This window comes from Mobula hypostoma, chromosome X1 (assembly GCF_963921235.1).
Source record: "Mobula hypostoma chromosome X1, sMobHyp1.1, whole genome shotgun sequence".
NCBI lineage: Eukaryota > Metazoa > Chordata > Chondrichthyes > Myliobatiformes > Myliobatidae > Mobula > Mobula hypostoma.
Genome location: NC_086128.1, coordinates 26,205,257 through 26,340,918, shown reverse-complemented (window position 1 = coordinate 26,340,918; position 135,662 = coordinate 26,205,257). Strand labels below are relative to the sequence as shown.

The window sequence follows — 135,662 nt, the reverse complement described above, 5'->3', positions numbered from 1 at the left end:
CCATCACACTCCTGACCTGTAGACGGTGGAGAGGTAATGTGGTGGATGTGAAGTACATGGACTAACTCCACCCGGGCAAGTTGAATAGGTTAGGACTTTATTCCCTGGAGTGTAGAAGAATGAGGGGAGATTTGATAGAGGTATATAAAATTATGATGGGTATAGATAGAGTGAATGCAGGCAGGCTTTTTCCACTGAGGCAAGGGGAGAAAAAAACCAGGGGACATGGGTTAAGGGTGAGGGGGGTAAAGTTTAAAGGGAACATTAGGGGGGGCTTCTTCACACAGAGAGTGGTGGGAGTATGGAATGAGCTGCCAGATGAGGTGGTAAATGCGGGTTCTTTTTTAACATTTAAGAATAAATTGGACAGATACATGGATGGGAGGTGTATGGAGGGATATAGTCCGTTTGCAGGTCAGTGGGACTAGGCAGAAAATGGTTCGGCACAGCCAAGAAGGGCCAAAAGGCCTGTTTCTGTGCTGTAGTTTTCTATGGTTCTACATGGAGCAACTCCACCCAGGCAAGTGAGGTACTGTGGATGTGAAGTACACGGACTAACTCCGAGCCGGGCTACAATGGATTTAGTATATTTTTGTTCTAATTGTGTTCTTATTTGTAAATATTGTGTCTAATTTATAACACACAAAATGCTGGAGGAAGCTCTGCAGGTCAGGGAGCATGTATGGATAATGTGAGGTAATGTGGCAAATGGGGAGTGTATGGACTAACTCCATCCAGCTAGCCACCTTCATCCCTCTTTTCCTCACTCTCTCTGTGGGGGGACCCATAGGCAGTATGTTCCAGATTCCAACCCCTCCCCCCCCCTGCCTCCGGGAACAAAATCTCCCCTCAATATTTTAGGTCAAGACCCTTCATCAGGACTGGAAAGGAAGGGAGAAGCTGATTGGAGAGGAGATGGGACCAATGGAGAAAAGGAAGAAAGAGGGGCACCAGTGGGAGGTGATATGCTGATGAGAGGAAGAGGTCAGAGTGGGAAATATAAGAGGGAGGGAGAAGGGGAACAAATTACCAGGAGAAATGGATGTTCATGCCGTCAGCTTGGAGGCTACCTGGACAGAATATGAGGTGTTGCTCCAGTGCAATTTGTTTTCTATAGAACATAGTACCTTGCAGCACAGTACAGGCCCTTCAGCCCACCATGCTATGCTGAGCTTTTAACCTCTAATAAGATCAATCTAACCCTGCTTTCCTACATAGTCCTCCATTTTTCTTTCATCCATGTGCCTATCTAAGAATCTCTAAAGTATCCTCAGTGTGTCTGCCTCTACCACCACCCCTAGCAGGGTGTTGCACACACCCACCACTCTCTGTGGGTAAAAAACCACCTCCAACATCCCCCCCCCCCCACCATACCTTTGTCCAGTCACCATAAAAGTTTGCTTTCTGGTATTAGCCGTTTCTGCCTGGGAAGAAAATCTCTGGCTCTCCATTGATCTATGCTGCTTACCACCTTGTACACCTCTATCAAATCATCTCTCATCCTCCTTCACTCTAGAGAGAAAAGCCCTAGCTCACTCAGCCTATCCTCATAAGACATGCTCTGTAATCCAGCCAGCATCCTGGTAAATCTCCTCTGCACCCTCTCCAAAACTTACACACCTTTCCTGTAATGAGATGACCAGAACTGAAAACAATATTCCAAATGTGGTCTAACCAAAGTTTTATAGGGCTGCAACATTATAACCATATAACAATTACAGCATGGAAAAAGGCCATCTCGGCCCTTCTAGTCCGTGCCGAGATGATCTTGGGGCTGTTGAACTCAATCCCCCGACTAATGAAGGCCAATACACGATATGGCTCATTAACAACCATATCAACTTGCATGACGAATTTAAGATCCCTCTGTTCCTCCACATGTGAACAATGACTGAGTTTAATGACATTTCAGTAACCCACCCACCTTCTCTGTAAAGTCAGTCAGCAAGTAAACAAATGAATGTGAACAAAACAAAAGAGATGGTTGTTGACTTCTGGAGGACATGGAGCGACCACTCTCCACTGAACATTGACAACTCCTCTGTAGAGATCGTTAAGAGCATCAAATTTCTTGGTGTTCACCTGGTGGAGAATCTCACCTGGTCCCTCAACACCAGCTCCATAGCAAAGAAAGCCCAGCAGCGTCTCTACTTTCTGCGAAAGCTGAGAAAAATCCATCTTCCACCTCCTCATCCTCACCACATTCTACAGAGGTTGTATCGAGAGCATCCTGAGCAGCTGCATCACTGCCTGGTTTGGGAATTGCACCATCTCGGATCGCAAGACCCTGCAGCAGATAGTGAGGTTAGCTGAGAAGATCATCGGGGTCTCTCTTCCCGCCATTACAGACATTTACACCACACGCTGCATCTGTAAAGCAAACAGCATTATGAAGGACCCCACGCACCCCTCATACAAACTCTTCTCCCTCCTGCCATCTGGCAAAAGACACCAAAGCATTCGGGCTCTCACGACCAGACTATGTAACAGTTTCTTCCCCCAAGCCATCAGACTCCTCAATACCCAGAGCCTGGACTGACACCAACCTACTGCCCTCTACTGTGCCTATTGTCTTGTTTATTATTTATTGTAATGCCTGCACTGTTTTGTGCACTTTATGCAGTCCTGGGTAGGTCTGTAGTCTAGTGTAGTTTTTGTGTTGTTTTTACGTAGTTCAGTGCAGTTTTTGTATTGTTTCATGTAGCTCCATGGTCCTGAAAAACATTGTCTCGTTTTTACTGTGTACTGTACCAGCAGTTATGGTTGAAATGATAATAAAAAGTGATTTGACTTGACTGCTAAGAATCCTGCCACTACCCTCTGTATCCTGCCTTCAAATTCGATCTTCCAAAGTGAATCACTTCACACTTCTGTATCAGATGCTGTGTGCATGTGCTACTGCTGCCTGTATGTGTGACAATAAACTCCACTTTGACTTTGACCTTGAGTGAGAGGGCCCATCTCACTGGCAGCCAGGTGAGATTTTGGTTCTTATGGGTGTGTGCGGGCTATGGGGCCCGCTGCCAGATGACATGGAGGGTTTATTTAAGCAACCACCCTGGCAGGATGAGTTACTGTACAACAATGAGAAGCTCCCCTGCAGTGTTTACTTGCTGGCTGACTTTACAGAGAAGGTGGGTGGGTTACTGAAATGTCATTAAACTTAAAGTCAAGCATATTGTCATATGCATAGATACACCCTTCCACCACCTACCCTGTACACAGAGCGAAACAATGCAGATACAGGCCTTCGGTCCAAGCAGTCTATGCTGACGTGCAGGGGGACTGAGAGACTGCCGCTGAAGGCAACAGGCCCTGGTCAATAGGATGTATGGGGACTGGGATGCACAGTAGCAACTGGGCCGGGGTCCCGACCAAGAGGAATTCACCGCAGGGATGTACATGAGATTGGTGCGGTCAGCCGCCCCATCATTTCAGGGTGTGGTTCTCGCTTTATTGGGGCCCTTAGTTCAGGAGGATGTGAAGGGCGTGCCTAATGCCCTGGCAAACCTTTCAGACTTGCAGGTGGTTAAAACTCGCGTCCATTAGTCATGGCTGATGAATACTGAAAGGGAAGGTACCAAAGGGACTAGGAAACCTGCCCTGACGCGCAGTGAGATGTTCACTACCCTTTTGAAGGCAGGCGTCAGTAAGGAGAAGATTGACGGTGTGCCGACTAGTGTATAGTCATAGTCACAGTCATACTTTATTAATCCTGAGGGAAATTGGTTTTCATTATAGTTGCACCATAAATAATTAAATAGTAATAAAACCATAAATAATTAAATAGTAATATGTAAATTATGCCAGGAGATAAGTCCAGGACCAGCCTATTGGCTCAGGGTGTCTGACCCTCCAAGGGAGGAGTTTTGTAAAGTTTGATGGCCACAGGCAGGAATGACTTCCTATGACGCTCTGTGCTGCATCTCAGAGGAATGAGTCTCTGGCTGAATGTACTCCTGTGCCCAACCAGTACATTATGTAGTGGATGGGAGACATTGTCCAAGATGGCATGCAACTTAGACAGCATCCTCTTTTCAGACACCACCGTCAGAGAGTCCAGTTCCATCCCCACAACATCACTGGCCTTACGAATGAGTTTGTTGATTCTGTTGGTGTCTGCTACCCTCAGCCTGCTGCCCCAGCACACAACAGCAAACCTGATTGCACTGGCCACGACAGACTTGTAGAACATCCTCAGCATCGTCTGACAGATGTTAAAGCACCTCAGTCTCCTCAGGAAATAGAGATGGCTCTGACCTTTCTTGTAGACAGCCTCAGTGTTCTTTGACCAGTCCAGTTTATTGCCAATTCGTATCCCCAGGGATTTGTAATCCTACACCATGTCCACACTGACCCCCTGGATGGAAACAGGGGTCACCGGTACCTTAGCTCTCCTCAGGTCTACCACCAGCTCCTTAGTCTTTTTCACATTAAGCTGCAGATAATTCTGCTCACACCATGTGACAAAGTTTCCTACTGTAGCCCTGTACTCAGCCTCATCTCCCTTGCTGATGCATCCAACTATGGCAGAGTCATCCGAAAACTTCTGAAGATGACAAGACAAGAAGATGATAGTACTGTATGCTATGTATCATGAGCACATGAAAGCTGGGAAGATGCCGGCTGCCCCTCTTGCTCCTCCTGCCTCCTCTCTGTACCCGTTGTTAGCTGAATTGCAGGACGTAGTGGAAAAAAAAAGGCCATACAGGAGGAGACCGGGAAGTGGTGGCCTCCCAACCCCTCCTGGACCTGTGGGGGTGGTCGGGTTTCCCTGACATATAAGATCAATTCGATGTGGACCCGGCCGGGGGGGTGGGAGACCCTAGACCTCATGTACCTATAGTGGTCCACTGGGCTAAGGGAAATGATCAACGGTTTGTATGAATTCCCATATGGATTACAAGTGTCTGTTCAAGATAACGTGGCCGTATGGAGTCTGTGGCAACTGCAGAATGGAAGGAGGGTCCCCCTAGGGTTCTGGTCACACACTAAGCCGGAGGCTGCTGAATGATATACTTCGTTCGAACGGCAGCTCTTGGCTTGTTACTGGGCCCTGGTGGAAACAGAGTGCATCACGGGATCGGACCCCACAGTGTTGAGACACGATTTCAAAGTTGCTGGTGAACGCACCTTATATTCCGTCTGGGTAGCCTCCAACCTGATGGCATGAACATCGACTTCTCTAACTTCCGCTAATGCCCCTCCTCCCCCTTGTACCCCATCTGTTATTTATTTTTACACACACATTCTTTCTCTCTCTCTCCTTTTTGTCCCTCTGACTATACCCCTTGCCCATCCTCTGGGCTTCCCCCCTCCCCCTTGTCTTCCTTCCCGGACCTCCTGTCCCATGATCCTCTCATATCCCCTTTTGCCAATCACCTGTCCAGCTCTCGGCTCTATCCCTCCCCCTCCTGTCTTCTCCTATCATTTTGGATCTCTCCCTCCCCCTCCCACTTTCAAATCTCTTACTTACTCTTCTTTCAGTTAGTCCTGACGAAGGCTCTCGGCCTGAAACGTCGACTGCACCTCTTCCTAGAGATGCTGCCTGGCCTGCTGCGTTCACCAGCAACTTTGATGTGTGTTGCTTGAATTTCCAGCATCTGCAGATTTCCTTGTGTTTACGTTGCGACCCGATTTGCCTATTATGTCCTGGGTGCTCGCCCCAGATACCAAGGTGGGACGGGCGTGCACAGCAGTCATCCATAGTGAAGTGGAAATGGTATATACAGGACCGGGCCGCTAAAGGATCCGAAGGACTCAGCTGTCTTCATGAACAAGTAGCCAGATGACCTATGACAGTTGGAACTGAGGAAGAGAAGGCGGCTCCCCCTCTCAAACCCTCCCCCATTCGATGGGGCGGGCCGTATGAGGATTTGGCATCGGGCGCCAATGGTGGAAGGCTGGTGCCCTGTGACCCTCGGACGACACTCAGTTAATACAAGAAGGAGAGGGCGGATGCAGTCAGCTGGCGGAACTTGTAGCGGTTACCCTGCCCTTTTCCCTCCCCACCAAGGAAATTAAAATATATACCGACTCGTGGGCGGTGGCTAATGGAATGGCTATCTGGATGGTGAGTTGGCAGATGCACCATAATAGACCTATCTGGAGCAATGAATATTGGCAACAAATATGGCAGGAGGCGCAAAGGCGCGACATTTATGTGTACCGCGTGAATGTTCACCAGAAGGACATTAGCCCTACAACGCTCCACAATAATCAAGTAGACGGATTGGCCGCAGTATTTGCTATTACACTGCCTGTAGTTAGATGGGTCCACGAACAGTCCGGCCATCTCGGGGAGAAGGGGACGTGAGAGTGGGGATGAGACCATGGGATATCTTTGACAGTGGATGACTGTCGGACTATTGTGTCGGAGTGTCCTATTTGCCAGCAAGTTTAGCCTCACTCTGTCCCACGTGAGCCTTTCGCACACACTAAGAGAGGCTCTGTACCGGACAAAGTATGGCAGATTGATTACATTGGACCCCTGCCCCCACATAAGAATGATAAATCTGCATTGACAATGGTGGACACCTATTCCGGATTCCTATTGGCCAGACCCTTCCCCAGTGCCAGTCAGGAACCCACCATCCGAGGGGTGGAGAACCTGACGTCGCCTTACGGCACACCCGAGGAAATACAGTCAGATACTGTAATGGATCCCATTTTACAGGGCAACAGATCCAGGATTGGGCGAAAGAGCAAGGTATGAGTGGAAACTCCGGCAGAACAACATGAGAGAGGTCTGGAGTGGGATGAGGACCATCACTGGGTTCCGGCAAACTAACAACAGAGGAGTGGAAGGCAGTGTGGACAGGGCCAATGAACTTAACCTGTTCTTTAACAGATTTGACAGTGTGGCCCCTGCCCATCCCCCACATGAGTCACTTGTTGTCGGCCCCCAACCAACACATATTCCACTTTCCCCTCCTACCCCTCCTCACAGTCCCCCACCCTGCTCTCATGACTATATCCCTCCCCCACACGAAACCACCACGGTGGGCTTCACAGCTGAACAGGTGAGAAGACAGCTGAAACGTCTCAACCCAAGCAAGGCTGCGGGACCGGATGGTGTCAGTACCAAGGTGCTCAAAGCCTGTGCCCCTCAGCTATGTGGAGTATTTCGCCATGTCTTCAACATGAGCCTGAGGCTCCAGAGGGTTCCTGTGCTGTGGAAGACGTCCTGCCTCGTCCCTGTGCTGAAGACGCCACGTCCCAGCGGCCTCAGTGACTACAGACCAGTGGCATTGACCTCCCACATCATGAAGACCCTGGAGAGACTTGTTCTGGAGCTGCTCCGGCCTATGGTCAGGCCACACTTAGATCCCCTCCAGTTCGCCTCCCAGCCCCGACTAGAAGTTGAGGATGCCATCGTCTACCTGCTGAACTGTGTCTACGACCACCTGGACAAGCCAGCAAGCACTGTGAGGGTCATGTTTTTTAACTTCTCCAGTGCGTTCAACACCATCCGCCCTGCTCTGCTGGGGGAGAAGCTGACAGCAATGCAGGTGGATGCTTCCCTGGTATCATGGATTCTTGATTACCTGATTGGCAGACCACAGTACCTGTGCTTGCAACACTGTGTCCGACAGAGTGATCAGCAGCACTGGGGCTCCACAGGGGACTGTCTTGTCTCCCTTTCTCTTCACCATTTATACCTCGGACTTCAACTACTGCACAGAGTTTTGTCATCTTCAGAAGTTTTCAGATGACTCTGCCATAGTTGGATGCATCAGCAGGGGAGATGAGGCTGAGTACAGGGCTACGGTAGGAAACTTTGTCACATGGCGTGAGCAGAATTATCTGCAGCTTAATGTGAAAAAGACTAAGGAGCTGGTGGTAGACCTGAGGACAGCCAAGGTGCCAGTGACCCCTGTTTCCATCCAGGGGGTCAGTGTGGACATGGTGGAGGATTACAAATCCCTGGGGATACGAATTGACAATAAACTGGACTGGTCTAAGAACACTGAGGCTGTCTACAAGAAGGGTCAGAGTCACCTCTATTTCCCGAGGAGACTGAGGTCCTTTAACATCTGCCGGACAATGCTGAGGATGTTCTACGAGTCTGTGGTGGCCAGTGCTATCACGTTTGCTGTTGTGTGCTGGGGCAGCAGGCTGAGGGTAGCAGACACCAACAGAATCAACAAACTCATTCGTAAGGCCAGTGATGTTGTGGGGATGGAACTGGACTCTCTGACGGTGGTGTCTGAAAAGAGGATGCTGTCCAAGTTGCATGCCATCTTGGACAATGTCTCCCATCCACTACATAATGTTCTGGGTGGGCACAGGTGTACATTTCAGCCAGAGACTCTTTCCACCGAGATGCAACACAGAGCGTCATAGGAAGTCATTCCTGCCTGTGGCCATCAAACTTTACAACTCCTCCCTTGGAGGGTCAGACACCCTGAGTCAATAGGCTGGTCCTGGACTTATTTCCTGGCATAATTTACATATTACTATTTAACTATTTATGGTTTTATTACTATTTAATTATTTATGTTGCAACTGTAATGAAAACCAATTTCCCCCGGGATCAATAAAGTATGACTACTATGATTATGTATTTATTGGGTCCACCATATACCTTATTACCCCAGGCAGCTGGCTTGATTGAACGATTAAATGGACTTTTGAAGCAGCAGATTCGACTGATGACCCCCACCCCCACTATGAAGGGATGGCATTCAGTACTGCAACAAGCAGTGAACGTTCTGAACAATCGACCACAAACGCTGGGGGCGGTGGCGGTCCCTATTTCCCGTTTGATTCAGCCTTATCCTGTGGCGTTAGAGGGGGCTCCCACGAGATAAGTGAGGTAGCTAGTAAAGTATGGGTGACAGGGCCAAGAGGGGAACGACAGATGGGGGAAATAGTAGCCCCCACACAGGGCAACACTCGGTGGGTCGCTATAGAAGGACAGGAGGAATTGCAAGGTTTAAATTCCAAATGCCTGACAGCTCGGAACTGGAACTAATGTTTTCTTGTGTATTACAGACCAATGGCTGGAGTTCTGCTCTGGTACATTGGTCTATGAGAGGCACTTCAGGGGAAGACCCTAGGGTCCAAGCTTGGAACCCCTCCCCAGCCAATCGTAATAGAAAGTGAAACCTTACATGATCAATATAGGTGATCTCCCAACTCAATGAGTGATACAGATGCTCTGTCTAAGGCGCAAAGAAAACACCCTCGGTCCATGGGTCACCGCCTGCAGTCGCGGATTCCCTCTGTTGTCCCTCTTCGTTGATGGATATGAACTGAGGAGGTCTGGAAGATGCGACCGCGTCAAAAGATTGAGGACTTTGATGATAGTATTGAGCATCGAAATATGTTTTTGAGAATGAGTTATGAATGTATCGAAATGTTGGGTGTGTTCAATGGGACCATTGCATGCATTGGGAGGAACCCCATGATCCAAATACCCTTCACGGCTAAGGAAGAATGGGTTTGGCATGCGTGCATTTAATAACTACTCTAGGATGACAATAATCCCCACCACCACTTCAAATATAATTGTTGAGGAACATGTTGTTGACCCGAATATAATACAGATTCCAGTAAAACGTATGGGCCAAGCTACCCGTTTGACGGGTGGTTTTTGCCCTTATATGATATGACTAAAATGACCCTTTTCTTGGTTATCTAACACCTTGGGGGGACATCGGACATAAGATACTGCAATGGGTAATATGGATTGTAATAATATTAGTCATTATAATAGTTATTGTGCATGTGGTTAAGTCAATGTGTGCTGCTGTAATTGCTTTCAGGCCTCCATGATCTGCTATACCAGAGTCGGGGGGTGGAGTGTATAGGTAAGTGTATAGTGTATGGGTGAGATGTGTGGGTCTGAAAATTGGCACGGCAGGGAAATGGTTAACAATTAGGAATTTGTGGGCCTGTTATGTTGTTGGACAGATTGACCCTTGATACTAGACTCTGGTCTACTGGATAACATGCCTGAGAGAAAGCTTAAGTGCTGATTTGTGTAAAAGTAATTAATCACCTTGCCTCTAAAGGATGTTTTTTTTTACATTGTTTGGTTGTAAGATTAATAAGATGCATTGTCCCTGAGGGGGCAAAGGCCAGTTGTTACAGGTCACCCGACCGTGGTACTTGCAGGTATGGAGGATGTATGTTGGCTTAACACGTGGCCAGGACTTGGACTGGCCCAAGTAAGGGTCATGTAGGTGTCGGATTGGATGCCTAGCCCCTTCCAGCTGGACTGGGAGGTGGCGATAGTGCTATAAAGGTGGGACAGTTCTTTCTTGCACAGACCACTCGCCTGGGTCCCACCTTCGGGCCGAGCAGCTGAACCGGCGCCAAGGACCTCCACCCCAGCCAGTCCACGGTCGATCGCCTGCTTCAGGGACCACGTAGACGTTACTAAGTATACTCGGCGATGTAGACTACTAGGGGTTGTTTAAGTTAGCCCTACCTATTAGTGGTGTAGGTAGTGTACGATATAAAGCATTTCTCGCAACTGTCTATTTTCTTCTCTGTATTAACAATAAAGTGAGTCTCGGCGGAACCATCGAGTCTGGGTCCATTTGTTCAAGCGAAACCAAATAGTTGCAGCATCCACCCATCACGGTTATTCTTATTGGGTATCAGTTTTGTGGAATACACCCTTAACTGATGACCTGTACTTCTAGTCTTATCCAACCTGAGGGGAAAAAGCTTGCTTGGATTCACCCCATCTATACCATTCATAATTTTGTATACCTCCATCAAATCTCCCCACATTTTCCTGAATAGGTCCTAACCTATTCAATGTTTCCTTGCAACACATGTCCTCTAGTCCTGGCAACATCCTTGTAAATTTTGTCTGTAATCTTCCAATCTTATTGTTATCTTTCCTGTAGGTAAGTGACCAGAACTATACACAATATTCCAAATTTGGCCTCACCAATGCCTTATTCAACTTCAACATAACATCCCAACTCCTATACTCAGTGGCAGGGATCTCAGCCACATGGATGTACAGAGGGACCCTGGGGTGCAATTCCATCACTTACTGGAAGTGGAGACACAGATGGACAGGATGGTGAAGGAAGAATCTGCTACTCTTGCATTACAGAAACATAGAAAATAGGTGCAGGAGTAGGCCATTCGGCCCTTCGAGCCTGCACCGCCATTCAGTATGATCATGGCTGATCATCCAACTCAGAACCCTGTACCTGCCTTCTCTCCATACCCCCTGATCCCTTTAGCCACAAGGGCCATATCTAACTCCCTCTTAAATATAGCCAATGAACTGGCCTCAACTGTTTCCTGTGGCAGAGAATTCCACAGATTCACCACTCTCTGTGTGAAGAAGTTTTTCCTCATATCAGTCCTAAAAGGCTTCCCCTTTATCCTCAAACTGTGACCCCTCGTTCTGGACTTCCCCAACATCGGGAACAGTCTTCCTGCATCTCGCCTGTCCAATCCCTTTAGGATTTTATACATTTCAATAAGATCCCCCCTCAATCTTCTAAATTCCAGAGAGTATAAGCCTAGCCGATCCAGTCTTTCATCATATGAAAGTCCTGCCATCCCAGGAATCAATCTGGTGAACCTTCTTTGTACTCCCTCTATGGCAAGAATGTCTTTCCTCAGATTAGGGGACCAAAACTGCACACAGTACTCCAGGTGTGGTCTCACCAAGGCCTTGTACAACTGCAGTAGTACCTCCCTGCTCCTGTACTCGAATCCTCTTGCTATGAATGCCAGCATACCATTCGCCTTTTTCACCACCTGCTGTACCTGCATGCCCACTTTCAATGACTGGTGTATAATGACACCCAGGTCTCGTTGCACCTCCCCTTTTCCTAATCGGCCACCATTCAGATAATAATATGTTTTCCTATTTTTGCCACCAAAGTGGATAACCTCACATTTCTCCACATTAAATTGCATCTGCCATGAATTTGCCCACTCACCTAACCTATCCAAGTCACCCTGCATCCTCTTAGCATCCTCCTCACAGCTAACACTGCCACCCAGCTTCGTGTCATCCGCAAACTTGGAGATGCTGCATTTAATTTCCTCGTCTAAGTCATTAATGTATATTATAAACAACTGGGGTCCCAGCACTGAGCCTTGCGGTACCCCACTAGTCACTGCCTGCCATTCTGAAAAGGTCCCGTTTATTCCCACTCTTTGCTTCCTGTCTGCCAACCAGTTCTCTATCCACATCAATACCATACCCCCAATACCGTGTGCTTTAAGTTTGCACACTAATCTCCTGCATGGGACCTTGTCAAAAGCCTTTTGAAAATCCAAATATACCACATCCACTGGTTCTCCCCTATCCACTCTACTAGTTACATCCTCAAAAAATTCTATGAGATTCGTCAGACATGATTTTCCTTTCACAAATCCATGCTGACTTTGTCCGATGATTTCACTGCTTTCCAAATGTGCTGTTATCACATCTTTGATAACTGACTCCAGCATTTCACCCACCACCGATGTTAGGCTAACCGGTCTATAATTCCCTGGTTTCTCTCTCCCTCCTTTTTTAAAAAGCGGGGTTACATTAGCCACCCTCCAATCCTCAGGAACTAGTCCAGAATCTAAAGAGTTTTGAAAAATTATCACTAATGCATCCACTATTTCTTGGGCCACTTCCGTAAGCACTCTGGGATGCAGACCATCTGGCCCTGGGGATTTATCTGCCTTTAATCCCTTCAATTTACCTAACACCACTTCCCTACTAACATGTATTTCCCTCAGTTCCTCCATCTCACTAGACCCTCTGTCCCCTACTATTTCCAGAAGATTATTTATGTCCTCCTTAGTGAAGACAGAACCAAAGTAGTTATTCAATTGTTCTGCCATGTCCTTGTTCCCCATGATCAATTCACCTGTTTCTGTCTGTAGGGGACCTACATTTGTCTTAACCAATCTTTTTCTTTTCACATATCTATAAAAGCTTTTGCAGTCAGTTTTTATGTTCCCTGCCAGTTTTCTCTCATAATCTTTTTTCCCCTTCCTAATTAAGCCCTTCGTCCTCCTCTGCTGAACTCTGAATTTCTCCCAGTCCTCAGGTGAGCCACTTTCTCTGGCTAATTTGTATGTTTCTTCTTTGGAATTGATACTATCCCTAATTTCCCTTGTCAGCCACGGGTGCACTACCTTCCCTGGTTTATTCTTTTGCCAAACTGGGATGAACAATTGTTGCAGTTCATCCATGCGATCTTTAAATGCTTGCCATTGCATATCCACTGTCAACCCTTTAAGTATCATTTGCTAGCTGAACCATTGAGAGTTGGGATGTCACACTGCAGCTGTATAAAAATTTGGACAGGTATTTGAAGTGTTATATGTAGTTCTGCTTGCTCCATTACATAGAACTTGGAACTGTACAAAATAATATAGGCCCTTCGGCCATGTTGTTGTGCTGACCTTTTAACTTTCTCCAAGATCAATCTAACCCTTCCCTGCCACAAGCCCTCCATTTTCTTTCATCCATGTGTCCAAGAGTCTCTTAAATGTTCCCAATGTATCTGCCTCTCCCATCACCCCTGGCAGAGTGTTCCAGGCACCTACCACTCTCTGTGTAAAAAACCTACTGCTCATATCCCCCTATACTTTCCTCTGATCACCTCAAAATTAAGCCCCCCTCATATTAGGTATTTTTGTCCTGGTAAAAAGCCACCAGTTGTCCACTTGATTGCTGCCTCTTATCCTTCTTTGCTTCAAAGAGAAAAACCCTAGATCACACAACCTGTCATCATAAAACATGCTCTTCAATCCAGGCAGCATTCTGTTAAATCTCCTCTGCAGCCTCTCAAAGATCCACATCATTCCAATAATGAAGTGACCAGAACTGAACGCAATATTTCAAGTGTGGTCTAACCAGAGTGTTATAGAGCTGCAACATTACTTCTGAACCCTTAAACTCAATTCCCTGACTAATGAATACATCATATGATTTCTTAACAACCCTACTGCACAACAACTTTGTGGTATTTACAGCTGTGGACCCCAAAGTCCATTAGACCATAAGACATAGGAGCAGAATTAGGTCAAGCAGCCCATCGAGTCTGCTCCACCATTTCATCATGGCTGACTTACCACCCCTTTCATCCCATTCTCCTGCCTTCTCTCATAATCTTTGATGGCCTGACTAATCAAGAACTTATCAACCTACATTTTAAATATACTCAATGCTTTGGTCTCTACAGCCATCTATGGCAATGAATTCCATAGACTCTCCACCCTCTAGCTGAAGAGGTTCCTTCTCATATTTGTTCTAAATGGATGTCCCTCTATTCTGAGTCTGTGCCCTCTGGTCCTACACTCCTCCACTATAGGAAACATCCTCTCCATATGCACTCTATCTAAACCTATTCGATAGGCTTCAATGAGATCCATCCTCATTGTTTTAAACTCCAGCAAGCCATCAAATGCTCCTCATACATTAACCCTTTCATGCGTGGAATCATTCTCATGAATCTTCTCTGGACCCTTTCCAATGCCAGCACATCTTTTCTTAGATATGGGGTTCAAAACTGCTCACGATGCTCAAAATGTGGTCTGACAAATGCCTTATAAAGCCTCAGCATTACATCCTTGCTTTTGTATTTAGTCCTCTCGAAATGAATGCTAACTTTGCATTTGCCTTCCTCACCATTGACTCAACTTGCAAGTTAACCTTGAGGGAATCCTGCACATGACTCCCAAGTCTATTTGCACCTCTGATCTTGAAATTTTCTCCCAGTTTAGAAAATAGTCTTATGCCTTTATTCCTTCCACCAATGTGCGTGACCATATATTTCCCGACACTATATTCTATCTGCTAATTTTTTGCCCATTCTCACAATTTGTCCAAGTCCTTCTGCAGACTCACTGCTTCCTCAACACTACCTGCCCTTCCACTTGTCTTCATATCTTCTGCAAACTTGACCACAAAGTCATCAATTCCATCATCCAAATCATTGACATATAACATGAAAAGCTGTCCCAACGCTGACCCTTGCAGAATACTACTAATCACCAGCAGCCAATCAGAAAATGCCCCCTTTATTCCCACTCTTTGACTCCTGCCAGTCAGCTAATCTTCTATCCCTGATAGCGTCTTTACTGTAATACCATGGGCTCTTTTCTTGTTCAGCAGTCCCATGTGTGGCACCTTGTCAAAGGTCATCTGAAAATCCAAGTACACAATATTCACTTACTCACCATTGTCTATCCTGATTGTGCTGCTCCATTTCCACTGTACATTTCCCTGAATACATATCCCAATTTATGCTCCCAAGTTCCTGCTCAATAGCATAATTCCCCCCACCCCAATTAAATACTTTCATAGAAACATAGAAAATAGGTGCAGGAGTAGGCCATTCGGCCCTTCGAGCCTGCACTGCCATTCAGTACGATCATGGCTGATCATCCAACTCAGAACCCTGTACCTGCCTTCTCTCCATACCCCCTGATCCCTTTAGCCACAAGGGCCATATCTAACTCCCTCTTAAATATAGCCAATGAACTGGCCTCAACTGTTTCCTGTGGCAGAGAATTCCACAGATTCACCACTCTCTGTGTGAAGAAGTTTTTCCTCATCTCAGTCCTAAAAGGCTTCCCCTTTACCCTCAGACTGTGACCCCTCGTTCTGGACTTCCCCAACATCGGGAACAATCTTCCTGCATCTAGCCTGTCCAATCCCTTTAGGATTTTATACGTTTCAATAAGATCCCCCCTCAATCTTCTAAATTCCAGAGAGTATAAGCCTAGCCGATCCAGTCTTTCATCATATGAAAGTCCTGCCATCCCAGGAATCAATCTGGTGAACCTTCTTTGTACTCCCTCTATGGCAAGAATGTCTTTCCTCAGATTAGGGGACCAAAACTGCACACAGTACTCCAGGTGTGGTCTCACCAAGGCCTTGTACAACTGCAGTAGTACCTCCCTGCTCCTGTACTCGAATCCTCTTGCTATGAATGCCAGCATACCATTCGCCTTTTTCACCGCCTGCTGTACCTGCATGCCCACTTTCAATGACTGGTGTACAATGACACCCAGGTCTCGTTGCACCTCTCCTTTTCCTATTTGGCCACCATTCAGATAATAATCTGTTTTCCTGTTCTTGCCACCAAAGTGGATAACCTCACATTTCTCCACATTAAATTGCATCTGCCATGAATTTGCCCACTCACCTAACCTATCTAAGTCACCCTGCATCCTCTTACCATCCTCCTCACAGCTAACACTGCCACCCAGCTTCGTGTCATCCGCAAACTTGGAGATGCTGCATTTAATTCCCTCATCCAAGTCATTAATATATAGTGTAAACAACTGGGGTCCCAGCACTGAGCCTTGCGGTACCCCACTCGTCACTGCCTGCCATTCTGAAAAGGTCCCGTTTATTCCCACTCTTTGCCTCCTGTCTGCTAACCAATTCTCTATCCACATCAATACCTTACCCCCAATACCCTGTGCTTTAAGTTTGCACACTAATCTCCTGTGTGGGACCTTGTCAAAAGCCTTTTGAAAATCCAAATATACCACATCCACTGGTTCTCCCCTATCCACTCTACTAGTTACATCCTCAAAAAATTCTATGAGATTCGTCAGACATGATTTTCCTTTCACAAATCCATGCTGACTTTGTTCAATGATTTCACCGCTTTCCAAATGTGCTGTTATCACATCTTTGATAACTGACTCGAGCATTTTCCCCACCACCGATGTTAGGCTAACTGGTCTATAATTCCCCGGTTTCTCTCTCCCTCCTTTTTTAAAAAGCGGGGTTACATTAGCCACCCTCCAATCCTCAGGAACTAGTCCAGAATCTAAAGAGTTTTGAAAAATTATCACTAATGCATCCACTATTTCTTGGGCTACTTCCTTAAGCACTCTGAGATGCAGACCATCTGGCCCGGGGGATTTATCTGCCTTCAATCCCTTCAATTTACCTAACACCACTTCCCTACTAACATGTATTTCTCTCAATTCCTCCAACTCACTAGACCCTCGGTCCCCTACTATTTCCGGAAGATTATTTATGTCCTCCTTAATGAAGACAGAACCAAAGTAGTTATTCAATTGTTCTGCCATGTCCTTGTTCCCCATGATCAATTCACCTGTTTCTGACTGTAAGGGACCTACATTTGTCTTAACCAATCTTTTTCTTTTCACATATCTATAAAAGCTTTTACAGTCAGTTTTTATGTTCCCTGCCAGCTTTCTCTCATAATCTTTTTTCCTTTTCCTAATTAAGCCCTTTGTCCTCCTCTGCTGGACTCTGAATTTCTCCCAGTCCTCAGGTGTGCTGCTTTTTCTGGCTAATTTGTATGTTTCTTCTTTGGAATTGATACTATCCCTAATTTCCCTTGTCAGCCACCGGTGCACTGCCTTCCCTGGGTTATTCTTTTGCCAAACCGGGATGAACAATTGTTGTAGTTCATCCATGCAACCTTTAAATGCTTGCCATTGCATATCCACCGTCAACCTTTTAAGTATCATTTGCCAGTCTATCTTAGCTAATTCACGTCTCATACCTTCAAAGTTACCCCTCTTTAAGTTCAGAACCTTTGTTTCTGAATTAACTATCTCACTCTCCATCTTAATGAAGAATTCCATCATATTATGGTCACTCTTGCCCAAAGGGCCTCACACAACAAGATTGCTAACTAACCCTTCCTCATTGCTCAAAACCCAGTACAGAATAGCCTGCTCTCCAGTTGGTTCCTCGACATGTTGGTTCAGAAAACTATCCCGCATACATTCCAAGAAATCCTCTTCCTCAGCACCCTTATCAATTTGGTTCACCCAATCTATATGTAGATTGAAGTCGCCCATTATAACTGCTGTTCCTTTATTGCACGCATTTCTAATTTCCTGTTTAATGCCATCCCCAACCCCACTACTACTGTTAGGTGGCCTGTACACAACTCCCACCAGCGTTTTCTGACCCTCAGTGTTATGCAGCTCCACCCATATTGATTCCACATCCTCCCAGTTAATGTCCTTCCTTTCTATTGTGTACTATCTGCTACTACATACTATCTGCTATCTACAGTATCAGATACTACAGTATCTCCCTCTCCAAGGCTATGGTGAAAGTCAGGAACTTGTGGTTATCCACTGACAGATCTGATACCTGAACAGGTTCATTGCCTAGTACGAAATCCAGAATGGCCTCTCCTATAGTTGACCTTTATACATATTGAGTCAGGAATCCTCCCTGGACATGCCTAACAAATTCTGCCCCCTCTAGGCCTTTTGCACTAAGGAGGTACCCAATAAATATTAGGGAAGTTGAAGTCACTCATGACAATAACCCTGTTATTTTTGCACCTCAACAAAATCTGCCTCCTGATCTGTTCCTCAGTGTCTCCATTACTATTGGGGGATCTATAGAATACTCCCAATGGAGTGAGTGATTCCTTCCTGCGTCTGACTTCCACCCACACTGACTTAGTAGACGATACCTCCAGGATGTCCTCTCTTTATGTAGCTATGCTACTGTCCCTGATTAGCAATGCCTCTCCCCCATCTCTTTTACCCCTTTCCCAGTCTGGAACACCAAAATGTGGGCCTCTGTACCTGCCTCTGCAACTGGATCCTTGACTTCCTCATTGGGAAATCACAGTGTGTGCAGATCAGAAAAAATATCTCCTCCTTGCTGACAATCAACACTGGCACACCTCAAGGATGTGTGCATAGCCCACTGCTCTACTCTCTCTATACCCATGATTGTGTGGCTAGGCACAACTCAAATATGATCTATAAATTTGCCAATGACATAACTATCCACTGTCTAGCCTTCCTTACAGTCTCTCTACACACTGCATCTACCTGTACACCAAATGTATATTGGAAGGCATTGATAGAGTGGATGTGGAAAGGATGTTTATTATAGAGGGGAAGTCTAGGACCAAAGGGCACAGCCTCAGAACAGAGATGAGGAATTTCTTTTGTCGGAGGGTGGTGAATCTATGGAATTCATTGCCACAAATAGCTGTGAAAGCTGTCACTGGGTATATTTAAAGTGGAGGTTGAAAGAGGTTGAGTGAAGGTTCAAAAGTTACAGAAAGAAGGCAGGAGAATGGGGGTTGACAGGGATAATAAATCAACCATGATGGAATAGTGGAGCATACTCAATGGGGAAAAAATGGCTAAATTCTGCTCCTATGTCTTATAGCCCATCCTCTGACCTACGACTCTGGTTCCTATCCTCCTGCCAAACTAATTAAAATCCACTCAACAGCCCGAGTAACTTGCCTACAAGAACATTGGTCCCCCTTGAGTTCAGGTGTAACCTGTCCCTTTTTTTAAACAGGCCATACCTTTCCCAAAAGAAATCCCAATGATCTACAAATCTGAAACTAAAGGTTCATTCAGGATGGAGTAGTAAATTGAATTCGACATTGGCTTTGCAGGAGTGCCAGAGAGTGGTATTTGACTGGAGGACTGTGACTGGTGGTGTGTTGTAGAGATTGGTGCTGGGTACATTGTTCTTTGTCATCTACATTCAGTGGCCACAGTATTACAGACAGGAGTGGAACCCAGTTTCGTCTTCTGCTGCCATAGCCCATTCACTTCAGGTTCAACGTGTTGTGGGTTCAGAGATGTTCTTCTGTACACCACCGTTGTAGTGTGCGGTTATTTGAGTTGCTGTCACCTTCCTGTCCGCTTGAACCAGTCTGGCCATTCTCCTCTGACCTCTCTCATTGACAAGGTGTTTTCGCCCCAGAGCTGCTGCTCACTTAGTTTTTAGTTTTTTTGCATCATTCTCTGTAAACTCCAGAGACTGTTGTGCGTGAAAATCCCAGATCAGCAGTTTTTGAGATACTCAAGCCACGCTGTCTGGTACCAACAATCAAAGTCACCTAGATCACATTTCTTCCCCATTCTGATGTTTGATCTGAACAACAACTGGACCTCTTGACCGTGTCTGCATGCTTTTATGCACTGAGTTGCTGCCACATGATTGGCTGATTAGATATTTGCATTAACGAGCAGGTGTACAGGTGTACCTCATAAAGTGGCCGCTGAGTGTATGTCAACAGTCTGGATGATAACGTGGTAAACTGGATCAGCCAATTTGCAGATGATGGTTTGGGACATAGTGGACAGCGAGGAAAGTTATCAAAGCTTACAGCAGGATCTGGACCAGGTGGAAAAATGAGTAAAAAAAAATGGGAGACAAGTGTGAGGTGTTGCACTTTGGGAGGTTTAACCAGGGTAAGACAGTAGAGCACTGAGGAATGTGGTAGAACAGCAGGATATGGGGATATAGATCATTCATTGAAAATGGCATCACAGGTAGACGGTCATAGAGACCTTTTGGCACATTGGCCTTCATAAACCAGGACACTATGTATGGGATGTTATGTTGAAGTTGTGTATGATGATGATGAGGGCTAATTTGGAGTATTGTGTGCCATTTTGGTCACCTACTACAGGAAAAATATAAATAAGGGTGCAGAGAAAATTTACAAGGATGTTGGCAGGGCTTAAGGATCTGAGTTACAGGGAAGGGTTGAATAGGCTAGGATTTTATTTCCTAGAGTGTAGCAGAATGACAGGAGATTTGAGAGAGGTATACAAAATTATGAGGGGTATAGTTAGGGTAAATGCAAGCAGGCTTTTTCCACCGAGGTTGGGTGAGTCTAGAGTTAGAGGTCATAGGTTATGGGTGAAAGGTGAAATGTTTAAGGGGAACCTGAGTGGGACCTTCTTCACTCAGAGGGTGGATTGAGCTGCCAGGGAAGGGATGGATGCGGGTAACGTTTAAGAGAAATTTGCTTAGGTACATGGATGAGAGGGTTTTGGAGTGATATGGTCCAGGTGCTGGTAGATCTTTCCAGGCAGACCAGGCTGGTGTGGAACAGATAAGACAAATGGCCTGTTTCTGTGCCGTACTGCCATATTACTCCTGTACTCAGTGCCTTGGCTGGAGACCAAATTCCTCCTGCACCACCCTCTCTGCTTATTGCCACTTTGAGAGCTGTGGATTTGTTCCCCAAGGTCCACCAATAATGCAGTGAAACCAGCAACCCAGGGAAGTGATGTGCCTGTGAACAACCAGAGATGATTAAAACATTTAATAAAAAGTACTGTGGTGTGGCCATGAGGGGTGGGTGGGGGGTTGAAACAAAGTCTGCTGAAGGTGACTGATGAAGTTGGTCCAGTGACTGAGGGTCCTTCCCTCTCTCTCCACGGGGCACTCCCTTCCTTACTCCAGAAGAGGTGCCGGTCCAGAGAATCCAGAGCCACAGCCGGATCCCCTGCCTACACCTTAGTTCTTTCAATGCATCTTTAAATTGTAGTTTCTAAAAACAGCACCCATGCCCTTCCAGTCAGAGAGCCCTATTTGGGGAGGGTTCAGGGTTCAGGGTTCAGGGTTCAGGGTTTGACAAAGTGCTTAGGTGGTTTTGTGACTGTAAAAGTCCCTCAGGTTCTTCAACTCCTCAATTAGAATCTGGTTCTGGTTCTCAAGCACTGCCACGTGGTTTTCCAAGCACTTCACATATTCCTTCTTCTTCCTGCGGCACTCTCTTGCAGCCTCCCTGAAACCAGAGGCACCAGTCAGACAGAGCTCACACACCTTCCCTGGATCGGAGACACCAACTTCAAAAAGGGGCAGAATATCAGGAGATACAAGGGGTCCCGGAGGGACTTAGGATGTGCCTGTATTGACGGGGGAATCCCAGGGGGATGCAGGGAGTGTGTCAGTAGTTACAGGGGATCATGGAGTGTATGCTGGTGTTTACAGGGGGTCCCAGAGAGTATGTCGGTGTTGACAAGGGACCCTGTTTCCCGCTCCCTGTAAACCCACAAAGGACCTCTTTTCCCATTCCCATTAAACACATAGAGAATGCAGGGTACAGCCATCCCGGAGGCTGCTCACCTGTTTTTCATCAGCCGGATCTCCCGCTTCAGCGTGGCATCGTCAGTCTTGATGGCCTGTGGTTGGAGGGTGATGGGCGAAGTCATCATCACCGACTGTGGCAAGGAGTTGGTGGTTGCGGTGGCCTGGATCTGGTAGGCCTGGACGTCCCCCAAGGGAGCTGGCAGATGAGAGAGAATGAGGTGGGGAAGGGAACGGGTCAGGCCTCAGGCCAGGAGTGTAGCGCCACCCTCTGCACCACCCCTCCCACGGCACAGGCAACCACCCCGATGCAACTCACAGAAGGCAGTGAGGTAATCAGGGAAGTGTGCACTCTCACGCACACAGACACAAGTGCATAGACACACTCACAGACACGTTCTCTCACTCATGCACACTCGTTTACACACACACACGAACACTCTCTTGCATGCTCATACTGTCAAATGTGAACGTGCACACACAAATACCCACAGCTTGAGTAATTACTCACTTTGCACTACAACTTGGTTGCTGGGGACCAGGATCTGCTGCCCATCTGTTGTCTGTGTGTATTGTAAAATGGCAGTCCCTGGCTGCGCACCACTGGCGTTGGGCACTGCGAGTGCCTGCAGACCATGGACACCTTCATCCCTCATATTGGCCAGCTGGATGGTGCCACTTGGAGTGAGGGTAACTGTGTAGGCAGAGAAGAGAGATCACCACTTCGTACATCTCAGAGTCATCAGACTAATCCTATTGCCTGACTCTCAAATCACAGTATCGCAGCAGACCCCAAACTAATCCCACTGCCCCGCTCTCTCCCCACAACCCTGTGTCAGTACAAACTAATCGCTCTGTCCTGTCAGTCCCCAAACTAATCCCACTGGTCCACTCTCCCCACAGCCCTGTATCAGTCCCCAAACTAATCCCACTGCCCCGCTCTCTCCCCACAACCCTGTGTCAGTACAAACTAATAGCTCTGTCCTGTCAGTCCCCAAACTAATCCCACTGGTCCACTCTCCCCACAGCCCTGTATCAGTCCCCAAACTAATCCCACTGTCCCATGTCAGTCCCCAAACGCATCTCACTGCCCCGCTCTCTCAGTACAACCCTGTGTCAGTCCCCAAACTAATCCTTGTACCCTGCTCTCTCCCCACGGCCGTGTCAGTCCAAACTAATCCCACTGCCGCGCTCTCTCCCCACAGTCCCTTGTCAGTCCCCAAACTAATTGCACTGTCCCACACTCTCCACACCTCTGTCTGTCCCCAAACTAATCTCACTGTCCTGCTCTCCCACACCCGTCAGTCCCCAAACTAATCCCACTTCCCTGATCTCTCCGTACAACCCTGTGTCAATCCCCAAACTAACTCAGTGCTTCGCTTCCGCCCCACAGCCCTGGGTCAGTCCCTAAACTAATCCCACTGCCCCGCTCTCTCAGTACCACCCTGTGTCAGTCCCCAAACTAATCACGTTACCCTGCTCTCTCCCCACAGCCCTGTGTCAGTTGCCAAACTAATCTTTCCCGTGTCAGTCCCCAAACTCATCCCAGTGTCCCACGCTCTCCGCACCTCTGTCAGTCCCCAAAGTAATCCCACTGTCCTGCTCTCCCAGACTCGTCAGTCCCCAAACTAATCCCACCGGTCCACTCTCCCCAAACTAATCCCATTGCCCTGCGCTCACCCCACAGCCCTGTGTTAGTTCTCAAGCTGATCCCCCTGTCCCATATCCAGCCCCAAACTTATCCCCGCTCTGCCCACAGCCCCATGAAGATTTTGTGCCGTGGCCCTGAGTCATTACCTGGCCAGTCACCAACTTCAGTGCAGAGTTCAGTCCCCCCGTTCTCTCACCCTGAAACTCCCTGGTGCCAGCAATGGGCCAAGGTCGAGGAGGAGGGCACGCTGCAGTATGGGGCTCCCTCACTTACCGTACGGTCCAGTATTGGTTTGGTAGAAAGGTAGAGGGACCGGCAAGGTGGTGAGGGGAGTGGCTTTGGCCTCCTTGTTCCCTTTGTCATTCTCCGTGGTCGTTGCGTCTTCCGATGACAAATCATCCAGCAACTTCCTTCAGATGGAAGGGGAGCAGGTGAGGCAGTTTTGTCTGAGGGCGAGGTGGGTTCCCCAGACACCCCATCACCTCTGATACAGAGACTCCCTCACCCCACCCAGGGACTCCTTCCCTCCCTCCACCTTTCTGCTAACTCGCCACACTCCCTCCCCTCCCTCCAAGAACAGGTAACCCTTTTCCTTCCTCCCCCACCCTGCCCAGAAGACAAGCTCTCTCCTCCAGGCCCAAATGTAGACTTCCCTTCCCCTTCCCTCCCCCACAGGACAGACCCGCACTCCCACCCCTCGGACAGCCTCCCCCTCATCTCTCAGCCGCAATCCCGACCTCCACTTGTACCTGTACGATGAGCAACTGGGGAGTAACTCATGGGACTTCTGCGAAGAGGACACTTCATTCAATGGTTCCTGGAAATACTCACTTTCCGACTGCACCGGCTCCTTTTGGGAGGAAGAAGTGTTGACAGATGCATACGCACACCTGGTGCCCCGAGTCTCCCCAAACTGGCTGCCTCTCCCGAACCCTCCCTGGCTTCTGTGCTATGGTGTATAGCTGCAGTTGCCTGGTACACGCGCATTGATACTATCATATACAAAAGACATACTGACTTTGGTGATGGTTCAGGGATGGTGATTCCAGGGATGAGGTGGTTAGCTTATGAGGAGAGACTGAATCCCCTGGGAGTACATTCTCTGGAATTCAGAAATATAAAATTATGTGAGGTGTAGACTACAGGCAGGTAAATTGCTTCAACTGGTCAGTGAGACTAGAACTAGGGGACATAGTCTTGTAGTCTTGACATACAGGGGAATCGATTTACGATGGAGAAGAGGAGGAACTGCATTTCCCAGAGAATAGTGAATCCCTGGAATTATTTACCTAGGGAAGCCGTAGAGGCTACATCAATAGAATAAGAATCAGGTTTAATATCACTGGCATACGTTGTAACATTTGTTGTTTATAATATATTTAAAACACAGTTGGATAGATGTTTGCATAACAAGGGAATTAAGGATTATTTATTTAGTGATACAGCGTGGAGTAGCCACAGTGCCACAGCAACCCCCAAAAGAGCCAATCAACTCTAATGTAACCACAGGACAATTTACAATGACCAATTAACTTACCCAGTCAGTCTTTGGGCTGCTGGAGGAAACCGGAGCACCCAGAGGAAACCCACACATTTCGTGGGGAGGGCGTAAAAAAACTCCTTACAGAATGATGCTGGAATTGAACTCTGAACTCCGTAGCACACTCTGAGCTCCCACCTCATACCTTCACCATATTAACCAAGTACATGTTGCTGAGAAGCAGTGTATTTGCCCATGGCTTCAAAACACTCTTCAAATGAAAATAGAGAGAAAAAAAATCACATCCTCTTCTCCTTACCACCATTGGAAAGGAGGCATAGGAGCCTGAAGGAACACTCAACACTGATGGAACAGTTTCTTCTTGCCATCAGGTTTCTGAATGGCCCACAAACCCATGAACACTGTTTAATTATTTCATTTTTCTGCCCTATTTACAGTATATTATAATTTATGGTAATCTTAGGTCTTGGCACAGTCTTGCTGCTAAAACAACAAACTTCACAACATACAAGTTATTGATAATAAAGCCAATTCTAATTGTTTCCATAGTCAGGGAAAGATACAGCTGGGAAACAAACTCTTTGGCCCGCACAGTCAATACCAACCCTCAATGACACATTTACCCTGATCTTATCCCATTGCCTCACATGGTCATCCCACACCCACAAGTTCCTAACCCTCACCCATTTACTGGAGGCTGAATAACCCACTGATTCCAGATAGGATGTGGGAAGAAATCAGAACAGCTGGGGGGAATCCATGGGGTAACTTATGGATTTACAGTATTAAGTTCAAGAGTTGGGACATTAAGTTGCAGTTGCAGGAGTCATTGGTGAGGCTGCACTGGGAGTACTGTGTACAATTTTCGTCACCATGTTATAGAAAAGACGTGGTTAAACTGGAAAGATAAACAAGGATGTTGCCTAAATGTGAACTAGAGTGTCTGACTTATTTGGAAAGATTGGCCAGGCTATGTCTTTACTGGAGAATGAGGGAGCAACCTAATAGAAGTGTTTAAAATTATGAGAGGCATGGATACAACGAACATTATCAATCTTTTCGCCAAGGTAGGGGAGTCCAAAACTAGAGGCAGAGGATAAGACTTGGAGGGACATTGACCAATCATGAGAAATTGGAACTAGCTGGGTGGGCACCATGGCCAGCATGGGCTGAAGGGCCTGTCTCCACACTGTATTGCTCTGATATCCCCTGCCGCAGTACCCTACAGCTTTGTAACAGTTCACTTACGTGCTGTCAGAAAGACAAAATGTTATTTCTATCCCTGTCTAGTAATGCCGGTGCTAATGTACTTTTAAATCAACTTAATAATCTACGGATTTCACGATTGCCCGAAGGACTTGGCGGACTGAGTAGGTATGTCACTTTTAAGCGGATGAAAATTCATCACCATGGCTGGAAAAGAGGGTGAGGGGGGGAAGACTCCTAACCAGGCTGAAATGCAGGACCACAGCAGATGGCATCTCATTGGTTCTTCACTCAAGCCTGGAACATCTGGACAGCAAAGATGCATACATCAGGATGCTCTCTATTGACTACAGCTCGGCATTCAATACTATCAACCCTTCAAAACTTATCAATACACTCCAAGACCTTGGTTACAATACCTCTTTGTGCAACTGGATCCTCGATTTCCTCACTTGCAGATCCCAGTCAGTTCAGATTGGCAACAACATCTCCACAATCTCCATCAGCACAGATGCACCACCAGGACCTGTGCTCAGCCCCCTGCTCTACTTGCTCGACACTTATGACTGTGGGGCTAACCCTCCAATGCCATATTTAATTTTGTTGACAACACCACTGGTGTTGGCCGAATCAAAGGTGGTGACAAATCAATCAGCATATAGGAAAGAGAGATTGAAAATCTGGCTGAGTGGTGCCATAACAACAACCTCTTGCTCAATATCAGCAAGACCAAGGAGCTGACTATTTACTTCAGGAGGAGAAACTAGAGGTCCATGAGCCAGTCCTCATCAGAGGATTAGAGGAGGAGAGGGTTAGCAACTTTAAATTCCCAGGTGTTATTATTATTTTGGAGGACCTGTCTTAGACCCAGCACTTAGATGCAATTACAAAGAAAGCACGGCATTGTCTCTACTTCTTTCAGAGTTTGCAGAGATGCAGCATAACATCTAAAACTTTGACAAACTTCTATAGATGTGTGGTGGAGAATATACTGACTGGCTGCATGGTATGGAAATACCAATGCTCTTAAACAAAAAATCCTACAAAAAGTAGTGGATATGGCCCAGTCCGTTGCAGGTAAAACCCTCCCCAACATTGAGAACATCTATGTGAAACACTGTTGCAGGAAAGCAGCATCCAACATCAGGGACACCCTTCACCCTGGTCATGCTCTCTTCTCACTGCAGCAGTCGAGAAAGCGGCACAGGAGCCTCAGGATTTGCATCACCAGGTTTAGGAACAGTTGCTGCCCTTCGGCTATCTATGAATCTCTTAAATGTCCCTAATGTATCTGCCTCCACCACCATGCCTAGAAGCTCATTCCACCACCTCTGCCATTCCCGCTATACATCCAGACATCCCACCTCTCCCAGAAGGGAGTCTCCTGCATATGAATAGTGGCTCCCTGATGCCCGCAAATTATATACAATATCACGGAAATCAATTTTTTTGAGAGCGAGTGAGCGAGAGAAAGCAAGCGAGAGCACGAGAGCGACCACGAGACAGCGCGCACGTGAGAGAGCGCCAGAGAGAAAGCGCGCGAGAGAGCGCGAGAGCACCATGGCAGTGTTCAAAAAAAAACGTACGTCAGCCCAGACTACACCAGTGTACCCCTGCTTAATAGGGATCAAAATAATGACAGTGTTGCTCACTGCACTGTTTGCAACAGTGACTTTTCTATTGCCCATGGTGGGTTAAGACTGCAAAAGACATGTTGAGGTGAGTTTAACAGGTGTCATTCGTTCATTAGCATAGCTAACATTATTTAAACTAGCTGGCTGGCTGCTAAGGAGCTACTCTGTTGCGGACATCCCACCTCTCCTGCAAGTCTCCCGCAAATTGATGGTGTTACCTCCCTGAAATGAGTTTTTGCAGGGTGGGATGTCTGTACATCCATCCACTAGACATCCTCCAATCACCTCAAAATTATGCCCCCTTGTATTAGCCATTTCCGCCCTGGGGGAAAAAATCTCCGTCCATTTTATCTATGCATCTTATCATCTTATACACCTCTATCAATTCATCTCTCATCCTCCTTCGCTCAAGGAGAAAAGTCCTACCTCGCTCAATCTTTTCTCATAAGACATGCTCTCTAGTCCAGGCAGCATCCTGGTAAATCTCCTCTGCACCCTCTCAAAAGCTTCCACATGAAGACAATACTCCAAGTGTGGTCTAACCAGGGTTTTATAGAGTTGCAGCATTACCTCACAGCTCTCGAACTCAATTCCCCAGCTAATGAAGCCCAACACATCCTGTCAACTTGAATGGCAAATTTGGGGGATTTATAGGTGTAGATACCCAGCGGATCCCCTTGTACCTCCACACTATTAGGACTCCTGCCATTAACCATGTACTCTGCCTGCAAGTTCCGCATCTACCTTGAAGTCTTACAGTAAGGAAACAGGCCGTTCGACCCACTGAGTCCATGCTGACCCTCTTGATCCTGTCCTGCAGCACTCGCTTTACACCCTCTGCTATCCTGATGATCCAGGGGCTGATTCCTGTACTTCCTCAATACTGAGAGAGTCTCTGCCCCAAACCACCCCCTCCAAATCTCAGCTCCCTCTTGGAGAAAACATTCTCCCTCAGACCGTCTCTCAAACCCACAACTCCAGGTTGCAGACCAGAACAGCCCACACTCATTCATCCAGGAAGAGGTTCTTCCCCTTCACCAACAAATTCCTGAACAGTCCATGAACTCTACTTTGTTATTCTTCTTTTGCAGTATTTATTTATTGTAACTTTTTAAAAACATATTGTTGCCACAAAACAACAAATTTCACAACATGTCTGTGATATCGATTCTGATTCTGATGTCTCAAAGTGCAATCAGCTCTGTTGTCTCAAGGCTCAAAGGGGCTGGGTCCAATACTCACCTCCGACAACTCTGTGGGTCCTCCCCAACACCACTCTGTTTCTTCAAGACATGCAGGTCAGATTGGGGGCTGCCACCACACCTCAGCAAAGGCCAGTCAGAAAGGGGATGGGAGTCGGAGCGCAAGTGAGACACAAGAATACTCTTGGAGTGAATGTGGTGCGGCGAGATGAGGGGCAGGTGGGTGGTTTAGTTGGGATCATGGAGTGGGTCGTGCTAGGCTTGGGAATGCCTCGAGCTGACGGCAGATGAGAGATGTGAGGGAGGAAGGTGCAAGGGAGAGAGGTGCAGTGGGAAGCGGGAGTTCGGAGTAAGGGTGGGGACTGGTAGTGTACCTTCTGGGTTGGCTCTATGTCCTGCTGCTGGATGGTGGTGGGGTTGGATGTCCCCGTCTCCACACTGCTAGGTCCATCGCGCTGCACCTCTTCCATCACTAGCTACCTGCAATGGGATGGAGCGGGGTAGGGGAGAGGAGGAGTGACATCACATTAGCTGGACACACAGAGGTTGGCTGGTGCACTCACTGCTCCCTCCCCTCCACCTACTCCCTTCACCACACGCAGCCCCCGCTAGTGTGGAGACAAGCCACTGGACCCCGCCCTCTGAACCCTGTCTCCAGCCACTCCCTGTCCTCCCAGTGCACGTCCCCCAACTCTGCACTCTAGCATCAATCAAGGCACTGACACTATGGTCCAGACCCCAGCTCCCTCTACGGGATCCTGACCACAGGGGGAGGGGGAGTGACCATGACTGTGTGATGAAACTCCTGCCCCTGGTTCTGGGGAAGGGGGGGAATATGCCTGCAGTGGAGAAAAACTCCCAGCCAGCTGTAGGCAGCTTTGTGCAGAGTTGCTGGCTGTGGAAGTAAGGCTAGATGGCTGCCCCCGGGTGCGAAGAGTGTGGATATCTGCATTCCCCTTCCTTGGCTGCTAGCCCAGGGGAGGCCACACCTCTGCAGGCCGAGCAGGAAACCTAGACCTAGAACAAGCCAAGCAGCTGCTCAGAGTGATTATCAGTAAACCAATTGTTTGGAATCAAATAAACTTGCCTGGTGTCTCAGGGTGGGTGTGCCTACACCAGCACCACTCCAGCCCCTGGCATTCCTCTCTGCTACCTGTCCCACACCCTTCCAGCAGCACTCCAGCCTCACCATTTCCAACAACATTCTCAGGCACACTACCATAAAATTTTGCAAAGTTCTGTAGGTGGAAGAGGCAAAGGGCTGAAGAAGAAATCTGACAGGAGAGGAGAGTGGATCATAGAGTAACCTGCTGCTCCTCTAGCAATTTGTGTATTGTTACAGATTTCCAGCATTTGTAGAAACTCTTGTGCGAGGATCCTGGAAACCACTTTTATACTGTCTCCAAAGCCACCATTCCACTCAGGTAATGGGGGGAACAGAACTGCCATTTCTCTGCTCACATCTACAATGATCCACAAGGTTTTTACGCAGAGTAGTGAGTGCGTGGAATGGTGTTGGAGGTGGATACGATAGGGTCTTTTAAGAGACTTTTGGATAGGTATATGGAGCTTAGAAAAATAGAGGGCTATGGGTAGCCTAGTAATATCTAAGGTAGGGACATGTATGGCACAACTTTGTGGGTATCAAAGGGCCTGTATTGTGCTGTAGGTTTTCTATGATTGTATGTGTCTTAACTTGTTGAAGTAGTGAAATCGTACCAGTGTAGTATCTGCACCAGTGGCAGAATTATCAAGGCAGAGAAGGGGATGGACTGGTGGCTCAGAAAAATGGGAACAGCATGGACATTGTGGACCAAACAGCCTGTTTCTGTAAAAAAACGAGGGGCGTGGTGGGGCTGAGGCAGGTGGTGTTGGCCACAGCTAAACTGAGTGGTATACACACATCTGAAATCCAAACCTGCTTCTGGCCCACATCCACCACATTTACCTCTCCACTGTCTACAGGTCAGGAGTGTGTGTGTGGGGGGGGGAGAGGATTTTCAGGTGTGAAGAAAGGTGCCATGGTTTCAGAGGGAATCTTGTGGGAAGAGTGGAAGTGGCTCAAGAGAGAGAAGAGGAAAGGGGCTCAGACTGGTGCTAAGCTTGCGAGAATAAGATCGAAGGATTTAAATTAAGGGTCAGGGATCAGAAAAGAGTCAGAGATCAGAAGGGGAGCATATACATGGATCAGGTTAGGGATGGTGGGGTGGTGCTTGTTGGGCTTGTCAGATGGGAATTGGGCTGAAGGCAAGGATGCCAGATGTTAAGTGTCAGGAAGGGTAAGAGGATGGGAGGATCATATAGGGCATGGAGGGAGCTGGAAGGCAGGTCAGAGGTCAGGGAAGAAGGGGGTTGGATCAAAGGTTGGGGAAGGGGTGAATGAGAGGTCAGGGAGAGAGGAATTGGATCAAAAGTCAGGGAAGGGGCGAATCAGAAGTCAGGGAGAGAGGGGTGAGGGATTGGGGCAGTCAATCTTGGGCCAAAAGGTAGAAGGGAGCAAATAAAACGGTGGGGAGTGGGTTGAGGGTCAGAAGGGAGACCTTTGGCAGGTGGGAAGAGGGGGAGAGAATATTCAGTCTATCTTTCACCCACCTTGGAAAACCTCACCAATAACTCCTGCTCTCCATCTAAGCTCCTCGCTCACGACAAATCCCCTAGTCTTTCCTCCCACTCAAACCCTAATTCTTAGCTCCCTTCAAACTGCTCTCACCCTCGCACAGTGCTACGGTGAGTAAATCAAGGCGGACCGGACGAAACTGCAGCAGGGCGAGACGGTAATTCAAAAATTAGAACTCCAACCGTCGCCAACGTCTGCCTTAGAGCCCCCAGCAATCGAACCCTACCCCTCTGCTCACGCGCCACCGTCCTCCCCACGTGACCTCCGATCCCCAAACCGAGACGGCATTGCCTCCCGGAGCGTCGGATGTTATAGCTGACCACGGGCTATGACCGGGGTCGCCGCTACTTGCCATTGCCACCAAGAGGGAGCCGGCTGACTATTGGCCAATAACGGGGAAGTGTGGTTCCCCGAGTAGTCGCGATTTGGGGTCGACGTCGACATGTTTTTGGATGCGATGCGAGGCAAATCGTGCTTTTCTATTGACTGTTATCCTAGGCCCTCTGTATTGACCGAGAGCACAGATTAGTGTAAGGGAAGCGCCCCTCCAATAGCCATCGAAGATGAAACTAGGGTAATTGGTGCTAGTTAGTAAGTGGTGAAGCGATCGAAGTAACGGGACGGGGTATGGTACTGTGTGAAAGGAGGAAGGGGAACGGCCAATTGAGGAGTGTAGTGGTTTATAATCCAGTGATGAAGGTAATGGACATGACTTAAAAGAAGGAAGATTTAAAGGTATTTCTGACTTTTGAATGTGGACCAGTTTCTCATATACATCTGAGTAGGTTAAGAATTTATTGTTGAAGTATTTGTATGGCACCACAGACGACCATGAGATTCATTTTCTTGTGGGCGAACTCGATAAATCTATACAATAATAACCATAACAGAAGCAATCAAAGGCCATCCAGCTGTACAGAGTGCAGAAGGCAACAAATTGCGCACATACAAAAAGAAATAATAATAAATAATAAATATCGAGAACATGAGATGAAAATGTCCTTCAGAGTGAGTCCTTTGTTTGTGGGAACATTTCAATGATGGGGCGAGTGAAGTTATCTCCTTTGGTTCAACAGCCTGACAGTTGAGGGGTAACAATTGTTCCTGAACCTGGTGGTGGGGGTCCTGAGGCTCCTGTACCTTCTTCCTAATGGCAGCAGCGAGAAGGGAACATATCCCTGATGATGGGTGCCACTTTCCAGTGACAATGCTCAGTATAGATGTGCTCAATGATGGAAAGGGCTTTACCCATCACAGACTGGGTCATATCCACTACTTTTTGTAGGATTTTCCATTCAAGCACATTGGCATTCCCATACCAGGCTATGATGCAGCCAGTCAATATACTCTCCAATACACATGTACAGAAGTTTGTCAAAGTTTTAGATGTCATGCCGGATCTTTGCAAACTCCAAAAGCAGTAAAGATGCTGCCGTACTTTCTTTGCATGGCATTAGAGCTGTACTTAGCCACACAGTCATAAATGTAAAGCAAGACCTATTGCTTTGGTGGGCAAATTTTGACTGTCGAAGTGGGCATAGAAGGCATTGGGCTCATCTGGACGCGAAGCCCTGCTGTCTCCTCTGTCGCTTGATTTAACTTTATGAGAGGTGATGGTATTCAAGCCCTGCCACAACTGTCAAGCATCCTTCGTTGATTCAAGTTTGATTTGGAATTGCCACTTCGCCCATGAGATGGCTTTCCAGAGGTCGTACCTGGATCTCTTGTAACTTTCTCGGTCGACAGACCTGAATGCCATTGATCTGGCTCTCATGATTCATCCAGGGTTTCTGATTGAGGGAGAGTCTGAATGATTTGTGGGGACACACTCGTCTACAGCTGTTTTAATAAAGTCCATTACCACCATGGTGTATTCATTCACATCCACACTCGAGTCCTTAAACATGGCCCACTCAACTGACTCGAAGCACTCCCTTAGCCGCTCCTCTATCTCCTGCAACCATCTCTTTATGGTCCTGCTCTCTGGAGCTTAGTTCTTTTGCCTCTTCTGAATCAGCTGTTCAGTCCATTTCTGTAAACTGAGAAGCCTTTGGGCCCGATCGCTGTATCTGCCATGGTGTGAGAAAGCCGTGTTTTATTCAAACATAGAATTCAACAGTCTCTCATTTCTCTCTGATACAGCAATCTTGCCCTCAGGTCCTCAATTTTGTTCTCCAGTGACTGCATATTTGTAAGCAAGATGCTGGATAGAGGGGTCCTCATCCTCTGCATTTTAGCCCCTCCCCCCCCCGTTTCTGGCCATGGTGATGAATTTTCGTCCGCTTAAAAGTTCATAGTCATAGTCATACTTTATTGATCCCAGGGGGAAATTGGTCAAGGGTTTGTATACCTACTCAGTCTGCCAAGTCCTTCAGGCAATCGTGAAATCTGTAGATTATTAAGTTGATTTAAAAATACATTGCTCAGAGGGAAATTACATGCTGCAGATTGAAGTGAGTAATTTGAAAGAGGTATATTTAAAATATTTAGATCTATTGTCTGCAGCCCATATTGAATGATAGTGGCTTTGGTAAGTAATAAAAGTACAAAGTAAATTTATTATCTAAGTACATAAGCATCGCTGTATACAACCTGAGATTCATTTTCTTGCGGGCATTCACAGGAAATCCAATAACCAATCAAAGAAAGACCACACCAACAGGGCAGACAACCAGTGTGCAAAAAGCAACAAACAGTGGCAATACAAAAAGAAAGGAAAAAGAAATAATAAATAAATAAGCAATAAATAAAGAGAACATGAGCTGAAGAGTCTTTGAAAGTGAGATCACAGGTTGTGGGAACATTTCAGTGATGGGGCAATCCCCTCTGGTTGCAGATCCTGATGGTTGAGGAGTAATAACTGCTCCTGAACCTGGTGGTGTGACTCCTGAGGCTCCTGTACCTTCTCCCTGATGGCGGCTGTGAGAAGAGAGCATGTGCTTCATGCTGATGTGCTCAGTGGTAGGGAGGGCTTTACCTGTGTTGGACTGAGCCATATACACTACTTTTTGTAGGATTTTCCATTCAAGGGCATTGACGTTCCCCATACCAGGCTGTGATGCAGCCAGTCAATGTACTCTCCACCACAAACCTACAGAGGTTTGTCTAAGTTTTAGATATCATGCCAGATCTTCACAAACTCCTAAGGAAATGGAGACGCTGGCATGCTTTCTTTGTAATTGCACTTAAGTGCTGGGCCCAGAACAGATCCTCTGAAAATAACATCAATTAATTTAAAGTTACTGATCCTCTGCACCTCTGATCCCTTAATGAGGACTGGCTCATGGACTTTCAGTTTCTCCTCCTGAAGTAAATAATCAGCTCCTTGGTCTTGCTGACATTGAGCAAGAGGTTGTTGTTATGGCACCACTCAGCCAGATTTTCAATCTCTCTTTCCTATATGCTGATTGAATTGTCACCACCTTTGATTCTGGCTGTGACAGTGGTGTAATCAGCAAACTTAAGTATGGCATTAGAGCTGTGGTTAGTCACACAGTCGTCAGTGTAAAGCGAGTAGATCAGGGGGCTAAGCACAGTCTTGTGGTGCACCTGTGCTGATGGAGATCGTGGAGGAGATGTTGTTGCCAATCAAAGCTGACTGGGGTCTGCAAGTGAAGAAACCGAGGATCCAATTGCTCAAGAAGGCATTGAGGTCAAGGTCTTGAAACTTAGTGATTAGTTTTGAGGGAACGATGGTGTTGAATGCTGAGCTGTAGTCGATAAAGAGCATCCTGATGTATGCATCTTTGCTGTCCAGAGGTTCCAGGGTTGAGTGAGGAGCCAATGAGATGGCATCTGCTGTGGTCCTGTTGCTCCGGTAGGCAAATTGGAGTAGATCCAAGTCGCTTCTCAGGCAGGAGTTGATATGTTTCATCACCACCCTCTCAAAACACTTCATCACTGTGGATGTAGGTGCTACTGGGCAATAGTCATTGAGGCTGGTCACCACGTTCCTCTTGGGCACCGGTACATATGAAGTCTGCTTGAAGCAGGTGGGTACCTCAGTCTGCAGAAGCGAGAGGTTAACAATCTCAGTGAAGACACCAGCCAGTTGATCGGAACAGCTCTTCAGTACCTTGACAGGTAACCCATCTGTGCCGGATGCTTTTCGTGGGTTCACCCTCCTGAATGATACTCTCACATCAGCCTCAGAGACTGAAATCACAGAATCATCAGGGGATATGGGAGTGTGTGATGTTCCTCCATGTTTTGACAATCAAAGCGAGTATAAAAGGCATCAAGCTCATCTGGAAGCAAAGCCCTGCTGTCTCCTATGTCACTTGATTTCAATTGAAATCACTTTGTATTCTCTGGAGTGCCCCTATAGAATCTCCATGGACCAAATTAAATATAATTTAGTCAAGGGAAAAGTTGTAGATGTGAAACATTTAAAAGGGTTTCACGGTGAAGAGCAGACAGCTTTAATTAAATTTGATGGAAAAAAAGGTGCTGGTTAGGGTTAATTTAGGTTATATGAATTTTATGTTTCAAGTGCACCCTTTGAGATGTTTCCAGTGCCAGAAGTTTGACCATGTAGCTGCTGTGAAGGGGTAAAAAGCAGTGTTGTAGATGTACTGGAGAACATGATTATGGCAATTGTGGAGAAGGGATTAGGCCAAAACATAGCAACTGTGGAGAGGAACTTAGCTCTGCTTATGCAGGGTGTCCTGTATATAAGAAAGCTGTGGAAGTGCAGCGTATTCAGGTGGAAATGTGAATTTCATGTGCAGAGGCTCTTCAGAAAGGACAGAAGAGAATGTCAATGAGATCTATTAATATCCAGAATACAGATAGATTAACGTCAGTATGTAAAGTGTATTCTATAAGTTATTAATGGTGTTTTACAAGGGGGAATAAATATTCAGACTTCAAAGAAGGGGTGTTCATGTTTTTTTTCCCCAAGTTTCCTCTTATTTTTTAACAATAGAATGCCAGATGTTTGTTAGCTAATGGTCAGGGGATTTTAGTGCTCATAGTGAGGTTGTAGTGAATTAAATGTGAAAGGATGGTGGAAGATGATATTTTGGAAGAATAGGTGGCAGTAATGCACCTTAAGTTGGTCTGCCAACTGCCAGTAAACATTACCAGAAGAATAACCTTTGACTCCCGCCCCCGCCATTGGTTGGTTAGGGTGGGATCCTGAACACTCGTTGGCAGAGCTGGACAGAGAGTAAGACTTTCATTAAGATGAGGAGCCCTAACACTTATTGGTGGTACAGAGCGGAAGGGAGAGGTGTACAGGGAAGGGGGGGGGGTGGTAGGAATTGGGGGGGGGGGGAACAAGGAAGTTAATACCATGCTATGGGAAGGTTGCGCTCATCACCAGTGCTCACTCCCACCCCTCCCAACCCCTACACCCCACACTCATCAGTCCCTCATCCAAGCCCTCCCTCCCGACACAGAACAGGCAGCGGGAAAAATAAACACCTTTCTCTTTAATCTCCAGCCATCTTGATATAAAACAGACAGTAAAATGTACAGAGGTAGGTTGGGTGGGAGTAGGGTCACCCCCACACCTTCCAGGAGAGGGCACACACCACCAAAAGCCCTCACTGGCTCTGTGGTCAGTCACTGGGAACTACCTCCCTGTTCTCCCTTTCCACTATCCTCCCCTTCCCCTATCCTCCCCAACCTCCTCTGGTTCCCTGTCACTTCACCTCCCCCCTCCCTCCTGTCAGTGAGGGGCTGTTGGGTAATTGCTGGATTTACACTCCTCCCTGCTGAAACTCAGGGAACCTATATCCCACAATCCAGGGCAGAGAGGAATTCCTAGGAGGGGCCAAACTTAAAGATGGAGTTAAACCCAGAAAAGTGGCAAGTGATTAATTTTGGAAGGTCAAATTTGAAGGCAGAATACAGGGTTAATGACAAGATTCCTAGCAGTGTAGAGGAACAGAGGAATCTTGGGGTCCACATCAATAGATCCAGCACAAGTTGATACGGTTGTTAAGAAGGTGTATGGTGCATTGGTCTTTACTAGTCAGGGACTGAGTTCAAGAGCTGCAAAGTAATGTTGCAGCTCTGTAAAACTCTTGATTGGGCCACACTTGGAATATTGTGTTCAGTTCTGGTCACTAATGTGGTAGCTTTAGAGAAGATGCGCAGGGCTGTCTGGATTAGAAAGCATGTCTTATGAGGATAGGTTGAGTGAGCTAGGCCTTTTCCCTTTGGAGTGAAGGAGGGTGAGAGGTGACTTGATGGAGAAGATGGAGTGGGCAGCCAGCACCTTTATCCCAGGGTGGCAATGGCTAAAACAAGAGAGCACCATTTTAATGTGTTTGGAGGAAAATTCAGGGGGAATTCAGAGGTTAACTTTTTTTTTTAAAAAACCCTTGTGAGTGGTGGGTGCCTGGAACACACTCTAGAGGTAGTAGTAGAGGCAGATACATTAAGGACATTGAAGAGACCAATGAATGGAAGTAATATGGACAGCTATGTAGGAGGGAAGAGTTAGAGAGACCTGTGTTGTTTTCTCTGGAGTGGAGGAGGCTGAAGGGAGACCTGATAGAGGTTTATAAGATTATGAGAGGCATAGATAGACCAGACAGTCTTTTACTATCTAATCCATGGAACTTGTTGGGGGATGTGGGAGAGGGCTGGCAGAGTTGACCCTTGAACATATACATGGATGGGACAGACATTGAGCCTGGCAAATAAGTGTTTGATGAACTATTTTCTGGGCTATTAGGGATATTAAACATAGTGGTGGACAGTGTGGTGAAGAAGACGTTTGGCATGCTGGCCTTCAGTCAGGGCACTGACTACAGGGGTTGGGATGTCGTGTTCCAGCTACACAAGACATTGTTGTGACCTCACCTGGAGTACTGTGTACAGTTCTGGTCTCGCAACGATAGGGTGGATGGGATTGAGCAGGAGAGGGTGCAGAAGAAGTTCACAAAGGATTGGAGCTATAAGGAGAGGTTGAAACTGTTTTCCTTGGATTGCAGGAGCTGGGGTTTATAAAATCACGAGGGGCTCAGTTAACATGGGTGGTCACAAGGTTGGTGAGTCTAATAGTTCTAAAGGTGAGAGTGGAGATCTGAGAGAAAGGTTTTCCACACCGAGGCTGGTGAGTAGGTGGAATGAGCTCCTGGAGGAGGTGGTGGAGGAGGGGACAATTCCAATGTTAGGGCAGGTACTTGGATGGGACAGGTGCAGAGGGTTACAGTGATAATGGGATCAGGGAAGATAGATATCAAGGTCAGCATGGACCAATTGGGGTAAGGGACCTAGTTGAGTACGGTGAGGACCCATGGTTGGACATGGGAGGTGCCAGGAGAGGTGTGGAGGATATTTACTGGGGTGCAGAGACAGGAAAAAAGGCAGATGCTGGAATCCAAAGCCTCATGCACAGACAGACATCAAGCATCAGGTGCCCAGCATGAAGAACACCCACAGATTTCTCTGATGTGGTACGCCCTGTGACATGCACAAGTCTTTGCGTGTAGACTCCCTGCAGGACTGCTTTCTACTGGATGCTTGGGGAAGGAGGGCTGGATCAGACTGTACAGAAGGAACGCAGGCAGGGTGGATCACATACGGGACAAGTTGATGAACATTAAATTATGAATAAATTACATATATCATTGTGTATATTTACACAAGGTGGGGGGCAAGAGAGTGCAGGAGGGATAAAGAGGTCGACCACACAAACCTCCATCCACTCTGAAGCGAATGCACCAGGGTCACAGCTCATGTTTAGTTGTCAGAAGGAGGAGCAAAGAGGGAAGGTAGGAAGGAGGACGTGGATAATGGAAGGAGGGAACGAGCAGGAGGGAGGGAGGAGGTAAGAGAGGGAGAGGAGAGGTTAGATGGAGGGAATTAGGGAAGAGAGGGGGGAGTGAAGGGGGAGGATGGGAGAGAAGGGGGAGGGGTAGAAAAGGGGAGGGTGGGAGAGAAGGGAAATGGCAGGAAGGGGAGGGGAAATGACAGGGGAGGAGGGGGAGGAGGAGAAAGGGGATGAGGGGGAGGGAGAAGGTAGGAGAGGAAAGGGGAAGAGGGATGGGGGGTGATCCCAACTGATGCAGAAAGAATGAGAACTGTCCTGGGTTGTGGTGATGGTGGGGGGAACAAGAGAGTGCAGGAAATGGGTTGGAGATCCCTTGGGGCTGGACTTTGTCTCAAAACTCTAAAGTCCATCACTGATTGACCAGACCTGCACCCGACACACAAACACACAACACCCACTGGGACTCTTTTCCCTACCCACCCAACAACAGGCACCCTTTTAACTAGCCAACAGATGAGGCACCCATCACCATCCAACAATGGCAGCATTCTCCCTCCCCCCATCCACCAACGGGCACCCTCATCTTCCCCCATTCACCGCAAACGAGCAGCACCTTCCCCGCCCCCGTGCCCTGACCACCCCCTTCCCTCCCGCCGGGACTACATGTTGTAGGCGACGTAGATGGGGTCGAGTTGGTCAGCCAGGAAACTGTCCCTCAGGTGCATGCGCTGCTTCTCGCCACGCGAGTTGATGGGCACAACCCCGGGGTCGACAACCACCACCACGCCCACGATCAGCGAGTGCTGTTCCAGGACCACTCCAGTCACCAGTGACACGAGGTCCAGAGCCTCCTGCTCCGAGCTGGTCAGCTCTGCTACCACCACCAACAGGTTGGTCCAGGTGAACACCGCACTGGGTGGGGGGAGATGGAGAGAGGGGAGAGATGGAGGGGGGGAGATGGAGAGAGGGGAGAGATGGAGGGGGGAGATGGAGGGGGGGAGATGGAGAGGGGGGAGATGGAGAGGGGGGAGATGGAGAGGGGGGAGATGGAGAGGGGGGAGATGGAGAGGGGGGAGATGGAGAGGGGGGAGATGGAGAGGGGGGAGATGGAGAGGGGGGAGATGGAGAGGGGGGAGATGGAGAGGGGGGAGATGGAGAAGGGGGAGATGGAGAAGGGGGAGATGGAGAAGGGGGAGATGGAGAGGGGAGAGATGGAGAGGGGGGAGATAGAAAGAGAGAGGGGGAGATAGAAAGAGAGAGGGGAGATAGAAAGAGAGAGGGGACAGAGAGTGGGTGGGAGGAGGGAGAGAGAGAGGGTGTAGGGGGAGAGAGGGGTGGAGGCGAGAGAGGTGGTGGGGTGAGAGGGTGTGGGGAGAGAGGGTAAAGAGGGGGTGAGAGTGGAGGAGGGGTGGAAAAGACAAAAAGAGAGACACAAAGAGGGGAAGGGAGAAGAGGAGAGAGTTAATAAAGTTCACCCAATATCCCTGCAAGCCCCTCCCCACCACGTACCTCTCCAAGTGCTTCTTAAATGACACTACCATATCTGCCCCAACTACTTCCTCTGGGTGCTTGTTTCACTTGTGCATGAAAAAGTTGCCCCTCAGGTTCCTTTTAATTTTTTCTCCTTTCACCCTAAACCTATAGCCCCTAGTTTTATACTCTCCTACCCTGGGAGAAAATTGTAATCATCTACTTTATCTACACATCTCATAATTTTAAACACTTCTATGAATTCACCCTCATTATCCTGCATTCCAAGGAGTAAACACCTTGCCTGGCCAATCTTTGAGAGTGTTGGTGTGAGTGTGGTATGAGCTGCAGCATGGAAGAGAAATTTGGATAAATACGTGAATGAGCAGGGTATGGAGAGGTTTGGTCCAAGTGCAGGTCAATGAGACTAGGCAGACTGATAGTTTATCACCGACTGGATGGGCTGAACGGCCTGTTTCTGTTCTGTAGAGTTCTATGACTCCATGAAGAGTAAAGACCAAGCCTGAACAACGTCCCCCTATAACTCAGACCCTCCAGTCCAAGCCACATCCTTGTGACTCTCCTCTCACTCTTTCCAGTTTACCCACGTCTTTCCTACGACAGGGTGACCAGAAACTGTACACAGTACTCCCAGTGTGGTCCCTCCATCGACTTGTACAACTGCAACATAATGTGCCAACTCCTGACTATTGAAGGCCAGCGTGCCAGACACCTTCACCCCCCTGTCTACCTGTGACACCACTCCACTCTCAACGAATGATACACTTGTACTCCTCGGTCCCTCTGTTCCATCACACTCCCGAGTGTCCCACCATTCATCGTACAAGTCCTGTGCTGGGTTCACGTTCCAAGATGCAATTACTTTATTATTGTCACATGTACAGAGATACATTGAAAAGCTTGTCTTGCAAACTGTTCATACAGATCAGATCATTACATAGTGCATCAAGGTAGAATTAGAGGGTTCCTTAAGCTTGTCACAACCTGGAGAGGTAGTGAGGACAAGCTCCCACTACCTATTAAATGCTTCCGATGGTGTGCGTCTCAAATAGCCTCTGACAGCCAAATTCAGCTTCTGGCTTTCACGGGTGACTTAGCTACTAAACCCCGGTGGAACCGTTTCTACTGACAGAAGAAGCAAAAGACTGACAGAAGTGGGTTACTACTGCCTTAAAACCAGTCACTTCAGGCAGATGGGGCTCGTCAGCCATGGTTGGCAGTTCACCTTAGAGAAGGAAAACTCTAATCTCAAACCTCTGCTGCCTTGGGGCTATACCCACTAATGGGGAAGGCTTCAGGAGTAAATCCCGAAGAAAAATCTAGTGCGGCTCTCCCTAAGGCAGTCCTACGATGAATCCAACACTGACTGGCAACTCCTGTAATGCCGCTGGTGCCAGACTGTATCAGTCTCTGCCACTCCTTTGGATTCATCAGTTACATGGAGAGAGTGGAGCTTGCTACACGGGCAACAGCTGGCACTCCATGCTGTACTGCCCAGGCTTGTGTATCACTGAGACACCCACGGTCAACCCCGATCAACAGAGGGCCTCAGAGGTAGAACAAGGTAAGACAACAACAGTGCAGAATAAAGTCTAACAGCTACAGAGAAAGTGCAGTGCAGACAGACAATGAGGTGCAAGATCATAATGAGGTAGATTGGGAGTCAAGAGTCCTGTCTCCTTTAGGTCTCTCTCTACTGTGCTTCCTCCCTTCATCATTTTCCTTTTCTGTTTCTCTGTCTCCCTCATCTTCCCCCCCTTCCCTCTCTCCTTCTCACTTCTCTCCACCTTTCTCTCATTTTCTCCTTCCCTTCTCTCCCTACCCCCTCTCAGTCTTCCTCATCCCCTCATTCTCTCCCTCCGCTTTCCCTCCCCCTCTCCCCTCCCTCCATCCAATCCAACCTACCACTCCCCGATGCCTCGGTGGGCCCTGCAGACGGAGGTCTCGATGTCAATAGGGTGGTAACGGAGTCCCCGTAACTCCAGAGTCTCGTCCAGTGCACCCACTACATACACAGCGTCGTGTCGGTCTGCGAGGAGAGAGAGACATCAGTATGGATGGGGGCATCAGTGGTGGAGGGGGTTATTGAAATGATGGGAAGGGTAACAAAGGGGGATGGCGGGAGGGAGGGAGAACATAAGAAATAGGAGCAGGAGTAGGCCATCTGGCCCATCTAGCCTACTCCACCGTTCAATAAGATCACGACCAATCTGACCATGAAATCAGCAGTTTCTTCTCATCTCCACCCAAAATCTATTCCCCTGAATTTGAGACTATGCCCTTTCATTCTAGTCTCACTCACCAGTGGAAACAGTGTTCCTGCCTCTATCTGACCTATCCTTTTCCATAGTTTTCTGCGCTTCTGAAAGTTCCCTCTCATTTTTCTGAATTCCAGTGTATATAGTCCCAGGCGACTATCTCTCCTCAATGGCCAATCCCTTCAACTCTGGAACCAACCTGGTGAACTCCATATAATACTCCAGATATGGCCTCACTAGTACCCTGTACAGTTGCAGCATAACCTCCCTGCTCTGAAATTCAATCCCTTTGGCAATAAAGGTCAACATTTCATTGGCCTTATTGATAACCTGTTGGATCTGCAAACCAACCTTCTGTGATTCATGCACAAGCACACCAAGTCTCTCTGCAGAGCAACAAGCTGAAATCTTTCACCTTTAAATAATCTGATCTTCTATTTTTCCTTTCAAAGTGGATGAACATTGTACTCCATCTATTAGACCTTTGCCCACTGACAACACATCTATATCTGTACGCAGATTCTCTGCATCTTCTGCACAATATGCTTTTAATTTAATGCAGACTTAGATATGCTACACTCAGTCCCCTCATTATGTGGAATATTGTGTTCTGGTCATCTCACTATTGGAAGGATGTGAACACTTTAAAGGGAGTGCATTGGAGATTTACCAGGATGCTGTCTGAATTAGGGAGTGTGAGTTATGAGGATAGGTCGAATGAGCTGGAGTTTTTCTCTTTGGAGTGAAGGAGGGTGAAAGGTTACTTGATAGAGGTGTATAAGATGATAAGAGGCATAGGTAGAATGGACAGCCAGTGCCTTTTCCCCCCAAGGTGAAAATGACTAATACAAGGGGGCATCATTTTAAGGTGATTGGAGAGAAAGTGTTGGGGGGATATCAGAGATAGGTTCTTTCACAGGGAGTTGCAGGTGCGTGGAACACAGTGCTGGGGGTGGTGGTAGACACAGGTACATTGGGGACTTAGATAGGCACATGGATGATGGAAAAATGGAGGGCTGTGTGGGAGAGAAGAGCGAGATTGATCTTGGAGTACGTTAAGAGGTTGGCACAACGCTGTGGGGTGAAGGGCCTGTATTGAGCTGTACTATGCTTCCAAGTGATTAGTGTGTATTGTGAACAGTTGCAGGTCTGGCACCGATCACTGTGGCACTCCACTCATTGCTGATTGCCAACCAGAGAAACACACATGTACCCCAACTCTCTGCCTTCTGTTGGTTAACCAATCCTCTATCCATGCTAACACAGTACCCTCAACTCCATACATCCTTATCTAATGGATAAGTCTTTTATGTGGCACCTTATTGAACGCCTTCTGGAAATCCGAGTATACAACATCTACCCGTTCCCCTCTATCCACTGTGCTCATTATATCTTCAAAGAATTCCAGTACGACTGATAAACAGGACGTGCCCTTCATGAATCCAACTAGATGATTTTGGTGTCTGTCCAGTGTCCAGCCTCAAGGTGACTGGGGGATTGCTGATATAGGTGGTCTGAAATGTTGGGCAAATGGTATCGGTGTTGGTTCATTATTGTCACAAGTTCATGAGGTAGGCAGGGGATGCAGAGGAGAGAGGGTGCAAGGGACAGAAGGGCGGAATGGAGGGAGGGAGGTGTGACACGGGGACAAGAGGAGGACACTGACCTCCGCTGCCCACGGTCAGCTCGGGCCACAGGACAAAGCCCAGGTACTCACGAGGGGAGACAGATGGACAGATGGTACATACCTCCACCTCCTACGGTGAGCTCGGTGCGCCGGACAAAGCCCAGGTACCCGGTCCTGGCCCAGGATGTCTGTGTGTCTCCGAAACTGAGCCGGGCATCAAAGTGTCCAGTTCGAGGGGAGTCGTCGCCCTCAATGGAGTAGTAGCCGCTAGAGTTGTGGAGGCTGTTCACCCAGATCTTGGGGGGCCAAGGGAGGAGGGGGAAAGAGAGATGGGGGTGGGGGGCGGAAGAGAGAGAAGCACTTATTTCCACAAACTCTATATCGGCTGTGTTCTTCCCTCTGTCTATGCCTCCCTCCACAACGCTGTTTCCCCTCCCCATTGACTGCAGCGATGTCAGGGGCACGAAGATGAGGCTGGGACACACAAGTGTCAGGCCAAGGGATGGGGAGGGAGATGACAAATACTTACCTCACCCAGATGGGCGTCTCCCAGGGGTGCCCTGGTCTCTGGGTTCACGATGATCACCCGGACCCCTGGTAATATCTGTGGGCAGAGGGGAGAGAGAGTTAGGGAGAGAGAGTTAGGGAGGAGGAGGGGAGGGGTGGGAAGAGGGAAGGTTAGAGGGAGGGTAAGAGGAGGAGGAGGGGAGGGTGTTGCAGAACAGGGAGGGGAGAGGAATAGGCAAGGGAGGGGAGTGGGTTATAAAGGGGTGGGGAGAGTGGGAGGGAGTAGGAGTGGAATGAGGGAGAGGTGAGAGTGGTAGTAGAGTGGGGAGTGAGGGGAGAGTGGGAGAGAGGGGAGAGTGGGAGAGAGGGGAGTGAGGGGAGAAATAGAGGGGGGTGTGAGGAGGGGGAGGGGTGAAAAAGAAGGAGCAGATTAGAGAAGGGATAGGAGGGGAGGGGGGAGAGAGGAGGGAGGGGGGGAATGGAGGGGAGAGGGAGAATGGGAGTGAGGGGAAGAGAAGGGGGTGGAGGGAGGGATAAAGGGTCAAGAAACGGAGGGGGAGCAAAGTAGGTTGTTCAATGAAGGAGAGGAGGGTATAGTGTTCAAAGAGTGGGAGGGGAAATTGCAGGGAATGGAGGCAGAGAGAGGGGATGGAGGGAGAGGGAGGGGAGGAGGGAGAGGGGAGGAAGGAGGGAGAGGGGAGGAAGGAGAGGGTAGAAGGGAATAGAAATAAGGTGAGAAGTGAGAGAGAGGAGAGAGGCTTACAGAGTGGATGGGATGGAGGAAGGGAGAGCATTCAAGAGAAGGCAATGGAAAGAGGGAGAGGGGATGCATAGGGGGAAATGAAGAGACGGGGAAGGAGAGAGAGAGGTTATGGAGAGGGAGACATGGGAGTGAGGCGAATGGTTGCACCTTGCCAGACTCAATCAAGGGGAGACTCTGCGGGGATCCACGTTCAACCAACCTCACCCTGAAACAGAGAGAGTTGTCAGCTCCTGAAACCTCTCCCTCGCACGCTGCCCCAACCACTGACAGATGCTCAGTCAGACCCACACCGGGAGCACCGTGCACAGTTTCTGTCTCCCTATTCCTGGGTCAGACCCACACCGGGAGCACCGTGCACAGTTCCCATCTCCCTATCCCTGGGTCAGACCCACACCGGGAGCACCATGCACAGTTCCCATCTCCCTATCCCAGGGTCAGACCCACACCCGGAACAGAGTACAAATTTCCCGTCCCCCTATCCCCGGATCAGACCCACACCAGGAGCACAGTTCCCATCTCCCTATCCCTGGGTCAGACCCACACCGGGAGCACCATGCACATTTCCCATCTCCCTATCCCTGGGTCAGACCCACACCGGGAGCACCGTGCACAGTTCCCATCTCCCTATCCCTGGGTCAGACCCACACCGGGAGCACCATGCACAGTTCCCATCTCCCTATCCCTGGGTCAGACCCACACCAGGAGCACCGTGCACTGTTACCTTCTCCCTACCCCCGAGTCAGACCCACACCAAGAGCATGGTACACAGTTCCCGTCTCTGTATCCCTGGGGCAAACCCACACTGGGAGTTATCATCCAACCCAAGACACCTACCTGTCATGCCTCAGGGCCTTCAAGTCCACATACACCACGGTGGGATCAGGTCCTGTTGTTCCCTGTAAGTGGGGAAGGTTGAAGAGGCAGTGGAGTGGAGAATGAGTTACCAACAGTTACATGCATACCTTTCCTCCCAGTGTCCAACCCTCACCACCCACTCCTATTGTTACAACCAGGAAAGCGTATCTAAAGCTCATCATGTCCCTGTTAACCCTCACCAATTTTTATTGATGCACCATAGAATGTATCATTATTAGAATTGCAACTTTAATTACACTGGAGTGCACATCGCTCCTGTCCTGGTCCAACCATGTGGACACCATGGCCAAGAAAACTCACCAAAGTGCCTACTTCCTCAGGAGGCTAAAGAAATTCCACATTTCCCTATCAATGCTGAGCTGTAATTTTTACCATGCACCACAGAAAACATCCTATCTTGATATAACACGGCTTGGGATGACAACCGCTCTGCCTGTGACCACAAGAAACTGCAGAGAGTTGTGGACACAGCTCAGCACATCACAGAAACCAGCCTCCCCTCCACGGACTCTGTCTACACTTCCCACTGCCTCAGTAAAACAGCCAGAATAACTAACGATCCCACCCACACCAGACATTCTCTCTTCTCCCCCTCTCCCATCAGACTCAAGGGCAGCTTCTTTCCTGCTGTTGTCAGACTATTGAATAGTCCTCTAGTAAGCTCAAATGGACTCTTGACCTCATTCTTCCTCGTTGTGGCCCTCGCACCTTATTGTCTGCCTGCACTGAACTTTCTCTGTAACTGTGACACTTTATTCTGCATTCTGTTATTGTTTTACCTTGTTCTACCTCAACGCAACTGTGTAATGATCTGATCTGTATGAACAGTATGTGAGACAAGCTTTTCAATGCATCTCAGTAAGGGTGACAATAATGAACCAATTCTAATTCCAGTTTATAACATTACAAGAGGCATAGACGAGACAGCTGGTATCTTTCTCCCCCAGAGTTGAAATACATTTAAGGCGAGAGGGTGGTAAGTTCAAAGGAAATGTGTGGGGCAAGTCTTCTTTTTACACAGTGTGTTGGGTGTCTGGAATGTGCTGCCAGGAGTGGTGATGGAGGCAGATACCATAGAGGTGCTGAAGAGGCTGTTACAAAGACAGATAAATGTGGAGGGATAGGGACATTGTATAGGCACTAAGTCAGTTTTGGGCATCTTAGAAAGGATGTGTTGGCATTACAGAGGGTCCAGAGAATGGTCCTGGGAGTGAAAAGGTTAATGCATGAACAGTGTTCGATGGTTCTGGGCCTGTACTCGCTGGAATTTAGAAGAATGAGGGGAAACTCATTGAACCCTATTGAATATTGAAAGGTCTGGATAGAGTGGACGTTTCCTACAATGGAGGAGTCTTGAGCCAGAGGGCATAGCCTCATCGTTGGCAGAAACATCTCGTCGCCTGGATAGACAGACACAAGAAAGTGCACGGACACTCGGACCCCCAATGGTTTTCCTGACCCTCCAGTCTCACCCTGCAAGTCCCTCCTCCCCCACAATCCCTGACCTGTAGGCAGATGGCGAGGTTGACTCGGGAGCCAAAGGTGGTGCTGACGGCCCGCGGTGAGAGCCCCAGGTCCTTGAAGAGCTTCGAGAAGGAGTGGGTGAGGCTGGTGCGCGGTCTCTCCTCCGCCACCACCACGCAAGTCCGCACGCACGACAGGTTCACCCCTCGCACCTGGAGGGTGTGCCACACTGGCAGGTTAGTGAGGCGAGGGCGCGGGTATGGTCAGCCCCAATCTCCCAGCACCCTCCCATTCAACTGACCAGTAATTCCTACCCCTCTCCCGGCCTCCAGCTGACCAATACCCCTTTCCCAGGGGGGAACACTGATTGATACCCCCTCTCACCCATCCACCTGACCCCCCCACTTCATCCCCTGGCTGATGTCACTGACCAATAGGTTCCATCCCCCAACCCACTGACCCCCACCCCCACCTGATCTAACCACACACTATTCTTCCCACTGATGGATCCTAAACCCCACCATCAACCACACGTCCCACTGACCCACCAATCCTACCCACCCCACCCTAACCAGTGCAGGGGGAAGGGTTCACTCCGGGCTATGGGGACGACAGAGGAAGATCCCATGGAGTGGGGGGGGTGGGGAGGGTAGTTCAGGGGTAGATCTCACAGAGTGCAGGGAGGGAGGGAATGCAGGGGATCATCCCATGGAAAGGGGTGGGGGCCAGGCTCACCTTGAGGACGTGGGTCTGCGTTCCGAGGCCACGCGTACACCGCTCCATGACGGCGTAGCAGCAGAAGGTATCGCGCACGCGGTACTGACTGACCACACTCAGCCAAAGCGACAAGTTGTTCTCCAGCTCCGCCGGTGCAATCAGCAGTGTGTGGTGTCCCGCGTACACCCTGTGTGGGACCGGACCGCGTTAGATAGTTTGCACAATGTGAATGGACCCACACATGCCCTGCACGGGACTGGACAGAGTCAGACAGTCCATGCGGCACGAATGGACTCTGATACACCCAGCACCATATAGACCGCGCTACACAGTTTGCACAGCATGAACAGACTAGTGTACACTTTGCACCGGACTGGATAGAGTGCACTCTGCATGGGACCAGACCACACTGAAGAGCTCACCCACCACGTGCACCCTGTGCTGGACTGGTCTGCGTTAAGAGACTGCTAGGCGGAGGAGAATGGGTGACTGGCACACACACTGTCTGGTGGAACTCACCCGCAGAGGCACCAGAGTGCAAAGCCGAAGCCGCCATAGGGGTCGAGGCAGAGGGCGATCTGGCGTGAGCAGTACAGCTCACACTGCAGCCTGACGGATCGGCATAGAGTGCTCACTGCCCCGTGGGAGATCTGCAGGGAGAGAGAGAGAGAGAGAGCATGCGAGCGAGCGGAGAGGCACAAGATATCTTCAGACTCTATGCCAGCTGTTTCTGCCCCCGTTTGTCCCATGTGCCTCTAATCCTTCCCTATCCACATACCTGTCCAAGTACCTGCCTCAAACAATTCCGCTGGCAACTAATTCTAGATACCAACCACCCTCTGGGTGGAAAAGTTACCCCTCCTATTAAACCTCTTTCCTCTCACCTTGAACCTGTGCCCTCAATCCCACAACACTGCCCACATTCACCCTGTCTGTGCCCCTCATGGTTTTATAACATCACCCCCCAGTCTGCTACGCACCAGGCAATCAAGTCCCAACCTCTTTCGCTCTTATAAACTCCACTGAATGCCGAATTAAACTAATCTGTTCTGCCCGCACAATGTCCGCATCCTCCCATTCCCTTTATGTCTGTCTAACAGCCTCTATCATATCTGCCTCCACCACCATCCCTGGCAGAACATTCCAGGCACCCACCACTCTGTATATAAAAATACTTAGCACGCACATCTCCTTTGAACTTACCCTCTCCCCCGCCCCTCCCCGTCCACCTTAAATGTTTGACCTCTGGTATTAAATATTTTGACCCTGGAGAGAGAGATACCAGCTGTCTACTCTATCTACACCTCTCATCATCGGAGACACTCGGTGAGCATTTTTACTGGTTACCTCCTGTATCTAATAAAGTGGCCGTTAAGTGTATGTTTGTGGTCTTCTGCTGCTGTAACCTTGCTATTTTAAGGATTTTTTTATACCATTCCCTGTAAACTCTAGACATCGTCTTGCATGAAAATCCCGGGACATCAGCAGATTCCGAGATACCCAAAGCATCCTGGCACCCCGCCTGGTACCAACAATCACTCCACGGTCAAAGTCACTTAGATCACATTCTTTCCCCATTCTGATGTTTGGTCTGAACTACAACTGGACCTCTGGACCGTGTCTGCATGCTTTTGTGTATTGATTGACCTCCTCCTCCTCCTCCTGATTCCTCTCTGTTCCTCCTTGTAACTTCCAGCATCTCTTGCACTCTGTCCAGCCCCCTTCCTCTCTCTGTCCCCCTCCACCTCTCTCTTTCCAACTTTCCTCCTCCTCATGTCTTCTTTTCTCTGTTCCTCCCTGAATCCCACTCACCCCCCCGCTCTCCTCTATCCCTATCTTTTTCTTATTTTCTCCCGTTCTCTCACCTTTTCCTCTCATTGTCTCCCTCCCTTTGTCTTGTCTCACCTTCCACTCTCCATCGATGCATCTATGTCCTGCCCCCCACACCCTGGCCTTTCTCACTTACCATGTATCTCTCCCCTCTCACCACCTCTACCCTGTGTTTTACTCCCTCCTTGCCTGACAGAGGCTCAGGAGACCCCGGTCGCAAGAAGCAGCACATCTGCCACATTGTGGGCTGTGGCAAGGTGTATGGCAAGACCTCCCACCTGCGAGCCCACCTGCGGTGGCACACGGGCGAGAGGCCCTTTGTCTGCAACTGGCTCTTCTGCGGCAAGCGGTTCACGCGTTCCGATGAGCTGCAGCGGCACAAACGCACACACACGGGTGAGTATGCAGCAGGCTGGGCCGGGGAAGGTGTGGCGGGGGCGGGGGTGGGGGTGCGCTGTGTGTGTGAGTGTGTTATTTCCACTCCGCCTGATCTTGTCCATCAAGGGAACAGCAGGGCATGGCAGTGCTGGCAGTTGGGCTCAGGAAACATTTCCACCATCTTCGTTCCCTTTGGCAAGGGTATGGTGCGGGTGGGGGTGAGACCGGGCACAGAGCAGACAGGATGGCTGGGCAGGGAGTGGCGGGGGGGTGGGGTTGCGTGTCCAGTTCAGGCGAAGAGGGGTTTGTGGGGTGATGGGCTGACAGCCATTCATTTACTTCTTTCCCTCCCTCCTCTCCTCCTCTCCTCACCGCCTCACTATATAACCACCTCCCCCCACTCACTCCCCTTCCCTCTCCCTCCACAGGTGAGAAGAAGTTTGCCTGCACCCAGTGTCCCAAGCGCTTCATGCGGAGTGACCACCTCTCCAAGCACATAAAGACTCATCAGAACAAGAAAGGCGGCGGCGCAGGAGGTGGAGGGGGCGCAGCAGTGCTGGTGGGTGCTGCCGGCTCCACAGATGGAGCCCCCCTACCTCCCCTGGGCACCCCTCTCATTTCGGCTACCGGCATGGTGGTAGAGACGGTCACTTCGGATGGGATCACCCGGCTGGTGGGGGCACCGGCCACTGGAGGTGCAGGGGGGGGGAATGGAAGAGGAGGAGGGGTTGGCGGAGGGGCTGCCTCTGCCCAGCCTGGGGCTCGCAGTATCAGCATCATGCAGGTATCAGACCTCCAGACCATCAACATCAGTGGGAATGGCTACTGAGTGCACAGTGGGGCGCAGGGGTTGATTGGGGGAGCTGTGTTTTGGCAGTCAGGCCCTACAGAGTAGGGAGTGGATTTGTGGGGGTTAGGAGGCCTGCAGCCGCACACTCTGAAGCTCTCCCTCCCTCTGACTCTCTGTCTCTCTCTCCCTCTCAGTTTCTCTCTCCTCTCACTTCTCTCTTTCCACTCCCCACTCTCCCTCACTTTCCCTCTCTAATCTCTCCCGCTCGTTTTCTCTCCAACTCCTTCACCCTCTCAAGATGTCCCGAGGTCTCCTGATTGGCTGGACAGGGGCAGGGAGAGCCCTCTGCAACCTGACCCTTTACTTGTGCTGTTCCGACCTGCAGCCGGGGCTGAGGGGAGCGATCTCACTGCTTGTGGTGGTCGTAGAAGGTGGGGGTCAAATTTACTAAACTCATGGCAAACCAGCTGAGCAACAAACTTGCTCCTGCAGAGAGAAGCCTTACTACTGAAAGCTCACAGCCTTCCCTCTGTTTTTACTTTCAAATGATAAATGAAATCTCTTGAGATGATGCTTAAGATAATCTGGTTATTTAAATAAGGGCAATTCTGAATCCAAATGGCCAATTCACCTTGCATCTGAATCTTCAGGATCAGCCTCCTTTGTGGGACCTTGTCCTGTGATCTGAGCCATCTTTCCACCCCATGCCCCCAACACCAAAGTTCTGGGAGGCAAGAGATCCTCGGGTCCAGGTTCTAGAATTCAGTGCTACAGGGGAACGTGACAGATGTGTGCCATGATGGGGAGGGAAGAGTGTAGGTTGGGGTGCAGTCCCCCCAACTCCCTTTACCTTGACACCAGTCAGCATTCCCGTGGTGGACACACTGAAATCCAGATAGGCCAACATCTCGGGTGTGGGGGGGGTGTAGACCTCTGGCACTTTCCGCCGCGGAAGGTCATCTGGAAGGGAGGTAGAGAGTCAGTTTGGGGCTGGTGGGGGCCACACTCAGACCAGGACCTCCAACCACCCCCCCTCCCGACCCACTGCCTACCCGTCTCGATGAGCTGGGGCCAACTGCGGATGTCCACTGCCGCCGCGGCCTCCCTGGAGCGCAGCAGACGGCAGATCGGCTGTGTAGTCAGGACACAGACCGCTTTACTGACCTGTCAGGGGGTGGGGGAGATGGGTCAGCAAAGGGCATATGGTTAGCTAATGTCACGAGGCGGGGGGGGTAGGAGGAAGGGGTAAGAGCAAAGGGGAGGGAGAATGGAGATGGGGATGGGGTGAGGGGAGGTGGGGCTGCAAGGAGGTTGAAGAGAGAGGGTGAAGACACACTTACCTCCACAATCATTTTAACGGTGGGGAGGGTGGCGGTGAGGTTCTGTGGGTGGGGGGGCCTCACAGTCACTGGGACACATCCTGTGTACAGGCAGCCATAGAAAGCAGCGATGAGATCGATCCCTGGGGGTGGAGGGGGGGACAACAGTGAACAAATTAAACAGCCCTCCCACCTTCACAACCCGCAGCACATCAGCCTCCCTCCCTCCATCACCTCCACATTGTTACCACACCCACCCTCATTCACCTTCCCGCCTCCTCAGTGCCCCTCCCACAATGCACCCCCTCACTCCCATACCTCCCACAAAACTCCACTCCCTCCATTCACCACTTCCCTCCCAACCCTCAGCCCTAATCCCATCTCCTCTCCCCCAACACCCCACATCCTCCTCTCCCACTATATCCCTCACCCCACCTTCCCTTGCCTCCCTCTCACCCCCACCCTCCCACTTCCCCTTTACCGGGGGGGTAGAGCAGGACGACCACGTCCCCGGCCGTGCACCTGCCCCGCTCGGTCAGTGCACCGGATACTCTCTCTGCTCGCCGGTGCAGTTGGAGGCAGCTCACTGAACAGGCTGGTGTCCCCTGGAAACACATGGAAAAGGTCAGGGGGAAGTATTTGGAGAGGTATGGGTGAGGAATAAAATAGGCAAGGCAGATGGAGCTTAGGGATGGGGCAGGGTCATGGTAGGACTTGGCTTTCAGTGGGATCTTGCCACCCCTGCTCCTACCTACCTTGGCACTGAGCAGAGTGAAGAGGGTATCATCTGGGGTGGACTGAGCTCGGTTCTGGAGTATCTCTGACAGGTACTGGAGCTGGGAGAGACAAGGTGAGAGAGTGTCCAAAACCAGAAACATTAGCTGTATTTCCCTCACCCTTCCCATCCCTCACACCCTCTATCAGGGTACAGGGTTCTGAGTTGGATGATCAGCCATGATTATACTGAATGGCGGTGCAGGCTGGAAGGGCCGAATGGCCTACTCCTGCACCTATTTTCTATGTTTCTATCCCTTCACTCCATTCACTCCTTCTCAACCACTCAACACCCTCCCCCATCCTACCCTCCACTCTTGTCCCTCCCACTCACTCTTTACATTCACATCCCTCTTTCCCCTCCCAGCCTCAATTCCCCTCATTCCCTACCTTCCAGTTCCTCACACTTCTCCTGTCCCTGAACTCTCTTTCATCCACAAACCCAACCCCCACCTCCCAGTTTCACCCCTCTCCACAGACTCCAGCAACGATTTTACCACCTTGCCCATTTACCTTCCTTCCACATTCCAGGTCCTCCACTAGCTCTCTGCCAGACACCTCCGCAATCCGCTTTCCAGCCACGAGATTCCCCACCATCATCGGCGCAGGTCCAACCCCCACTGTGGGATACACAGGTCACAGGTCAGTATCAGGTGGGGGAGGAGGGGGGAGAGATAACTTCACTCTGTGTCTGATCCCAGGAGTGTGTGATGGGATGATGTGGAGGGAGATTCACTCTGTGTCTGATCCTGGGAGTGTGTGATGGGACAGTATGCAGGAAGATTCACTCTGTGTCCGATCCTGGGAGTGTGTGATGGGACGGTGTGGAGGGAGATTCACTCTGTGTCCGACCCTGGGAGTGTCTAATGGGACAGTATGCAGGAAGATTCACTCTGTGTCCGATCCTGGGAGTGTGTGATGGGACGGTGTGGAGGGAGATTCACTCTGTGTACGATCCTGGGAGTGTGTGATGGGACGGTGTGGAGGGAGATTCACTCTGTGTCCGATCCTGGGAGTGTGTGATGGGACAGTGTGGAGGGAGATTCACTCTGTGTCTGACCCCGGCAGTGTGTGATGGGACAGTGTGGAAGGAGATTCACTCTGTGTCTGATCCTGGGAGTGTGTGATGGGACGGTGTTGAGGGAGATTCACTCTGTGTCTGACCCTGGGAGTGTGTGATGGGACGGTGTGGAGGGAGATTCACTCTGTGTCCGATCCTGGGAGTGTGTGATGGGACGGTGTGGAGGGAGATTCACTCTGTGTCTGGCCCTGGGTGTGTGTGATGGGATGGTGTGGAGGGAGATTCATTCTGTGTCTGACCCTGGGAGTATGTGATGGGACAGTGTGGAGTGAGATTCACTCTGTGTCTGATCCTGGGAGTGTGTGATGGGACGGTGTGGAGGGAGATTCACTCTATGTCTGACCCCAGGAGTGTGTGATGGGACAGTGTGGAGGGAGATTCACTCTGTGTCTGACCCTGGGAGTGTGTGATGGGACAGTGTTGAGGGAGATTCACTCTGCGTCTGACCCCAGGAGTGTGTGATGGGACGGTGTGGAGGGAGATTCACTCTGTGTCTGACCCTGGGAGTGTCTAATGGGACAGTATGCAGGAAGATTCACTCTGTGTCCGATCCTGGGAGTGTGTGATGGGACGGTGTGGAGGGAGATTCACTCTGTGTCTGACCCTGGGAGTGTGTGATGGGACAGTGTGGAGGGAGATTCACTCTGTGTCTGACCCCGGGAGTGTGTGATGGGACAGTGTGGAGGGAGATTCACTCTGTGTCTGACCCGGGGAGTGTGTGATGGGACGGTGTGGAGGGAGATTCACTCTGTGTCTGACCCCTGGGAGTGTGTGATGGGACAGTGTGGAAGAGATTCACTCTGTGTCTGACCCCGGGAGTGTGTGATGGGACAGTGTGGAGGGAGATTCACTCTGTGTCTGACCCTGGGAGTGTGTGATGGGACAGTGTGGAGGGAGATTCACTCTGTGTTTGACCCTGGGTGTCTGTGATGGGACAGTGTGGAGGGAGATTCACTCTGTGTCTGACCACGGGAATGTCTGATGGGATGGTGTGGAGGGAGCTTCACTCTGTGTCTGACCACAGGAATGTCTGAGGGGACGGTGTGGAGGGAGAATCACTCTGTGCGTGACCCTGGGAGTGTGTGATGGAATGGTGTGGAGGGAGTTTCACTCTGTGTCTGACCCTGGGAGTTTGTGATGCGACAGTGTGGAGGGAGATTCACTCTGTGTCTGACCCTGGGAGTGTGTGATGGGACGGTGTGGAGGGAGATTCACTGTGTGTCTGACCCGGGGAGTGTGTGATAGGACAGTGTGGAGGGAGATTCACTCGGTGTCTGACCACGGGAGAAGACAGTGTCTTGTCACTTACCTGGTTGCCTCTGCCGGGGTTTTGGCAGGTTGGTGACACAGGTGTGGGGACACAGTAACACGTTGCATGGGTGAAGAGCTCCCTCCAGGAACCGCTGCTTGGTCTGGGGAATGTGGATCCCCCCCAGCGGCGTCTTTGGGAGGGTGTTGGCCGGCACCAGGGCCAGGCAGTACACGCCCAACTGGTGGATGCTGTCAATCGCCTGCAGAGGGGGAGGGTTGGGGGAGATGGAGCAGAGGGATGAATCGGAACAAAACAGAGGGAAGGTGCGGCATCAGAGCAGAGGATGAAGAAGGGATGGATAGAGAGAGAAGAGAATGGAAGGAGGGAGGTAGAGAGTGGTGACGGAGTGGCAGTGGGGCCGGGGTAGGAGAGATACATAGAAACGTAGAAAATACGTGCAGGAGTAGGCCATTCAGCCCTTCGAGCCTGCACCGCCATTCAGTACAATCATGGCTGATCATCCAACTCAGAACCCTGTACCAGCCTTCCCTCCATACCCTCTGATCCCTTTAGCCACAAGGGCCATATCTAACTCCCTCTTAAATATAGCGAATGAACTGGCCTCAACTGTTTCCTGTGGCAGAGAATTCCACAGATTCACCACTCTCTGTGTGAAGAAGTTTTTCCTAATCTCGGTCCTAAAAGGCTTCCCCTTTATCCTCAAACTGTGGCCCCTTGTTCTGGACTTCCCCAACATCGGGAACAATCTTCCTGCATCTAGCCTGTCCAATTCCTTTAGGATCTTACACGTTTCAATAAGATCCCCCCTCAATCTTCTAAATTCCAACGAGTACAAGCCCAGTTCATCCAGTCTTTCATCATATGAAAGTCCTGCCATCCCAGGAATCAATCTGGTGAACCTTCTTTGTACTCCCTCTATGGCAAGAATGTCTTTCCTCAGATTAGGGGACCAAAACTGCACACAATACTCCAGGTGTGGTCTCACCAAGGCCTTGTACAACTGCAGTAGTACCTCCCTGCTCCTGTACTCGAATCCTCTAACTATAAATGCCAGCATACCATTCGCCTTTTTCACCGCCTGCTGTACCTGCATGCCCACTTTCAATGACTGGTGTATAATGACACCCAGGTCTCGTTGCACCTCCCCTTTTCCTAATCGGCCACCATTCAGATAATAATCTGTTTTCCTATTTTTGCCACCAAAGTGGATAACCTCACATTTCTCCACATTAAATTGCATCTGCCATGAATTTGCCCACTCACCTAACCTATCCAAGTCACCCTGCATCCTCTTACCATCCTCCTCACAGCTAACACTGCCGCCCAGCTTCGTGTCATCCGCAAACTTGGAGATGCTGCATTTAATTCCCTCATCTAAATCATTAATATATATTGTAAACAACTGGGGTCCCAGCAGAGCCTTGCGGTACGCCACTAGTCACTGCCTGCCATTCTGAAAAGGTCCCATTTATTCCCACTCTTTGCTTCCTGTCTGCCAAACAATTCTCTATCCACATCAATACCATACCCCCAATACCATGTGCTTTAAGTTTGCACACTAATCTCCTGTGTGGGACCTTGTCAAAAACCTTTTGAAAATCCAAATATACCACATCCACTGGTTCTCCCCTACTCTACTAGTTACATCCTCAAAAAATTCTATGAGTTCGTCAGACATGATTTTCCTTTCACAAATCCATGCTGACTTTGTCCGATGATTTCACCGCTTTCCAAATGTGCTGTTATCACATCTTTGATAACTGACTCAAGCATTTTCCCCACCACCGATGTTAGGCTAACCGGTCTATAATTCCCCGGTTTCTCTCTTCCCCCTTTTTTAAAAAGTGGGGTTACATTAGCCACCCTCCAATCCTCAGGAACTAGTCCAGAATCTAAAGAGTTTTGAAAATTTATCACTAATGCATCCACTATTTCTTGGGCTACTTTCTTAAGCACTCTGGGATGCAGACCATCTGGCCCGGGGGATTTATCTGCCTTTAATCCCTTCAATTTACATAACACCACTTCCCTACTACGATGTATTTCCCTCAGTTCCTCCATCTCACTGGACTCTCGGTCCCCTACTATTTCCGGAAGATTATTTATATCCTCCTTAGTGAAGACAGAACCAAAGTAGTTATTCAATTGGTCTGCCATGTCCTTGTTCCCCACGATCAATTCACCTGTTTCTGACTGTAAGGGACCTACATTTGTCTTAACCAATCTTTTTCTTTTCACATATCTATAAAAGCTTTTACAGTCAGTTTTTATGTTTCCTGGCAGTTTTCTCTCATAATCTTTTTTCCTTTTCCTAATTAAGCCCTTTGTCCTCCTCTGCTGGACTCTGAATTTCTCCCAGTCCTCAAGTGAGCCAATTTTTCTGGCTAATTTGTATGTTTTTTCTTTGGAATTGATACTATCCCTAATTTCCCTTGTCAGCCACTGGTGCACTACCTTCCCTGGTTTATTCTTTTGCCAAACCGGGATGAACAATTGTTGTAGTTCATCCATGCGATCTTTAAATGCTTGCCATTGCATATCCACCATCAACCTTTTAAGTATCATTTGCCAGTCTATCTTAGCTAATTCACGTCTCATACCTTCAAAGTTACCCTTCTTTAAGTTCAGAACCTTTGTTACTGAATTAACTATATCACTCTCCATCTTAATGAAGAATTCCACCATATTATGGTCACTCTTGCCCAAGGGGCCTCTCACGACAAGATTGCTAACTAACCCATCCTCATTGCTCAATACCCAGTCTAGATGGGGAGAAGAGAGAAAGAGACAGTGGGGACAGAAATCAAGAAGGGGGGGAGGGGAGAGAGAGAGGGGGGGAAGGGAAGGGAGAGAGAGGGGGAAGGAGGGAGGAAGGATGGGGGAAGGGGAGGGGAGAGAGAGGGGGGAGGGGAGAGAGAGGGGGAGGGGAGAGAGAGGGGGGAAAGGGGAGAGAGAGGGGGGAAAGGGGAGAGAGAGGGGGGAAAGGGGAGAGAGAGGGGGGAAAGGGGAGGGGAGAAAGGAGGGGGGAAGGGGAGGGGAGAAAGGAGGGGGGAAGGGGAGGGGAGAGAGAGATGGGGCATGTGGTGAGGGGTGCCGGGGGCGGCAGAGGGGCATGGCAGCAGAGGTAGGTCTGACCAGACCATGGTCTGGGGACAGGTTTGTGGGGAAACGGACGGCGATCGTGAATACAGACGAGGGTAGGGAGTGTTACTGAGGAGAAAGGTTTATGGAGGTTCCCAGGGAGATGGACGGACCAACAGGAAGCTGTCTTACCTGCAGCACGCGGCTCATCCACTGGAAACTCTCATCTTCAGCCGCATCAGGTCGCTGCTCAATCACCAGCACAACACGCTCATCATACAGAACCGTCACCGAGAACACTGCCACCCTTGGTTGACACAGAGAGGAGACGGAGAGAGAGAGAGAGTGAGAGACATGTGGGGAGGGGTTAGACAACAGAAGTGACTCATTTTCCAGCAGATTCACCAAAAACACTACCAGCCAAGGGTTGGGGGGTTGGGGGGATGGGGAGATGGAGAACTCGGGGTGGGTAATCGGATCAGACCTTGGAGAAAAATGGGGAGATGCAATAGTTTCAGATTGTGAGCAAGTTCAGATCCGGGAAAGTGGGGAGGTATAGAGACAGACTGTGAGAGGGAAGAGAAAGGGACAGACTGCAAAACAGAGGTTAGTGTCAGATGGTATGGGGGGGGTAGGAAAGAGGATCAGCTGGTGGAAACAGGCAGTCTGCACACACGGAGATTACGGGGGAAGACGTGAAACTTCCCTCACCTTCCCCGATAAACAGTCTTCATCGGCTCAACAGCCAGGGCCGTGGCCACGATGTCATCTGAGTTGTGTCTCCTGCCGCTCACCATCATCAGCCCGTCCAATTTCCCCACCACAAACACCAGACCACCCTGTACGGTGGGAGAGAAGAGATCACAGGGTGTAGTACTGGTGAGGTCAGGTCTGTCACTGTATAACACCGGGGCACGGTACCGGTGGGGACGGGTCTGTCACTGTATAACACCAGGGTACGGTACCGGTGGGGACGGGTCCGTCACTGTGTAATACCGGGGTACGGTACTGGTGGGGACGGATCTGTCACTGTGTAACACCGGGGTACGGTACCGGTGAGGACAGGTCTGTCATTGTATAACACCGGGGCATGGTACTGGTGGGGACAGGTCTGTCACTGTACAACACCGGGGTACAGTACCGGTGGGGACGGGTCTGTCACTGTATAACACTGGGGTACGGTACCGGTGAGGACAGGTCTGTCATTGTGTAACACCGGGGCATGGTACTGGTGGGGACAGGTCTGTCACTGTATAACACTGGGGTACAGTACCGGTGGGGATGGGTCTGTCACTGTATAACACCGGGGTACGGCACCGGTGGGGACGGGTCTGTCACTGTATAACACCGGGGTACGGTACTGGTGGGGACAGGTCTGTCACTGTACAACACCGGGGCACGGTACCGGTGGGGACGGGTCTGTCACTGTATAACACCGGGGTACGGCACCGGTGGGGACGGGTCTGTCACTGTATAACACCAGGGTACGGTACCGGTGGGGACGGGTCTGTCACTGTATAACACCGGGGCATGGTACCACTGGGGACGGGTCCGTCACTGTCTAACACCAGGGTACGGTACCGGTGGGGACGGGTCCGTCACTGTGTAACACCCGGGTACAGTACCGGTGGGGACGTGTCTGTCACTGTATAACACTGGGGTACGGTACCAGTGGGGACGGGTCTGTCACTGTATAACACCGGGGCACGGTACCGATGGGGACGGGTCTGTCACTGTATAACACCAGGGTACGGTACTGGTGGGGACGGGTCTGTCACTGTGTAACACCGGGGTACAGTACCGGTGGGGACGTGTCTGTCACTGTATAACACTGGGGTACAGTACCGGTGGGGACGGGTCTGTCACTGTGTAACACCGGGGTACAGTACCGGTGGGGACAGGTCTGTCACTGTACAACACCGGGGTACAGTACCGGTGGGGACGGGTCTGTCACTGTATAACACTGGGGTACGGTACCGGTGAGGACAGGTCTGTCACTGTATAACACCGGGGCATGGTACTGGTGGGGACAGGTCTGTCACTGTATAACACCGGGGTACGGTACTGGTGGGGACAGGTCTGTCACTGTACAACACCGGGGCACGGTACCGGTGGGGACGGGTCTGTCACTGTATAACACCGGGGTACGGCACCGGTGGGGACGGGTCTGTCGCTGTATAACACCAGGGTACGGTACCGGTGGGGACGGGTCTGTCACTGTATAACACCGGGGCACGGTACCACTGGGGACGGGTCCGTCACTGTATAACACCAGGGTACGGTACCGGTGGGGACGGGTCCGTCACTGTGTAACACCCGGGTACAGTACCGGTGGGGACGTGTCTGTCACTGTATAACACTGGGGTACGGTACCAGTGGGGACGGGTCTGTCACTGTATAACACCGGGGCACGGTACCGATGGGGACGGGTCTGTCACTGTATAACACCAGGGTACGGTACTGGTGGGGACGGGTCTGTCACTGTGTAACACCGGGGTACAGTACCGGTGGGGACGTGTCTGTCACTGTATAACACTGGGGTACGGTACCAGTGGGGACGGGTCTGTCACTGTATAACACCGGGGCACGGTACCGATGGGGACGGGTCTGTCACTGTATAACACCGGGGTACGGTACCGGTGGAGACGGGTCTGTCACTGTGTAACACCGGGGTACGGTACCGGTGGGGACGGGTCCGTCACAGTATAACACCAGGGTATGGTACCGGTGGGGACGGGTCTGTCACTGTATAACACCGGGGTACGGTATATAACACAGGGGCACGGTACCGGTGGAGACGGGTCTGTCAGCCCCAGTGGGGACGGGTCTGTCACTGTGTAACACCGGGGTACAGTACCGGTGGGGACGGGTCCGTCACCGTGTAACACTGGGGTACGGTACCGGTGGGGATGGGAGTTATACTCACGGGGCTCACAAATCCCAATAATCCTGTCCGTACGAAGGGAGCTTCACTGATGGGAGCGCCCTCAGAGTTGATAGGAAAGACCTGCGATTGGGAGGGGATGAGTTAAAATTTGTGTTGATGCAAGCAGGTTTAAAACATGGAGGGTTGGGAAGGGAGGGGGTGGAGCGTGGATGAGTTTAAAGAGCAGGTGAACGAGGAGGAGTGATTGTGGGGGGGTAGGTGGAGAGGAGTGTGGGGCGGGTCCTTCAAGAGAGTGGGAAAGAGGCTGTGGGATAGTTGGGGAGAGAGTGAGGGTGAGGTAGGGGTGGAGGGAATGGGAGGGAAGGGGAGTGAGGGAGAGGTGGAGATGGAGTTGTTGAAGTTGAAAGGTGAGGGGTTGAAGGAGAACAATGCGAGGAATGATAGTTGCTAGGAAAGGGAGAGTTGGGCAGTGGAGGAGGGGAGAAGATGATGGAGAGGTAGAGGGAGGGAGATAAGAAAGGGGAAGGGAGTTATTTCAAGAGAATGGAAGGAAAATTGGAGTCAGTGGGAGGAGGACAGAAGGGGAAAGAATGAGATTTGGAGATTGCAGTGGAGAATGGGAATGAGATGGGGTGTGGAAGCAGAGTAGTGGTTGGTAGGGTGGGGATTATTCAAATAAACAAAACTGAGGAAGCATGTATTACTATATCTCAGTCAGGCATTAACACTGTTCCCTTTCCAGGCATCTGAACACCCAACAATCCGCCCTGTTGGATTGGACCTGGTGTGGGGCTGACCCAGGGATAGGGAGATGGGAACTGTGCACGGTGCTCTTGGTGTGGGTCTGACCCAGGGATAGGGAGACGGGAACTGTGCACGGTGCTCCTGGGGTGGGGCTGACCCAGGGATAGGGAGATGGGAACTGTGCACGGTGCTCCCGGTGTGGGTCTGACCCAGGGATAGGGAGACTGGAACTGTGCACGGTGCTCCCGGTGTGGGGCTGACCCAGGGATAGGGAGACGGGAACTGTGCACGGTGCTCCCGGTGTGGGGCTGACCCAGGGATAGGGAGACGGGAACTGTGCACGGTGCTCTTGGTGTGGGTCTGACCCAGGGATAGGGAGACGGGAACTGTGCACGGTGCTCTTGGTGTGGGTCTGACCCAGGGATAGGGAGACGGGAACTGTGCACGGTGCTCCCGGTGTGGGTCTGACCCAGGGATAGGGAGACTGGAACTGTGCACGGTGCTCCCGGTGTGGGGCTGACCCAGGGATAGGGAGACGGGAACTGTGCACGGTGCTCCCGGTGTGGGGCTGACCCAGGGATAGGGAGACGGGAACTGTGCACGGTGCTCCCGGTGTGGGTCTGACCCAGGGGCAGGGAGACGGGAACTGTGCACGGTGCTCCCGGTGTGGGTCTGACCCAGGGACAGGGAGACGGGAACTGTGCACGGTGCTCCCGGTGTGGGTCTGACCCAGGGGCAGGGAGACGGGAACTGTGCACGGTGCTCCCGGTGTGGGTCTGACCCAGGGGCAGGGAGACGGGAACTGTGCACGGTGCTCCCGGTGTGAGTCTGACACAGGGATAGGGAGACGGGAACTGTGCACGGTGCTCCCGGTGTGGGTCTGACCCAGGGACAGGGAGACGGGAACTGTGCACGGTGCTCCCGGTGTGGGGCTGACCCAGGGATAGGGAGACGGGAACTGTGCACGGTGCTCCCGGTGTGGGGCTGACCCAGGGACAGGGAGACGGGAACTGTGCACGGTGCTCCCGGTGTGGGTCTGACCCAGGGGCAGGGAGACGGGAACTGTGCACGGTGCTCCCGGTGTGGGTCTGACCCAGGGGCAGGGAGACGGGAACTGTGCACGGTGCTCCCGGTGTGGGTCTGACCCAGGGGCAGGGAGACGGGAACTGTGCACGGTGCTCCCGGTGTGGGTCTGACCCAGGGACAGGGAGACGGGAACTGTGCACGGTGCTCCCGGTGTGGGTCTGACCCAGGGATAGGGAGACGGGAACTGTGCACGGTGCTCCCGGTGTGGGTCTGACCCAGGGACAGGGAGACGGGAACTGTGCTCGGTGTCCCGGTGTGGGTCTGACCCAGGAGCTCCTGAAGAGGTGTCTTGCCTGCGTCCAATCCACTTGATGCCTTCGCGGACAGATGTCTCACACTGACCTCAAAAGTGTTGCGGGTCAGGCCAGGCAGTCCATAATATTGGCAGCCATTCACCCGGTTACTGGTACATATCTCTCCAACCTCATCAGTCCGGCACAGCTCTGGGGGTCCCTGGAGTCTGACTATGCAAAGCGTAGCTGTGGAGAGAGATAGAGAAAGATGGGGACAGAAGGAAAGTGGAAGCAGGAGTGAGAGAGAGAGAGCGAGAGGGAAAGGGAGAGAGGTGATGTATTGGGGCAGAGAAGGGTGGAAAGGGGATTTTATTAAGAAACACAAGTACAACCCATCCCAACCACCTGCTCTGAGATGAGTTGGGGAACAGAGCCTGGGATACTTACACTGTCTCACCGGTAGATTGCAAGAAGTTCCCTCCCTCCACCTCCTCTCCCTCCTCCCACAATCTCTACCTCTAGCACTTCCCCCATTTCCTTCTCTCCCCACACTCCCATCCCTCTCAACCCTACTCTCTGCTCCATCTTCCCCTCACCCTCCACGTCCCCTTCCCCCCCACCCACTCCCATCCTTCTTGCCCCTCTTTCTCACTACCCCGAAAATTCTCCCTCACCATTTCCACACCCCCTCTCCCTTCCTGCACAATCCCACTTCCTCCCCACTCCCCTCGACCCATTCCACCAACCTCCGGGAAGTGGGGGTCCCACGTCCTGCACAGTCAGTGCGCTGCTCTTGTCCTCAGGGTTGGCGCGGACCAGCCCGTGGCTGAGACCTTCCAAGGACAGCACGGCCCGGCGGTCCCCACATCCCAGCTGTCCCGACCTGCAAGAGGCATTCCCAAGCTCAGCATTCCTGCTCCGGGTCTCCACCCCTCCCAATCCATGTCAACTCTCTAACAGGAATCTCACTGATCAGGCCATCATGCTGCAGTTACACCTTCCCACCCTGCGGAGGAGCTCCAGGGCAATGATTCAGGTTCCAATTTACTTATCACACGTACATACAAACACACAGCGAAATACACTGTCTGCGTGAACAACCAACACAACCAAGAGTGTACTGGGGGCAGCCTGCAAGTGTCGCCGCACATTCCATTGCCAATAAAGCATGCCCACAATGTTCACCAGAATCCGAACGTTATGCCCAACTCTACACTCTGTGTGGTGGTGGTGGCAGGGGGGGGGGGTGGAATCTGGCACCCCTCCATACTTTCCTCCAATCACCTTAATGTTATGCCCCGTCACATTAGCCACATCCACCCTGGTAAAAAGTCTCTGGCTCTCCACTTGATCTATGCTGCTTATCACCTTATACACCTTTATCAAGTCACCTCTCATCCTCCTTCGCTCTAAGGAGAAAAGCCTGAGCTTGCTCAACCTGTCTTCATAAGACATGCTCTCCAATCCAGGCAGCATCCTGGTAAATCTCCTCTGCACCCTCTCTGAAGATTCCACATCTTTGCTCTGACGAGGCATCCAGAACTGAACACAATACTCCAAGTGTGATCCAATCAGAGTTTTACAGAGCTGCAACATTACCTCACAGCTCCTTAACTCAATCCTCTGACGAACGAAAGCCAACACCATACGTCTTCTTAACCACCCTGTCTAGTTACATGGCATCTGTGGCCTTGGATCTCTGTTCCTCCATGCTGCTAAGAGTCCTGCCATTAACCCTGTATTTTTCCTTCAAATTTGACATTCCAAAGTGAATCACTTCACACTTTCCTGGGTTAAATTCCATCTGCTACTTCTCAGCCCAGCTCTGCATCCTGTTAATATTTTGTTGGATCCTACGACATCCTTTTCCACTATCCACTACTCCACCGTGTCATCTGCAAACTTACTAAACCACCCTCCCACATCTTCATTAATCATCTATAAACTCACAAAGAGCAGGGTTCCCAGTACAGATCTCTGTAAAACACCACTGGTTACCAACCTCCAGGCAGAATACACTCCATCTATAACTACCCACATCCTTCTGGGGCAAGCCAATTCTGAATCCACAGAGTCAAATTTCCCTGGATTGCATGCCTCCTGATTTCCTGAATGAGCTTGCCATGGGGAACTTGGTCAAACACCTTACTGAAAACCATATACACCCATCCACCACTCTACCTTCATCAAAGAATTCAATCAGGCTCATGAGGCACAATCTACCCCTCACAAAGCCATATTGACTATTCCAAATCAGACTATGCTTCTCCAAATGCTCATTAATCCAGTCTCAGAATCAGGTTTAATACCATGGGCACATTTGGTGAAATTTGTTGTTATACAGCAGCAGTACATTGCAATACACAATAATAAATTAAATTAAGTAGTGCAAAAAGGGGGAAAAACGCAGTGAGATTGTTTTATTCTCAAACAAGAGAAAATCTGCAGATGCTGGAAATCCGAGCAACACACACAAAATGCTGGAGGAACTCAGCAGGCCAGGCAGCATCTATGGAAAAGAGTACAGTCGACGTTTCAGGCCGAGACCCTTCGGCAGCAGATAGTGTTCATGGGTTCAATGTCCATTCAGGAATCTGATGGCAAAGGGGAAGAATCTTCTCCAATAGTTTGCCCTCCACTGAAGTAAGACCCACTAGGCTATAATTCCCAGGATTACTCCTACTCCCTTTCTCGAACAAAGGAATAACATTTGCCATCCTCCAGTCATCTGGTCCTAACCCTGTGGCCAGTGAGGATGCAAAGATCATCAACAAAGTTGCAGCAATCTCTTCCCTCACTTCCCGCAGTAACCTGGGGTATATCCTGTCCAGCCCAGGGACTTACCTATCCTAATGTTGTCATAAGTTCCAGCACACCCTCTGAAAATGTATGATGTTGTGGACATCACTGATTCGTGGCTGAAAGAAGATTAAAGCTGGAAGTTTAATATCCAAGGATACATGTTGTATCGAAAGGACAGGGAGGTTGGCAGAAAGGTTAGCTTTGCTCAGTTAGTAAAACATGAAATCAAATCATGAGAAAGAGGTGACATAGGAAGTTTTAGCAATAATTTTTCAAGAATCACTGGATTCTGGAATGGTTCTGGAAGACTAGAAAATTGCAAATGTCATTCCACTCTTCAAGAAGGGAGAGAGGCAGAAGAAAGGAAATTATAGGCCAGTTAGTCTGACCTCAGTGGCTGGGAAGATGTTGGAGTTGATTATTAAGGATGAGGTTTCGGGGTGCTTAGAGACACGTGATAAAGTCGGCCAAAGTCAGCATGGTTTCCTCAAGGGAAAATCCTACCTGAAAAATCTGTTAGAATTCTTTGAAGAAATAACAAGCAAGATAGACAAAGGAGAGTCAGTGGATGTTGTTTACCTGGATTTTCAGAAAGCCTTTGACAAGGTGCCGCACACGAGGCTGTTAAACAAGATAAGAGCCCATGGTATTACAAGAAAAATACGAGCATGGATAGAGCATTGGCTGATTGGCAGGAGGCAAAGAGTGGGAACAAAGGGAGTCTTTTCTGGTTGGCTGCCAGTGGCTAGTGGTGTCCCACAAGGGTCGGTGTTGGGGCCACTTCTTTTTGGATGCCAGATGATGCAATTGATGGCTTTGTTGCTAAGTTTGCAGATGTTACAAAGGCAGGTAGTGTTGAGGGAGCAGAGAGGTTGCAAAAGGACTTGGACAGATTAGGAGAATGGGTAAGGAAATGGCTGATGGAATACAGTGTAGACAAGTACATGGTCATGCACTTTGGAAAAGTGAAAAAAAGGTGTAGACTATTTTCCTAATGGGGAGCAAATCCAGAACCAGAGGGGCAAAGGGAATCCTCGTGCAGAAGGATTCCCTAAAGGTTGATTTGCAGGTTGACTCGGTGGTGAGGAAGGCAAATGCAATGTTAGCATTCGTTTCAAGAGGACTAGAATATAAAAGCAAGGATATAATGCTGGTGCTAATTCTGCTTGTACTTAAAGAGTATTGTGAGCAGTTTTGGGCCCCTTATCGAAGAAAAGATGTGCTAGCATTGGAGAGGGTCCAGAGGAGGATCACGAGAATCATCCCAGAAATGAAAGGATTACCTTATGAGACGCGCCTGATGGCTCTGAGCCTGTACTTGCTGGAGTTTAGAAGAATGAGAGGGGATCTTATTGAAACGCCTATCCAGAGTGGATGTGGAGAGTATACTTCCTGTATTTGGGGACGGGGGGGGGGGGAGGTGGAAGAGGAGTCCAAGACCAAAGAACAGAGATGAGGAGGAATTTCTTTATCTGGAGGGAGGTGAATCAGTGGAGGCTAGTCATTGAGTAGATTTAAAGCAGTGGCTGATAGGTTTTTCGTCAGTGTCAAAGGTTATGGGATAAAGGCAAGGGAATGGGGCTGAGAGGGATAATAATTCAACCATAATGAAATGGCAGAGCAGACTCAATGGGCTATATCGTCTAATTCTGCTCTTATGTCTCACAACTTTACTGAGAGGTCACCAGTGGCCACCAAACCCCAACCGGACTAGGAACATCATTTCCTATGTTCACATCCTAAGTGTGTACAGCAGCTTGTCCTGGTCTAATCGAGAAAGCTGACCAACGCCTCTACTTCCTCAGGAAACTAAACAAATTTCGCATGTCCCTGCTGACTCTCACCAACATTTACTGATGTACCATAGAAAGCATCCTATCTAGATACTTCACAGCTTGTGATAATATCTGCTCTGCCTGTGGCCACAAGAAACTGCAGAGAGTTGTGGACACAGCTCAGCACATCACAGAAACCAGACTCCCCTCCATGGACTCTGTCTACACTTCTCACTGCCTCAGTAAAGCAGTCTGTGCAATCAAAGACCCCACCCACCCCAGATATTCTCTCCCGCGCCCCCCCCATTGGACAGAAGATACAAAAGCCTGAAAGCACATACCACCAGGCTCAAAGACAACTTCTACCCTATTGAGTGGTCCCCTAGTACGATGAGATGGACTCCCAATCTACCTCTTTATGAAGTTGCATCTTATTGTCTGCCTGTACTGCACTTTCTCTGTAGCTGTGACACTTTATTCTGCATTCTGTTATTGCCTACCTTGTTGTACCTCGATACCAATGATCTGATGTGTATGAACAGCACGTAAGACAAGCTTTTCACTGTATCTCAGTACAAGTGACAATAATAAACCTGTTACAATTCCACACCATCTTGGGTACCAGAGTAAATCTGAGGGTGGGGAGCCTGAGGTGGAGTTAGTCCTTGCATTCCACATCCTTCACATTACCTCTCCACTGTCTACAGGTCAGGAGTGTGATGGAACACTCACTTGCCTGGGTGGAATTAGTCCATGTACTCCACATCCACCACATTACCTCTCCACCATCTACAGGTCAGGAGTATGATGAAACACTCCCCACTTGCCCGGGTGGAGTTAGTCCATGCACTCCACATCCACCACATTACCTCTCCACCATCTACAGGTCAGGAGTATGATGAAACACTCCCCACTTGTCCGGGTGGAGTTAGTCCAGACACTCCACATCCACCACATCATCTTTCAGAAGACTCTAAAACGCAGGAGAAAAATTTGGCTCTTTTGTTCCATTAACTCCGCTGCCCTATTGAACCTTCTCTCTACCCCGTTCTCACAGACTCACCACCCTCTGGCTGAACAAATTCCTCCTCATCCTAGTTTTAAAGGGACATCCCATTATACTAAGGCTGTGCCCTTGGATCCTGGGCTCTTCCACTGACGGAAACATCCTCTCCACATGCACTCTGTTCCTCCATCTTCCCTCCCAAAAGAGAGGGGATCCACTCCCCTTCCCCAGAGAGAGAGGGTTCACCAACCCTTCCCCAGAAAGTGAGTGATCCGAGCCACAGTTACCTGCGGATGGCCACGGTGAGACCCTCGGGTGAGGAGGCACAGGGAGAGATGGCGTCGGGCCTCAGGCCCCGGCTCTGGAAGGCGCTGAGGAAGGCATCACAGGAGGACACGGACCCTGAAGTGGAGAGAAAGAGAGTGGGGGTGGGAGGAGATTGATGGGCGAGGGGTGGAGATTTTACACACCGAGAGCAGAGAGGCAGGAGGGTACAGGTTTTGTAGTGGATACAGGGTGGAGCCATGAGGAGCGGGATGGTCAGTGGGGGGGGATGAAGGGGAGGGTGGACTGTCGTACAAGCATGAAGAAGGAAGGACAATGGGGAGGAATGATGGGGAGCAAGGTGGAAGTGTGGAGGGCATAAGTGCTGTCATGGGTGTTGGTGGGGGAGAGTGGGGGCAGGGTAGGGGGCGGTGAACGTTGGGTTAGAATAAAGAAGGGAAACAGGTGGGGTGGATAGAGGGAGGTGGAGAGACTGAGGAAGTAGGACAGGAGGAAGAGAGAAGGAGTGGGGTGGGAAGAGATCGGAAAGATGGGGGGATGGTGGGTGGGTAGAGAGAAGGGGTCACGGAGAGAGGGCAGGGAAAGGGGGTGAAATAGAGACAAAGAGGGAGTTGGATGTGGGGATAACAGAAGATGGGGGAATGTGGGGGAAGAGAGGTAGAGGGAAAGAGAGATGGGTAGCAATGTGTTGGGGTAGAGAAGTGGGAAGAGGGGTTCTTGGTTGAATGGAGAAGAGGTTGACACTGTTGGCCAGGAGCAGGAGGAGCAGTTCTGACAGGAGGGCTGCAGGGGGCTACGGGGTCTGGGGGCTACTTACATGGGTTGGCACCATCGGCCACGATCAGCAGTCGTAGGGAGGAGAGGCTGAAGTCCCGGTGCTCTGGTTGGGCGACCATGGCCCAGTGAAGGTCCCGGCATTTCACCAGAGCCACCTTTGCTGTGGGTTGTGGGAGGGATGGGGAAAGGGAGATGAACACGCAGTCAGTCTTCACTGTAACCATTTCCCAGCAACACCAGTCTATCCTCCCCATCTCACTAAGAAGCCACAGGTCCCAGATCAACATCTCAACATCCCAGGGCTGGTAGGTCAAGTACAAGGGCCAGCCACCTTAGTTACCCTCCATAGCTCCCCAAACCAATCAGATTCAACCTCAATCTCCTCAAACATCTTCCTCATCCATCCTTGAACACACCTAGTGACTGCAGTCTCCGGGGAGATAATTCCCAAGATCCCCCAACCTCCTCATTTCCATTGAAAGATCTCCCCAGTCCATCCTCCACCGTTCCATCGGAACCAATCGCAAACTCCTCAAACATCTCCCCATCCTGCCCTCCAACACAACGTGGAAATGGTCTCTCACTTTCCTATAATCTGCACTGGGTACAAGTCCCAACCTGGTGACCTGCTTCTCCAGGGGTAACCCTTTCACCATCCCTCCTGGGCATCAAGCTGCGAAACATTCTCTGCACTCTCACCCAGTAGGTGACGTCTCATGAAATGGGGACCTCCCTCTGTTCTACAGCTTTAGGAGTTGGGGAGGGGGCATTTACCTTTGTGTGCGGCCACTCTCTGGACCCAGGTGAGGGGTGATGCCTTCATGGCAGCATAAGGAACACTGATGGTGTGGATTTTGTTTATCAGACTCTGAGGGGAGAACACATCCCCAGTGAGACATTGCATGGGAACCCACACACCAGCCCTTCTCATAGGAAGGGGCTCCCACCTCATTATGGAGCATAATTAACCCATTCTGCCCATTGATGTCTGACCCCTATTCAATCACAGCTGATTTATTTCTTTCTTTCAACTTCCTTCTCAGCAATTCCCTCAGCAAACATGAACCCATCCATCTCTGCCTAAACACACCCATTGACTTGGCCCCTCCTCCTCCCAACTCTCCTCTTCCTTCCCCTCCCCCACTCTCCCTTCCTTCCCTCCTCCCATTCTCACCCTCCAAGTCCCACTCACTCTCAAACCTCCCTCCTGCCCTCAACCCTCCACCTTTCACCTCCCTCCTCTTCTCAACCCCTTTCCAATCTCTCTTTCCCACCCACCTCCCTCTTGTCCCTATCCTCCATCCCATCTCCCCTCTTCCTTCCCCCACAGATCACCACGCCAGATCTGATGACCAGACCCCCGATCGACATCAGATGCTCTGTAGACCCCAACCATTCTCTCCTGACGGGGAGGGAACCGACATGTGCCCAACCCCAGCAACACCCCCCCCCCCGCCATCTCCTGCTCTCACTGTGAGCACGCCATGCCACAGACCCACGTCCTTCTTGAAGTCCAGCACGTTGACCACCGTTTCCCCTGCAGACAAGAGGTCAGAGGCATGGTTAATAGTTCCCTCATCCCAGCCCCTCCCCTCACACACCCAAATCCACCCACCCCCCCACCAAGCAGAAGAAATCCCCCAAACCCTTCAAAATCTGTGCCTTTCCCACAGATCTCAATCCCTCGACGTTCCCACCCTTCAATCACGACACATCCTTAAAACTGTGCCCTGTAGTTTTAGACTCCCCTACCCTGGGGGAAAAGACTGTGACCTTCCACCTTATCTGTGCCCCTCATGGTTTTATAAACCTCCATAACGACACTCTTCATCCAGGGAAAACAGTCCCAGCTTGTCCAGCCTCTTCTTATAGCTCCAAACCAGATTTTACCCTTCGTGAATTTTTTCTGCACCCTCTCCTGCTCAATCCCATCCACCCTATCGTTGCGAGACCAGAACTGTACACAGTACTCCAGGTGAGGTCACAACGTCTTGTGTAGCTGGAACACGACATCCCAACCCCTGTAGTCAGTGCCCTGATTGAAGGCCAGCATGCCAAACGTCTTCTTCACCACACTGTCCACCACTTGATGGGACCTCCCTACGGTTGATAGGGTGGTTAAGGAGGTGTATAGTATGTCAGAGTGTTACTGTATGAAAGCGTATATTAGTCAGGGGACTGAGTTCAGGAGCCGCAAGGTAATGTTGCAGCTCTATAAAACCCTGGTTGGACCGCACTTGGAGTATTGTGTTCAGTTCTGCTCACCACATTATAGGAAGGATGTGGAAGCTTTAGAGAGAGTGAAGAGTAGCTTTACCAGGATGCTGCCTAGACTAGAGAGCATATTTTATGAGGAAAGGTTGAGCGAGCTAGGACTTTTCTCTTTGGAGTGAAGGAGGATGAGAAGTGACTTGATAGAGGTGTACAAGATGATAAGAGGCAGAGATAGAGTGGACAGCCACACTTTTCCCCAGGTGGAAATGGCTAATACAAGTGGGCATAATTTTAACGTGACTGGAGGGAAGTATAGGGAAGAATGTCAGAGGTAGTTTTTTTACTCAGAGTGATGGGTATATGGGTGGTGGTAGAGGTAGATGCATTAGTGATACTCGACAGACCAATGGATGATGGAGAAATGGAGGGCTATACGGGTGGGAAGGGTTAGATTGATCTTGGACTAGGTTAAAAGGTCGGCACATCGTCATGGGCCGAAGTGCTCTGCATTCTATGTTCTAATATTCCGTCAAACCTTCTTTGGACGACCTCCAACGTTAGCAGATCCCTTCCCAGGATAAAAGGACACAACGTGGAGTAAATGGGGATAGGGAGGGAGGGAAGGAGGAAAGGGGTGAGGGGGAAGGGAAGGAAACACGCACCTTCATTGTAGTTGCAAGCTTGCGTTAAGGCCTGGCAGTGTCGTAACAGGGCGATACGCGAGACACAGACACCCATCACGCTGCCTTCCTTACTGGTCTTGTACTGAGGTGAGGGGTTTGGGGGAGGAGGAGTAGAGGGGATGGTGGTAGGGTGCAGAAGGAGAGGGAGTGGTGGGAAGTGGAGGGGAAGGGGGTGGAGAGGGGGTGGTGAGTGCACAGTGAAGGAAAGAGAACCGTGATTAACAAGCATCATGCTCAACATTCACCAGCTGCCTTTACTCACCTCAACGTAGACCGTTTCAGGCAGCACTATGTGGAGGTGCAGGCAGAGTGGGGGGTGCAGGGAGAGGGCAACGGCGAGGGGGTATGCAAGGGCCAGTCACTCACCTCTATGTAGGCTGGCTCAGGACCTGCCAGTCGGAACGAGGGTCTCCAGTCCTTGGAGGGTTTGACCAGGTACCGGGAGTCAGTCACCACCCACTTCAGCCGTGGCCACCCTGGGTCACACAAAGTGGTCAGAGCATCCTCTCCCTCTCCTGTACCTCTCCTCCCTACATCCTTCCCTTCCCTCCTCCTCCCCTTCCTTTCCCTCCATCCTCTTTCATCCTACCCACTTACCCCTCCTCCTCACTCTTCCTTCTCCCTCTCCTGACTACCCCTGTTCTCCCCTTCCCTCCCACTACCCTTTCCTGACACCCACCCTCCCCTCAGCCCTCCCATACTTTCTCTCCTTCCTCGTCCTACCCGCATCCCCACTCCTCCTTCCCCCTCCCCACCCCTCCCAGCGTCCTCGCCCCCATCTCCCACTCACCTCTGGAGGGGGTGACCTCGCCCTGACTCTGGGGCAGCCCCTTCAGACAGGCCTCGGTGGTGAGGGCCAAGCTCACCCCACAGCTGCCCAGCAGGAAGCCCAGCTGCGGGTCAGCCGTGTCCTGGGGGGAAGGCGGCAGAGCGGTTAGTCGTGACACCCACCTACCCAGCATGCCTCCCACCTCCACCCTCAAATCCCCAACCAAAATCCACACCACTCCACCCTACCTCACTCCAGCAGAGAGTTTCAAAAAAACCATCAATCCCCACACACGCACACACACACACACACACACACACACACACAAAGCGATCCCATGGCACTCCCCACACCCCAGCTATATGCCTGGGGATAGGAGGATCCCACAGTGCTCTCCACACCAGCCCCCTACCCTGCCCTTCTGGTAGACACTCACCCTCCGGGTGAGGGGGACCTCAATGGGGACAGGAACCACCTCAGCAAGGAGACAGCCGCAGAATGCCACCAGGAACATGGCAGGATCGCTGTTGGGGTAGACCAGAGCCACCTGTGGGGAGTTGAGGGAGGGAAGGATACGGAGGGTGAGCAAAGACGTTAGGTGACACCCTCGACTCCTACACACAGCCTCCCTCCAAACTCATCAATTCCATCTTCTGGGAGGGAAAGAGAAAGGTGGGGGAGAGAGGGGGAGGAAAAGCATGTTAGGGGGGTGATGTGGGGGGGGTTGATGTGGGAGGGGTGTTTGATGTGGGGATGCTGGGGGAGGGTATAGAAGGGTGAGGAGGATGTGGGCGGAGGAGGTGGGCAGAGAGGCAGAGAAGCAGAGGGCGAGGTGATGACAGGCGTTACTCACCCGGTCTCCGGGGGAAACAGTCACCTCGCTGCGCATGCCCAATTTGTGCCGGAGGGTGTACGCCAGCTTCAGGCTCCGTGTCCACAACTTCCCTGGGAAAGGCAGGAATGCAGAATCATGGGAGGCGTCAGCCCCTAGAAATCACCCCCACCGCCCTCTCCTCTCCTCTGCTGCACGGCGCCACACAGCTCTCAATCCCTTGACCTCCCCGATCCAGATGCCTCATGGTTTGGTGTGGCAACTGCTCTGCCCGTGACCACAAGAAACCACCGAGAGTTGTGGACACAGCTCAGCACATCACAGAAACCAGCCTCCCCTCCACGGACTTTGTCTACACTTCTCACTGCTCAGTGAAGCAGCCAGAATAATCAAAAACCCCACCCACCCTGGACATTCTCTCTTCTCCCCCTCTCACCCTCACTACCATACCACCAGGCTCAAGGACAGCTTCTACCCCACTGTTACCAGACTATTGTGACAATAATAAAACCATTTTACCAAAATCAAGGAAGTTTAAGGCATTCAGAGGGAAATCTGGATTGAGAGGTTCTGAGAACCCCTTTCCTTTCCATCCTGTACCCTCTCTCCACTTACCCTCACCCCTCCCCCTCTTTCCCATTATTCCTCAATTCCCCCTTCTTCACTCACTGCAATCTTCTCTCCTCCCCAGCCTCCCTATCCTCTTCCCCTCCTCCCCACCCCTTAGCATTCCTGCACCCTGATCTTCCTTTCCTCGCCCTGCCTCCTTGTTCTTCCCCTCCCTCTCCCCCCACTTCCCTTCCCTCCCATCCACCAAACCCCTCTCTCTTCTCTTCCCCGCACCCTCCCACCTCACCATCTGATATCTCCCAAGCATCCCTTCACCCAACACCCTCCCTTCGCGTGACTTCCTCTCACCCTCTGGTGCTCTGCACCCACCCACTCCAATCCATGCCCTCTCCATCCTCCTCTGGCTCCCCCGCCTGTTCCATTGTCCACTAACCGTAGGTGAGAGTGGTCCCAGCCCTCCCACAGGAGTCCAGTGCAGTCAGGCAGGGCGCCTTCCCCTGGGTGGTGCCCCAGCGCTGCAGGGCAGCCTCGAGAGTTGGGGGCCAGTTCCCCACGGCACCCAGGGGCTCCCCCCGCACTGAGGTCATGGGACTGCCCTCCGCCCGTGGCTGCTGGGTGTCGGTGCTGGGCACTGCGGGAAGAGGAGAGAGGATGGGGGTTAGTGTGTCCAGGGCTGTACGTACAGACGCACACGCGGGTGTGTGTGTGTGTGTATGTGCGCGCGCGCCTCCATTCCCACCAGCCTCCCACTGCCTCACCCTTTGTCCCGACACACTAACCCATCTTCCCGCCACCCCCCACCTCCACCTTCAACAATCTCCTGCGAGTCGTCGAGGAAGAACTCAGCGAGCGGCTGGCGCTTTGGACGGCGAAGGGTGTTCACCAACTGTTGGATCTTTACCGACACACGGCTGTTCACTGGGGGAGGGGAGGGAGCTGAGCGGAGAGAAGGAGAGAAGGGATGGGACGGGAGGGGGTAGGTGGGGAGACAGGTGATGAGGGGGAAGAGATGGAGGGCGGGAAGGAGGTAAAACAAATGCCTTATCAACACCCACCAATTACAGGACAGAGCAGTCAGTTCCCCCCTTCTCCTTGTTGTTACCCCACTCCCCAACCACTACCCCTCCCCGCCTTACCCCAGTCCCCTGGGACAGACAGTGCACAGATGTCCCCACATGACCTTCTCCTGCCCCCTCCCCTCCCCAGTCCTCCCATCATGCTCCTTTGCTCTAGTTCCTTCCACCCTGTCCCGTCCCCCCCTTATCCCTCACACCCTCCTAAACCCCGGGACAGACAGTGCACAGACATTTCCCCCCGCCTTTCAATGACCCCATCTTCCCCTCTCCCAGCCCTCCTCCTCCTCGCCTGTCCCTGCCCCTCAATGCCCACCCCAGTCACCTGCTGCTGTGTCCAGGACCGGCTCCTGGCTCAGACGGTGCACAGATGGGGGTCGCTGGTCCTGGCTCCCCACACCCTCCGACCCAGACGTGGAGGTGACATCCGGGGGAGCCGTCTGGTTCTCTGTGGTGTGGGGGAGGGGGAATAGGGGAAGGAGGGTGAAAAGGGAGAATGAGGAGTGAAGGGGAGCAGGATTGAGAAGGGAGGGAGGAGGCAGGACGAGGTTTCGAGTAGGGAGTGGAAAGGGAAGATAAGGAGGAGGTTGAACAGAGAGAAATACTTAACACATAGCCTGTGACATGGTGGGGGGGGGGGTTTGAAGAGGGGATGTGGGTAGGTTGATGAGGAGAGGGGGAGGCAAGGAGGAACGGGGAAAAGGGAGGACAAATGGAGTGCTGAGAAAAGGGCAGAAATGTAGGAAGGAGAGAAGTAAAAACGCATCTCACCAGTGCGTGGGAAGGCAGCGACATCTCCCAGCAGAGCCCCACCTGGCGAAGAACCCCTCCCCTCACTGTACGACAGAGTGGACGAGGCAGATGAGGAGGAGGTGGAGGAGCCCTGCACTGATTGGTTGATCCAGTGGTCTGAGGTCGCAGTGTCCTGGGAGCCCACTGGATGCAGACCACCGGTACCAAGAGACCCCTCGTCCTCAGAGGCGCTGGACGTGTCTATGTAGAGAGAGAGGCAGTCAGACCACAGGGTACAGGTACACAGAGACACCGGTAAATGACATGGGAGAGGGAGCTCAGGGTACAGGTACACAGACCGGTAAATGACAGGGGAGTGCTGTAGAACAGAGGGAGCTCGGGGTACAGGTACACAGAGAGACCGGTAAATGACAGGGGAGTGTTGAAGAACAGAGGGAGCTCGGGGTACAGGTACACAGAGAGACTGGTAAATGACAGGGGAGTGCTGTAGAACAGAGGGAGCTCGGGGTACAGGTACACAGAGAGACCGGTAAATGACAGGGGAGTGTTGTAGAACAGAGGGAGCTCGGGGTACAGGTACACAGAGAGACTGGTAAATGACAGGGGAGTGTTGTAGAACAGAGGGAGCTCAGGGTACAGGTACACAGACCGGTAAATGACAGGGGAGTGTTGTAGAACAGAGGGAGCTCGGGGTACAGGTACACAGAGAGACTGGTAAATGACAGGGGAGTGTTGTAGAACAGAGGGAGCTCCGGGTACAGGTACACAGAGACTGGTAAATGACAGGGGAGTGTTGTAGAACAGAGGGAGCTCAGGGTACAGGTACACAGAGAGACTGGTAAATGACAGGGGAGTGTTGTAGAACAGAGGGAACTCAGGGTACAGGTACACAGAGAGACTGGTAAATGTCAGGGGAGTGTTGTAGAACAGAGGGAGCTCGGGGTACAGGTACACAGAGACTGGTAAATGACAGGGGAGTGTTGTAGAACAGAGGGAGCTCGGGGTACAGATACACTGAAAGACTGGTAAATGACAGGGGAGTGTTGTAGAACAGAGGGAGCTCAGGGTACAGGTACACAGAGAGACCGGTAAATGACAGGGGAGTGTTGTAGAACAGAGGGAGCTCAGGGTACAGGTACACAGAGAGACTGGTAAATGTCAGGGGAGTGTTGTAGAACAGAGGGAGCTCGGGGCACAGGTACACAGAGAGACCGGTAAATGACAGGGGAGTGCTGTAGAACAGAGGGAGCTCGGGGTACAGGTACACAGAGAGACCGGTAAATGACAGGGGAGTGTTGTAGAGCAGAGGGAGCTCGGGGTACAGGTACATGGAGAGACCGGTAAATGACAGGGGAGTGTTGTAGCTCAGAGGGAGCTCGGGGTACAGGTACACAGAGAGACTGGTAAGTGACAGGGGAGTGTTGTAGAACAGAGGGAGCTCAGGGTACAGGTACACAGAGAGACCGGTAAATGTCAGGGGAGTGTTGTAGAACAGAGGGAGCTCGGGGTACGGGTACATAGAGAGACCAGTAAATGTCAGGGGAGTGTTGTAGAACAGAGGGAGCTCGGGGTACAGGTACACTGAGAGATCAGTAAATGACAGGGGAGTGTTGCAGAACAGAGGGAGCTCGGGGTACAGGTACACAGAGAGAGTGGTAAATGACAGGGGAGTGTTGTAGAACTGAGGGAGCTCAGGGTACGGGTACACAGAGAGACTGGGAAATGACAGGGGAGTGTTGTAGAACAGAGGGAGCTCGGGGTACAGATACACAGAGAGACTGGTAAATGACAGGGGAGTGTTGTAGAACAGAGGGAGCTCGGGGTACAGGTACACAGAGAGATCAGTAAATGACGGGAGTGTTGTAGAACAGAGGGAGCTCGGGGTACAGGTACACAGAGAGACCGGTAAATGTCAGGGGAGTGTTGTAGAATAGAGGGAGCTCGGGGTACAGATACACAGAGAGACTGGTAAATGACAGGGGAGTGTTGTAGAACAGAGGGAGCTCGGGGTACAGGTATACAGAGAGACCGGTAAATGACAGGGGAGTGTTGTAGAACAGAGGGAGCTTGGGGTGCAGGTATACAGAGAGAGTGGTAAATGACAGGGGAGTGTTGTAGAACTGAGGGAGCTCAGGGTACAGGCAGTTCATTTAGTGGAGTGGAGGGTATGCTCACCTGGTGGAGTGGCCGGTTTAGCTGGGGTCTTTCCAGACACCAATTGTCTCTTCGTTGGCATGGGCAGCGCCAGCTTCTGCTCTCGGTGTTTGGCCAGTGCTGCCTGTACCGCTTCCATGTGGATGTCTGTATGTTTAAGAGAGGAGGAGAGGGGGCAAAGGAAGAGAGGATTGGGAGAGGTTAGGGGCCAGGGTGAAGCGGGGTGTGTGGAGAGGATTAGGTGAGGAAATGAGAGGAGATTGGTGGGGGAAGAAGGGTTGGGTATGGAGGGAATGCAAAGAGATGTTGGAACATGCTTTGAGACAACCCACACCCTCTCTAGTCTGCTCCAACCTGGGAAGAGGCCCTTTGGCCTGAAAGCTCCGTGCCAGCCCAACCACAGTGATCAACACTCAGCACCTGCCTTGTCCATCTGAGTCCTCGGCCAGGTAATTCTTTTCATATGGGTTGGTGAATTGGGAACCGGCAGAGAGCATTGGGGCGTTGCCCAGTGTGGCTAATGGTAGTCAGGAGCAATATGAGTTGCAAAGGGGACCCTTTGGCCCATCTGTTCTGTACCCACTCAGGGTTCTCATCCAGGCTAGTGCTGCTTGATCCATTCCCATCCTACAGTCATAGAGCACCTCAGCAGAGTTGGCATGGACTACATCTAGTCCATGCCAGCCTCGTCATCTTAGTCCCATTGTCCCACATCTGGACTGTACCCCTCCCATCCACGTACCTAACCAAACTTCACTTAAATGTTGCAATCAAACCTGCATGCAGCACTTCTGCTGGCAGCTCGCTCCACGCTCACACAAACCTCCCTTCAGATGCCACCTTTCACCCTAAACCTATGACCTCTCGTTCTCATCTCACTCCACCAGAGGGTAAAAAGCCTGTGAACATTCACTCCATCTGTATCTTTCATAATTTTGCATCACTCTGTCAAAATACCACAGTAGCTACTGCTGCTCGGGGCATCAGAGTTCGGAGCTCAATTCTGACATCATCCATCAGAAAGTTTGTACGTTCTTCCTGTGTATGTGGGTTTCCTCTTGGTGTTCAGGTTTCCTCCCAAAGTCCAAACACGTACCGTTTCGTAAGTTAATAGGTCATTATAAATTGGCTGTGTTTAAATCTGTGGGTTGCTAAGCAGTGCAGGTCAGAGCGGGAAGGGCCTATGCCATGCAGTTTCTCTAAATAAACAAAAATCAAATCACTCCACATTCTTCTGCGCTTCAGGGAATAATGTCCCAACATACTCAATCTTTCCTTATAACTCAGGTCCTCAAGTCCTGGCAACATAACTTGTAAACTTTCTCTGCACTCTTTCCATCTTAGCGATAAACCTGTGCCTTCTTGTTCCTGATTCCCCAACCCTGTGGAAAAGATGTCTGTGCCCAACATGATGTTAAATTAAACAATGTCTTCTGCCTACAGGATGTCCACATCTGTCCATTCTCTGCACCCTCAACTCACCAGAACGATATCGCTCATCCCGAGAGCCCCGAGACCTGCAGCGGCGAGAACGTGAGGGGGCGGGCTGTGGTGGCCGGTCACTCGGTGGGGTGGGATCTGAGCCTGCACAGGTTAGGCAGGGAAGTGAAAAGAGTCAGTTCAGTTTATTGTCACAATCGCAGTGGAAAAACTAATGCAGTAGCATTATAGGCACACAACACCAGATGCACAACATTCTCAAGAAGAGTATAAGTTAAACATAAATTATACACAACCGTGCTCTCCAGAGACGTAGACCACAGAACATAACAGCACAGTACAGGCCCTTCGGCCCACAACATACTGACCTTTTAACCTATTCCAAGATCGACCTATCCCTTGCCTCCTACAGAGTTCCCCATTTTTCTAAGAGTCTATCTAATGTCCCTAAATATCCCGAATGTATCTGCCTCTACCACCACCCCTGGCAGGGCATTCCACCCATCTATCACTCTCTGCGTAAAGAGACATACCTCTAACATCCCCCCTAAACTTCCCTCCAAACACATTAAACAGATGTCCTCTGGGATTGGCCGTTGCACGCTGGAAAAAAAGTCTCTGACCATCTACTCGATCTCTTGTCATCTTGTATATCGCTATCAAATTACCTCTCACCCTCTTTCACTCCAGAGAGAAAAGCCCCAGCTCACTCAACCTTTCCTCATAAGACATACTTTCTAATCCTGGCAGCATCCTGGTAAATCTCCTCTGCACCCTCTCTAAACCTTCCACATCCTTCCTTCAGTGAGATGATCAGAACTAAACATGATACTCTCCAGTAAGTGTGGTCTCACCAGTTTTATAATGCTGCAATATTACCTCGTGGCTCTTGAACTCAATCTCCTGACTAATGAAGGTGAACACACCATGCATCTTCTTAACCATCCTGTCAACTTGTGCAGCAATTTAGAGGGATCTAGGGAGGTGGACTCCAAGATCTCTCTGTTCCTCCACACTGCTAAGAACCCTGCCATCAATGTTGAACTCTGTCTTCAAGTTCGGCCTTGCAAAGTGAATCACTTCACACTTTGCAGATTGAACTCCATCTGCCATTTCGCAGCCCTGCTCTGCATCCTGTCAATATCTTGGAACCTACGACAACCTTCTACATTTTCCACAATACCACCAACCTTCGAGAAAACTTACTAACCCACCCTCATCCATGTTATTTAGAAAAATTACAAACCAGAACAAATCCTGACAGGACACCACTGGTCACTGACCTCCAGGCACAAAACACTCCATCCGCTACCACCCCCTGTTGTCTGTGGGCAAGCCAATTCTGAATCCTGGAGTCATAGAGCAACACATCACACACACAGTCTGTGCCCACACAGCTAGTCCGAATTTTCTGCAACGCACACAAAATGCTGGAGGGAATTCAGCAGGTTAGGCTGCATCACAGAATCAGGTTTAGTATCACTGACACAAGTTGTGAAATTCATCATTTTGTGGCAGCAGGGATAGTAAATTACTACAAGATGCAATAAAAATTACAAATAAATAGGAATAGTCAGGACATGAAAAGTCTTGGCCTGAAACACAGTGGCTGTGTGACCTGCTGAGTTCCTCCAGCATATTATGTGCATTGCTCAAGATTTCCAGCATCTGCAGAATCTCTTGTGTATTCAATTTCCTGCATTCAGCCCATAACCCTCCAAGCCCCTCCCCACCATGTACCTCTCCAAGTGCTTCTGAAATGACACTATTGTACCTGCCTCAACCACTTCCTCTGGCAGCTCCTTCCATAAACTCACCACCCTGTATGTGGAAAAAATTACCCCTCAGGTCCCTTTTAAATCTTTCCCCTCTCATCTTAAAGCTACGGCTCCGAGTTTTGTACTCCCTTACCCCGGGGAGAAGACTGTTACTGTCCACCTTCTCTTTGCTTCTCACATTTTTAACTGTTTCTATAATGTCACCCCTATTCTCCTACATTCCACAGAATAAAGACCGAGCCTGAACAATGTCTCCCTATAACTCAGACCCTCTCGACCCTCTGAACAACCTCTCCCTATAACTCAGACCCTCTGGGGTGACTCTCCTCTCGCCCTTTCCAGTTTAACTACGTCTTTCCTACGACAGGGTGACCAGAAACTGTACACAGTACTCCCAGTGTGGTCCCTCCATCGACTTGTACAACTGCAACATAATGTGCCAACTCCTGACTATTGAAGGCCAGCGTGCCAGACACCTTCACCCCCCTGTCTACCTGTGACACCACTCCACTCTCAACGAATGATACACTTGTACTCCTCGGTCCCTCTGTTCCATCACACTCCCGAGTGTCCCACCATTCATCGTACAAGTCCCGTGCTGGGTTCACGTTCCAAGATGTGTCGGCCCACTTCCCTAACCACCACCACCCTCCCCTCCACCCCTGTAATTGACGATAATCTTCTTCACTATCAACAACCACTCCCAATTTCCTGTCATCAACAAGTTTTTGATTCCCCAACCCTGGGGAAAAAGTCAGTGTATACATCTGCCCTACAAGCCCAGACAAGTTTAGTGAGGTACATCTACAGTGAAAGATTCACTTGCAAACAGCCTGACAGGCACATAGGCTCTGACAACACACAAAAGGTGAACTATACACGAATTGTGCAATGCAGTGGAAGTGAGAGACCAAAGCAAGACCCAAGTGCAAAAATAACAAGCGCACAATCTGGGGTGGTGCAGAGTGGTCACGGTGTTGCTGTACTGAGGTGGTGATCAGGGTTGTGCTGGTTGGTTCAGGAACTGAATGATTGAAGGGAAGTAGCTGTTCCTGAACCTGGTGATGTGGGACTTCAGGCTTCTGTACCTCCTGTCCAATGGGAGCTGCGAGAAGATGGGATGGCCCGGATGGTGGGGATCTCTGATGATGTACGTTGCCTTCCTGAGGCAGCACCCCCTGTAGACACTACCGAGGATGGGGTACCCTTAATATACCGGGCAGATTCCACTACTCTCTGCGGCTTCTTACGTTCTTGTGCAGTCGAATTGCCTTATCAACTGAACCAGTCAGGACACTTCCAACAGTACATCTGTAGGAGTTTGTTAGCGTGTTTAGTGACAAGATGGAGCTCCTGAGAAAGTAAAGATGCTGGTGTGCCTTCCTTGTGACTGTGTCTGTGTGCTGGGCCCAGGACAGGTCATCGGGGCGTTAATGCCCAGGGATTTAACACAGCTGCGGAGTGTGCAGGGGAGAACTTGAGAGAAGTGAGAAGAGTGGCGTGCCCGAAGGTCAAAGGAGAGGACAGAGTGTACAGTTAATGGTTGACTTTGTGTAGCTCCCTGAAAGTGGCAACACAAGCGGACAGGGTGGTAAAGAAGATACACGGAGTGCTTGCCTTCGTCAGTTGGGACATTGAGTGCAAGTGGACAAGTCACATTGTAGCAGTATAAAACTCCATTCAGGCCACATCTGGAGTATTGCCTTCAGTCTTGGTCACACCATTACAGGGTGTGGGGGCTTTGCAGAGGGTGCAGAAGAGGTTCACGTGAATTAGAGGACATGAGCTGTAATAAGAGGTTGGACAAATTTGGGTTGTTTTCTCTGGAGAGGCGGAAGCTGAGGTTTCTAGGATAGATGTACCTGATAGAGGTTTATAAAAATCATAAAAGGCATAAATAGAGTGGACAGCTGGTATCTTTATCTCCCAGGATCAAAATGTCTAATCCCAGACAGAATGCGTTTAAGGTGAGAGGGGATAAGTTCAAAGGAGATGTGTGGGGTAAGTTTTTATAGACAGAGTGGTGGGTGTTGGAATGTCCTGCCATGGGTGGTGGTGGGAGGCAGATATAACAGCGGATGTTCATGAGGCTCTTCTATAGGCATGTGGATGTGTAGAGAATAGAGGGGCACAGTGTCAGACAGAAGAGAGTAGATTAATCTGGCACCATGTTGGGTTGAAGATCCTGTTTCTGCGTTGCACAGGAGGCAGGGTAAACTTCAACTCAAAAGCCTGGAAAGTTACAAGCATTAACAATAGCACACCTTTATGCTCCAAAGTAAATATTAATGGGAGGCTGTAAATTCCATTATAATCTATGTATTTATTAACAGCTGAAGTGTGACAATTAACCAGTGAACATATTACACGATTACACATCACCAGCGTGTGTACGGCAGCATTACAGGTTACCGGAGTGTAATTTGCCGTTATGAGCCCCGGGGTGTGTAATCCGGCTCCCTACCTGTGGGCTGTGCGAGGAAAGGTGCCAGGAGTTTGGCCCTCTTCTTCTCATATCCCTTCGGTGTGATGTCTCCTGCAGGAGGGAAGAGAAAACACATCATCTGGGTTACGTTTGCCGTCTCCGCCAGGATGCATTTCAAGCCTGTCCCTCCACTGAAAGGGGGGGGGGGGGGTTGACATTCCTAGGGAACAGGAGGATCCCAGGAGATCAATCTTGCCTCTTCACCATTATCCATCCCCACCAACACTGATCAAACACCCAACTCATCGAGGTGGTGAGACAGACAGCTTTTGTATCTTCTGCCCGACGGGAGAGGGGGAGAAGAGAGAATGTCCGGTGTAGGTGGGGTCTTTGATTATTCTGGCTGCTTCACTGAGGCAGTGAGAAATGTAGACAGAGTCCATGGAGGGGAGGCTGGTTTCTGTGTTGTGTTGAGCTGTGCCCACAACTCTCTGCAGTTTCTTGTGGTTGAATTACTGTACCAAACCACGACACATCTGGATAGGACGATTTCTCTGATGTATCTATAAGGATTGGCAAGGATCAGTGTATTGGATGGCTTGAGTTATAAGGAGACACTGGACAGGTTGGGACCATCTTCCCTGGAGTGAAGAAGGCTGAGGGGTGACCTGACAGAGCTTTATAGAAACACGAGGGGTGTAGATCAGCTGTGTGGTCACAGTCTTTATCCCAGTGTTGGGAAGACTAAAACTAGGGAGCAAAGGTATAATGTGATAGGGGCAATTTTTTCACCCAGAGGGTGGTCCATTTATAGAACGAGCTGCCAGGGGAAGTGGTTGAGGCAGGTACATTAACAATATTTAAAAGGTTTTGAGGGATATGGGATACAGCCCTCCACTGGCCCCGTCAGGCCCTCACATCCATCCCCCACCTGTAACTCCACAACCTTCTCTCTCCTCCAGCCCCCATCTGCATTCCAACCCTACCCCTAATCTCCACATCCCTCTATTGACTCACACCCCCACAATCCCTTCGCATTAGCACATTCATAACCCTAAACCTTAAGATGGATGCAAACAGGAGGATGATCCCAATAAAGACAAGAGGTGTTGGACCAGGTTAAAGGAGGCATGGGCCAGGTCAAAGCGGCAGGGTCAAGTGGTACAGAGTCTTCAGTAACAAGATCAAGAAACACAAGAAGGATATACGAGGGAGATTGAAAAACAGCCTCTCACTCAATGTTAGCAAGGCCCAGGAGCTGATTATTTACCTCAGGAAGTGGGAAGTGGGTATTAGAAGTGCACTGTTATTATTTCATTCAGAGGACCTGCACACCAGTGCAATTACAAAGAAAGCACGGCAGTGCCTCCACTTCCTTAGAAGTTTGCAAAGATTCAGCATGTCATCTCAAACTTCAACAAACTTCTATAGATGTGTGGTGGAGAGTATATTGACTGGCTGCATCACAGCCTGGTATGGAAACACCAATACCCTTGAACAGAAAATCCTACAAAAAGCAGTGGATACAGCCTAGTCCATCACTGGTAAAGCTCCCCCCACAATTGAGCACATCTACACAGAGCATCGTTGCAGGAAAGCAGCATCAATCATCAGGGACCCCCACCACCCAGGTCATGCTCTCTTCTTGCTGCTGCCATCAGGAAGGAGATACAGGAGCCTCAGGATTCACATCACCAGGTTCAGGAACAGTTATTACTCCTCAACCATCAGGCTCCTGAACCAGAGGGGGTAACTTCACTCACTCCATTGAACTGAGGGCAGCGCTTAGGGATGATGGCAGCTAATGGCAACTCCTTTGCTTGCATCTTCGGAAATAGCTCTCTTTCTATCTTTAATATCTCCTTTTTTCCCTTTCAGGGTTCTTTTGAAGACCCTGATCTGGAGTTACACGCTGACTTCAGTTCTTTGCAGGAATGGGACCGGCTCTCAGGGTCTCACGACCAGCCATTTTTTAATATGCCAAGGATGCGGCCTGGCAGACTAGCATGCTTCATGGTTCTGGGATTTCGTGGTTCTGGATTCGAGGCCGGTGCTGCTGCAGAAAACGGGTGTGTCGTAGGAGTACACAGAAAATTGTAAGGAGTGAGCTGGCTGCTGGCTGTGTGCCCAGACCCCGAGTTCTTTGGGCACAGAGCTCGGAAAAAGCGACACAAACAGACTCTTAACACCATAAATTGGTGAATTGTTTGTTATGTTTCTCCTCTTGCTGTGAAACGGGGACACTTCTTTTTCCCCTATTAGGGAGAGAGAGAGAGCCTGTGGTATGTCAAATACCAAATGAACAAGTACTGTTTGGGATACTGCAAGCCTGTGTCTTTATTGATGCTTTGCTACACGCTTGAGTGCTCGGTAGGGGGTGCAGATGCTTTATTGCTGGTGGGGGAGGACATCGTCACTTTGCTGCTGCTTACACACGGGAGGGGGGATCTGGGGGGGCTTTTGGGTTCTAACATTTAACTGTCATTCTTTGGGGGCACTCCTCTGTTTTTGTGGATGTTTGCGCAGAAAAAGAATTTCAGGATGTATATTATATACATTTCTCTGACATTAAATTGAACCATCATAGAAATGTTCCCACAAACAATGGACTCACTTTCAAAAACACCATCTCATATTTTTTACATTTATTGCTTATTTATTTATTATTATTTATTATTTATTTTTGTATTTTGGGTAGTGGCTCCAGCTGATAGTACCCAGTGTGGGCCCCTATCTAGGGTTACGGATCCCACTGCCTTGTGGGTATCTTCGGGAGAAGAGAAGGCTGAGGAGTAAACCCTACACAAATCCGGAGTGGAGCCCCTAAGGTGGTCGGGATGACGTATCACATCACCTCCCAGCAGCTCCTGCAGCCAAGCTGATGTGAAATGTACTGCTTCACATTCCTTTGGACCACATTCGCGAGGCCGAGAGGGGGATCAAGATGTCTGGGCAGCCCAGGATCTCCATATTCATCGCCCAGGTCTGCACCCGGAGGGACACATCCATCGTCTACTTAGACAGACGGTTGAATACCCAAGTTGGTGTCATCTTTCATTGATTCTGCAATGGTTATTATTCTATTTCAGAATTGTATATTGGGACATATATGTACTTCAATATAAAATTTACTTTGAACTTTGCACAAACGTGGGGAAGTGGGACTGGGTTAGATGGGAATCACAAAAAGCATGAACTAGTTGGGTCGAAGGGCCTGTTTGTATGTTGTGTTACTCTAAAAATAGCAAGGCTCACAGTCAAGTCTATTACTATTGACATATGTGATAGGTGTTGTTTTGTGGCAGCTGCAGCACTACAGTACAAGAAAAAATCACTGTAAATTAAGCAAATAGTGCAGAAGAGGAACAGTGAGATAGTATCAACACAGGTGCACCCCAACGCTCAGCTTGTTTTAATGATTCTTTGTTTAATAAGTCCCGTAATTTGTGCACTATTTAGGTTTACGCAATCCTCAAAGACATTTGATCCCAACCTTTCCCAGGAACAAATCAAAGTCCTCACAGAGATTAAAATGTAGAACAGGGAAAGGCCCTGTACAGTCCTTTGGCCCTTCATGTCTGTACTGAACAAATTAAACCATTGACTCCTAATTAATCCCACAATCAAGTTTATTATCAGGGATTTATTATGAAATGTGTTGTTTTGGGGTAACTGTACAGTGTAAGCTAATATATTTCTAATATACTAGAAATTACAATTATAAATAAATAGTGCAAAAAGGATTCCAGAACATTTGCTTTCAGACTTGGGGGAATCTTTAAGCTTCTCCCTCAGGGTGCTTTGAAATCTGGAGGAATTTAAAAATCAGTGATTTAAACACCCAGATTCCAAGAGAATCATCTCACAATCCCTGCGATTTTTAAAATCTAATTTTAACACACTGATTCTGGGGAAATCATATCACAGTCTCCAGAGATGTTAAAAATCAGTATTTAACGATAGAGAATCAAGGGAAACTACCTCATAACCTTCATGATTTTAAAAATGAGACATTTAAACTCCCAGATTCTGGGAAAATCTCCTCAAAAACCCTGGAGATCTTTAACTCAATCCTTATGAAGGGTCCAGCCCAAAATGTCGACTCTTTTCCATTGACGCTGCCTGGCCTGCGGAGTTCCGCCAGCATTTTCTGTGTGTTGCTTTGACTCCTCCCTCCACCAGTTGTCTGTGGATTTAATTGGCACTCCTACAAACCCTCAGGGGTTTTTTTAATTCATTGATTTAAACACCTGGATGCTGGGATCCTGGGAAAATCATCTCATAATCCCTTAATCTCCAGTTACTGTATGTTAAATTTCAACAGTTTCAAAATTGAGATGCAGGAAACATCAGCTCAAGATTCGCAAAATGTTTTTCTTTTTAATTCAGTGATTTAGTCACCATGATTCTGAGAAATCTCACAATGCCCAGGATTATAAAAATCTCAGATTTCAGGGAAATCACCTTGCAATCTCCAGAGATTTCAAAAATCAATGATTTGCACCCCAAATTCCAGGAAAATCACCACTCCAACCTCACGAACCACAGAGTTTCTGAGGCATTAAACAATGAACCACATTTATGTATTTACTTAAATTTGAAGGTTCAGGCACAGGAATTCTGGGTGGGATCTTCCTGTAATCTTGGGGATCTGGTGACGGTGTGGTGCTCATTCCCACCCCTAGATTCCCATGATGTGTCAGTTGTTCATGCACCTAAGGGGCAAGACCCTCAGGGATCTAGCCCACCTTCTCTCCTGCACCATGTATTCACATGACATCTTCCTACATAGCTTCCCCACCCCACCTCACCTTCTCCATCCCTCTCACCCCCACCCACCCAGTCACCCATTCCTCTTGCCCACAGCCCCTCTCCTTACCCTGTAATGCACATTCCCCACCCCCTACCCACCACCCCTACTTGACCCACCATCCCCACCCCCAACACTATCCCCTCCCTACACCCACCAGCCCCTCTCCCCCTCAACCCTCCTCTCTTCTCCCCCCACCCCAACACCACCCCTCATCTCTGCATCCCCTCTCCCCCACCTCTCTCCTCCCCCTTCACCTCCCAGCCCTTCACCAAACCCCACCTCCCTCCCTCCTGCCCCCTCTGCTCACCCTCTGACAGTTCCAGTTCCAACTCCGCCAGCTGCTCCCGCACCTCCCGGGGCAAAGCCCCCGCCGCCAGCGGCCGCTCGCTCATTACCTGTCCGGAGTCCCGTCCTTTCGCACCCCGGCACCTCCGCTACTACCCCCGACAGGGGAGGGAGGGATCGCAAAGGAGAAAAAACGGGAGGGGTGGATCGCAAATGGGAGGACGACACGAAGGAAAGCAAAAATAAGAGGTGTTGAGGGTGCAATGTGGGAGGTGTACGATTGGAACTGGGGTGGGGGGGCAGAGGAAGATCAATCGGGAAAACCGAGCGCTCAGGATCCGCCGAAACCCGGAGCGAAATCCCTCCCCATTTCCCAAGCCGGGATATCATGTGACTGTGTGAATCAGAGACGAGCCCCGCCCGCAGTCCACACACGTGGGGGGGGGGGAGAGCGGGAGAGGGGGGAGGGGGAGGGAGAGGGGGGAGGGGGAGGGAGAGGGGGGAGGGGGAGGGAGAGGGGAGAGGGGGGAGGGAGAGGGGGGAGGGGGGAGGGAGAGGGGGGAGGGGGGAGGGAGAGGGGGGAGGGGGGAGGGAGAGGGGGGAGGGGGGAGGGGGAGGGGGGAGGGGGAGGGGGGAGGGGGGAGGGGGGAGGGGAGGGAGAGGGGGAGGGAGAGGGAGAGGGAGAGGGAGAGGGGGGAGGGAGAGGGGGGAGGGAGAGGGAGAGGGGGGAGGGAGAGGGGGGAGGGGGGAGGGAGAGGGGGGAGGGGGGAGGGGAGAGGGGAGAGGGGGGAGGGGGGAGGGGGGAGGGGAGAGGGGGGAGGGGGAGGGGGGAGGGAGAGGGGGGAGGGGGGAGGGAGAGGGGGGAGGGGGGAGGGGGAGGAGGAGGGGGAGGAGGAGGGGGAGGAGGAGGGGGAGGAGGAGGGGGAGGGAGGAGGGGGAGGGAGGAGGGGGAGGGAGGAGGGGGGAGGGAGAGGGGGGAGGGAGGAGGGAGAGGGGGGAGGGAGGAGGGAGAGGGGGGAGGGAGGAGGGAGAGGGGGGAGGGAGGAGGGAGAGGGGGAGGGAGGAGGGGGAGGGGGAGGGGGGAGGGGGAGGGGGGAGGGAGAGGGGGGAGGGAGAGGGGGGAGGGGGGAGGGGGGAGGGAGAGGGGGGAGGGGGGAGGGAGAGGGGGGAGGGGGGAGGGAGAGGGGAGAGGGGAGAGGGGAGAGGGGGGAGGGGGGAGGGGAGGGGGGGGGGGAGGGGAGGGGGAGGGGGGAGGGGAGGGGGAGGGGGAGGGGGAGGGGGAGGGAGAGGGGGGAAGGGGGGAGGGGGAAGGGGGAGGGGAGGGGGAAGGGGGGAGGGGGGAGGGGGAGGGGGAAGGGGGGAGGGGGGAGGGGGAGGGGGAGGGGGAGGGGAGGGGGGAGGGGAAGGGAGAGGGGGGAGGGGGGAGGGGAAGGGAGAGGGGGGAGGGGGGAGGGAGAGGGGGGGAGGGGGGAGGGAGAGGGGGGGAGAGGGGGAGGGGGGAGGGAGAGGGGGGAGGGGGAGGGAGAGGGGGGAGGGGGAGGGGGGAGGGGGAGGGAGAGGGGGGAGGGGGAGGGAGAGGGGGGAGGGGGAGGGGGAGGGGGAGGGGAGGGGGAGGGGGAGGGGGAGGGGAGGGAGAGGGGAGAGGGGGGAGGGAGAGGGGGGAGGGAGAGGGGGAGGGAGAGGGAGAGGGGGGAGGGGGAGGGAGAGGGGGGAGGGAGAGGGAGAGGGAGAGGGGGGAGGGGGAGGGAGAGGGGGGAGGGGGAGGGAGGGGGGCGAGGGAGAGGGGGGAGGGGAGGGAGAGGGAGAGGGAGAGGGGAGAGGGGGAGGGAGAGGGGAGAGGGAGAGGGGGGAGGGGGAGGGGGAGGGGGGGGGGAGAGGGGGGAGGGGGGAGGGAGAGGGGGGAGGGGGAGGGGAGGGGGGAGGGGGAGGGGGAGGGGGGAGGGAGAGGGGGGAGGGGGAGGGAGAGGGGAGGGGGGAGAGGGGGAGGGGGAAGGAGAGAGGGAAGGGGAGGGGGAGGGGGAGGGGGAGAGGGAGGGGGAGAGGGGGAGAGAGGGAGAGAAGGAAGGGGAGAGGGAGAAGGAAGGGGAGAGGGAGGAGGGAGGGGGAGGGGAGGGGAGGGGGGAGGGGGAGGGGGGAGGGGAGAGGGGGAGGGGGAGGGGAGAGAGGGAGGGGGAGGGGGAGAGAGGGAGGTGGGGAGAGGGAGGTGGGGGGAGGTGGGGAGAGGGAGATGGGGAGAGGGGGAGAGAGGGAGGGGATGGGGGAGAGAGGGAGGTGGGGGGAGGGGAGAGGGAGGTGGGGAAAGGGGAGGAGGGAGAGAGGGAGGAGGGGGAGGGGGAGAGAGGGGAAGAGGGAGGAGGGGGGAGGGGGAGAGAGGAGGTAGAGGGAGGGAGCTTCCCCACATGGACGGGAGGATGGACCGGAGAAGCCCTGTGACCGGGAGGACCTATGGCGCTTTGCCTGGTCCTCCAAGACCTGTCAGAAGCCCCCACCGGGCATCCGATCCTCCCAGACCGTGCGGAGCTTTCCCAGCTGGTTGTCAGGCGGAACAATGACGGCGGTTCAGGAGCCGGCGGTCAGTCTCCCACTCACAACCTCTTCCCTCATTCGCTAGTCCCTGTCAACCTCCCTCCATAGCCTCTCTGATGAGAAGGAACTGAAGAGTGAGGGCACTGCCTTATGTTCTACACTCTTGAACCCCATATCCTCTCCCCCACCCAAAAGACAGGAGCAGAATCAGGCCATTTGGCCTATCGAATCTGTTCCGCCATTCCATCATAACTGATTTATTATTATTCCTCTCAATCCCAGTTCCTGCCTTCTCCCCATAACCTTTGACACCCTGACTAATCAAGAACTTATCGACCTCTGCTTTAAATATACTCAATGACCTTGCAAACGCATCTGCCTGTGACAATGAATTCCACAGATTCACCACACTCTGGCTAAAGAAATTCCTCCTCATCTCTGTTCTAAATGGACGTCCCCTCCGGTCTCAGACTCCCCCACTATAGGAAACATCCTCTCCACGTCCTCCCTATCTAGGCTTTTCAATATTCAATAGGTTTCCTCCGCATTCTTCTAAACTCCAGTGAGTACAGGCCCAGAGCCAGCAAGCGCTCCTCATATGTTAACCCCTTCAATCCTGGAATTTTTTCTCGTAAACCTCTTTTGAACTGCCATTAGCAACATTTTAAAGCCATCAGGACAAATACGTGGGTAGGAGAGGTACAGAGGGCAACAAAGTTGAAAGTTAGCAAAGATGGGATGGGCTGTAGGGCTCGTTTGTGCTGTGTGACTGAGTCTAAATTGGGTGAGAGGTGTTTGACACAGAAAGCAACAGCCTTCCCTCGGATATAATGAAGCCGTGTATGGATCGGTCGGATAGAAAGGTTCCCGGAATGGCGGTGAGGAATGATACCTTTTTCCCGGTTTGAAAGTGTGGAGGGGTGACTGGGACTCGTGTGGGCAGTCAGACCCTCGACGGGTGGAAGATTAACAGTCCTGCTGAGGGTCTCAGCCCGAAATGTCGACCGTACTTTTTTCTATAGATGCTGCCTGACCTGCTGAGTTCCTCCAGCATGTTGTGTGTGTGTGTGTGTTGCTTCGATTTCCAGCATCTGCAGATTTTCTCTTGTTTGTGGAAGATTAACTGGGCCGTTACCGTGCACGGGGGCCGGGAGGATTTTGAAATGCAGGATCGGAGCTGGAGCTGTGTCAACACCAGAGATTAGTTCAGCAGGGGCAAGAGGCAAGAAGTGAGGAGCTGAGAGCAGAGCGCTGGGCAGATTTTCTCCTAGTGGGGTGGGCGGTTAAATCTCTCTGGTAACCGCCCCCCCACCCACTCCCCCCGGCCGCTGACAGGAACCGGATATGATGATCTGTGCGCGGGTGAGCGCGCCGGTGTGAGCGAGGGATGGGGGAGGGAGCAATTGTTGAGCAGCCAGTGACTCAGGAGGGGGAGAACGTCTCCTCTGTCCCAGCCGACCCGGGTTATCTGTGTTGGAATCCGAGCGGGGTAGGGCGGGGGGGGGATGTTGCTGCTTGTCGAGGTGTGGTGGGGTGTTGGAGCGGGGTGGATACACGGCAAACCCGTTCGATGGTCAGCGGGCCCAGCGAGAGAACTCGGAGGGAGGAGTTGATTCAGAGAAGCCATGTGCTTTATCACAGAGCACGTTTTACACTGAGCTCTCCTCCTCCTCCTCCCCCTCCCACCCCGCTGACGGAACTGTCAAGGTGGCGGGCGGGTGTGCGACACAGAGGAACGGGAACGATAGAATGTAGGACTGGGCCTCAAAGGCATCGGTCTGACCTCTGCGGAGTTCTAGGGGTTGGGGGGGGTGGCGGGGAGGAGAACTGGCTTGGACTAGCAATGTAGTGAGGAAGAAGGGCTGGCGGCGGTAAAGGGTCCATATTCTACCTACTCTTCACCCGTTACCTTCTCTAAGCGTCCCTGCTCTGCCCTCGTCACCCTTCACCCCAACTGCACCTCGCCCGCTATCTCTCTGTGTTATAGGTAGTGAGTTCCGGCTGTGTGTCCGGAGAGCGTGTGTGCGGCCTGTCCCGTCACGGTACTGACTGTCTCCCATTTCTCCCACCTGCCCTCACCCATCCCCCTCTCCTTTTGCCGCCCCTGTCTTTCACCATCACTGTCCCTTTCCCTGCCCTCCCATTCTCATCCTTGAATCGTCCTTCCGCCCTTTCCAGGTGACGTCCCACAGCACAGTCCTCAACCTCAACGCCAAGGTATGGCAGAAAGTCCAGCCCCAGCTGGACACTGTCAGCCCATCTACGCACGATCCCCTGGGCTCCTGGAGAGGGAGCTCGTCTTGCATCTCTGCGCCCCACACTGAAGGTAAGGTGGGGCTGTGGATTCACTGCGAGGTGGGGGTTCCTGAACTTGGAGGTTGTGTGGCGATGGGATTTTGTCCGTAGGGTGGGTGGGGGGGTGGTGGTTATAATCCTGGCATAGCTCGGTGATGATCACATGCATGAGGAGGGCTTTAGGAACACCAGGGTCACTGAGTCTGGGGTCTCTTGTAGCTGCCCCCCACTCCTACCTTTCCTCATCCCTCCCTCCTCCCCCTCCCTGTTCCCCTCCTCTTACCCTTCCTGTTCCTCCACCTGTCCCTCACCCTCTCACCTCCCCCCCTCCCGCCCCTCTCATCACCCCCAAGCTCAGGATGAGGTGTTTGGCCTGAACCCGATGACCATGGAGATTATGAGATCTGAGAGCAAGCACCCTGCCTCCCCCTTGCTCCCGGTGGTTGAATGGGGTTTGGAGGGCCAGAATCTGGGAGCTGGAGCAGGGTGGGTGTATGCCGAGGGAGGGGTGCGGGGAATCTCCCCCAGCTCAAACTGGGTTACCAGTACCTCAGAGTGGTTCATGTGATTGTAGGTTGGGTGGGGGATAGGCCAGGGGGTCAACACCACACCCCTACCCCCTGACCCCAGCGGCTCATGGCTCCCCTCTTGGATAAATAGGCTTTGGACGCAAGGTTATGTCACAGGGAGCAACGCCGGGGTCAATATCTGAGATCCCTGCTGAGCAGATGGGAGCCCTTGACAGAATGGACAGCCTTCCCCCTGAAGCTGACAGAGCCCCCGAGGTTGCAGGTAGGTAGGTGAGCGGAGGTGGGTGTACTCCTGAAGGCGAGAGTGGAGGTGGCCTCACCCCACTGCCCCATTCTCATCCCTCTGCCCTGTGTCAGTCCCCAAGCTAATCCCATTGCCCCACTGTCTTCCCCACAGCCCCGGGTCAGTCCCCAAACTAATCCCACTATCCATACTCACCTCAGCCCCACGTCAGTCCCCAGACTAATCCCACAGCCCCGCGTCAGTCCCCAGACTAATTCCACTGTCCCACTCTCTCCCCCAGCCCCATGTCAGTCCCCAAACTGATCCCATTGCCCCACGTCAGTCCCCAAACTAATCCCACTGCCCCACTCTCTCCCCCTAGCCCCATGTCAGTCCCCAAACTGATCCCACTGTCCACACTCACCTCAGCCCTGTGCTGTGGAAGGGTGAAGAGCGGTTCACCTGCACTTGTCAGAGGTGGCTTTGCTTTCCGCAGTGGATGTCCTTTGTGGGGAGGCTGCTGGTGGTGGAGGACAGTCCCAATTCCAGAATTGCAGTGGGGTAACAGTGTTTTTTCCCCATTCAGGATGCCAAGATCAGCTGAGCGAGGATGCTCGCAGCACTGAGGATCTGCGGACGTCCTTAAGGAAGCAACTTGAATTCTGTTTTTCCCGGTTAGGCATCTCTCATGGTGTGGGCGGGGAGGATGGGTGGTCTGTGCCTGGGTGCATGTGGAATGGTGTCTGTATGTTCTTGGGGATAGTTGGCGTATGTGTGTGAGGTGGGAGATGCTCTCTGGGGGGGTCTGTGTTTGTGGGGACAAACAGGGAATTCATTGTTACTGTCTGTGTGTGGACTACAGGGAGATGGTGGGTGGTGGGTAGGGGTAGGTCTACGTGTAAAGGGGTTGCAAGTGTATCTTGAGTATGTGGTCCATGTGTGCGTGAGGGGTAGTCTCTAGGAGTGTATGTGGGAGCTCTGGGGAATCTGGGTGTATGGGGGCTGAGTCTGGGGATCTGTGGATATGTCTGTGGGGTGCGGGGCATTCTTTGTATTGATATGGGAGATGCCGAGGTCTGTGGCTCTGGGTGGGGTCACTGTTCCGTGATGATCAAATGCATGAGGAGGGGTTCAGGAATACCGAACTACTGAGTCTGGGGTCCCTGCCCTCCCCATCCACTCCGCTCTTCCCCGTTCCTTTCCTACTTCTGTCAAATTCCTCCTCCTTCTTCCCTCACCCTCCCCTTTCCCTATTCTCCATCCCCCACCTTCCTACCTCCTCCTTCTCCCTTCTCTCCCTCCCCACCCCCCAAGCTCAGGATGAGGTGTTTGTCCTGTCCCTAGTGACCATGGAGATTATGAGATCTGAGAGCAAACACGACCCCTTGCTCCACCTAGGATGTGGTGGGGCACCTAGGATGCTGCACTTGTGTGAGTGTGTGTCTGGGGCAAGGATGGGACAGAAGGAAGGGGCTGGATAGGATGTATTAAATGTCAACGGGTCCAGGTTAGATCCATTGGGCAGGGAGGTGGGGTCTGGATATCTGGAGGGGTCTAGGGGTACGGAGGTGGTTTACACACACACGGATGGAGAAGAAAGTGGCAGAAGTCAGAATAAGATATTAGGGGATGGAATGCGAGCTGACAGGTGATGGATGAGACCAGGGGAGGGGGTTGAAGTAAAAAGCTGGGAGGGGCTAGGTGGAAGAGGTAAAGGGCTGAAGAAGGAAATTGATAGGAGAGGACTGGACCATGGGAGAAAGGGAAGGGCGGTGAGAAGAAGAAAACATGAGAGGAAACCAGGATGGAGAGCTGGAAAAAGAAGAGGGAGGGGGAAAATTATGGGAAGCAGGAGAAGACCCATTTCCCCCTCACTTGGTTTCAGTCATAACCTGCCAGCTTGTACTCCCGCCCCCCCCACCTTATTTGAGTTTGTATTCCTTTCCAGACCTTATGAAGGGTCTCAACCCAAAAGGTTTTTACACTCCCCCAGATTCTGATTCTACCTGACCTGAGTTTTCCAGCGATTTGCGTGTGTTTCTCTAGATTTCCAGCATCTACAGAGTCAGTACTTCTCTTAATGGGTCTGTAGTTCTGGGACAGGGAGTTGTGGGCTGGAGACCTAGAGGGTTCTGGGTTAACTGGAGCTGGGAAGTGGAGTCTGGATATATGGAGGAGTTGTGGGACAGGCAGGTGGGATCTGGGGCGCTAAAGGATTCCACGGGACAGAATCTTGTTCTGGAGCAGGGAAATAAGAGGTTCGGAACAGTTCCATGGGGCAGGTGGGCTAAGGTCCTGGCATAGTGCCCAACAAAGTTCTCTGCCTGCACGACTCAGCTCCTGACATGTGCCTCCTGCAGGGAGAACCTCTCCAAGGATCTGTACCTGGTCTCGCAGATGGACAGCGACCACTTTCTGCCTATCTGGACCATCGCCAATATCGATGGCGTCAAGAAACTGACCACCGACCTGGAGCTTATCCTTGATGTTCTGCGGTGTAAGAATGTTATTCTTTAGTGCATGGTATTCTATCTGGCTCCCTCCACACTGTCCCATCACACACAGCCAGGGTCAGACACAGAGTGAATCTCCCTCCACACTGTCCCATCACACATTCCCGGGGTCAGACACAGAATGAATCTCCCTCCACACCGTCCCATCACACACTCCCAGGGTCAGACACAGAATGAATCTCCCTCCACACTGTCCCATCACACACTCCCAGGGTCACACACCGAGTGAATCTCCCTCCACACCATCCCATCACACACTCCCAGGGTCAGACACAGAGTGAATCTCCCTCCACACTGACCCATCACACACTCCCAGGGTCAGACACAGAGTGAATCTCCCTCCACACCATCCCATCACACACTCCAGGGTCAGACACAGAGTGAATCTCCCTCCACACTGTCCCATCACACACTCCCAGGGTCAGACACAGAGTGAATCTCCCTCCACACTGTCCCATCACACACTCACAGGGTCAGACACTGAGTGAATCTCCTTCCACACCATCGCATCACACACTCCCAGGGGGAGACACAGAGTGAATCTCCCTCCACACCATCCCATCACACACTCCCAGGATCAGACACAGAGTGAATCTCCCTCCACACCGTCCCATCACACACTCCCGGGGTCAGACACAGAGTGAATCTCCCTCCACACCGTCCCATCACACACTCCCAGGGTCAGACACAGAGTGAATCTCCCTCCACACCATCCCATCACACACTCCCAGGGTCAGACACAGAGTGAATCTCCCTCCACACAGTCCCATCACACACTCACAGGGTCAGACACACAGTGAGGTTCTCTCCAGACACTGCTGGGGACAGAGACAGCGAAGATCACTTTACACTGGCCATGTAATCTCTGTCCCAGTGGCTCTCCGTCTCCCAGCACCAGCGTTGCCACTTGCTCCCTTCTTCACCTGTTCCCACACTTTCTCCCTCTACAGCCTCTCCGTTGGTGCAAGTGGATGAGAAGGGCGAGAGAGCTCGTCCAAATCATAAGCGGTGCATTATCATCCTGAGGGAGGTCCCTGAATCTACTCCTGTGGAGGTGAGTGAGAGAAGGTGGGGGAGAGGTGTGTTGTGTGTGGTTTTAGCACAAAGCTGCTATCTCAAAATGGAAAAGTATGTAAAGTTTATCATCATTACCTATTTTATCAGGTAGGTCATAAAATGATCGTCAGTGTTAACAATTTTACTATTTTGAGTACTTTTCAAGCAGTCTGTTTCATTTAAGTAAATGTCATAAGCACAGGAAAATCTACAGGTGCTGGAACTCAGCAGGTCAGGCAGCATCTAGGGAAATGAACAAATAGTTCACTTTTGAATGGAATTGACTTTACTTCACATACATGAGTAAAAATATTAACATTATGTCTCTGTCTGAATGTGCAATCATAGTAATTTATAATAAATAGTACATACAACAGGACAGTCATTTTGGTATGGAAATACAATTGTGTCAGCACGAATTAATCAGTCTGATGACCTGGTGGAAGAAGCTGTCCGGAAGCCTGTTGGTCCTGCCTTTTATGCTGTGGTACCACTTCCCGGATGGTAGCAGCTGGAATAGTTTGTGGTTGGGGTGACTCGGGTCCCCAATGATCCTTCAGGCCCTTTTTACACACCTGTCTTTGTAAATGTCCTGAATCATGGGAAGTTCACAACTACAGATGCATTAGGCTGTCCACACCACTCTCCGCAGAGTCCTGTAATTAAGCGAGCTACAGTCCCCATACCAGTCAGGATGCTCGTAATTGTGCCCCTGTAGAAAGTTCTGGGGATTTGGGAACCCCATACCAAACTTCCTCAACCATCTGAGGTGAAAGAGGCGCTGTTGTGCCTTTTTCACCACACAACTGGTGTGTACAGACCACGTGAGGTCTTCGGAGATGTGGCTGCCGAGGACCTTATGTTTACTCTCTCAACCCCAGATCCATTGCTGTCAAAAGGGGTTAGCCTGTCTCCATTCCTCCTGTAATCAACACCAGCTCCTTTGTTTTTGCAACATTGAAGGAGAGGTTGTTTTCTTGACACCACTGTGTCAAGGTGATGACTTCAGGCCAAGACATGACTCAGCATGAATTCTAAAAAGGAAATAGGCCCCTTTGGAAATTTTCAGCAGGCGAGACGTTGTGGTTTTACTGGGCACTTAGCAAAGTTGGGTTTAAGCATTGTGGAATTGGGCACTGTTAGAGTGGAGAACTTCGGGCTTTGGCTCAAGAGGCTTCAGCAAGAAGAGGTGAAAGCAAAGGTAGATTTCTGGCAAGTTCCTTTGTTTGTCTATTAGTGCCTATTTGGAGCAGTAAGCATGGGTCCAGAGTTAGTGGTGTGTTCTTCATGTCTGATGTTGGAGATCTGGGAGATTTCCAGTCTGCCTAATAATTGAGTCTACATGAAGTGTGTCCATCTGCAGCTACTTAGAAACCATATTAGGGAATTGGAGATGCAGCTGGATCACCTTCAGCCCATATGGAAGAATGAGGTAACTGATAAAGAGCTACAGAGATAATTTGCAGGAGGCAGGCAGCTGGGTGATTGTCAGGAGAGGAAAAAGGGATAGACAGTGTCCTTGTGGCTGTCCCCTTCAATAAGACATACATGTTTAGGTAATTTTTTTGGGGGGGGGGGGTGTTGTGGCCTACTGAGGAAGGCAGGAGCAACCAGGTCTCTGGTACTGAGTCTGGCACTTTGGACTCAAAAGGGTTTTGTGATGAAGCGGAGTGCAGTGGTGAGAGGAGCAGACAGGTGATTCTATGGATGTGAAACACCCGAGTGGTATGTTGCCTCCCATTATGGGAAGAGAGACTCTGTTCTTCCACACTGTTAAGAATCCTGCTATTAACCCTGTATATTCTGCCTTCAAATTTGACCTTCCCAAAGTGAATCACATGAATCACTTCACACTTTCCCGGGTTGAATTCCATCTGCCCTTTCTCAGTCCAGCTCTGCATCCTGTCAGTATTTTGTTGGAATCTTCTACACTGAACCTTTGTGTCAGCTGCAAACTTACTAACCCACCCTCCTACATCCAAGATATTTATTTTAAAAAAATCACAAACACACAGTTGTAGAGTCCTTGAAAGTGAGTCCATAGATTGGATCACTGTTGAGGTGAGTGAAGTTATCCTCTCAGGGTCAGGAGCCTGATAGTTGAAGAATAATAACTATTCCTGAACCTGGTGCTGTGGCTTCTTTACCCCCTGCCAATGGTAGTAGTGAAAAGAGAGCATGGCTGTTGCTGATGGATGTTGTTTTCTTTTGACAGCACTCCTTGTTGATGTGCTCAGTGGTAGGGAGGGTTTTTCCTGTGGTGGACTGGGCTGTACCCACCACTTTTGGTAGGTTTTTCTTTCGGCCATTTCATATCAGGCCATGATGTAACCAGTCAGGATATTGGCTACTGTGAATCTGGAAGTTTCAGATGATATGCAGAATCCGCGCAAATTTCTAAGAAAGCAGAGATGCTGCTGTGCTTTCTTTGTAATGACACTTGCATGCTGTTCCCAGGACAGATCCTCCAATATGATAATACCAAGGAACTTAAAATTTGCTGACCCTCTGCAATACTGCTTCCTTAATGAGGACTGACTCATGGACTTACTCCTGCAGTTAATAATCGGCTTTTTGTTTTTGCTAATGTTGAGTGATAAGTTGGTTTTGTGGCACTATTCAACCAGATTTTCGATCATCTTCCTGTATACTGATTTGTCGCCGCTTTTGATTTGGCCAACAGCAGTGGTGTTGGCAGCAAACTTAAATAGTTGGCACAACATTGTAAGCCAAAGGGCCTGTATTGTGCTGTAGTGTTCTATGCATGACCATACACTTCCCTAAGCTCAGTTCCATCTGCCACTTCTTGGCCCATTCTCCTAATTTCTCGAAGTCCTTCTGCAAATTTCCTGCCCCTCCACCTACCTGTGTTGTTTGCTACCTTGCCCACAAAGCCGTCAACTCCATCGTCCAAATCATTAACCTATAATGTGAAAAGAATCTGTCCCAACACAGACCCCTGTGGCTACTGGTGACTAGTGGTGTTCCAAACAGAAAAAGCTCCCTTTATTCCCACTCTTTGCCTCTGGTAGTCAGCCAATCTATCCATGCTAGTATCTTTTTTGTAATATTATGGACTGTTATCTTGTTAGGCAGCCTCATGTGTGGCACCTTGTCAAAGGCTACTGAAGATCCAAATACACAACATGAACCAATTTTACTTTGTCTATTCTGCTAGTTATTTCCTCAAAGAATTCCAACACATTTGTCAGGTAAAATCTCCAAGTTGGGGAAAGTATGTTGACTTCTGCCTATTTTATCATGTGCTTCCAAGTACCCTGAAATTTCACCCTTAATAATCGACTCCAACATCTTGCCAATCACTGAAGTCAGGCTAACTGGCTTATAATTTCCTGTGTTTTGCACCTCTCCCTTCTTACAGGTGGAGTGACATTTGCAATTTTCCAGTCCTCCGGAACCATTCCACAATGTAATAATTTTTGAAAGATCATTACTAATGCCTCTATGATGTCTTCAGTTACCTCATTCACAACTCTGGGGTGTAGTCCATCTGGTCTAGGTGACTTGTGTATCTTCAGATCTTTCAGCTTACCAAGCACCTTCTCCTGAGACACTAATTTCTGGCATACTGCTGATGACAACCGTGAAAGATGACAGAAAATACTAGCTGCCATTTCTTTGTCTCTCATTACATTTCTCCAGGAGTTCAATATCCACTTTAACCTCCGTTTTACCCTTTATATATCTGAAAAAGTTTTGGTTTCCTTTTATTTTTGTGTATAGATATATATATCTAGGTAACCTTAGAACTTCATCTTTCTTATGGCTTTTTTAGTTACCTTCTGTTTTTTTTTTAGAAAGCTTACCAATCCTCAACCTTCCAACTAATTCTTTCTTTATAATTTTCGCCACAGTGGCATAGTGGTTGATGATGATGATGGCGTCAACTCAGACCTGAGAGGCCAGCGTCAGGTTCATGCCTTACAAGGTGCAGTTCGAAAGGCTGTGTGGGCCACTCCTCGCACAGATATTTCGCAGTATTATTTTACGAGGCCCAGTTGCAAACTCAACATCAACCCGGTGCGGATGGAGATTGTGTACAGGGGCGGTCTGTCACTGGATCGAACTCGGGAACCTCCGTTCTCGAGCCCGGCGCTGATCTCACTGTGCCACCAGCCAACCTGAATAGCGGTTAGCACAATGCAATTACAGCTCAGGGTGTTGGAGTTCAATTCCGTCATCATCTGTAAGGAGGCTGTACGCCCTCCCCGTGGAATGTGTAGTTTAGAGCTGTAATTGGGTGAATTCCAGATCATTCAGGGGTCTGAGGGGTTGATAGACAGGACATATAGAGAGGTAGTTACAGCCAAGGTGCAGGACACAGGAAGCTGGGTGATGGTCTGGAGGGGGAAAGGGGTTAAACAGCCAGAGCAGAGTAACGCTGTGGCCACCTCCCTCAACAACAGGTATATCACTATGGATACTATTGGAGGGCTGACTTAGCAGAGGAAAGTCACAGCGGTCAGGCCTGTGGCACTGAGTCAGGCTCGCTGGATCAGAAGGGAAGGGGGGAGAAGAGGAGCTATAGTGATAGGGGAATCATTAAAACAGAAAGGAGGTTCTTTGGATGAAAACGAGATTCCTGGATGGTTTGTTGCTTCCCGGATGCCAGGCTTGGGGACATCTCTGATTGAGTCCTCAGTGTTATTAAGTAGGGAGGTGAGCAGCCAGAAGTCGTGGTCCACGTCAGTGGGTAGGAAGGGTGGCAAGATCCTGCAAATTGAGTTCAGGGAATTTGGTGCTAAATTAAAGGGCAGGATTTCCAGGGTTGTGATCTTGGGATTTCTACCCTGGCCACATGCTAGTGAGGCTAGAAATAGGAAGATTATACAGTTTAACACGTGGCTGAGGAGATGGTATAGGAGGGAGGGCTTCAGGTTTTTAGATCATTGGGCTCTTTCCCAGGGAAGGTGGGACCTATACAGAAGGGACAGTTTGCACCTGAACTGGAGGGGGACTAATATCCTAGCAGGAACGTTTGGTAGTGCTGCACAGGGGGTTTAATCCAGAGTCATAGGGGTACGGGAACCAGAGCAGAACAGATGGTGGAGAGGTTGTGGAGAAAGATGTTATTAGGCCTACAGTACGTACAAGGTCAGGAATGAAGAGGTTGGGCGTGGTGGGACTAATGTTCTGAGCTGCGAATATTTCAATGCAAGGAGTGTTGCAGGAAAGGTGGATGAGCTCAGGACATGGATCAGCACATGGAATTATGACATTGCAGCCATTAGTTAGATTTGGTTGCAGACGGGACAGGACTGGCAACTCAGCGTTCTGTGGTTCCGTTGTTTTAGACGTGACAGAGCAGGAGGGATTAAAGGGGGAGGGAGGGATGGCATTACTAGTCAGGGAAAATGTCACAGCAGTGCTCAATCAAGACAGACCGGAGAGCTCAACTAATGATTTATGGGTAGAACTGAGGAATAGGAAAGGTATGACAATGTTAGTGGGATTATATAACAGACCACCCAACGGTCTGGGGGATTTAGAGGAACAAATTTGTAGAGGGATCGCAGACTGTTGGAAAAAACATAAGGTTGTGATAGTAAGTGATTTTAACTTTCCACATATTGACTGGGACTGTCATACTGTAAAAATGACTGGATGGGATAGGGTTTGTCAAATGTGTACAGGGAAGTCCCAACTAGAGAGTGTGATACTAGGTCTCCTGTTACGGAGTGAGACAGGGCAGGTCACAAAAATTTGTGTAGGGGAATACCTTGCATTTAGTAACCATAATGCTAATAGTTTCAAAAGGATAGATCTAATCTTCAGGTTGAAATTCTAGATTGGAGAAAGGTCAATTTTGATGGTGTCAGAAAGGATGTGACAAGTGGTTTTCAGGTAAAGGTGTACTTGGGAAGTGGGAGGCCTCCAAAAGTGAAATTTTGAGAGTGCAAAGCTTGTATGTGCTTGTCAGAATAAAAAGCAAGGATAACAAGTTAGGGAACCTTGGTTTTTGCGAGATACTGAGGCCCTGTTTAAGAAAAAGGAGGTGCATAACCAGTACTGTATAGGCAGGTAGGAAAAAATAAGGTGCTTATAGATAATAAAAAATGCAAAAGAACACTTAAGAAGGAACTCAGGAAGTCATGGACCCCATACAGATTACAGAGGAAGATGTGTTTGCTGTCGTGAGACAAGTCCCTAGGGCTTGTCAAGGTGTTCCCTCTGGTCCTGTGGTGGGGAAAATGCTAGAGTCAGTTATCAAAGATGTGATAACAGCACATTTGGAAAGCGGTGAAATCATCGGACAAAGTCAGCATGGATTTGTGAAAGGAAAATCATGTCTGACGAATCTCATAAAATTTTTTGAGGATGTAACTAGTAGAGTGGATAGGGGAGAACCAGTGGATGTGGTATATTTGGATTTTCAAAAGGCTTTTGACAAGGTCCCACACAGGAGATTAGTGTGCAAACTTAAAACACACGGTATTGGGGGTAAGGTATTGATGTGGATAGAGAATTGCTTGGCAGACAGGAAGCAAAGAGTGGGAATAAACGGGACCTTTTCAGAATGGCGGGCAGTGACTAATGGGGTACCGCAAGGCTCAGTGCTGGGACTCCAGTTGTTTATAGATAATAGACAATAGGTGCAGGAGTAGGCCATTCGGCCCTTCGAGCCAGCACCGCCATTCACTGTGATCATGGCTGATCATCCACAATCAGTACTCTTATCCTGCCTTATCCCCATAACCTTTGATTCCGCTATCTTTAAGAGCTCTATCCATCTCTTTCTTGAAAGCATCCAGAGACTTGGCCTCCACAGCCTTCTGGGGCAGAGCATTCCACATATCCACCACTCTCTGGGTGAAAAAGTTTTTCCTCAACTCTGTTCTAAATGGTCTACCCCTTATTCTTAAACTGTGGCCTCTGGTTCTGGACTCACCCATCAGCGGGAGCATGCTTCCTGCCTCCAGCGTGTCCAATCCCTTAATAATCTTATATGTTTCAATAAGATCCCCTCTCAGCCTTCTAAATTCCAGAGTATACAAGCCCAGTCACTCCAATCTTTCGACATGACAGTCCTGCCATCCCAGGAATTAACCTTGTGAACCTACACTGCACTCCCTCAGTAGCAAGAATGTCCTTCCTCAAATTTGGAGACCAAAACTGCACACAGTACTCCAGGTGTGGTCTCACCAGGGCCCTGTACAGCTGCAGAAGGACCTCTTTGCTCTTGTACTCAATTCCCCTTGTTATGAAGGCCAGCATGCCATTAGCTTTCTTCACTGCCTGCTGTACTTGCATGCTTGTTTTCAGTGACTGATGTACAAGAACACCTAGATCTCGTTGTATTTCCCCTTTTCCTAACTTGACTCCATTTAGATAATAATCTGCCTTCCTGTTCTTACCACCAAAGTGGATAACCTCACATTTATCCACATTAAACTGCATCTGCCCACTCACCCAGCCTGTCCAAGTCACCCTGCATTCTCATAACATCCTCCTCACATTTCACACTGCCACCCAGCTTTGTGTCATCAGCAAATTTGCTAATGTTACTTTTAATTCCCTCATCTAAATCATTAACATATATTGTAAACAGCTGCGATCCCAGCACTGAACCCTGCGGTACCCCACTGGTCACCGCCTGCTATTCCGAAAGGGGCCCGTTAATTGCTACTCTTTGTTTTCTGTCAGCCAGCCAATTTTTAATCCATGTCAGTACTCTGCCCCCAATACCATGTGCCCTAATTTTGCCCACTAATCTCCTATGTGGGACTTTATCAAAGGCTTTCTGAAAGTCCAGGTACACCACATCCACTGGCCCTCCCTTGTCCATTTTCATAGTTACATCCTCAAAAAATTCCAGAAGATTAGTCAAGCACAATTTCCCCTTCGTAAATCCATGCTGACTCGGATCGATCCTGTTACTGCTATCCAGATGTGTTGTAATTTCATCTTTTATAATTGACTCCAGCATCTTTCCCACCACCGACGTCAGGCTAACCAGTGTATAATTCCATGTTTTCTCTCTTCCTCCCTTCTTGAAGAGAGGGACAACATTAGCCACCCTCCAATCTACAGGAACTGATCCTGAATCTATAGGACATTGGAGAATGATTACCAATGCGTCCACGATTTCTAAAGCCACCTCCTTAAGTACCCTGGGATGCAGACCATCAATATATATGACAATATTTACATATAAATGACTTAGACGAGGGAATTAAATGCAGCATCTCCAAGTTTGCGGATGACACGAAGCTGGGCAGCAGTGTTAGTTGTGAGGAGGATGCTAAGAGGATGCAGGGTAACTTGGATAGGTTAGGTGAGTGGGCAAATTCATGGCAGATGCAATTTAATGTGGTTAAATGTGAGGTTATCCACTTTGGTGGCAAGAACAGGAAAACAGATTATCTGAATGGTGGTTGATTAGGAAAAGGCGAGGTGCAACGAGACCTGGGTGTCATTATACACCAGTCATTGAAAATGGGCATGCAGGTACAGCAGGTGGTGAAAAAGGCGAATGGTATGCTGGCATTCATAGCAAGAGGATTCGAGTACAGGAGCAGGGAGGTACTACTGCAGTTGTACAAGGCCTTGGTGAGACTACACCTGGAGTATTGTGTGCAGTTTTGGTCCCCTAATCTGAGGAAAGACATTCTTGCCATAGAGGGAATACAAAGAAGCTTCACTAGATTGATTCCTGGGATGGCAGGACTTTCATATGATGAAAGACTGGATCGGCTAGGCTTATACTCTGGAATTTAGAAGATTGAGGGGGATCTTATTGAAATGTATAAAATTCTAAAGGGATTGGACAGGCTAGATGTAGGAAGATTGTTCCTGATGTTGGGGAAGTCCAGAAGGAGGGGTCACAGTTTGAGGATAGAGGGGAAGCCTTTTAGGATAGAGATGAGGAAAAACTTCTTCACACAGAGAGTGGTGAATCTGTGGAATTCTCTGCCACAGGCATTGGCTATATTTAAGAGGGAGTTAGATATGGCCCCTGTGGCTAAGGGGATCGGGGGTATGGAGAGAGGCAGGTACAGGGTTCTGAGTTGGATGATCAGCCATGATCATACTTTACTTTATACTTTATTGTCGCCAAACAATACTTTATACTTTATTGTTGACAAACAATTGGTACTAGAACGTGCAATCATCACAGCAATATTTGATTCTGTGCTTCCCACTCCCTGGATTACAAATATTAAGCATTAAAAATATTAAAAATAGTTAGTAAATATTAAAAATTTAAATTATAAATTATAAATAGAAAAATGGGAAGCAAGGTAGTGCAAAAAAACCGAGAGGCAGGTCTGGATGTTTGGAGGGTACGGCCCAGATCTGGGTCAGGATCCATTCAGCAGTCTTATCACAGTTGGAAAGAAGCTGTTCCCAAAACTGGCTGTACTAGTCTTCAAGCTCCTGAGCCTTCTCCCGGAGGGAAGAGGGACGAAAAGTGTGTTGGCTGGGTGGGTCGTGTCCTTGATTATCCTGGAAGCACTGCTCCGACAGCGTGCGGTGTAAAGTGAGTCCAAGGACGGAAGATTGGTTTGTGTGATGTGCTGCGCCATGTTCACGATCTTCTGCAGCTTCTTCCGGTCTTGGACAGGACAAATTCCATAGCAGGTTGTGATGCACCCTGGAAGAATGCTTTCTACGGTGCATCTATAAAAATTAGTGAGAGTTTTAGGGGAAAGGCCAAATTTCTTTAGTTTTCTCAGGAAGTAAAGACGCTGGTGGGCCTTCTTGGCAGTGGACTCTGCTTGGTTGGACCAAGTCAGGTCATCTGTGATATTGACCCCGAGGAACTTAAAGCTTTTGACTTGTTCCACTTGCGCACCGCCGATGTAAATTGGGTCGTGCGGTCCACTACTCCTTCTGAAGTCAACAACCAATTCCTTCGTCTTGCTGACATTGAGGGATAGGTTATTGTCTTCGCACCATGCCACCAGGTTCTTAATTTCCTCTCTGTACTCAAACTCATCATTACCCGAGATACGGCCTACAATTGTGGTGTCATCAGCAAATTTATATATTGAGTTCTATGGGAACTTAGCTACACAATCATGGGTGTACAGTGAGTACAGCAGGGGGCTGAGTACACAGTCTTGTGGGGCACCGGTGCTCAGAGTGATTGTAGAGGAGAGCTTGTCCCCTATTTTTACAGCCTGGGTCCTGTCTGTGAGGAAGCTGAAGATCCAGCTGCAGATCTGAGTGCTAAGGCCCAGGTTCCGGAGCTTACTGAATGGCGGTGCAGGCTCGAAGGGCCGAATGGCCTACTCCTGCACCTATTTTCTATGTTTCTAAATTGCAGGTGCCCTGGCAGAGATACTTAAAGCATGAGGTGCCAGAGGATTGGAGGATAGCTAATGTTGTCCCATTGTGTAAGAAGGGCTAAAAGAATAAGACAGGAAATTATAGGTCGCTGAGCCTGACATCAGTAGTGGGAATGTTATTGGAAGGGTGTTCTAAGAGACTGGATGTATGAGTATTTGCACAGACGGGGATTGATTAGGGATAGTCAGCATGACTTTTTGCATGGTAGGTTACGTCTAATCAATCTTAGAGTTTTTGAGGAAGCTACCAGGAAAGTTGATGAAGGGAAAGCGGTGGATGTTGTCTATGTGGACTTTAGTAAGGCATTTGACAAGCTCCCGCATATGAGGCTGGTCAAGAAGGTTCAGTTGTTTGGCATTCAAGATGAGGTAGTAAATTTGATTAGACATTGACCATGGGAGAAGCTAGAGAGTGGTAGTAGATTGTTGCTTCTGTGACTGGTGGTGTGCAGCAGGGATCTGTTGTTGTTTGTCATCTATATTAACAAACTGGATGATGTAAACTGGATCAGAAAATTTGCAGATGACACCAAGGTTGGGGGTGTAGTGCACAGCAAGGCTTGCAGTGGGAAAAATTAGCTAAAAACTGGTAGATGAAAGTTAATGCAGAGAAGTGCAAGCAAGGTGTTGCACTTTGATAGGACCAACCAGGGTAGGTCTTACTCAGAGAACAGTGGGGCACTGAGGAGTGTGGTACAACAAAGGGACCTGGGAGTACAGGTACATAATTTGATCGCAGGACAATGCTGGATATTAAGAACTTCAAGAACTGCAGGCCTGCTCCATCAGTGAGCTGCTGGTTGGTGGAGGAGCTGGAGTTTGTGTGGACTATGTTACTGCTGGATACAGGAAGGCATCGGATTCAGTGTAGTCTAACAGCGAGTGATTGTCTTGGATGTCTCTCTTGCAATCACAAGACCCTGTTGGATGTTGATAATGTCGGTCCAATTCTTTGCTTATTGGCAAGACAGACAGCGAGGGAGCTGTGTGTCCTCAATTGTAGCAAGGAGTCAGCATCAAATTTGCCTGTTGTAGCAGTTCAGGAGAGGAGACACTGGAGGCAGTGTTATGTGGCTTTCATGCTGGTTTGGGACTGGCCCCTTCTGTTGGTGCTGCCCTCCAGTGTTCGATCAGTGGAATAACAGGTTGGACTGTGTGCATACTTTCGTCTGCAGACTGCTGACAACTGCTTGTTCGAGCCGATAACACCCATGCACCATCAATTTACAGGACATGTCACTCAGAGACTTGGGATATATACACACACACCCCCCCCCCCCATGGGGTCGATTTCAACATTTAAAAGAAATTTGGATAGGTACATAAACGGGAGGGGTGTGAAGCGTTGTGGTCTGCATGCATGTCGATGGGACTGGGCAGAGTAATAGTTCAGCACAGACTGGATGGTCTGAAAGGCCTGTTTCTGTGCTGTAGTGTTCTCTGACTCTGACTATTAGGCTAGGGTTAACTGTAGGGTTACTGGGCGGTGCAACTGAAAGGGCCTTTTTCGTGCTGTATTGCTAATTAAGTAAAATAAATATATTGTCAGCCCTCTGTTTTTATGCTGTCCTTGACTGACTTGTCAGCCATAGTTGTCTCATCCTCCCTTTAGAATGCTGTTTTTTTTGGCACATGCGTATGTGCGATGATGTCTTTTTCAAGCCTTTACAAGGCGCGGCACGAGAGAGACTGTGGCGCGCCACTCCCCACACAGACATTTTTGCAGTATTTTTTCCTCTGTTATTCCCTTTACTCCACTGTGATACTCGTACATCTGACTTTAGCTTCTCCCTTTTAAACCGCAGAGTGAATTCTATCATATTATGATCACAGCCTCCCAAGTGTTCATTTACCTTAAACTCCCCAATCAAATCTTGTTCATTACACAATGCTATCTGCGAATTTGTTAATGACATAACTGTTGTTGGCAGACTCTCAGATGGTGATGAGAAGGCGTACAGGAGTGACATAGATCAGCTGGTTGAGTGGTGTCACAACATCAACTTTGCGCTCATTGTCAATTAGACCAAGAAGTTGATTGTGGACCTCAGGAAGGGGAAGGCAAGGGAACACACACCAGTTCTTATCAAGGGATCAGCAGTGGAAAGGGTGAGCAGTTTCAAGTTCCTGCATGTCACCATCTCTGAAGATCTGTCCTGGGTCCAATATATTGGTGCAATTATAAAGAAGGCACAACAGCAGCTGTATTTCATTATGACTTTGAGGGGTTTTGGGATGTCATTAAAGACAAGCAAATTTCCACAGGTGTTCCATGGAGAACATTCCAACTGGCTGTATCAGCATCTGGTGTTGGGGTGGGGGGAGGCCTCTGCACAGGGTCAGAAAAAGCTGCGGAGGGTTGTAAACTCAGCCAGCTCCATCATGGGCGCTATCCTCCCCAGCATCAGAGTCAGGTTTACTGTCACCGGCATGTGTCGTGAAATTTGTTCACTTGCCAGCCGCACTTCAATGCAATACATAATCTAGAATTTTAAAACAAAAGATAAGTAAATCAATTGCGGTACATATATGTGCATTGAATAGATTAAAATCATGCATAAACAGAAATAATATATATTTTAAAAAGTGAGGTAGTGTTCACGGGTTCAATGTCCATTTGGGAATCTGATGGCAGAGGGGAAGAAGCTGTTCTTGAATTACTGGGTGTGTGCCTTCAGGCTTCTGTATCTCCTCCCCAATGGTAACAATAAGAAGAGGGAATGCTCTGGGTGTTGGGGGGGTCCTTAATAATGGACGCTGACCAGACTTACAACCCTCTGCAGCTTCTTTTGGTCCTGTACAGTGGCCCACCCTCCATACCAGACAGTGATGCAGCCTGTCAGAATGCCCTCCACAGTACAACTATAGAAGTTTTTGAGTGTTTTTGTTCACGTACCAAATCTCTTCAAACTCCTAATGAAGTATAGTCACTGTCTTGCCTTCTTTATAACTACATCAATATGTTGGGACCAGGTTAGATCCTCAGAGATCTTGACACCCAGGAACTTGAAACTGCTCACTCTCTCCGCTTCTGATCCCTCTGAGGATTGGTATGTGTCCCTTCGTCTTGCCCTTCCTGAAGTCCACAATCAGCTCTTTCGTCTTACTGATGTTGAGTGCCAGGTTGTTGCTGTGACACCACTCCACTAGTTGGCATATCTCACTCCTGTACGCCCTCTCGTCACCACCTGAGATTCTACCAACAATGGTTGTATCGTCAGCAAATTTATAGATGGTATTTGAGCTATGCCTAGCCACACAGTCATGGATATATAGAGAGTAGAGCAGTGGGCTAGGCACACAACCCTGAGGTGTGCCAGTGTTGATTGTCAGCGAGGAGGAGGTGTTATCACCAATCTGTACAGAATGTGATCTTCTGATTCGGAAGTCGACGATCCAATTGCAGAGGGAGGTACAGAGGCCCAGGTTCTGTAACTTCTCAATAAGGATTGTTGGAATGATGGTATTAAATGCTGAGCTATAGTCAATGAACAACATCCTGACATGGGTGTTTGTGTTGTCTAGGTGGTCTAAAGCCGTGTGGAGAGCCATTGAGATTGCGTCTGCCATTGACCTATTGTGACGATAGGCAAATTGCAATGGGTCCAGGTCCTTGCTGAGGCAGGAGTTCAGTCTAGTCATGACCAACCTGTCAAAGCATTTCATCACTGTCGATTTGAGTGCTACCAGGCAATAGTCATTAATGCAGCCTACATTATTCTTCTTAGGCACTGGTATAATTGTTGCCTTTTTGAAGCAAGTGGGAACTTGCACCCGTAGCAGTGAGAGGTTGAAAATGTCCTTGAATACTCCCGCTAGTTGGTTGGCACAGGTTTTCAGAGACTTACCAGGTACTCCATCGGGACCTTCTGCCTTGCGAGGGTTCACTCTCTTTAAAGACATTCTAACATCAGCCTCTGAGACAGATCACATTGAAATCGGGTGCAGCAGGGATCTTCACAGCTGCAGTTATTTTCTCCCTTTTAAAGTGGGCATAGAAGGCATTGAGTTCATCTGGCAGTGAAGCATCGGTGCCATTCATGTTATTGGGTTTACTAATCCTATTTTGGCTTCATTTTGTTTACTTCTCCCCACATTCCCACCAGCTACCTCTCCCCTATATTCCAGCCCTCACCTCTACACCGGGGTGTTTTACAGTGGCCAGTTAACACACTGACGCTACACATTGTTGGGATGTGGTCAAGGTGCATTTGGAGTATTGTGTGCAGTTTTGGTCTCCCAGCGATGGGAAGAATGGGATTGAGCTGGAGGGGATACAGGAAAGATTCACCAGGACCAGAAGGCTTATGTTGTTAGGAGAGACTGGACAGCCTCAGATAGTTTTCCCTGGAGTGAAAGAAGCTGAGGGGTGACCTGATGAGAGTTTTATAAAACCATGAGGTTTTAAGGTAGGCGGTCACAGTCTTTTTCCATCAGGGTAGGGGAACCCGAAACCAGAGGGCACAGGTTTAAGGTGAAAGGGAGAGATTCAAAGGGAATCTGAGAGGCATCTTTTTCACCCAGTGGATGGTCTGTATATGGAATAAGCTGCCAGAGGAAGTGATTGATAGGAAAAGTTTAGAGGGACACAGGACTGGTTGCATCATAGCCTGGTATGGAAACATCAATGCCTAGGAACAGGGAAATCTATAGAAAGTAGTGGATGAGGTGCAGGCCATTGCAGGCAAAGCCCTCCCCACATATGAACAAGTTTACATGGAGCCCTGCGACAAGAAAGCAGCATCCATCATCCAAACAGTGCCCCTCGCTACTACCTGAAGCCTTGGGTCCCAAGGCACCAGGTTCAGGAATAATTATAATCCTGAAATGAACAGGCTCCTGAACCACTGTGGATAACTTCACAACCTCTGTACTCCTTTTCAAAGGCTCTTTGTGACTCATGTTCTCAGTATTTTTATTTGCATCTTAGTTATTTCAGTATATGTTTATGCATGGTCTTTTTGAAAAGTCAGTTGTATTTCTGTTTCTATTTCAATGTCCACAAAATGAACCTTAATGTGGTATATGGTAACATATAATAAATTTACTTTGAACGTACACACTTTTTTCCAAGCGCACACTAACACAGATACAGTTGCAAGAAAAAGTTTGTGATTCCTTTGCAATTACCTGGTTTTCTGCATTAATTACTCAAAGTGTGGTCTGATCTTCATCAATTGCAAAGGGTTCACAAACTTTAGTGTATATACATTCACACTTTCCAACTAACATGGAGATGCACTCTGCTGTTGCAAAACAAATTTCAAGATTATTTAAGGTTTTCCAATACACAAGTGTAAAAGGGAATAAAATGGTTGTTACTCTAAACCTGATGCAGCACAAAAAACACATCAAGATAAAGAATACAGTAAAAAAAAACATAATATATACATTGTATGTCCATAAACTGATGCTGGACACCACGAGTGTCTGTACATAAAGAAACTGACAAGAAATGATAAATTGTGGTTTGGGGTGTGGAGAGGTGGATTAGTGGATAGGGTGTTGATCAGCCTTTCTGGTTTGGAAACATGAATGTTTTTGAGTCTGGTTGTCTTGGGTGTGGATTCTATGTAGGCTCTGTCCTGATGAGAGCAGGGTGGGTGTGATCCTTTATGATGTCACTGGCCCTTTTCCAGCACATTTCTGTATATATGTCCTTAATGTCTTTGATGTCATAGGTCAATGATAAATCTGACTCTCCCTCCAGAGATACTTGCAGATAGTGTCCTCAAATGCACATTAATGCAATTATACAGACAGAATGGTGTGTGCATTTTGAGGGAAGGAGGGGGCAGTGTGCAGTCTCAGGGGACGTCTCCTGCTCTAACTGCTAACTCCCTCCATTTTATGCCTGTTTCCAGGATGTCCAAGCACTATTCAACAGTGACAGCTGCCCGAATGTGATCAACTGTGAGTTCGCCCACAACAACAGCTGGTACATCACGTTCCAGACCGACAGTGACGCCCAGCAGGTAGGTTCAGCTCAGGGTCCTGATTTCACCTCCTGCTCACCCCACCTTCCCACCCTCCCCCGACTGCCTTCCCAGTCCTTCTTCCCTGCCCGCTTTCTGGTGCTCCCCCACCCCCTTGCTCTCCTTCCCTGTTCTCATCCCCCTGCCCCTACTCTCGCCTGGCTTCCCAGTTCTCTTCCCCCTTTGCCCAATTTTCGGTTTTTCTTGCGCTGCCACCCTCCCACCCGCCTTCCCAGTTCTCACCCCATTCACCCCCACCCACCTCAGTTCTCAACACCCTGCCCCTACCCTCAGCTGCCTTTCTAGTTCCCTCTACCTTAGTGGTCACCAACCTTTTAAAGCCCAAGATCCCCTACCTTGACCTCAGTGAAAGGCAAGATCTACCTACTAAATCGTTTAGAGAAAAAACAGCTCAGATTGTACTTCCAATTTGAGGCCTTTTATTTGGGCGAATTGTATTTGAATTACACAAAATACTTTTGTCAAACTTTCAAATTAATTCAAACAACACTGTAACTAGCATATCAAACAAGCCATAGCTGTCTTTCTTTAAGAATATTACAATACTTCACACCTTTAATTCTAAGTTTCATTATTTAATTTTATTTCAACAGGAAAAATAAATGAATAAAAGTTGACTGTTGCACTCAGTGTGATGACTGGGGCTGAATACTTTCTGCTAGTTCCCTGAAATTTGGCTCATAACTACAGACAGCCAGTCTGTGAGGTGTAGGATTGCCAACTGTCCCGTATTTCCCCCGCTAAGGTAGAACGTTTCTATAAAACCTTTCGTGCCGAAATGCTTTACGCCAAAGAAGCAATTACCATTAATTTATATGGAAAAAAATTTTGAGTGTTCCCAGACCCAAAAAAAACCTACCAAATCATACCAAATAACACATAAAACCTAAAATAACACTAACATATAGTAAAAGCAGGAATGATATGATAAATACACAGCCTATATAAAGTAGAAATAATGTACGTACACTGTAGTCAGGAAGATTAAGCCAAAACCGATGTGTGGAAAAAAAATCGGCACGTATGCACATGTGCACATCACACATGCAAAGGCGCACAGAGGTGCCCGCGCAAGGTTTCATGGTCATGGTAGTCTTTCTCGGGGTAAACCCAAGTGTCCCGTATTTGACTGCTACTTTTGTCCCTTATTTGGGAGTGAGAAAGTTGGCAACCCTAGTGGGATGTCTTGTCAGTAAGTCAGCTCCTGTACTTAGATTTAATAATTTTCATCTGTGAAAATGCAATTTCACATAGATAAGTTGACCTGAAGTAGGCACTGACTTTTAGTGCTATAAAACACACCGCGCATTGCTCGGCCCCATCAGTAGTAATTGCCACCAGTTTATGAATGGGGATGTCATTTTCATGGATATATTTTTTAAACTCATTGTAAATATCCTCACCTCTCGTTCTTTCCTTTAATTGCAAAAGAGTGAGGAAGTCCTCCTTTGTTGTAAAATCCTGGAAAGCCATTCTGACAAATTCAACAGGCTGAGCTGTTTGCATTATATCCAGGGATTCATTGAACTGCAGTGAAAAATATTCACAGAGTGACAAGTCCTTTAACACTTGTCGATCCACAACCTCTGACAGTGACTCTACCCTCCTCGTCACTGTTGCAGGGCCAAGCGGTATATTATGTATTGCGGTAGTGATGTCGTTTTTGTTTTTAAAGTCGTTAAAATCAGTCTCTGCGGTAATGGCCATTGCTTCCTTGAATAAATCGCCATCTGTAAAAGGCTTCTTGTGTTGAGCCAAAAGGTGACTTACACGACATGATGCTTCAATAACAGCCTTATTTTGAGCAGCATGTTTTGTGAAAAACGATTGCTGGGCCTTCAACCCCAATTTCAGCTCCTCAACTTTCCAGGCACGAATTGCACTCTTTGGGGGGTAGGTGTCTTTAAATTCCTGGTGGTTGGTGTTGTGGTGCCGCTCCAGAGTCCCTCTTTTAGTCAGTGCTTGTGTTTGGTGGCACAACATACATACACACTTGTCTTTCACCAAGGTCAATAGAAATTCCTCTTCCCATTCTGGATGGAAGTTGTATGTTTTTGCCTTCTTTCGTGGAGCCTCCGCCATGTTATCGATATCACGAGCGAGTGCCGATTGCATCGCCTCTGATCTGAGCCGACATTCACCTCATTAATTAGCTTGTTTATTTCGGCTTTTTTTCTTAAAGATGTGCTGTGTGCATCCCAACTACCGCTGCACCCCTGCATGCTTCGGGGCCCAGAGGTTGGGGACACTGCCGTATATTGATGTTTGCGACAGTCTGTATTCTTATCTAATTTAATTGGTCACTTTGATGCAGCACAAGCTACGCTGAAAATGCAGTTCATGGTGGGGGAACTACACACGTGCACTGGGCAGAAAGAACGGAACTAAACCCCCGCAACCCGGAAACAATCTCTCTTTACAAACAGCTTTGTAGCAAAAAGTATTGCTATATTACCATTATCCGAATTAGTATTACTTACTTTTATAATGCTCACATTACAACAGTATTTGTGTATTTATTTTTCATTTTTCTTCGGGATCTACTGGGAAAGTCTCAAAGATCGAAGGGTTGGCGACCCCTACTCTACCTCATTAACCTTCCCAAATTCTGTCCATTGCTCCCCTACCCCACTTCGCACCATATGGTTGCCCTGTTCTCTGAGATTCCTTTGAGGCTTGAAGGAGGTGCAATGGTGTTGACAGTAATGGTATTGACAGTGAGTATATATGATTTGTGATTTGTCTTTCACCCCACACCCCTCCACTGCTGTGCCTCTGTGTTTCGTGTGTGTGTCTCTGTCCCCCACACACACACACCCTCTCTCCTACTCCCCCCCCCCAAACAGGCCTTTCGATATCTGCGTGAGGAAGTGAAGACCTTTCAGGGAAAGCCAATCCTGGTGAGTGCCCCATCCTTGTAGATGCCAGAGCTGGGACAGGGTGACATTTAACAGGATCTCGTGGGGCAGATTTCTATCTTAAAAACTTTCATATCCTATCCCTGTTCATTTTCCTTTACGGATTGGAGTTGCTTTATTATTGCCACGTGTATCAAGATAGTGCAAAACTTCCCTTGTATGCTGTTCATACAGATCGGATCATTACACAGTGTATTGAGGTAGAACAAGGTAAAACAATAACAGAATGCAGAATAAAGTGTCACAGTTACAGAGAAAGTGCAGGTAGACAATAAAGTACAAGGTCATAAGATAGATTGCAAGGCCAACCAAGAGTCCACCTTTTTGTACAAGATGTCCGTTCAAGAGTATGATAACAGTGGAGTAGAAACTGTCCTTGAGCCTGGTGATATGTACTTTCAGGCTTTTGTATCTTCTGCCCGATGGGAGGTGGGGGGAGAAGAGGGAATGTCCGGGTGGGTGGGATCTTTGGTTATTCTGGCTGTTTTCCTGAGACAGTGAGAAGTGTAGACAGTCCATGGAGGGGAGGCTGGTTTCTGTGATGTGCTGAGCTGTGTCCACAACTCTCTGCGGTTTCTTGTGGTCACGGGCAGAGCGGTTGCCGTACCAAGCCGTGAGGCATCCAGACAGAATGATTTCCTTGGTGCAGGTGGAGCATGGAACCAAATCAGGGAGGTGGGGGAGGGACCCAGTGAAAGAGGAGTGTGTATGGGTGGGTGAGTAAGCAGATGGAGTGCATGGGGCATTGGAGAAAGGGTGCTGGAAGGGAGGTGTGTGTGAGAGGAACTGAGTTGCAAAAGGGGGACAAAATAAAAGTTTGGTATCCACAGAGATTAAGGTCCATGTTAACCATCCCAGCTGTTCTTCTCTTTTCTTCCTCCCCCCAACCCCTAAACAGGCACGGATAAAGGCGAAACCCATGGCCATCAACACCTTCTTTCCAAAGAATGGCTATAGGGGATTAGAGGGGGGGGTATACCCCCTGCACGGTCAGCAAGCCTTTCCCCCCCAGCTGTATCTGCAGCCGGTGTTCAGTACTCAGCAGCACTACCCTGTCTACAGTGCCATGCCCCAGCCATGGACAGCTAGCCAGCCCTACTTCGAGACACCCTTGGTAAGGAGAAAACTAGTAAATGTGTGGGGATTCCCTCCACACTGTCCCATCACACACTCCCAGGGTGAGACACCGAGTGAATCTCCCTCCACACCATCCCATCACACACTCCCAGAGTCAGACACAGAGTGAATCTCCCTCCACACCATCCCATCACACACTCCCAGGGTCAGACACAGAGTGAATCTCCCTCCACACCGTCCATTCACACACTCCCAGAGTCAGACACAGAGTGAATCTCCCTCCACACCATCCCATCACACACTCCCAGGGTCAGACACAGAGTGAATCTCCCTCCACACTGTCCTATCACACACTCCCAGGGTCAGACACAGAGTGAATCTCCCTCCACACCATCCCATCACACACTCCCAGAGTCAGACACAGAGTGAATCTCCCTCCATACCATCCCATCACACACTCCCAGGGTCAGACACAGAGTGAATCTCCCTCCACACCGTCCATTCACACACTCCGGTGGTCAGACACAGAGTGAATCTCCCTCCACACCATCCCATCACACACTCCCAGGGTCAGACACAGAGTGAATCTCCCTCCACACTGTCCCATCACACACTCCCAGGGTCAGACACAGAGTGAATCTCCCTCCACACTGTCGCATCACACACTCCCAGGGTCAGACACAGAGTGAATCTCCCTCCACACCGTCCCATCACACACTCCCGGGGTCAGACACAGAGTGAATCTCCCTCCATACTGTCCCATCACACACTCCCAGGGTCAGACACAGAGTGAATCTCCCTCCACACCGTCCATTCACACACTCCCAGAGTCAGACACAGAGTGAATCTCCCTCCACACCATCCCATCACACACTCCCAGGGTCAGACACAGAGTGAATCTCCCTCCACACTGTCCTATCACACACTCCCAGGGTCAGACACAGAGTGAATCTCCCTCCACACCATCCCATCACACACTCCCAGAGTCAGACACAGAGTGAATCTCCCTCCATACCATCCCATCACACACTCCCAGGGTCAGACACAGAGTGAATCTCCCTCCACACCGTCCATTCACACACTCCCGTGGTCAGACACAGAGTGAATCTCCCTCTACACCATCCCATCACACACTCCCAGGGTCAGACACAGAGTGAATCTCCCTCCACACTGTCGCATCACACACTCCCAGGGTCAGACACAGAGTGAATCTCCCTCCACACCATCCCATCACACACTCCCGGGGTCAGACACAGAGTAAATCTCCCTCCACACTGTCCCATCACACACTCCCAGGGTCAGACACAGAGTGAATCTCCCTCCACACTGTCCCATCACACACTCTCAGGGTCAGACACAGAGTGAATCTCCCTCCACACTGTCCCATCACACAATCCCAGGGTCAGACACAGAGTGAATCTCCCTCCACACTGTCCCATCACACACTCCCAGGGTCAGACACAGAGTGAATCTCCCTCTAAACTGTCCCATGGCATACTCCCGGGGTCCCTCTGCTTTTACCTGTCTTCCCAGTACGTTGGTTGCTAATTGTTTCTTTCCGCTCAACAGGCTCCACTTCCCAACAGCTGTTTTGTGAACGGATTCTCCTCGGCCAAAGGATTCAAGTCCACCAACTCAACTCTGGGTCACGTCCGGCCCTACCACAGAAACCGGTGAGGACTGCTTGTGTGGCGGGTGGGGGAGTTGAGTGCACACTTTCACCCTGGTCCCTGTCCGCACCCCTTCTCTGGAGAGCCCTGTGATGATCAGTACCGCGCTGGGAGGGCCAAAGGGATCTGCAGACTGAGCCGTGGAGTCTTTCCTCCTCTCCCCCATTCACCACTCCCCATTCACCCCTCCCCCTCCACTCCCCATTCACCCCTCCCCCATTTACCACTCCCCATTCTCCTTTCCCCCTCCACCTCTCATTCACCCCTCTACAGCTCTGTTCTGGGATTTCCCCACCCAATGACCCACAAGATTATGAGATCTGAGGGCTACTTCAGAATTCCCCCCCCCCAAAAAAAAACACCCCAATGTTCCTCTGGGGCCCATATGCACCCCACACAAGGTAGACTGGTTAACCAACCCCTTGGTGAATGGATTACAGGAGTCTGAATGGACTGGGGAGTTGCTGTGTGAAGATTTTATATTATGTGCCGTGCATCGACCATAGCACATCAGTATAGACCTTTCAACCCACAGTGTTTTGTGAACCTTATAATCTACTCTATGCTTGATCTAACCCTTCCCTCTTGTGTACCCCTTTTTTTCTATCACCCATATACCTATCTAAAAGTCTCTTAAATGTCCCTAAATGTATCTGCCGCAACCACCACCCCTGGCAGGGCATTCTACGCATACACCATTTTCTGTTTAACTTGCCACTGACACCTCCTACACTTTCCTCTCATCACTTTAAAATTATGCCCCCTGGTGTTAGCCATTTCCACCCTGGAAAGTGTGCAGAGGAGATTTACGAGGATGTTACCAGGACTTAAGGGACAAAGTTACAGAGAGAGGTTGAGGCTTGATAACTGAAGTGTAGAAGAATGAAAGTGAGATGATTTTTAGGTGCATAAAGTCATGAGGGATATGGATTTCTACACAGTCTTTTCCCCAGGGTTGGAGAATCAAGAACTAGAGGAACAGGTCTATGGCAACTTCTTCACCCAGAGGGTGGTTTCTATACGGAACGAGCTGCCAGAGGAAGTGGTTAAGCCAGGTACACTAACATTTCAAAGGCACTTGGACAGGTGCGTGGATAAAGAAGGTTACCCTTGGGAAGGTTGTGGTGAGCTGTCATCTGGAACCACGGCAGTTCTTTAGCTGTGGGGATTCTCAGAGGGCTGTGAGGGAGGGAGTTCCAGGATCTTGAACCAGTGATGGTGAAGGAACGCTGATTTTGCTGCCCTTGGCCTTACCACTTGTAGAGGTGGTAGGGTTGGAAGGTGCTGCCTGAGTCTTGTTGACTTGCTGTAGTGTGTTATGTCAATGGTCCAAACTGCTGATTCGGTGTGTGGTCGGATGATTTATGGATGAGGTACTGATCGAGCCAGTTATTGTGTTGGATGGTGTTGAGTTCTTGAGTCCATCTTGGATCCAGGCAAGTGTTAACGAACAGAGTAACTTCGGGGTACAAAGGTAGGACACACTGAAGGGTGGGGGGGGGTGTCAAGGGTCAGAGGGTACTCTGTGTACAAGGGTAGGACACACACTGTGAAGCGTAGGGACTGTCGCAGGACAGGGGGACCTGGGGGTAGAAGGGTAGGACTCTGTGAATAGCTGAGAGTGTTGGGACAGAGAGACAAGGGTAAGAAGCTCATCGCAAATGGTGGGGAGTACTGAAGAACAGAGGGACGTGGATGTGCAAGTCCAGACATCCCTGAAGGTGGCAGCATAGACAAGCTGGTGAGGACGGTGTATACATTGTGTCATTAATGCAGGCTTGTGTGAGCTGTGATTCCAGTAGAACACTTCAAAGTGTTTGGGTGTCCATCTCCTTCCTACCCTGACACACTTTTGCTTCATAATTATGTCAACATGATAGTGTAGTCAATTTATACCTTAGAATGGTTTCGACTCTAAGCCCACCACTTTCCTGTTTACCTTTTTTTACTCACCTACACTAATTCCACTTGTCCTCATTTGGACAACACTCTTCTCTGACTTATCTATCTGCAGAGGTCTAAAAAGGCAGAAATGATCTGATGCCAGCACTCTCCCTGGGTGCCAGTGAACCCAAGGAATCTCCTCTGCACTTCCTCAGTGGTGTCACGTCCTGGCTGAAGTACAGGGACCAGAACTGCACACAGTATTCCCAATGAGACCTTACCAGTCAGTCTGATCCCCTCTGCTTGCCTGTGGTCCTTATCTCCCTGTATGAATGCTTCTTGATCATTACTTTGAATGTTGACTTCCCAACTTTTGTACTCCCCCTTGACAAATAGTGTGCTATACACCCCTTTCACTACCCTATCAACTTGTGTTGCCACTTTAAGGAAGTTATGAACTTGTACCCCAAGATATCTCTGTATATCAATGCTCCTCAAGGTCCTGCCATTAACTGTACACTTTCCCCTTACATTTGACTTCCTCAAAAATAGGAGCTGTGAGAAGATGGCGTGGCCTGGATGGTGGGGATCTTTGATGGATATTGCATTCTTGAGGCAGTGCCTCCTGTAGATACTACTGATGGTGGGGAAGGATGTGTCCGTGATGTATTGGGCTGAGTACACAACTCTCTGCAGCTTCTTACGTTCTGCGCATTTGAATTGCCATACCAGACCATGAACAGCTCCCATCGGGCAGGAGGTACAGAAGCCTGAATTCCCACACCACCAGGTTCAGGAACAGCTACTTTCCTTCAAACATTCGGTTCCTGAACCAACCGGCACAACCCTGATCACTTCCTCAGTACAGCAACACTGTGACCACTTTGTACTACAATAGAGGTTGTGCTTTTTGTTCTAATTGCTCTTTCTTATAAATATTGTGTCTTAATTTGTTTTCTGTGTGAATGTTGTGTCTGAAGCTATGTGTCTGTGATGCTGCTGCAAGCAAGTTTTTCATTATGACAGTAAATGCCACTTTGCAACTGGTCAGAATACTCTATATTCTATGTTCGTAGTTTCCAAACCTCCTGAGTCAGTGATTAGAGTTGCAGAACATAGAACAGTACAGCACATTGCAGGCCCTTCGTCCCATGATGTGCTTACCTTTCAACCTACTCCATGATCAATCTGATGCTTCCCTTCCACATAGCCCTCCATCTTTCTTTCATCCTTGTACCTATTTAAGAGTCACTTAAATGTCCCAAATCTATGCCTCAACCACCACCCTGGCAGGACGATCCATGCACTCACCACTCTCTGTATTTTAAAAAAAAAGCCTCTGACATCCTCCCATACTTTCCTCCAGTTACCTCATATTTGCCATTTCTGCCCTGGGAATAATTCTCTGGCTGTCCACATTATTCCTCTTATCAACTTGTCACCTCTCATCTTTCTTCGCTCCAAAGGGAAAAGCCCTAACTCGCTCAGCATATCTTCATAAGACATATTCTCTAATTCAGCCAGCACCATAGTAAATCTCTGCAACCTCTCTAAAGCTTCCACATCCCTCCTATCATGAGATGACCAGAACTGAACACACATACTCCAAGTGTGGTCTAACCAAGGGTTTATAGAGCTGCAACATTACCTCAGCTCTTGAGCTTAATCCCCCAGTAATCAAGGCCAAAACTTCACACATAGCACCTGATCTTGCACAAGTTGATTCAAGAACTGCTTTCCTTGCCATCGCACCTACGGTCTGTGCACAGGACAGGTCAGTCTAGGTGTCCTGGTCACCCCATTACAGGAAGGATGTGAAGACTTTGGAGAGGGTGCAGAAGAGGATCACCAGCACGTTACCTGGATTACAGAGTTTGAGCTATAAGGAGAGGTTGGATGAACTTGGGTTGTTTTCTCTGGAGTGAAGGAGGCTGAGGGGAGATGGAAGTTTATAAGATTGAGAGGCACAGATAGAGTAGAGAGCTGGTATCTTTCTCTGCCAGGTTTGAAATGTCTGGTACCAGAGAGCATGTATTTAAGGTGAGAGGGAGTAAATTCTACAGAGAGTGGTGGGTGTCTGGGTTGTGCTGCCAGGAATGGTGGTGGAGGCAGATACGAAAGAGGCAGTCAGAAACAGGTTTATTATCACTGGCTTATGTCATAAAATTTGTTGCTTTGCAGCAGCAGTAGAATACTAGGCATAAAAAATACTATGCCATACAAAAGAAACATAAAAATAAATTGTGCAATGAGAAAGCAAATTAGTGAGTTAGTGTTTGTTGGTTCATGAACAGTTCAGAAATCAGATGGCAGAGGATCGAGTGTTTGTCTTCAGACTCCCATCCCTCCTCCCTGAAGGTAGTAATAAGAAAATGACATACCCCGGATGGTGAGAGTTCTTGGTGATGGATGATGCCTGCTCCTCAATGTTTGTGAGGGTTGTCCCTGTGATGGATCTGGCTGAGTTTACAACCATCTGCAGACTCTTGTGATCCTTGGCACTAGAGCCTCCACACCAGGTGGTGATGCAACCAGTCCTAGTACTTTCCACTGTACATCGATGGAAATTTGCTTGAGGATTTGGTGACATATCAAATCTCCTCAAACTCCAAATGAAGTATAGCCTCTAGCATGCCTTCTTTGTAATTCTATCAATATGTTGGACCCAGGAGGGATCTTCAGAGATGTTGATGCCCAGGATGGCACTCAGATGATGATGATGATGGAGGCTGGCATGATAGAGGTGTTCAAGAGACTCTCGGTGCGTGAATGTGCAGGAATCGAGGGACGTGGACATTGTGTAAGCAGAACAAGACTGCTTTAATTAGGCATGTAATTAGTTTAGTACAACATTCAGGGCCGAAGGGCGTGATGCCCTGCTGTATTATTCACTGTTTGATGTTACTGCCAACTTACCCCAACCCGCCACTCCAGTGTAGACTTAAAGCAACTCCATAGAGTGTAAAGCAATGGATGATGAATGAATGGTGAAACCAGGGGCAGGGGTGTGGGTTGGGAGAGGACGTAGAGTTCTCATTGAATGTAGGCGCTAAACCCTGACTGAGTTCCCTCTCTTCAGCAGGTTCCAAGGAAAGTTCAGTGTGCGGAGTGGGTACCTGGAAGGGTTGAGAGGCTGCTCTATAGCAGAGGAAGAGGTGAGCGGACTCTCCCCTCAGGCCTGTGCCAGTGAAGACAACGAAGTGGCAGACTACGAGAAGAGGGATTCACTCCCTCGGGGAATGACTCACAGTGTGGAATCAGGTATCAGAGGAAGGTGAGAGAATCCTGGAATCAGCAGTCATCTACATCTATTCAACACCCAGGGAATGAATGCTGTATCCGAACCCCGGAGGCGTGTGATAGGACAGCGTGGAGAAATCGTCACTCTGTGTCTGACCCTGGGAGTGTGTGATGGGACAGTGTGGAGGGAGATTCACTCTGTGTCTGACCCTGGGAGTGTGTGATGGGACAGTGTGGAGGGAGATTCACTCTGTGTCTGACCCCGGGGGTGTGTGATGGGACAGTGTGGAGGGAGATTCACTCTGTGTCTGACCCTGGGAGTGTGTGATGGGACGGTGTGGAGTGAGATTCACTCTGTGTCTGACCCTGGGAGTGTGTGATGGGACAGTGTGGAGGGAGATTCACTCTGTGTCTGACCCCGGGAGTGGGTGATAGGACAGTGTGGAGGGAGATTCACTCTGTGTCTGACCCTGGGAGTGTGTGATGGGACAATGTGGAGGGAGATTCACTCTGTGTCTGACCCCAGGGATATTTCGTAGGACTGTGAGGTGGAGATATTGTAAACTGTATCTGTACTTCATCTGGGGGTAACTCACTGCTAAACATGGTGTGTCCTACCCCAGGCGAGGTGCGTACCGTGGTCGAAAAAGAAGGGAAGAGAACAGAATGCTGGTGAGTAAAATTGGAACTGCTAGTACCGTACCCCGGTGTTACACAGTGACAGACCCGTCCCCACCGGTACCGTACCCCGTACCCCGGTGTCACACAGTGACAGACCCGTCCCCACCGGTACTGTACCCCGGTGTTACACAGTGACAGACCCGTCCCCACCGGTACTGTACCCCGGTGTTACACAGTGACAGACCCGTCCCCACTGGTACTGTACCCTGTACCCCGGTGTCACACAGTGACAGACCCGTCCCCACCGGTACCATACCCCGGTGTTATACAGTGACAGACCCATCCCCACCGGTACCATACCCCGTACCCCGGTGTCACACAGTGACAGACCCGTCCCCACCGGTACCGTACCCTGTACCCCGGTGTCACACAGTGACAGACCCGTCCCCACCGGTACCGTACCCCGTACCCCGCTGTCACACAGTGACAGACCCGTCCCCACCGGTACCGTACCCCGGTGTCACACAGTGACAGACCCGTCCCCACCGGTACTGTACCCCAGTGTTATACAGTGACAGACCCATCCCCACCGGTACCGTACCCTGTACCCCGGTGTCACACAGTGACAGACCCGTCCCCACCGGTACCATACCCCGGTGTTATACAGTGACAGACCCGTCCCCACCGGTACCGTACCCTGGTGTTGTACAGTGACAGACCCGTCCCCACTGGTACCGTACCCTGTACCCCGGTGTCACACAGTGACAGACCCGTCCCCACCGGTACTGTACCCCGGTGTTACACAGTGACAGACCCGTCCCCACCGGTACCGTACCCCGTACCCCGGTGTCACACAGTGACAGACCCGTCCCCACCGGTACCGTACCCCGTACCCCGGTGTCATACAGTGACAGACCCGTCCCCACCGGTACCGTACCCCGTACCCCGGTGTTACACAGTGACAGACCCGTCCCCACCGGTACTGTACCCCGGTGTTACACAGTGACAGACACATCCCCACCGGTACCATACCCCGGTGTTACACAGTGACAGACCCGTCCCCACCGGTACCGTACCCCAGTGTTGCACAGTGACAGACCTGTCCCCACCGGTACCATACCCCGGTATTACACAGTGACAGACCCGTCCCCACCGGTACTGTACCCCGGTGTTATACAGTGACAGACCCGTCCCCACCGGTACTGTACCCCAGTGTTATACAGTGACAGACACATCCCCACCGGTACCATACCCCAGTGTTACACAGTGACAGACCCGTCCCCACCGGTACCGTACCCCGTACCCCGGTGTCACACAGTGACAGACCCGTCCCCACCGGTACCGTACCCCGTACCCCGGTGTTACACAGTGACAGACCCGTCCCCACCGGTACTGTACCCCGGTGTTACACAGTGACAGACCCGTCCCCACCGGTACTGTACTCCGGTGTTACACAGTGACAGACACATCCCCACCGGTACCATACCCCGGTGTTACACAGTGACAGGCCCGTCCCCACCGGTACCGTACCCTGGTGTTACACAGTGACAGACCCGTCCCCACCGGTACTGTACCCCGGTGTCATACAGTGACAGACCCGTCCCCACCGGTACCATACCCCGGTGTTATACAGTGACAGACCCGTCCCCACCAGTACCGTACCCCCGTGTTATACAGTGACAGACCCGTCCCCACCGGTACTGTACCCCGGTGTTATACAGTGACAGACCTGTCCCCACCGGTACTGTACCCCGGTGTTATACAGTGACAGACCCGTCCCCACCGGTACTGTACCCCGGTGTTACACAGTGACAGACCCGTCCCCACCGGTACTGTACCCCGGTGTTATACAGTGACAGACCCGTCCCCACCGGTACTGTACCCCGGTGTTACACAGTGACAGACCCGTCCCCACCGGTACTGTACCCCGGTGTTACACAGTGACAGACACATCCCCACCGGTACTGTACCCCGGTGTTACACAGTGACAGACACATCCCCACCGGTACCGTACCCCGGTGTTACACAGTGACAGACCCGTCCCCACCGGTACTGTACCCCGGTGTCATACAGTGACAGACCCGTCCCCACCGGTACCGTACCCCGGTGTTACACAGTGACAGACCCATCCCCACCAGTACCGTACCCCGGTGTCATACAGTGACAGACCCGTCCCCACCGGTACCATACCCCGGTGTTATACAGTGACAGACCCGTCCCCACCAGTACCGTACCCCAGTGTTATACAGTGACAGACCCGTCCCCACCGGTACTGTACCCCAGTGTTATACAGTGACAGACCTGTCCCCACCGGTACTGTACCCCGGTGTTATACAGTGACAGACCCGTCCCCACCGGTACTGTACCCCGGTGTTACACTGTGACAGACCCGTCCCCACCGGTACTGTACCCCGGTGTTATACAGTGACAGACCCGTCCCCACCGGTACTGTACCCCGGTGTTACGCAGTGACAGACCCGTCCCCACCGGTACCATACCCCAGTGTTACACAGTGACAGGCCCGTCGCCACCGGTACCGTACCCCGGTGTTACACAGTGACAGACCCGTCCCCACCAGTACCGTACCCTGGTGTTACACAGTGACAGACCCGTCCCCACCGGTACTGTACCCCGGTGTTACACAGTGACAGACCCGTCCCCACCGGTACTGTACCCCGGTGTTACACAGTGACAGACACATCCCCACCGGTACCATACCCTGGTGTTACACAGTGACAGGCCCATCCCCACCGGTACCATACCCCGGTGTTATACAGTGACAGACCCGTCCCCACCAGTACCGTACCCCAGTGTTATACAGTGACAGACACATCCCCACCGGTACCATAACCCGGTGTTACACAGTGACAGGCCCGTCCCCACCGGTACCATACCCCGGTGTTACACAGTGACAGACCCGTCCCCACCGGTACCATACCCCGGTGTTACACAGTGACAGACCCGTCCCCACCGGTACCATACCCCGGTGTTATACAGTGACAGACCCGTCCCCACCAGTACCGTACCCCAGTGTTATACAGTGACAGACACATCCCCACCGGTACCGTACCCCGGTGTTATACAGTGACAGACACATCCCCACCGGTACCGTACCCCGTACCCCGGTGTTACACAGTGACAGGCCCGTCCCCACCGGTACCGTACCCCAGTGTTATACGTCGACAGACCCGTCGCCACCGGTACCGTGCTCCGGTGTTTCACAGTGACAGGCCCGTCCCCACCGGTACTGTACCCCAGTGTTATACATCGACAGACCCGTCCCCACCGGTACCGTACCCCAGTGTTTCACAGTGACAGGCCCGTCCCCACCGGTACTATACCCCAGTGTTATACATCGACAGACCCGTCCCCACCGGTACCGTACCCCGGTGTTTCACAGTGACAGACCCCGTTGTGAAGTGTTCCTGATTAGTGACTTCCTTCCACAGAAGACCCTGTCGACAGAAAATCCAGCGCAGAAGGTTGACCTGGAGCTGTCTAACTTCCCCCCACTCCCGGGGTCTGTCCATACCTCACAGGCTGAGCCACACTTACAGAACAGGATGGCCGATGTTGTTAAAGGCCGGAGTAAGGTAGTGTCTGAAGCTCCGTCTGTCGATGTGTCTGTCTGACTCTGGGTTGTCATTAGTGGGTAGTATTCTGCATGATACATATAGAGGAATAAGCCCTTCATTCTCTTGTCACTGCTCTGTTTCATCAGAGCCCCTTCGACCTGAGGGGCAACTTTTCACCCTGCAAGTGGTTTGTATATGGCACAAGCTGCCAGGTTGAGGCAGATACGTTAACAACATTGAACTGTTCCATGGATAGAAAAGTTCCAGAGGGATATGTGCCAAATACGAGCAGAAGGAACTCAGTAGATGGGCATCTTGGTCAGCATGAATGAGTTGGGCCAAAGGGCTTTTTCCATGTTGCATGACTTACTATGTTCCTCTTTCTCTAGGATCAGTGTAAGGACTCACTAATGAGTCCACCAGGGTCAGTCACAAATCCAACACACGTTGCTGCGATGCCTCAGCCAGTGGAGTCTTCCACCTGCAATCCAATGGCACAATCAGAAACAGTGGACAGGTATGGAGCAGGTGCACTCTGGGGAACAAGACATAATCTGGAACTGCAGCTGAGACCACTCTTCCACTTCCCTGGGTCAGAGCCACACCGGGAGCACCGTGCACAATTCCTGTCTCCCTATCTCCATCAGACCCACACCCGGAGCACCGTGCACAGTTCCCGTCTCTCTGTCCCTGGGCCAGACCCACACCAGGAGCACCGTGCACAGTTCCCGTCTCCCTATCCCTGGGTCAGACTCACACCGGGAGTACCGTGCACAGTTCCCGTCTCCCTATCCCTGGGTCAGACCCACACCGTGTCTCAGACAGAGGGGTGACCTAGGGACTAATGGTAAATGTGCAGTCTTTTCGCAGATTTTGGGAATGAAGAACTAGAGGGCATAGGTTTACGGTTAGAGGGAGGAGATTTAAAGATCACATTTTTCACCCAGAGGGTGGTTGGTGCATGAAACAAGCTGCCAAAGGAAGTGGTTACGTCAGTAGCATTAACAGTATTTAAAAGGCACTTGGACGGGTACATGGATAGAAAAGGTTTAGAGGGCCCATCACGAGCAATTGGGACTGGCTTGCCAAGGAATAATGTTCAGCATTGATCATTTGGGATGAAGGGCCTATCTGCTCTGTGACTATCAACCGCCTGGCAGTCGTGGGCTGACTGTCAACCCTCAGAAAGACCCGACACACCATCATTGTTGCTGTTGCATTAAGTCAGAGGTCTATCCTGCATCACTGAGTAATGGGTAGTGTAAATGTTTGGTTGGTCGGGTGGAGAGGAGGGAACGATTCAATGGTGAGTTGTTTGGGAGAAGAGTGGAGTGACTGGAGGTGGAGGGTATCTGGGTGTGTATGGAAGCTGGTATTTAAATTTTTTTTTCTGCCATACACTTCCCTCCCCTCCTGCTCTCTCCTTACCTCCTCACTCCTACACAATCTCCTCTCCCTCTGTCCCTCCCCTTTCACTTCTGCTTCCTCCTCTTGCTCTTTCTCGCTAAACCTTTTGCTCACTTTCTCCCTCTTGCTTCCCCCTCTATATTTTTTCCTCCTCCCCACCCCCACCCCTGCTCATCATTTCGCTTCCACTACTCTCCCAGGTTGCCGACAGTAGATCTCCCCGCTGCGGAGGTGGGTCCTGCTCCCCATGCCCTGTCAGTGTCCGTCAGCTCCACATCTGCTTTGCCCAGTGTCACTCCTCCACCTGTGAGTACCGGACCGTGTTTGGTGTTGGGCAGGTGTCTTCTGGGTTGGAAGGGTGTGCGTGGTGGATGGAGAGGGCAGAGGGTGGGAGGCTGTTGAGGGGGATGCTGGAGTAGAGTGTGCGGGGGTGTTTTGGAGGGAGTAAAGTGCTGAGGGTGGGAGGATCTAGGCTGGGGTAGATGAGAGAGGGGAGGAGGATGGGAGGGGAATTTGTCAAGTGCTGTGGGGGGGAGGTTGTTTGGGGGTACATCACCTGATCTGACCTCTCCACTCTCCCCTCTTCACCCCCACCAGGAACCCCGGAAGTTGAGCTACGCCGAGGTGTGTCAGAAGCTGCCCCTGCCCCAGCCCCAGGCACTGAGGGAGGGGCATGAGGGGGTAGGGGAACGTTCTGAGGGGACGGCCTCCACACTGGCGGTGGGAGCGGCTCCAGGCTGCCGCCCGCTGGACGGGCGGACAAAGGGAAGAGGTGTGGGGAGGAAGGGCTCTCTTTCCCGGGGCCCACACTCCTCCCCCAGAAACTGAGCCAGAGGGAAGGGTTGGGGTGGAGGGTGAGTCAACCCTGAGAACCACCCTCCCCTTCCATCTCCTAAACCCACCAAAAACCTACCTGACACCTCTTCCTCTTCCCCCTCCCCACCCCTCCTGTTCCCAACCCAGAGGATGGCAGGAAGATACACAGATCTGATTGGTGGGGAGTGGGGTGCTTTGGACAAAGGTGAAGGTGGATTAATTGCATTCGGAAGGGAGGGGTGTGTGTATATGCAATTCTGTGGGATCAGGGTGGGAGGGGCATGCTGTTGGATCAGACTATGCTCTTTACCACCTTGTGCTCCCGGAATTGTAAATGCCCTCCTTCCTGCCCTTCCTCCTTGCCCTTAACAATCCATCCCCTTGGACACCCTCCCCACCCCCACTCCCATTGAAACCTCTCCCCCCTCCTCCTGTTCAACAGTCTCCCTGCCCATTGAACACCCTATCCCCCATGTTTAACAGTCTCCCCATTGACAAACTGCTCCCCTTTAAACCACTACACCTCCCCATCTCTTCCCTTTTCCCCCACCTGCCCTTCCCCATCCCTGAGGATTGATAGCTCTGGGACCTCCTGGTACATTGGGGGAGTGATGTCTGCAATAAATTGGTCTGCACCCACACTCACTCTGTCTCCGTTTCTTATTCTGCACCGTGCACCAGTTTTGTTCTAGCCCAGTGCCTCAGACCAGCCACACTGCAGCTGGCCATGACTCAGACAGTTGGTGGATTATAGAGAACACGAGGTTCTGCAGATGCTGGAAATCTGGTGCAAAACACTCTGATGGAAGAATTTAGGTCAGGCTGCATGTGTGGAGGGTAATGAACAGTCAACTTTTCAGGCTGAAAGCCTTCATCAGGTGTAAAACAGTGGCTGTGTTCTCCTCCATAGATGCTGCCAGACTTGCTGAGTTCCTTCAGCATCTTGTGTCTGTTGCAGAAAACATAGAACAGTGCAGCACAGGAACAGGCTCTTTAGCTCATAGTATCTGCGCTGACCACAGATAATGCTACCTTACTGATTGTGGTCAGAAAGTCAAGGATCCAGTTGCCGAGGGAGGCATAACTGCCAAGGTAGCAAAATTTGACAGACGTACCATGGAGAGCATTCTAACTGGTTAGATCACCGTCTGGTATGGGGGGGGCTACTGGACAGGATCAGAAAAGGCTGCAGAAAGTTGTGAACTTAGCCTGCACCATCACGGGCACTAGCCTCCCCAGTATCTAGGACATCTTCAAAATGCAATGCCACAAAAAGGCTCAATCTGTCAGAAAGGACCCCACCACCTAGGACATGCCCTCTTCTTGTCGTTACCATCAATGAGGCGATCTAGGAGACATCCACTCAACATTTCAGGAATAGCTTCTTCCCCTCTGCCATCTAATTTTTGTATGGACATTGAACTGTCTACCTCACTACTTTTGTTTTCTTTTTTGTTCTCTTTTTGTGCTAGTTAATTATTTTATATATTTCTATTTCTATCTATGCCTCTCAATCTTGTAAACCTCCATCAGATCTCTCCTCAGCCTCTGAGGTTCCAAAGAAAACAACTCATTTATCCAGACTCGTGATATCACATGCCATATAAACTGGGCAGCATCCTTGTAAACTACTTCTGCACCCTCTCCTATAGTGGGGTGACAAGAACTGTAAGCAATACTCCAGGTGGGGCCTAACCTGAGTTTTATAAAGTTGTAACAGAATCTCCTGACATTTGAACTCAATGCCTCAACTAATAAAAGCAAGCATTCCACAAGCCTTCTTAACCACCTTATTGACCTGTGTAGCCACTTCAAGGAGCTCGGAACTTGGATCCCATTAATTCTCTGTTCAGCAACAGTTAAGGATCTTCTATTTGCCTTACGAAGGTGCAACACCTCACATTTACAGTGCTTTCAAAAGTACTCAGCTTCCCCCCCCCCCCAGCCAAACATTGGATTTAATTTGGCTTTTTTGACACTGATCAATTGAAAGAGGCTTTCATGTCAAAGTGAAAACACATATCTCTACAAAGTGATCTAAATT

The 135,662-nt window shown here is 50.1% G+C and overlaps 3 protein-coding genes and 1 pseudogene across 8 annotated transcripts; 1 reads left to right on the top strand and 3 right to left on the bottom strand.

Moving 5' to 3' along the window:
• Positions 1-21,063: 21,063 nt before the first annotated feature.
• LOC134340241 (cyclic AMP-dependent transcription factor ATF-1-like) lies at positions 21,064-36,818 on the bottom strand. The gene is made up of 6 exons (XM_063037242.1): positions 29,374-36,818; positions 24,206-24,306; positions 23,730-23,866; positions 22,317-22,499; positions 21,845-22,004; positions 21,064-21,503 (listed from the first exon to the last, which is right to left on the bottom strand). Exons 1-6 carry the CDS (start codon positions 29,467-29,469, stop codon positions 21,359-21,361), a joined length of 822 nt encoding a protein of 273 aa, XP_062893312.1. The 5' UTR covers positions 29,470-36,818; the 3' UTR covers positions 21,064-21,358.
• Positions 36,819-37,046: 228 nt separating this feature from the next.
• Positions 37,047-94,777, bottom strand: LOC134340335 (disco-interacting protein 2 homolog B-like). Of its 2 annotated transcripts, XM_063037450.1 has the most exons (40): positions 94,377-94,777; positions 90,981-91,110; positions 85,900-85,971; positions 81,700-81,801; positions 80,239-80,364; positions 78,082-78,303; positions 77,636-77,758; positions 77,045-77,173; positions 76,671-76,868; positions 75,689-75,780; positions 75,272-75,382; positions 74,857-74,977; positions 74,433-74,542; positions 74,046-74,148; positions 72,642-72,706; positions 71,944-72,037; positions 71,210-71,329; positions 70,395-70,509; positions 65,271-65,407; positions 64,634-64,770; positions 62,501-62,581; positions 60,286-60,413; positions 59,767-59,881; positions 56,530-56,731; positions 54,653-54,759; positions 54,121-54,201; positions 53,847-53,970; positions 53,387-53,508; positions 53,099-53,210; positions 52,897-53,006; positions 51,157-51,246; positions 49,568-49,698; positions 49,067-49,235; positions 48,373-48,543; positions 46,826-46,887; positions 46,139-46,196; positions 45,251-45,325; positions 44,843-45,017; positions 42,742-42,865; positions 37,047-40,257 (listed from the first exon to the last, which is right to left on the bottom strand). In XM_063037450.1, exons 2-40 carry the CDS (start codon positions 91,063-91,065, stop codon positions 40,005-40,007), a joined length of 4,752 nt encoding a protein of 1,583 aa, XP_062893520.1. In that variant the 5' UTR covers positions 91,066-91,110; positions 94,377-94,777; the 3' UTR covers positions 37,047-40,004. The 2 variants fall into 2 exon arrangements, with proteins under 2 accessions (XP_062893520.1, XP_062893521.1); XM_063037451.1 differs by lacking the exons at positions 51,157-51,246; positions 94,377-94,777 and having other exon boundaries at positions 90,981-91,341.
• LOC134340342 (uncharacterized) lies at positions 92,168-93,134 on the bottom strand (annotated as a pseudogene).
• LOC134340337 (la-related protein 4-like) lies at positions 93,340-134,253 on the top strand. Of its 5 annotated transcripts, none has more exons than XM_063037456.1 (16): positions 93,340-94,362; positions 95,663-95,810; positions 96,440-96,571; positions 97,119-97,206; positions 98,893-99,029; positions 99,996-100,099; positions 116,279-116,389; positions 119,257-119,310; positions 120,227-120,442; positions 121,975-122,078; positions 127,039-127,233; positions 127,823-127,871; positions 131,270-131,413; positions 131,785-131,912; positions 133,003-133,108; positions 133,400-134,253. In XM_063037456.1, exons 1-16 carry the CDS (start codon positions 94,315-94,317, stop codon positions 133,628-133,630), a joined length of 1,995 nt encoding a protein of 664 aa, XP_062893526.1. In that variant the 5' UTR covers positions 93,340-94,314; the 3' UTR covers positions 133,631-134,253. The 5 variants fall into 5 exon arrangements, with proteins under 5 accessions (XP_062893526.1, XP_062893527.1, XP_062893525.1 ...); XM_063037455.1 differs by lacking the exon at positions 93,340-94,362 and adding an exon at positions 94,836-94,973 and having other exon boundaries at positions 127,042-127,233; XM_063037454.1 differs by lacking the exon at positions 93,340-94,362 and adding an exon at positions 94,836-94,973.
• Positions 134,254-135,662: the final 1,409 nt, after the last annotated feature.

What these genes read in the sequence shown, in the direction of transcription:
- LOC134340241 (XM_063037242.1), bottom strand. Translation starts at nt 29,469, where the DNA reads ATGGAAGAGGTGCAGCGCGATGGACCTAGCAGTGTGGAGACGGGGACA. An exon ending in ACATAGAGCCAACCCAGAAG is followed by an intron (nt 24,307 to 29,373) that starts GTACACTACCAG and finishes TCCTCCCAAAAG; the next exon opens with GAGCCGGTGCAGTCGGAAAG. An exon ending in CAACCAAGTTGTAGTGCAAA is followed by an intron (nt 22,005 to 22,316) that starts GTGAGTAATTAC and finishes CTCATCTGCCAG; the next exon opens with CTCCCTTGGGGGACGTCCAG.
- LOC134340335 (XM_063037450.1), bottom strand. Translation starts at nt 91,065, where the DNA reads ATGAGCGAGCGGCCGCTGGCGGCGGGGGCTTTGCCCCGGGAGGTGCGG. An exon ending in TGTGGCATGGCGTGCTCACA is followed by an intron (nt 72,038 to 72,641) that starts GTGAGAGCAGGA and finishes TTCTCCCCTCAG; the next exon opens with AGTCTGATAAACAAAATCCA. An exon ending in GAGAGTGGCCGCACACAAAG is followed by an intron (nt 71,330 to 71,943) that starts GTAAATGCCCCC and finishes CACAACCCACAG; the next exon opens with CAAAGGTGGCTCTGGTGAAA.
- LOC134340337 (XM_063037454.1), top strand. Translation starts at nt 94,872, where the DNA reads ATGGGGGAGGGAGCAATTGTTGAGCAGCCAGTGACTCAGGAGGGGGAG. An exon ending in CAGAGCCCCCGAGGTTGCAG is followed by an intron (nt 96,572 to 97,118) that starts GTAGGTAGGTGA and finishes TTCCCCATTCAG; the next exon opens with GATGCCAAGATCAGCTGAGC. An exon ending in CCAGTGTCACTCCTCCACCT is followed by an intron (nt 133,109 to 133,399) that starts GTGAGTACCGGA and finishes CACCCCCACCAG; the next exon opens with GAACCCCGGAAGTTGAGCTA.